This window comes from Brachycentrus maculatus, unplaced genomic scaffold (assembly GCF_059751285.1).
Source record: "Brachycentrus maculatus isolate JH-2025_06_01 unplaced genomic scaffold, ASM5975128v1 h1tg000741l, whole genome shotgun sequence".
Classification (NCBI taxonomy): Eukaryota; Metazoa; Arthropoda; class Insecta; order Trichoptera; family Brachycentridae; genus Brachycentrus; species Brachycentrus maculatus.
The window spans coordinates 1-130000 of NW_028281472.1; the positions used below are offsets into that span (position 1 = coordinate 1).

Sequence of the window (130000 nt, forward strand, 5' to 3'; positions counted from 1 at the left end):
TGTTCTACAAATTATAAGGAGGTAAGTTAGAGGGAGAATAAAGGAAAAATGGAAAGCAAAGGTGAAATTTTCTGAAATAATATATTAATTAAAACACTCTCCTTTTCATCCATCGTTCACTTTGTGTAATACCACTTTTCAAAACACTTATTCGTGACTACCGGTTTCGGAAAATCGTTTTTTCATTATGTCGGTAAAATAAAATTTGACATTTGTATAAAAATAATATTTTGAAAGAGAGAAAGTAGACAAATGAATCACAATGGGAATATTTTTTAAAAGTGGACTCTAAGTTAAATTTGGTTGGTTATTTGGTATGGGTAGGTCTTAAGTAATTTTTTTTTACTTGATTATTTTTTAAATTTTACTACATAATATAAATACAAGTACAAAAAAATAATTTAAATGGTTATAGGGCAAGTTCCGTGAATATATCGGAATTTGAAATACAACGCTGTTTTTAAATATTTTTAGGAAGGTTTTCATGTATATAAATATTTTAAACAATAAAACCCACAATTGGCATTCCGATAGAGTATTTATTTCAAAATCTTTTAAAATTGGATCTGGCGGATTTTAAAAGTAGGCGACACATATCGCTTACTCCTTTTAAGAACGTAATAAATAAATTTAAAAAACTTGATTTTTTAGGAGAACGTCTTTAAAGATGAATAATATAATACAATGTAATAAAAATAAATATCAAGCCACTTATTGAACGTTTTACTGTGCAACAGATCTTTTCAGGTAAAACCTGAAGGTTTTTTTCTCCATTTGAAAAATATTTAGTATATTTAAAAAAATAATTAAAAACAATACCTTTTCTTCGAAATGCTAAAACAACACTTTCTGCCCTGTATCGGGTAAATATTAAGTTAAAAATATGCCTCTTTTGCTGGGATATAGTACATTTTCTGGGCATTCCGTAAACATGCACTATTGAAAATGTACGATTTTTTATTTATGACGTTCGTGAAAGGAGTAAGCGATATGATACATTATGTTTTATCTTTTCTATATTCTGACCTAGAGAGCGATCACGAACATATCGACCCAGCCAATTTATCGACCTCGAACCTCAAACGTTAACTTTTAAATTATACCAAATAATATTGTATTAATATAAAATTATTAAAATTCATTCTAGTAAAATTAACAATCGTATTAAATTACATTACGAGGTAACAAGTAAGACGAATTATCAGGGTCATTTTTTTAAGTAATTGAATCGACTCATGATTCAGCCTCAGTGGTCAATAAAACCAGATTTTTTAAGGTAATTTTGCGTTTCAAGTTTGGTTTTATATATAGCGTTCCAATAAGAGAATTGTTTTTTTTATATGGAGAGAGAAAGGTTTAAAAATTGTATTTCTGCGAAGCACACAACATATGGCGAATTTGGAGGTCAAAAACAAATTGGTACTGTTACAGTAACATTCGTAAATGACCTTATTTGAAGGTATTATCTTGTTACAATATGCTACCTAACCCTGCGGACATGTTCCGCAAATTTGGATATATCGCTCACTCCTTTGAACAATGTCATATATCAAAAATCGTCAATTTTCAGTTGTGCGTGTTTTCAGAAAGGCCAGAAAATTTACTATATCCCAGCAAAAGAGGCATATGTTTAACTTAACATTTACCCGCTACAGGGCAGAAAATGTTGTTTTTACAATTTGAAGAAAAGGTAGTGTTTAAATTTTTTTTTTAATAAACTAAATATTTTTCCAATGAAGAAAAAACCTTCAGATTTCATCCGAATCCTGGATTAAAATCACACACATAAGAAATGTCAGAAAAAAAAAATATTTATTAAAAATAATTTTCAAGCCGCTTATTGAACTTTTTACTGTGCAACAGATCTTTTCAGTAAAACCTGAAGGTTTTTTCTTCATTGGAAAAATATTTATTATACTTATTTAAAAAAAATATTAAACAATATCTTTACTTCAAAATGCAAAAACAACACCTTCTACCCTGTAGCGGGTAAATATTAAGTTAATAATTTGCCGCTTTTGCTGGGATATAGTACATTTTCTTGCCATTCGGTAAACATGCACAACTGAAAATTGACGATTTTTGATTTATGACGTTCTTGAAAGGAGTGAGGGAAATATTTCTCATAAAAAAATATTAAATTCTTAAGCTAGAATAATAAAATGACAAGGATATTTTCTAGCGTTTTTCGTGTGTGGGAATTATGAGGGGTATATTATTATTGTTCCGAACTAAACTAAATAATCTTTCGTCCGCCTCCGTAGTGTAATGGTCAGCACGCTCGGCTACCGCACTGAAGGTCCCGGGTTCGATTCCCAGGGGGGGGTCAAATAAATATAAGTGATTTTTTGACTCTTATATTTATTCAATATTACCCTGGACTGGTACCGGAAGCGGAGGGCTGATCACCTTTCCTTCATGTGTTAACACAAAGATAACGTCTGCGTTTATATGATGCAGTGCCCTATGCACCATTGGGATGCGGATAAGGGTTCGAATGAATGAAACTAAATAACTTAACTAACTAACTAACTAACTGTCACGCCTCTCCTACGCAGCGGTAGGCAGAGACGATGGAACGCAGCACCAATCCGTCCTTGCAAGCAATCTTCGCCTCTTCCACATACATGGATCTCCTCACACATACATACTCGCCGATTATTCCGACTCCTGACCTGACCACGCACAAGTATTTCAAATACTTTTGCCAAGTTTTACTCGGCCTTATTTTGATTCTATTAGCACCCACGTTCGCCTCATAAAATTGTCTTACTTTTCTTTCTTCACTCATTCGAATTATGTGCATCTCATAAAAACTATCTCAACATATAAAGAAAGGGTGTAAGGCTGAAATGAGATGATAATCCAATAAATACAGGAAGGTGAAACCATCTCAACACACTTAAAAGTAGCTTATAAAAACACTTTATAAAAATAAAAATAAATGGTTTAAAACAAAAATATTTTTATTAATAAAGTTTATTTTAATAAAGTTTAGAAGAATGTGCGACAAAACGATGTATCATAGATGTACGAATAGTGAAATAAGGAAGGAATGCAAAGCTGAGATAAGCATTATCGATAAAATTAAGAAAGGTGTGTTGAAATGGTTTGGACATGTAGAACGAATGAGTGACGAAAGAACGGTAAAACAAATTTATGAGGCGAATGTTAGCGGGAAAAGAAGCAGAAGAAGACCGAGAAAAACATGGCACGATCAGGTATGCCAAATACTTGAAAGTGGTCAGGTTAGGAGTCGTAACAATCGGCGGGTATGTATGAGGAGATGCATGAACGTGGAGAGGCGAAGGATGTTTGCAAGGACAGAGTGGTGTGGCGCTCTATTCTCTCTGCCTACCCCTGCGGGGAAGCGGCGTGATGGTTAGTTAGTTAGTTAGTTAATAAAGTTTATTAAATGTGCCACAAATTATCTGCGAAAAGCATTTAAGAAAAAAAAAATATTACCTTTTATTAGAGATGTGTTCGTCTTCCTTTTGTGTCCATGATAAAAGATGTAACAAAAAATTCAGAACATTTAAAGAAAATCACTTTGTATTATTTTTAAATAAATTATAATATTTTGTACAGAATACCCCAAATTAGTATTTTTTTTTAATGTTTTGTATGTTAGTTCACTATGATGCTATTGTTCGATTCTCTCTAAACACAATATATACGAACAAAATCAGCACAACTCAATATTACCTACTTAAATATTCCTTTGAATTTTAATAAAAAAATGATCTTTACAATTGAAATTAACATGGAAATTTCGAAAGCAAAGTATGATTTATTTGAATTTAAGACGATATGTGTTTCGAAAAAAAAATCGTTGAAATCCCACACAAATATTACATGTATTAATTTTTTTTTTATTCAACACATTTAACCATTAATATATTATGGAAAATGTTTCGAATTTAAGTGAAATTATTTACAGCATATTGTGTTAAAAAATCGAACACCACACCGAACAAATATTATTTTTAACGAGATTGAAATTCGAACATAAAATACATAGTATCGAATTCACCTGAATTTATTTAAGACATATTGTGTTTCATTGTTTAAAAATCGAACACCACACAAATATTACAATATTTTTAACGAGTTTGATATTCGAACATAAAATAGTATCGAATTCACGTGAATTTATTTATGACATATTGTGTTTCATTGTTTAAAAATCGAACACCACACAAATACTACAATATTTTTAACGAGTTTGAAATTCGGACATAAAATAGTATTGAATTCACGTGAATTTATTTAATACATATTGTGTTTCATTGTTTAAAAATCGAACACTACACAAATATTACAATGTTTTTAACGAGTTTGAAACTCGAACAATTGATATTTTGATAAATTTTGAATTCGCATGAATTTAATTAAGACAAATTGTGTATCACAATTTGAAAATCGAACACCACACGAATATAACATAATTTTTAACGAGTTTGAAATTCGAACAATTGATATTTTGATAAATTTCAAATTCGCGTGAATTTATTTAAGACAAATTGTGTATCACAGTTTAAAAATCGAGCACCACACGAATATAACAATATTTTTAACGAGTTTGAAATTCGAACAATAAATATTATATCTAGAATCGCGTGAATTTATTTAAGACAAAATGTGTTTAAAACAAAGGTTTTGATATTAGAAATTCACAAAATACTAGTTTCAATTACGTTATATCATTGCTTGTTAGGCAGACACGGGATGCGTTTCGAAAGTTTCCATGGGCTCGCGCCAAGTGCGTCCCGTTCTAGGCTCCGAGTCGGAAAATGAGCGCTAGTGAAAATGAAAACGGCGTCGCTGTTGCGAGATGTGGCGCGGCGCACTGCCAGCCGACGGAGGCAACTGTCGCTTTTATAAAACCTTACCGCATACTATGTAAAACCTTTGTTTTCAAGATTTATTCGGCCCGGATTTTCAACCGACGTCTGAGAGATCGCAGTTTTTTTCGTTCAGAAAAATGTTAGTAAAATATTTACAATGATTTTAAAATCAACTTTCAATAAAATATATATATTTATATATATATATATATATATATATATATATATATATATATATATATATATATATATATATATATATATATATATATATATATATATATATATGTATATATATATATATATATTTATATGTATATATATATATATATATACATATATAAATATATATATATATATATATATATATATATATATATATATATATATATATATATATATATATATATATATATATATATATATATATATATATATATATATTTATATATATATATGTATATATATATATATATACATATATATATATATATATTTATATTTAACACAACTTTCAATAAAATATATATATATATATATATATATATATATATATATATATATATATATATATATATATATATATATATATATATATATATATATATATATATATATATATATAAAGGGTCCGCCAAATAACTTTTTTTTTTTGAAAATGCTATAAAAAAAAACTACTGAATATTTTCTCAAATTTCTTTTTTTATTTATAAGTACAATCCTTCCGGTTAATAATGGAAAATAATTTCATTCAAATGGCTGCCTCGGCTGGCCATGCAGTAGCCTACACGATCGGTCCAATTTTTAAGCACATTATCGATTGTGTGCAGCTGTATTTCACCAATGGCTTCACGAATATTGTCCTTTAAAGCGTCAATTGTCTCTGGCTTGTCGGCGTAACATTTATCTTTGAGGGCACCCCACAAATAATAGTCCAACGGTGTCAAATCGCAGCTCCGAGGTGGCCAAACGACATCAGCTCTGCGGCTGATAATGCGATCTTCAAAAACAGGGCGCAAAACATCGAGTGTAGCTTCGGCTGTGTGGCACGTAGCGCCGTCCTGTTGAAACCAAATGTTGCCAATATCCTCCTCTTCAATTTTTGTGAACAAAAATCCGTTCAACATGGCCCGATAACGATCGCCATTGACTGTAACGGCCACTCCTTGCTCATTTTCAAAGAAAAATGGCCCAATTATGCCTCTGGACCAAAATCCGCACCAAACAGTGACTCGTTTTGGGTGTACCGGCTTTTCAATGTATGCGTGCGGGTTTTCTGTGCCCCAAATACGACAATTTTGCTTGTTTACATACCCGCCAAGATCAAAATGAGCTTCATCCGAAAAGATGATTTTTTTGGCAAAATCGGCATCTTCTGTAAGTCGATCGCAGGCCCACTCAGCGAAGCGAAAACGCATTGGATGGTCAGTTGGCTTCAACTCCTGAACCAATTGGACTTTGTATGGCGTCATACCAAGGTCTTTATGCAAAATTCGTCTCAATGATGTCTCCGAAATGTTCAATTGTTGAAAACGACGGTGAATTGATGTTGATGGCGCTTCACGCACACTTTCTGCCACAACATCGATATTCTCGGGTGTACGCACTGTTTTTGGCTTTTCACGCTTTGGTTTATCGATGAGGATGCCAGTTTCTTTCACTTTTTTCACAAGATAACGAACATACGGAGCTGACGGTGCTTCTCTTCTTCAAATCAGACATGACCTAAGTGTTACCATTCACGAAATAAGCACTAGTTGAAAAAAAAAACTTTAGATGGCGGACCCTATATATATATATATATATATATATATATATATATATATATATATATATATATATATATATATATATATATATATATATATATATATATATATATATATATATATATATATATATATATATATATATATATATATATATATATATATATATATATATATATATATATATATATATATATATATATATATATATATATATATATATATATATATATATATATATATATATATATATATATATATATATATATATATATATATATATATATATATATATATATATATATATATATATATATATATATATATATATATATATATATATATATATATATATATATATATATATATATATATATATATATATATATATATATATATATATATATATATATATATATATATATAAGAAACCGGGCTAAGTGGCTGACTGTCACGCAGCTTTCCGCAGGGGTAGGCAGAGATAATAAGACGTCACACCGATCTGTCTTTGTAAGCAATCTTCGCCTGTTCCACATTCATGAGTCTTTCTCATATATACACATAACAATTTTTTTTGACATCTCATGAAAGATGAAGAAGAATATGGAAGTATGGGCATTTACGGGGCTGACGACCGTCATACGCTGGTTTAATAATAATGGTTGTCAATAATGGGTGATACATTTTAATTATAAAATGGAAAATCACAAAGTTAGTGCTTCAAATATAAATTGCATATATTTTTTAGTTCATTCATTTTGGATCCCTGACTGGGTTCTATTTTATAATATATATCGTAGTCGTACAGGAGAAAGTGACCAATTAACAAAACGTAAAATGTTCAGGAGGGCCATTTAAGTCACTTTTGCTTGGCAAGAAAATAAACACCAATGCAGTTAGTCATTTTTAACAGGTCAATATATTACACTTCCAAGTTTAAAATCCTTTGGGATGTTTTTCAGGGCAATATTAAGCTAGTAAGATATCAAATAGTCAATAATCAAGTTTTTGTAAAAAATGCATTTGGTCACTTTCTTCTGTATGACTACGATTTACATTGTTATCCTTACACAATTAACAGTCTGGAACTCAATTTTCATTATACCCAGATAACATTTAATGTTTATTTTTGCTTAAACACCGTTTTTGTATTGAAAAAATAAGTTTTTCTTCAAACTAAATATTTGATTAAGAAAAGAAAAGAGTTATTGAAAGAATGAAATAACAATGTTTCGAAATTGGATCATATATTGATATGAGTACTTCTAAAAATTTGAGTAGTGTGGTTGTCAATCATGTGTAGAATTGTTGAATGTTACAAGCGTGTAAAGTGATCACGTAAACCATTCTACGACGGTCGTTTAAGTAATCACTTTACACGCGCGTAAAATTCATTCAATACATCCGTAAATGCAGAGATTTCTGTATTCTTCTTCATCTATGTTGAGATGTCAAAAAATAATTTAAACTATATATGAAACATTAGTGATTTCACACTATTTATGTAATATCCTGGACCCTGATGCGCAGGAGTGATCACCTTGCTTTCATGTACGTAACGATCAAGATACACCGCGTCAATACGACGCAGTGCCCTATGCACCATTGGGTGCGTAAAGGGCTAGAAGAAGAAGAAGAAGAATATTGTGAATAATTTATCAATATAATCAAACCATCGTTTAAAAACCGCGCTTTCCGCGTTCTTGAGAGATTAGCAGTCAGAAAGAACGGTACAATATCTGCAATTGCTAGTAGCCAATACATATCTGTGCATTACACAGGGTGGCGCAAAATCAATCACCGTATCGGAAGATACCATAATTTTCGCAAATGACGTCGTACGTCATTCATATTTGACATTTGTAAACTAGACAGCTGCAGTTTACAAACTATTTAATAAAAAAGGGCATAACTGTGTATCGACACTGGCGGCAGCCACTTGACGAGTAACATTATTTTCCACTTAACAGAAAAAATTGTAAAGGTCCAGATGAAGATAATCATAACACTCTCCTTATCATCCATCGTACACTTTGTGTAATACCACCTTAGAAACACTACCGGTTTCGGAATAATCATTCCATCATCAGGTCAAATGTAGATTAAAATAAAATTCTCACAATCTGACATTTATACACAAATAAAATTTGAAAAGAAAACTAATGAATCACAAAGGGAATATTTTTGAAAGTGGACTTGTTGAGGTCAAAATAAAATATGGAACTAAGGCAAAATAAAGGAATGGGTAAATGATCAAGAGTTGATTCTATGAAAATTTTAAAATAGTTTATATTCTTAATTTTTTTTTCTCTCTTTTTGTGTGTATATTAGGTAAAAAAGGATAAAAATAATTTAAATGTATGTAAAAAGAACTCCACCGACAAGGCACACAAGATGGCTTGGTGAGTCTCTGCAAAAAATATTTTCAAAATGCTTAAAATTGTTATTTAAAAAAATGTATATAATTTATGAAGGTTAATGTAAAAAACATATGTATTTAAATATATATGTATTTATGTATATATTTTATATATATATATATATATATATATATATATATATATATATATATATATATATATATATATATATATATATATATATATATATATATATATATATATATATATATATATATATATATATATATATATATATATATATATATATATATATATATATATATATATATATATATATACGACGTGGTAATATTTTTCTTTGTAAATTGGGTGTAAATAATATGTAAAGTGGGTGTATAATAATAAAAATAAACAATTGAAGTTTGTAATTAATGTTTATTTTTAATGTATCTTTACAATATTTTTCTATCTAACTGATTCTGACAGTCAACAATATAATATTTTTTCTATCTGATGTCTTTTGTCTTATTCAGTGCGACGCATGTGACATCTGGTGGTAGATTTGTACTGTATGTAGGTACTAAATAAAACGTATAGGTAGGTATCTAGGTATTATATATATATATATATATATATATATATATATATATATATATATATATATATATATATATATATATATATATATATATATATATATATATATATATATATATATATATATATATATGCCTGGACAAAAAGCCTGATATGTAAGACAAGTCCTTGATCGTATAAATAATATGGTACACGCTACATATGTCTTGGACAAACTACGAGTTTAAAACATGTTGTGCGGACTAAGAACTATGATTATTTTTCAATTATGACGTACATGTTTTAAAATAGTCTATATTAAAACGACGTATGATAGATGTGCGAATAGTGAAATAAGGAAGGAATGCAAAGCTGAGATAAGCATTATCGATAAAATTAAGAAAGGTGTGTTGAGATGGTTTGGACATGTAGAACGAATGAGTGAGGAAAGAACGGTAAAACTAATTTATGAGGCGAATGTTAGTGGGAAAAGAAGCAGAAGAAGACCGAGAAAAACATGGCACGATCAGGTATGCCAAATACTTGGAAGTGGTCAGGTTAGGAGTCGTAACAATCGGCGGGTATGTATGAGGAGATGCATGAACGTGGAAGAGGCGAAGAATGTTTGCAAGGACAGAGTGGTTTGGCGCTCTATTCTCTCTGCCTACCCCTGCGGGGAAGCGGCGTGATGGTTAGTTAGTTTTTTTTTTCTATATTTATTGCTTTACTTATTTATAAATTTTTCTAGATTATTTTAACAAAGACCAGTTATATTTACATTTTAAGATTTTCATGTATTTTTTTTATATTTTTAAGTAATAAAGTTATTCTAAAACAAATTAAGACGATGATTTTGCGCCATTCGTTTGCATACTGCATCTGTCTAGTTTACAAACGTCAAATATGACTGACGTGCAACGCCATTTGCGAAAATTATAACATCTTCTGATAGGATGAATAATTTTGCGCCACCCTCTACATTATACAGGTGTTCTCCACCAGTTAAAAGTGAATGGACTATACCTCGACCAATACCGCAGAGGATTAAACAGCCACGCGTCCTTGCGGTACGCGAAGCGGATAGAGCGCCTGACAGAGAGGAAAACAAGTCGATATCCTGGGTCCGAGAGACGTTAGGTAACGACTGATTATTCTAGTTATGGGTTTGATTAGAATTATGACGTATTACGTTTGGATTCGAGGCCATTTTAGAAGTTTGATGTCAGTTAATATGTGAGGACTTATAAGTACTCGTATCATATGCATACTGTGACGTAAAACATGTATGTATGCAGTATGTATGTATGTATATAAATATAAGTATATATATATATATATATATATATATATATATATATATATATATATATATATATATATATATATATATATATATATATATATATATATATTCATTCATTCATACCCTTATCCGCACCCCAATGGTGCATAGGGCTGCATCATATAAACGTAGTGTTATCTTGGTCGTTAACACATGAAGGAAAGGTGATCAGCCCTCCGCTTCAGGCACCAGTTAAGGGTAATATTGAATAGATATAAGAGCGAAAAAATCTTTTATATTTGTTAAATCGAACCCGGGACCTTCAGAACGGTAGCTGAGCTTTCTGACCACTACGGAGGCGAAAATTTTTCTAGTTAAAAAGGATTTTCAAAATTTCAAACATATATTTTTTAAATGCAGAGACCCACCAAGTCACCTTGTGTGTCTTGTCGGTGGAGTTCTTTTTTAATACATTTTTTTTAACGATTTTAACCTAATATAAACACAAAAAAGAGAGAAAAATGAAGAATATAAACATTTTACAATTTTCATAAAATGAACTCTTGATCATTCACCCATTCCTTTATTTTGCCTTTGTTTCATATTTTATTTTGACCTCTAACCTCCGTCGGCAGCAAATTAAAAATGTTCAGAACGATATATTGCAGTGTTGGACTCCCATATTTACTGTTAATTCTTGGGACTATCAAACCTTCGTTGTGTGTAAATCGAGTATCATGGTTGTGTACTAAAAGATTTCGATATGTTGTCTAGTTTGTTGTTCAATTAAATTAAATATTTTAATTTTCACCTGTAGATGAAAATATCTGTCAGTTTTCGAAACTAGTCGTGGATAATAAAGTAAAACTCATTAAGTGGTTTTATCAACATTCATTCCACAAAGTTAATGCCGAATCAATAAATAATACAAGTGTTTGGACACACATTTAAAATGATGTGCCATTTTTGGTCATCTGTCTGCAATCCATCAGTAGATTCAATTTTCGCAATTTACAGCTAGTTTTCTATCAAATAAAGCAGGCTCCTTTAAATTTATTTTCAACTACACATAACTCGTGATATATGCACAATGATTGGTCATGAACTGGAAATAACTTCGAAAATTGGAAATTTTCCGCACTTTGCCTAGCTTGAAAATATCGGGACATGTCGTCCACTCCTTTCAACAACGTCATATATCAAAAATCGTCAATTTTCAGTTGTGCATGCTTTCGGAATGCCCTGAAAATGTACTATATCCCAGCGAAAGCGGCATATTTTTAACTTAATATTTACCCGCTACAGGGCCAAATGTGTTGTTTTTGCATTTTGAAGAAAAGGTTTTGTTTAATTTTTTTTTTAAACTATACTATATTTTTCAAATGGAGAAAAAACATTCAGGTTTTATCTTAAAAGATCTGTTGCACAGTAAAAAGTTCAATAAGTGGCTTGATATTTATTTTTAATACATTGTATTATATACTTAAACTTTAAAAACGATCTCCTGAAAAATCAAGTTTTTTTTATATATGACGTTGTTGAAAGGAGTGAGCGATGTATGTTACATCAATAAATTCAGTATACACTAGCAATGACACCCTAATTTATGAGTTCTTTCAAATATTTACATTCGCAATCTAGTTTTCCATTCATGTCACGACAAGGATGAAGAAGTTATTGTTCAATTGTGATCAATTTATGCACTGTGCAGCAGTCGACGTTCTATTTTTAACCCTCATACGCACCCAATTGTGCATAGGGTACAGCACCGTACAGACGTTGTGTTAATTAACGCAGCTAACATGAAGGAAAATGTACCAATACTTTTCCTTCGGGTTAGTACGTAGTCCAGGTACCAATAAGAGTCGAAAAATTACTAATATTTAAATCCCCTCCTATGAACCTAAGGTTTTTAGCACTGTAGCTAATTACATTATTTTATTATATGTATTACAGCTCTTTAGCCATACATAGCCTGTGCTGAACGCTAGCTAGCACTAGAGTAATTTAAAATCCGTCTACCGTACAAGGCAGCCAATAAGACTGTATCTAGATCAGTGATTCCCAAAGTGGTCTATATCGACCCCTAGGGGTCTATGACAACCTGCAAGGGGTCTACGTCAGCGAAAAAAAATTTGTGGGTCCATGAAATGAATATGGGGGTCCACGATAGTGGATCTCAACACATACATTGATAATACCTATTTACTTACATCATACTATCTTACCAATCTCCCAACGAAAAAAAGAAACTGACTGGACATAATTAGCCGAGGAGATTTAAGATTAACCCTTACAAAATTGACGCCAAGTGTTGATAATTTATTATTAAAGCATCAGGTTCATCCTTCTCACTAAAAATATTGACTTATTGCTTGTGTTATTTTATTTATAGTTTATTTTATGATACGTTTATTTTACATAACATATACAAAATTTTATTTTGAGTAGTTTTAATTTAAATTCAATTAATAAATGTATGAATTAACGTGTGTTTTTACTTTAAGTTTTTAACACTAAACTTCACTACAGTTAGAAATTTACAGAAACTCAATATCAGGTAAAAAGGGGGTCTACCCAACACGGAAAAACATGGCGGGTCTACGACACAAAAAAGTTTGGGGAACTCTGGTCTAGATACTTTATAAAATTAAACAACTTTTTTTTACCGTTTCCGCCTCCGTAGTGTAATGGTCAGCACGCTTGGCTACCGTTCTGGAGGTCCCGGGTTCGATTCCCAAGGGGGGTAAAATAAATATAAGTGATTTTTTCACTGTCATATTTATTCAATATTACCCTGGACTGGTACCTGAAGCGGAGGGCTGATCACCTTTCCTTCATGTGTAAACGATCAAGATAACACTGCGTTTATATGACGCAGTGCCCTATGCACCATTGGGGTGCGGATAAGGGTTTTATTATTATTACTCATTGTTTTAACCACTTTTTTTATTTTATGTATTAATTTTAAATCAAACACAGATTTTTTGAGTCTACTAAGTTGTATTTTATTAACAAAAACACATAAAAAATTATATTGTGACAGTTGTTTCGCCTTGTTAGGGCATTAAATTGTCACAATATAATTTTTTATGTGTTTTTGTTAATAAAATACAACTTAGTAGACTCAAAAAATCTGTGTTTGATTTAAAATTAATACATAAATTAAAATGGAGTTCTACAAATTAAACGCCAAATCAATTAACGCTTTTTTTGTTATAAGTACACTCTAACCTACCGGTTTCGACAAGAACCTTGTCATCATCAGGGTTTATTTAATTCTAAAACATTAAAAATATTAAAATACTCAAAATTAATTACATTCCCTTAACAAAAACTTCCACACACTCCGTAAACCATATGAAAATAATTGAAAAACTCCTAAATGTTATTTTTATTGCAATAGGAGTTTTTAAATCATATTTTCATATGGTGTGCGGAGTGTGTGGAAATTTTTGGTAAGGGAATGTAATTAATTATGTAACTATCAGTATTTTAATATTTCTTTCTCCGTAGTGTAATGGTCAGCACGCTCGGCTACCGTTCTGGAGGTCCCAGGTTCGGTTCCCAAGGGGGGGGATCAAATAAATGTGAGTAATTTTTTCACTTTAATATTTATTCAATATCACCCTGGACTGGTACCTGAAGCGGAGGGCTGATCACCTTTCCTTCGTGTGTTAACGATCAAGATAACGCTACCTTTGTATAATGCAGTGCCCTATGCACCATTGAGTTGCGGATAAGGGTTTTATAATGATGATGATTTTAATGTTTCAGAATTTAATAAACCCTGATGGTGACAAGGTTCTTGTCGAAACCGGTAGGTTAAAGTGTACAAATAATAAAATAAAAAAAGTGGTTTAGACAAAGTAAATCAATTTTATAAAGTTTACAAAATTCGCCACAAAATATCCGCGAAAAAACATTCAAGAAATGCATCTAGATAAGACCAGTGCTGTCCAGTGCAGGACAAGGCAGCTCATTGGGCCGTGTGAAGCAAGCTGACTGCTAAATTGGGCTTCTACTAAAGTAGATATAAAGCTGTCCCAACGCAAGCCAGGACAGCTTCCGCAGTAGCCAGCTTCCCCACCAGATATTAGACTTCGTCTTCCCAGGAGATGAGCCATGACGGAGGCCTCTAGCGGGAGGCCGCGACACTGGTACCATCGGAAACCAGCGCACCGGACATAAAACGAGTCACTTTTTGGCACTTTTTACACAAATCACCAACAGTTTGACTCAGTGCTACAGGCTGTTCCGAAATGCATCTCACTCCTAATTTACTGTGATATGATCTGGGATGTTTTGTACAATGTTAGATTGCTGATTCGTACGTAAATCATGCAGTGGGTCGTTCGAATAACTAAGTATTTTGAAAAAAATTGAGAAACAAAAATTTCTTTATAAGAGGATACAACGAAACACAGAATTCAATCAACGGCCAACCGCCGGAGAAGTAACACGTCTTTCCACGATCGATTTTTTTCAAGAATGATTATTGATAATTTTTGTATTTTAGTATATACTTATGTATATGGAATATATGTATACTTATATACATATTTTTACTGAAATCAGTTTTAGCAAAGAAAAACCTATCAGCGGAAGCTAAACTGGCAGTGGACAACAAAGGTCCTGGTTCCATTCTAATGTTTGGAAGTGAAACATGGAGTTGGCAAAAGAAGGATGAAAGTAGACTGAATGCAGTCGAAATGCGATCTCTCAGAAGAAGATAGATGTGCGAATAGTGAAATAAGGAAGGAATGCAAAGCTGAGATAAGCATTATCGATAAAATTAAGAAAGGTGTGTTGAGATGGTTTGGACATGTAGAACGAATGAGTGAGGAAAGCAGTAAAACAAATTTATGAGGCGAATGTAAGTGGAAAAAAGAGCAGAGGAAGACCGAGAAAAACATGGCACGATCAGGTATGTCAAATACTTGAAAGTGGTCAGGTTATGAGTCGTAACAATCGGCGGGTATGTATGAGGAGATGCATGAACGTGGTAGAGGCGTAGAATGTTTGAAAAGACAGATTGGTGTGGCGTTCTATTCTCTCTGCCTACCCCTGCGGGGAAGCGGCATGATGGTTAGCTAGTTTTTTTTTTTATATTTTTTATAAAGGTAACATGTCTTTGCCGGTAAAGACTAACCGGCAGACATTGTAATTAATTTTTAATAAAATATTTAATATATCATTAGATTAAAACCAATATTTTTAGCTTTTCCACTTTATTTTAATTTGACCAGCGACCGGGTTTCGTCGTTACCGACATCACCAGTCTGATGATGTCGGTAACGATGAAACCCGGTCAAATTAAAATAAAGTGGAAAAGCTAAAAATATTGGTTTTAATCTAATAATATATTAAAAATGCAATTCTATCACGAGGTGTCAGTGGATAATATAAATCTATTAATAAAATATTTATAGTGATTTTAAAACCAAGTTGCTTTTGAATTATGTATAAGTAGTTCTTATTTTATTATAAAAATGAATAAAAGAGTACACTATGATTCATAGCACCCTGTAGCTAACGTCGGAACTAATCAAAGTTTTTTACATAAATTTCCAACTTGACATTGAAATCGCGACTAAAAAACGTCACTCGTCGTATTAATTGAGTGAATCTAATTACAAACTGCATTTAATCGGCACACCCAGCTTCTGCAAGGCTAACGAGGTGTCAAAAACATATGCTGTTCTTTTCAATTACTCGCTTTGGGAATTAATAAAGCATATTACACGGTTATTTGTGTCTGAAAAACTTGTAATAAAAGAATTCAATTATTCAATAGTTGATGGATTTTTTGTTAGCATTAAGTCACAATTGGGCGAATGGGTATAGTAGACCAGTAAATATGAATTTATATGTTAAATATGAATATATATATATATATATATATATATATATATATATATATATAAATATATATATATACATATATACACATATATATACATATATGTACATATAAATATATATATATATATATATATATATATATATATATATATATATATATATATATATATATATATATATATATATATATATATATATATATATATATATATATAAATATATATACATATATATATATATATATATATATATATATATATATATATATATATATATATATATATATATATATATATATATATATACATATATATATATATATATAAATATAAATATATATATAAATATATATATATATATTTATTTATTTATTTATATATGTATAAACGGCTTGATAGTAGCTTAATTATATATTTGTTTACACGGGATATGAAAGAGACAGCTGAATGATGCAAGACATTTTTGTGTATCATTACTGTCATCTAGCGGCAAGACGGTATACTAAAATGCTGTTTTAGTTTCAATATTGTCCTGTAGATGTCAATGTCCCGTGGATGGTAATATAATGAATTCTCTGTCACACAATAAAGGCGCAGGTTTTCAAAATTTTAAGTGGGCTTTCTGTCCAAATTGAGACGAGCAAAACCAAAATACCTTCTCGAAAGGGTAAAGATGAATTCTGTCTACTCATGTGTAAGTCTTCTGACTTACATATGAGCAGACAGAGTGCATCAGACGCCTAGAGATGGCGAGCTTTATTTTTTATTTAAATTATTTTGACATAATTTCTATCTTCATCATACAAAAATCTTATTTAAAAAATACGTATTTAATGTAAAAAAAACCACTCCCAGAGAAAGTCGGACATCAATTATTGTACTACTGGAAGGCTCATAATGTAACTGAGATAAATACTTAAAAAAAAACATGGCACGATCAGGTATGCCAAATACTTCAAAGTGGTCAGGTTAGAAGTCGTAACAATCGGCGGATATGTATGAGGAGATGCATGAACGTGGAAGAGGCGAAGAATGTTTGCAAGGACAGAGTGGTGTGGCGTTCGATTCTCTCTGCCTACCACTGCGGGGAAGCGGCGTGATGGTTAGTTAGTTAGAAAAATAAGATTTTCATACTGTCCATTTACTAAGAAAATAATCCTAGATTCCCTATACATATATCTCTTTCCATCACACGTGATCTTATATTGATAGAGGGTGACGCAAGAACACATCCAAGTGTTTGCTTTATTTTCTGTCCCTTCTTAGCACTTCCAATATTATGCGTGCGTTAGAGAGAGAAAGAACAACAACACAGTTCTATTGGATGTCTCGCTCTACGAGCCGAAGTTATCCGACTCCTAGATCTTTGTTCGGCCATATGTTCGGGTTCTGGTATGGTGATGTCAACCGTTGTTCAACGGTTCAACGGCAGATATCGAAATAGAGAATTTAAATAAATTAATAATAATAATAAAAACCCTTATCCGCACCAAATGGTGCATAGGGCACTGCTTCATATAAACGCAGTGTTATCTCGATCGATTACACATGAAGGAAAGGTGATCACTTCAGGTACCAGTCCAGTGTAATATTGAATAAATATTAGAGTGAAAAAATCACTTATATTTATAAACCCCCCTGGTAATCGAACCCGGGACCTCCAGAACGTTAGGCGAGCATGCTGACCATTACACTACGGAGGCGGACATGAATTATAAGCATTAAATTAAGAAACAATTTTTTTTTTCGGATGGAAAAAATTATAAAGATAAAGAAAGGAGAGTGAATGCTGGGAACAGAGTGAATGGTGCACTGAATTTAGTTGTAGCAAATAAAAACCTATCAGTGAACGTTAAACGGTCAGTACACAACGGTGTATGGAAGTGATGTATGTAGTTGGCAAAAAGGATGAAATTGGACTGAATACTGTTGGAATGCCATCTCTCATTGCGGCGAAACCATGTATGGCAGGTGTCCCAATGCTGATAAAAGGAAAGGGTGCAAGGCTGAGATGAGCATTATCCATCAAATAAAGAAAGGTGTCTTGGTGTCATGGTTTGGGCATGTGGAACGAATGAGTGAGGAAAGAACGGTAAATATATGAGGCGAATGTAGTTGGAAAAAGAATTAGAAAATGACCAAGTAAAACTTGGTGTCATCAGGTATTCACATATCTGGGTGCCTCGGCGGGTATGCATGAGGAGATTTATGAACGTGGAAGAGGCGAAGATTGTTTGCAAAGACAGTTTGGCGAGGCGTTCTATTTTCTCTACCTACTCCTGGGAAGCGTCGTGATGTATTTAGTTAGTAGTAATTATTTAGTTTATCGAATTAGGTATTTAGTTAGTAAAAATCAATAATAATTATAATAATAATCAATAATAATCAATAATAAAAATAATAATCAACAATGATTAGGTATTTAGTTAGGTATTTAGTTGGTAATAATCCATCAAATCCAGAATTCTGTCAAAAGTCGTACTAAATACCTACTTCAATAATTATATTAAATTTAGATATCTTTTATAGCGCCATTTTCGTAAAATACTACCTCAAGGGTGCTTAAAATACTATTTAAAACACTACCTTCTTCGGATCTCTTATCCATAGTAATTTCTACAAATTATAAAGCCTCTTTTGAGATTTTTACAGAAATGGCAGTATATTAATTGGGAATTTAAACATAGTGCTATTTATATTATTTCGAGAAATAAAAATACTTTGTGTTCTCATCCACTCACATTTTTACTAACCAACTAGTTTCGGCAACAACCTGTTGCCCTCTTCAGGGTTTAATTTATTACTAGTAATAAATTAAACCCTGAAGAGGGCAACAGGTTGTTGCCGAACTTGTTGGTTAATAAAAATGTGAGTGGATCAGAACACAAAGTATTTTTATTTCTCGAAATAATATATCAATATGATCCACAAAGTTAATGCATTCAACAACCAAAATATAATTGACCAACCATCAAGTCATTCACCTTCTCGTAAGGGTAAAGAGAAATAATAAAACGCCACACCATCCTGTCTTTGCAAACATTCTTCGCCTCTTTCACATTTTTACATATCCTCAGACAAACCACTTATTATTCCAACTCCTGGCCATTTTCGAGTTTTTTTTAAATAGGTACTTAATTATGCTTCGTCTTCCATGATCCTATTTCCAATTGTGTAGGGCCAAGGATAAAAGCCATACTCTCTCATATAGAGATACCTCAGAAGTTAATGCTTTCAATATTCAAAACATAGCGCTATTTAGTTAGTTTTTTAAAGCGTCTATTTTTAGCGCCTTCTTTGACAGCACGACTCACAGGTTTACGACCGCTGGTATGCCGTAGAGAGGGGCTAAAATAAACCGATCATTTTATTCAGTTCGCCGTTCGGCTGCGTTCGGCGCGCACTTCGGGAGTCCTACGTCGGCCGGCGGCCATCTTGCTTTCCATTACTGCCGCGAGCCATGCGATCGATAATGTTGTCATATATCCGATAATTCGCAAACACCCGCGTGAAAGACACATTAATAAATAATTACAACACTTATACGAAATTAAATCCACGTTAAAAACTGTCGTTCAGTCATGTTTTGTCTTTTAAATATCGTCAAAAAGGCGACGTTTTGACAAGAAATATGTTGTGAATTTTGTGTCGTGTTTTTAAGTGATTTATTTGATAATTCGCAAACAACCGTGTTAAAGACACGTTAATAAATAATAAGACCACTCAAACGAAATTAAATTTACATAAAAAAACTGTCGTTCAGTCATGTTTTGTCTTTTAAATATCGTTAAAAAGGCGACGCGTTGACGTAAAATATGTTATGAATTTTGTGTGGTGTTTTCAAGCGATTTTTTGAGGTAATTGTTTTAAATGTGATATTTATGAACATGACTCGTAGGGTATTCAAGCATTTTATGATATATTTCATATTTAATTCAATAAATCGGTTGGTTTTCTTTATGTTTTTGTATCGGGTTATGTTGTAAATGTGTTACATAGAATTTCTGACATACTGTGTTGTTATCATCGTATGGTGAATGTAAAAATGATAACTGGAGAAATTTTGATGCCATTTCGTGCGAATCAATTAAAAATATTAATTTTCTTGTATTTAAATACCGGTGTGGTTTGGTAAAATTGTACCATGTAGTCTAACTTTGAACCAGGGCATAAAAATAAAGAAATAAAAGAAAAATTGTTAACTTTTGCTTCATTTTTCATAATAGAATACAAATATGTATGTATGTTTTTTTTTCCAAATCGTTGAATGATACTAGATATCATTATCATGATATTAGATACATATCTCAACAGAATCGAAGAAGTTTTTTCAATAATGTGCAGTATTTTAGATTAATCATGTTATTTTGTCCGCCTCGGTAGTGTAATGGTCAGCACGCTTAGCTACCGTTCTGGAGGTTCCGGGTTCGATTCCCAGGGGAGGGTCAAATAAATATAAGACATTTTTTCACTCTAATATTTATTCAATATTACCCTGGACTGGTATCTGAAGCGGAGGGCTGGTCACCTTTCTTCATGGGTTCCGATCAAGATAACACTGTGCGCTTATATAACGCAGTGCCCTATGCACCATTAGGGTGCGGATAAGGGTTTGAAGAAGAAGAAACAGTATTTTAAATGTTACTGTGTATAAAGAGATCACTTAAACCAGCCGACTATACATATTTACACACACACACACACATACACACACACACATACAAACACATTCACACATTGAATGGCATTGATATGACGGAGTTGTGGTTTCAACAAGATGGCGCAACACGCCACACGCCGGTTGCCACCATCATTTTTTGCGGGAAATTTGAGTTCGCATACAAAAAATACCCCTTATGTTCATAAATATATATATCTATACTTACCATCAAGTCGATTCACTGCAGGGGTAGGCAGAGAGAATAGAACGCCACACCGCTACGTCTTTGCAAACGATCTTGGCCACTTAACGCGACATCTCGCCGAAATTTGTTTTATAACAATTTTATAAAGACCACTTGTTCAAACATTGTTTAATATCGACGATCGTAAATGCGCTCTGTCCATATCACACACATATATGTATGAATGGGGATATTCTTAGAATACGCACTCTATTAGCTCGAAACACTCGTTTCAAATATAACTAGACTCAAATGTAGCATAGCCACGAAAAAACATAAGGTAGGAAGCATGTTTAACCCGTAAGCTGCGGATCGCATCTATTGTCGTTTTTTATAGAAGTACCGTTGACTGCGGATCGCATGCATAGTCGTTTTTCAACTTTACGTACTTATATCAACACCTATGGATAATTTTTTGCACTTAAATTTGGTTCGAGGCATGGATGAATTAGTTCTCTTTGATTTGTTGTCATAAAATATCAAAATTATTTTAATTTAGTGTCAACTTTATCGTGAATACTTCCGGTCGGCTCGTGCTCCGCAGATACGACAGCCGCGTCTTCTATACAGCCGCCATACTTTAGGCCGCGAGTCCGTAAATGTTAATATTTTTGTGTAAATACACCATAAAAACATAATAAGTAAAGTGCATTGTGTACTGTGAACATCTATGACGGATATCCGAAAGTTTCACTACAAAAAATAGACAAAAATATGTTTTTTTTTGTCAAACATATTGTAATGTAAAATAATCCAGCACGGGACGGAAAGTTTGACACTCGAAATCGAGCAGCTTAGAGGTTAAAGGAAACAAACCAATAAAAATAAGGTAGAAAGCATGGTTAAAAGAAACGAATTAAAAACACAAGTTTTTGCATAGAATTTTCACTCATGAATAACATTAAATTAAAGTAACTACAAACATAAAGAGTAAATCCACTCACAAGTAGACATAGGCTATGAAACTTAAAAAGTTAAAGCCTGAGTAGGGTCATGATAAACGGTGTTGCATAAGCCGTAGATAGATTTCAGAGTCGCTTGGACGTTAGGTAATTAAAAAAAACATAAGGTAGGAAGCATGTTTCAAAGAAACAAACGAATAAAAATAAGGCAGGAAGCATGTTTAAGAGAAACAAATGAAAAAACATACGGTAGGAAGCATGTTTAAAAGAAACACACGAAAAAACAATAGGTAGGAAGCATGTTTAAGAGAAACAAATGAAAAACATAAGGTCGGAAGCATGTTTATGGAAAACAAATGAAAAAACATAAGGTAGGAAGCATGTTTAAAAGAAACACACGAAAAAACATAAGGTAGGAAGCATGTTTAAAAGAAACAAATGAAAAAACATAAGGTCGGAAGCATGTTTATGGAAAACAAATGAAAAAACATAAGGTAGGAAGCATGTTTAAAAGAAACACACAAAAAACATAAGGTAGGAAGCATGTTTAAAAGAAACAAATGAAAAATCACAAAATCACACAAAATCTTATCTTTATTTTATGTATTAATTTTTAAATCAAACACAGTATTTTTTAGTCTACTGAGTTGTATTTTACTAAAAAAAAAACACATCAAAATTAATATTGTGACTATTGTTTCGCCTAGTTATGACATTTTCAAACGAATGTTTGACTGTTCGTTTTGACTGTTTGTTTTGAATGTTCGTTTCTGTGACGTAATTCATTGCCAACTTACGAAAATATCACATTTTCGAAGGCGAATTTTGCAAAAGAAAATGATTAATGAAAATATTGATTATATCGGGTGTTATAAACACTTCACGAGTCTAATACAATCCTTTATAGGTTGAGTATGTTAAATTAGGTATTCCTTCCGTCTGATAATACCCTTTGATATTACGTGAATGCGATTGAAAGAATTTCATTGTCTTTCTGAGAATTCAAACACATTATGTTAATGTGGAAACCGATCTAAGATTAGAATCCATTGAATCCTTATGTAAACAGTTAAATGGCATTTATTTTTATCGGGATGTAATGCAAAGTAATGTCTAACTATATTATTTTTTGACATCTCATCAAAGATGAAGAAGAATATGGAAGTCTGGGCATTGCCGCATTCGGCACATAAATTTCTTTTACTGTTTTGTTGCTGTGAAATAAGGAAGGAATGCAAGGATGAGATAAGCATTATCGATAAAATTAAGAAAGGTGTGTTGAGATGGTTTGGACACGTGGAACGAATGAGTGAGGAAAGAATGGTAAAACAAATTTATGAAGTGAATGTCTTATTATTCTTCTAAGCCTTATCTGCACCCAATGGTGCATAGGGCACCGCATCATATAGAAGCAGTGTTATCTTGATTGTTAAATACACGAAGGACGGTAAAACAAATTTATGAGGTGAATGTCATCTAATTCTTCTAACCCTTATCTGCACCCAATGGTGCATAGGGCACCGCATCATATAGAAGCAGTGTTATCTTGGTTGTTAAATACATGAAGGACGGTAAAACAAACTTATGAGGTGAATGTGATTGGAAATAGGAGCAGAAGAAGACCGAGGAAATCTTGTCATGAACCTGTATTTCAAATACTTTGAGTCAGAATAATCGACGGAGATGCGTGAATGTATGATAGAAGAAGCAATGAATATATTCATACATAAATGGTATGGCGTTTTATCCACTCTGCCTACCCCGGCTGTAAACGGTTACTTATTTAGTTTTTATTTGCTACAAGCTTTTTAAATGAAGATATCATCTCATGTACAGTGGAACCTCTCATAACGAGCATAATTGTTCCAAAATCTTACTCGTTAAGCGAAACCCTCGTTAAGTGAAACATTTTTTGTTTAGACTGGGGCAGAAGTGCCGACTCACAAGTGAATGTCGTGAAAAGGGGAAACGCTCTTTCTCTGTCACTCGTTTTGCGAAATGTCGCTCGTTAAGGTAATAACTTTTTCACATTTTTTTCTGCACGTTATGCGAATTATTCGTTATGAGAGGCGCTCGTTATAAGAGGTTCCACTGTAACTTGTTATAATTATTCAAAAATAACTCCAACTCATGTGTGTTTATTTTAGGATGTGACAATGGATATCGATGAACATCACACGTTGCTATTGGCAAACAGTCCTCTACCGTTCAAAATTTTATCAAGAAATGAAATAAATATGCAGGAAAATATATTTTAAACCAGTAACCAAAGAAAAATACCAAAAATAATTATTAAAATACAACAAAAAAATTGAAGACAATCATTAAAAAATGTGTAAAAACTTTCAAAAATCCGGCTCGAATGACCAAAAATACAATCCTAAGAAAAATATGAAGATAGAGAAATACGAAATATTGTCGCAAAAATTAAATTCAGTGTAAAATTTAAATTGTGAACCAACCAAAAAAAAAAGACTAAAAAACCTACTGTGTTATGATAATCTAAGTCGAAAAAAAATCTTTAAAATGTGCTAGTGATTACTTGTAAGCCTGTATAAAATATATAATAAATAAATCTCGTTCTTATAAACTTAGCACGATGGATTTTCAACCAAAAAAACCTAATTTTTTAAAAAATAAACATCATTTTGTGACCTTAAAATCTAAATATGTATTGCGGTCTTGCTCGAAGGACCAAAAATGAATATTTTCCACGTGATATTGAATAGTGCGAAGTGGTAGCATTCGTGATGGGTGTTTTGAAGTGGAGTTTGATGGTTTTTACGTCTTGGTGATTGAGGATATCCGGCTCGATGGACCAATGATGGAGACGATTTGATTTGAGTCACAATGCCTGGGTTTGTGGCTTTTCAAAGGCGCTGGGCGGTCGGGTCAGATGACCTTGTCGTTCCAGGAGCAGTCCTGTTCACACTGCATCTAGTTTGGTGAGTAAAAAATACACATTTTAAACTTATTTTAATTTCATGTACAGAAAAGAAATCGCTGACTCCTTTCAAGAACGTCATAAATCAAAAAACTTGATTTATCAGGAGAACGTTTTTAAAGTTTAAAAATAAAATACAATGTTTTAAAAATAAATATCAAGTCACTTATTAAACTTTTTACTGTACAACAGATCTTTTTAGGTAAAACCTGAAGGTTTGTCCTCCATTTGAAAAATATTAAGTATATTTCAAAAAATAATTAAACAGTACCTTTTCTTCAAAATGCAAAAACAACACTTTCTGCCCTGTAGTGGGTAAATATTAAGTTAAAAATATGCTACTTTTGCTGGGATATAGTACATTTTCTGGGCACTCCGAAAACATGCACAACTGAAAATTGACGATTTTTGATTTATGACGTTCTTGAAAGGAGTGAGCGAAATGAGTATATTGGGAGCTATATTACCAACCAACCAAAAACAGACTAGTGATATTGGTCAAAACGTTTGATACCATATATAGCTGTTTGCGATCAAAGAGTAGATAGTACTTGAACATTTAAAAAAAAACATAAATTACAAATTGATGATAATAAGGAGGGCAAAGGAAGAAGGGAGTTTAGGGAAGGAGGTAGAGGGAGGAGGTTTGATGGACAGTTAGGAATCTAATGATAGATTGTAATGTCTCAGACGTTTCATAAAAGTTATTAGAGAAGGTGCATTTGTTTACGCGGAGAGGTAATTCATTCCATAGTCTGGCCGCTTGGACAGAGAAGGAATTACTGAAGGATGATGAGTTATGGCGAGGAATGGAAAGTGTCCTTTCTTGGGAAGAAGGAAGTGATAGACCATGATCTGAGAGGTACATATATAGAGTTTTCAGCCAGATATTTAGGTGTATTGGGGTTATGAAGAATATTATAAAGTAGCGTGAGAGATTGAAGATTTAGGCGATGCTTGAAGTGAAGCCATTTTAGTACCGTGCGAGAAGATAAAACATGGTCATATATCGCTCACTCCTTTCAAGAACGTCATATATCAAAATTCGTAAATTTTCAGATGTGCATGTTTTCGGAATGCTCAGAAAATGTACTATATCCCAGCGAAAGAGGTGTATTTTTAACTTAATATTTACCCGCTACAGGGCAGAAAATGTTGTTTTTGAGAAGAAAAGAAAATATGTTTTTTAATTGTTATTTTAAATATACTAAATATTATTTATTTTGTCCGCCTCCGTAGTGTAATGGTCAGCACGCTCGGCTACCGTTCTGGAGGTCCCGGGTTCGATTCCCAGGGGGGGGTCAAATAAATATAAGTGATTTTTTTCACTGTAATGTTTATTCAATATTACCCTGGACTGGTACCTGAAGCGGAGGGCTGATCACCTTTCTTTCATGTGTAAACGATCAAGATAACACTGTGTTTATATGAAGCAGTGCTCTATGCACCATTGGGGTGCGGATAAGGGTTTTATATATATATATATATATATATATATATATATATATAGAGAGAGAGAGAGAGAAAAAACCTTCAGGTTTTACTTGAAAAGATCTGTTGCACAGTAAAAAGTTCAGTAAGTGGCTTGATATTTACTTTTAATACATTGAATTATATTTTTAAACTTTAAAAACGTTCTCCTGAAAAATCAAGTATTTTGATTTATGACGTTCTTGAAAGGAGTGAGCGATATCTTAAAATTGAAAATTAAACTTATATTATTATTTTGACTCATCAAAGATGAGTATTGATATTATCTCATCAAAGATGAAGAAGAATATGGAAGTCTGTCAACACATGTATCAAATTAATACAATTTCGCGGCTATTTGGATAATAAATATCTCGGTAAAGGAAAGAGATAGAGCATAATCTGTGATTGTATATGATAGAGCCCAGTTTTAAGAAGGCTCTGAGCCGTGTTACGCCAGACTGCCGCAACTTGAGTTACGGCTAGTTGCCATTACACATTAGCACAGCCCTCGCAGAGAAACATATCGCTCACTCCTTTCAACAAAGTCATGTACCAAAAAACTTGATTTTCAGGAGATCGTTTTTAAAGTTTAAAAATACAATAGAACGTATTAAAAATAGATATCAAGCCACTTATTGAACTTTTTACTGTGCAACAGATCTTTTTAGGTAAAACCTTAATCTTATTTCTTTCTTTGAAAAATAAAAAGGATATTTAAAAATAATAATAAAACAAAACCTTTTCTCCAAAATGCTAAAAAAAACAACACTTACATAAGGCACTGCATTATTTAAACGCCGTGTTATCTTGATCTTTAACTTAAGGATTTAGAATTGAGGAAAGGTGATCAGCCCTCCGCTTCAGGTACCAGTCCAGGGTAATAAAGCACAAATATTAGATAATGAATAATTATCTCTCTAACCCTTATCCGCACCCAATGGTGCATAGGGCACTGCGTCATAGACAATAAAAAAAAAATCACTTATATTCATTTCAACCCGCCTGGGAGTCGAACCCGGGACCTCCAGTGCGGTAGCCGAGCGCGCTGACCATCATACTAAGGACGAAATCCACTTAATGATATGTAAACCTTCTACATAGTAAGCAAGGTAAATAATAAATGAACTGCCATCTAAAAAAAACTCTTAGAACCATTCAAAGTACATTAGTTTTTTATTTCCTTTTCAAAATGGCAACCTGCCGAAACTAGTTGGTTAAATAAAAATGTGAGTGGATCAGAACACAAAGTCTTTTTATTTCTCGAAATAATACTTCAGGTTTTACTTAAAAAGATCTGTTGCACAGTAAAAAGTTCAGTAAGTGGCTTGATATTTATTTTTAATACACTGTATTATATTTTTAAACTTTAAAAACGTTCTCCTGAAAAATCAATTTTGATTTATGACGTTCTTGAAAGGAGTGAACGATATGCGAACGCACGTATTTGAAATATGTAAAGTTTAAACCTTAATATCTCCCTTAGTTCCCTACAGATTTCAATAAGAATGTTATCGATAGGCTTGTGATTTTTCATATTTGGTCATTCAGTCTATTAATGGTGAAATGGTAAAACGAACTGACTACAAATAACTGTCAAATTTCTGTAAAATAAAATACAAATAACTGTAAAATCAACTGTCAAATTGACAGCTGTAGAAGCAACATTGCATGTTTAAAAAAAAACCTCTAAAAAAACTCGTATACTTAAATATCGAAGTATTATTAAGTATTAAGTACAACATTTTGAGTGTGTCCAAATACTTGTTCACAAAATCTGGATTATCTCCAATGACAGGAGTTATTTTCATATTATTTTTTGACATCTCATCAAAGATGAAGAAGAATATGTAAGTCTGGGCATTTACGGGGCTGACGACCGTCAAAGGCTGGTTTAAGTGATCACTTTACACACGTGTAATATTCACTAATTCTACCCATTATTGATGACCACACTACTCAAATTCTTGGAAGTTCTATATATATGAACCAATTTAGAAACCTTGTTCTTGAATCACTAGAACTTCACTAGAGACATCTATTGGTGAGATGTAAATAAGCTTTTTTACTGAGCAGAAACTCTTATATTAGTATGTGAGGTCTGGATTATAATCACACACATGAAAAACGCCAGAAAATACCATTCTCATTTTTATTATTTAAGCTTATAATTTAACCAGATAATTTATTAACAAAATTTTGAGTGTGTCCAAATACTTGTTCACAAAATCTGGATTATCTCCAATTATAAGAGTTGTTAAAAAATAATGTGAAAATAACTCCTGTAATTGGAGATATTCCAGATTTTGTGAACAAGTATTTGGACACATTCAAAATTTTGTTTCAAAGTAATGTTGCATAAACATTGTCTAACGTAAAAATAGCAAGCATATGCAAGCACATGTATGTACAAGGGGAAAAGATAATATTTTAGGGGTTGAATGTTTCAAGCCATACATGGAATCACAAGGGAATAGGCCATAGAATTTCCGGTTTTATGGGGTCGGATACTGACCCAGTTTAGCTACCTGAAATTCAACTGTATGGGCCTGAAACACGGAAAAACCTCATACAATATTACCTGCCACTGTTCTTTCAGAACTCAGTAGCTGAAAATAACTGAAAAATCGCTGAAATTGCAATATTTACAGTATAGAACAGATTAATGGAAAGATTTTTTTTCTCCATTTGAATAATAGGTTTTTTCTCCATTTGAATAATATTTAGTTTATTAAAAAAAATTGAATAATATCCAACATTAAAATAAGTCCATTGTTTCGGTGACGTCATTCATTACCAGCTTACGAAAACGACGTATTTAAGAAGGCGAATTTTCCACATGAAAATGATGAATGATAATATTGATTATATCGGCTGTTATAAACGCAAAACGAGTCTAATACAATCCTTTATAGGTTGAGTATGTTAAATTAGATACTCCTCCTGTCTGATAATGATCCACTGGGTAAAACATTAGACAGTATTCATTTTAGATCACTTTGATATTTGCATGTATACTCAAAGGATTCAACGAAATGGTCATACATACAAATTAATTCAAGCACTTTGCACCAAAATAGAAATGTACCCCTTCAAAGGCTTGTTCTAAGCTTAAAGCACTCACTCCCCTGACTGTGAAGAGGGCTCGAGTAAGGGTTATCTCGCACGTTACTGCACTACACGTCTTTTTGTCGGATGACGTCGCGCGATTTTGTTTCGAAAAAAATACTTAAATTGAGAAATTAATTCGTATTTCTAAATATTTGATTTCTTGTATAAAATATTGATACGGAACTATCGTTAAATTTACTACGGTGAGAAAAACTCACATTTTACCAATATGTAAGTGAAATTAGTGTTTTTTTAGAACGTTATATGAAATACGAACTTAACATATGGGTAAAATATTAAAAGTACAAGCTATCATTCTTCACATGTGTTGCCTATTTAAAATATCGGTAAAAAAATATGATTCATACTAGTTGTCCCTACATTCTTTACAATAAAATATCGGTAAAAAATAGATACGCGCTACATTCTTTACACTACATTCTTTACAATAAAATATCTGTAAAATAAATAAGATACATGCTTACAACATTTTGAGTGTGTCCAAATTTTCTGGCGTTTCTCATGTGTGTGATTATAATCCAGGATTCGGACCTCACATACTAATATAAGAGTTTCTGCTTAGTAAAAAAGCTTCTTTACATCTCACTAATAGATGTCTCTAGTGAAGTTCTAGTGATTCAAGAACAAGGTTTCCAAATTGGTTCATATATATAGAACTTCCAAGAATTTGAGTAGTGTGGTTGTCAATAATGGGTAGAATTGGTGAATGTTACACGTGTGGAAAGTGATCACTCAAACCAGCCTATGACGGTCGTCAGCCCCGTAAATGCCCAGACTTCCATATTCTTCTTCATCTTTGATGAGGTGTCAAAAAAATAATAAGATACATGCTAATTGTCACTACATTCTTTACAATAAAATATCGGTAAAAATAATGAGATACATGCTAATTGTCACTACATTCTTTACAATAAAATATCGGTAAAAATAATAAGATACATGCTAGTCGTCTCTATATTCTTAACAATAAAATATCGGTAAAAATAAGATACATGCTAGTCGTCTCTACATTCTTTACAATAAAATATCCATAAAATAAATAAGATACATGCTAGTTGTCACTACATTCTTTACAATAAAATATCGGTAAAAATAATAAGATACATGCTAGTTATCTAAACAATAAAATATATTTAAAAAAATGTATACATGCTAGTTGTCAATACATTATTTACAATAAAATATCGGTAAAAAAATACATACTAGTTGTCACTACATTCTTCATGTGTTGCCTCGGTGCTCCCCACAGATCAGATTCCCGTCGTAAATTTTACGAATGTCCCGTAATCAAGGGTTAATTAGAAGTGTGGTAATGTGTGAACGTGGCCTTAGCCTTAGGGGTGGTAATATCCGGATACGGATATAGAGAGAGAAAGAGAGAGAGAGATACACAGTCCGCAATCATAAATAATACCCATAAAGGATCGTTTGTTACGAAGTAAAATGGACATGTATCACAATTAAAGCAGACCGTCCATAATGTAACACTGTACCATATACAAGAGTATTATGTGCCACCTCCATTTGCATAATTTGTTCGCAATAAAATATAAATACAGTAAATCTCCCTATAACGTTGAGATAAGTACCTCGATATCGGAGCGAACGTTAAATGGTGTAAATGTTTTAAAATTGTACATATATATATATATATATATATATATATATATATATAAATATATATATGTATATATATGTATATATATATGTGTATATATATATACATATATATATATATATATATATATATATATATATATATATATATATATATATATATATATATATATATATATATATATATATATATATATATATATATATATATATATATATATATATATATATATATATATATTTATATTTATATATATATATATATTTATATATATATATATATATATATATATATATATATATATATATATATATACACACATATAAACACAATTTTATCAATTTTTACATATATCGTAGTCATACAGGAGAAAGTGACCAACTACCAAAACGTAAAATGTTCAGGAGGGCCATTTAAGTCACTTTTGCTTGGCAACAAAATAAACATCAATGCAGTTAGTCATTTTATATATATATATATATATATATATATATATATATATATATATATATATATATATATATATATATATATATATATATATATATATATATATATAAAAGGTTTTTTAACAATGCTTGAACCGTTATCGCCAGTAGATTCACAGCACGCCCATTGACTTCAATAAGATCACCTAATGAATATTAAAATGCAATTTACGTGTCAAAGATCAATGAACTACGTACCTATACTAATTGGACGTAGTTCAAAGCTGACGTCGGCGGTACAGTGTCCATAAAGGCTCACTGCAACGTGTGTCTTGTACTGGGTGGCGCAAAATAAATCACCCCATAGGAAGATGTTATATTTTGGCAAATGGCGTCGTACGTCAATCATATTTGACATTTCGCTCGCTCCTTTCAACAAAGTCACACATCAAAAAACAAGATTTTTCAGGAGATCGTTTTTGAAGTTATAAAATATAATAAAATATATTAAAAATTAATAACAAGCCACTTATTGAACTCTTTACTGTGCAACAGATCTTTTTAGGTAAAACGTGAATGTATTTCCTCCATTTGAAAAATATTTAGTTTATTTAAAAACATAATTAGAACAATATATTTTCTTCAAAATGCAAAAACAACACTTTCTGACCTGTAGCGGGCATATATTAATTTCATTAGTTGATTCGGCAGTCACTTTGTGGTAAAATCTATCCATTTTTAATAAATGTTTTACTTGGTAAATACCACTATTTCTGTTTCGAAATAGTGGTATTTAATAAGTAAAACATTAATGAAAAATGGTAAATATCAAGTAAAAAATATGCCGCTTTTGCTGGGATATAGTAGGTACATTTTCTGGGCATTCCAAAAACATGCACAACTGAAAATTGTACATTTTTGATATATGACGTTGTTGAAAGGAGTGAGCGACATGTGAAAGAAGGATTTTTTGTGTCTATAATTGAAATATTATTGACAGCATAATTATCAAGCATTGACTTGAATATTTTGCTTGTACACTCCATGTATGGTCATATGGAGTAATCGGATTTGAAACTATATGGCTTCATATCCTTCAACACAAAATGTTGTCCAACTTTTTGCGTTATATGGGGTGGGTAGCGTTAACCTCTAAGCTGCTCGATTTCGAGTGTCAAACTTTCCGTCCCGTGCTGGATTATTTTACATAACAATATTTTTGACAAAAAAAAACATATTTTTGCCTGTTTTTTGTAGTGAAACTTTCGGATATCCATCATAGATGTTCACAGTACACAATGCACTTTACTTTTTATGTTTTTATGGTGTATTTACACAAAAATATTAACATTTACGGACTCGCGGCCTAAAGTATGGCGGCTGTATAGAAGACGCGGCTGTCGTATCTGTGGAGCACGAGCCGACCGGAAGTATTCAAGATAAAGTTGACACTAAATTAAAATAATTTTGATATTTTATGACAGTAAATCAAAGAGAACTAATTCATCCATGCCTCGAACCAAATTTAAGTGCAAAAAATTATCCATAGGTGTTGATGTAAGTACGTAAATTTGAAAAACGACTATGCATGCGATCCGCAGTCAACGGTACTTCTATAAAAAACGACAATAGATGCGATCCGCAGCTTACGGGTTAAGAGAGTACTCTCAAATATACAAGATAAGCATTATCGATAAAATTAAGAAAGGTGTCTTGAGATGGTTTGGCCATGTGGAACGTATGAGTGAGGAAAGAACTGTTAAACAAATTTATGAGGCGAATGTAGCGGGAAAAAAACCAGAGGAAGACCGAGGAAAACTTGGCACAATCAAGTATGTCAAATACTCGAAAGCGGCCGGGTCAGGAGTTGTAATAATCGTCGGGTTTGTATGAGGAGATGCGTGAATGTGGAAGAGGCGAAGAATGTATGCAAAGATAGAGTGGTGTGAGAAGCGGCGTGATGGTTAGTTAGTTGGTTAGTTTAGTACGCGACCGGCTGCGCGAGAAGCCGCACATGTCTCCGTGTACAATTTTTCCCAGAATATAGACTGAATGCAGACTAAATGCGATCTCTCAGTGCGGCAAGACCATGTATCGCTCACTCCTTTCAATAACGTCATTAATAAAAAAACTAGATTTTTCAGGAGAACGTTTTTAAAGTTTAAAAATACAATACAATGTATTAAAAATAAATATCAAGCCACTTATTAAACTTCTTACTGTGCAACAGATCTTTTCAGGTAAAGCCTGAAGGTTTTTTCTCTATTTGAAAAATATATAGTATATTTAAAAAAACAATTAAACAATACCTTTTCTTCAAAATGCAAAAACAACACTTTCTTTCAAAAACAACAACCTGTAGCGGGTAAATATTAAGTTAAAAATATGCCGCTTTTGCTGGGATATAGTACATTTTCTGGGCATTCCGAATACATGCACAGCTGAAAATTGACGATTTTTGATTTATGACGTTCTTGAAAGGAGTGAGCGGTATGTTTGATGTTCCAATGTTGATATAAGGAAAGGGTGCAAGGCTGAGATAATCGTTATCCAGCAAATTAAGGAAGGTTTGTTGAGATGGTTTGGGCATGTGGAACGAATGAGTAATGTGAGAACTGTAAAACGAATTTATGAGGCGAATGTAGTCAGAAAATGAAGCATAGGAAACCGAGAAAAACTTGGCATGATCAAAATTTTCAAATACTTTATGTATGTTTTTTTATAAATTATTTCTTTTCGACATCTCATCAAAGATGAAGAAGAACACGGAAGTCTGGGCATTTACGGGGCTGACGACCGTCATAGGGTGGTTTAAGTGATCACTTTACACACGTGTAACATTCACCAATTCTACCCATTATTGACAACCACACTACTCAAATTCTTGGAAGTTCTATAAGTATATATAAACCAATTTTGAAACATTATTCTTGAATCACTACAATTTTACTAGAGACATCTATTGGTAAGATGAAAAGAAGCTTTTTATTTCATATATCGCTCACTCCTTTCAAGAACGTCACAAATCAAAAAACTTGATTTTTCAGGAGAACGTTTTTAAAGTTTAAAAATATAATACAATGTATTAAAAATAAATATCAAGCCACTTATTGAACTTTTTACTGTGCAACAGATCTTTTTAAGTAAAACCTGGAGATTTTTTCTCCATTTGAAAACTATTTAGTATATTTGAAAAAATAATTATACAACACCTTTTCTTAAAAATGCAAAAGCAACATTTTCTGCCCTGTAGCGGGTAAATATTAAGTTAAAAATATGCCTCTTTTGCTGGGATATACAATAGTTCATTTTCTGGGCATTCCGAAAATATGCGCAACTGAAAATTGACGATTTTTTATTTATGACGTTCTTGAAAGGAGTGAGCGATATATATAGAACTACCTCTAAAAGAGACTGTAAGAGAGGATACCTATGAAAGAGTTTATTAAAATTTCACATCTCTCCTATGTTTTTTTTCATGGTACGGCTTTCTAACCTAAACTGCCTTATAACTGAGTGTAGATTTATTTTTATTCATTTTTCAGGTGTATAGTGCTTGGGGTGGTATTGGGTTTGCGAGCACCCTTACAGAAGACACCGGAATGCGCTCCTCTTCTTCTAATTCTGCTCATCGGCCATCTTGTATTGATGGCAGGTAAGTTTGTCTTCTGTTCGTCTTTGCAGACTGTCGGGGTCTCCTCGTGCTCAGGTAATATTGATATTTTTATCTGTCTGTTTTTTTTTAGTGACAGCGCTAGTGGAATTGGCCGTATGTGCGGTATCTATGCGGGGCAGCATCTTGGATACAGCGAGGAGAGCTCCTATGCAAAAATTGATTTACATCAGATTAGGTAAGTGAATATGTTTATATATATATATATATATATATATATATATATATATATATATATATATATATATATATATATATATATATATATATATATATATATATATATATATATATATACTAGACTACGATATATATACATATATATTTATATACCTGGAGTGGCAGTTGGTACAGTTGGTAAATATATATATATATATATATATATATATATATATATATATATATATATATATATATATATATATATATATATATTATATATATATATATATATATATATATATATATATATATATATACATTTATATATATATATATATATATATATATATATATATATATATATATATATATATATATATATATATATATATATATATATATATATATATATATATATATATATATATATATATATATATATATATATATATATATAAATGTATATATATATATATATATATATATATATATATATATATATATATATATATATATATATATATATATATATATATATATATATATATATATATATATATATATATATATATATATATATAAAACTAACTAACTAACCATCACGCCGCTTCTCCGCAGGGGTAGGCAGAGAGAATAGAGCGCCACACCACTCTGTCCTTGCAAACATTCTTCGCCTCTTCCACGTTCATGCATCTCCTCATACATACCCGCCGATTGCGACTCCTAACCTGACCACTTTCAAGTATTTGGCATACCTGATCGTGCCATGTTTTTCTCGGTCTTCCTCTGCTTCTTTTCCCGCTAACATTCGCTTCATAATTTTTGTTTTACCTTTCTTTCCTCACTCATTCGTTCTACATGTCCAAACCATCTCAACACACCTTTCTTAATTTTATCGATAATGCTTATCTCAGCTTTGCATTTCTTCCTTATTTCAGTATTCGCACATCTATCATACATCGTTTTGTCACACATTCTTCTGAGAGATCGCATTTCGACTCCATTCAGTCTACTTTCATCATTTATTTATATATATATATATATATATATATATATATATATATATATATATATATATATATATATATATATATATATATATATATATATATATATATATATATATATATATATATATATATATATATATATATATATATATATATATATATATATATATATATATATTACCTAGACTGTTGTATGGTATGGTATTATATATCTACATTCCAGTATCTCTCGCCTGCGACGTGGGGTGGCTGTCCGTCAGCGTTTGGTGGCTGTCGCATTACTATGTAGACTGTCCCGTTCCTGTAGCTAAGGAAGCCCTCCTAGGTAAGTCCCACTTATGTATATCATATATTCTTCCTCTTGTCCTGTCAGGACTTCCCAAAGACTTCCGGAATTACTTTTCCTACCCTCTTTTACCGGTATAGTCTCCAATCGAGGAATTAATCCGGTAGAAATTTGTCCAAATACTTGTTCACAATTTCTAGATTATCTCCAATTACAGGAGTTATTTTCATATTATTTATTGACGTCTCATCGAAGATGAAGAAGAATAAGATGTCTGAGCATTTACGGGGAATTTCGTTGTGTTTTCAAGAATTCAAACACATTATGTTAATGTAAAAACCGATCTAAGATTAGAATCCATTGAATCCTTATGTAAACAGTTAAATGGCATTTATTTTTATCGGGATGTAATGCAAAGTAATGTCTGACTATATTATTTTTTGACATCTCATCAAAGATGAAGAAGAATATGGAAGTCTAGGCATTTACGGGGCTGACGACCGTCACAGGCTGGTTTAAATGATCACGTTACAAAAATGCAAAAACAACACTTTCTGCCCTGTACCGGGTAAATATTAAGTTAAAAATATGCCTCTTTTCCTGGGATATAGTACATTTTCTTGGCATTCCGAAAACATGCACAACTGAAAATTAACGATTTTTTATTTATGACGTTCTTGAAAGGAGTGAGCGACGTGCGATTATAATCCAGGATTCGCACCTCATACTCTAATATAAGAGTTTCTGCTTAGTAAAAAGCTTCTTTACATCTCACCAATAGATGTCTCTAGTGAAGTTCTAGTGATTCAAGAACAAGGTTTCTAAATTGGTTCATATATATAGAACTTCCAAGAATTTGAGTAGTGGTGGTTGTCAATAATGGGTAGAATTGGTGAATGTTACACGTGTGTAAAGTGATCACTTAAACCAGCCTAGGACGGTCGTCAGCCCCGTATTTACAGGGCATTTGCCCAGACTTCCATATTCTTCTTCATCTTTGATGAGGTGTCAAAAAATAATTTAATATTTAATATTTTTCGCATATTTGAGAATCGCTGGTTGGCAGTAGATATTTTCACCGCCTTTTCCATTTGTCATCGACCTACCTCGACCCAGCCTGACGTTTGACCTTTAAAAAAAGCCACGGAATCACGGCAGCGCGAAAATTAGATTAATTATCAATCTGGCGGCATTTTCCTGGCGGCAAACCGTAATTTTCCGAGTGAACTATCTCGAAATTCTCCGGATGACGTATTGAACTTTTCGCGGCGATGTTGTTCTGGAATTGGCTGTAGGCAGTTTTGCATTTTAATGTCGTTATATTTTATGAGACTATCTGAATAAAAGATTGGAATATAAGTGTATACATCGCTCACTATTTTCAAGAACGTCACAAATCAAAAAACTTGATTTTTCAGGAGGACGTTTTTAAAGTTTTAAAATATAATACAATGTATTAAAAATAAATATCAAGCCACTTATTGAACTTTTTACTGTGCAACAGATATTTTTAGGTAAAACCTGAAGGTTTTTTCTCCATTTGAAAAATATTTAGTATATTTAAAGAAAAAAATTAAACAATACCCTTTCTTCAAAATGCAAAAACAACACTTTCTGCCCTGTAGCGGGTAAATATTAAGTTAAAAATATGCCGCTTTTGCTGGGATATAGTACATTTTCTGGGCATTCCGAAAACATGCACAACTGAAAATTTACGATTTTTTATTCATGGCGTTCTTGAAAGGAGTGAGCGATATGTCGCCATAAAGGCGGCGTGTATGGTTTTGCAATATTATCATAGTGTCGCCATAGAGGCGGTACGTATGATATGGCTATTACGAGGTGGCATATATAATTTGGCGCATTACTCGAGTGCCGCCATAGAAGTGGCATGTAATGTTTGCAGTATTATTTGATTGCTCTCATTATACTCAAGTGCCGTATTACTGAGTTTTGGTTTTGCAGTATTACTGAGTGCCGCCATAGAAGCGGCATGTATGTTTTAGCGTGTTACTTTCATGCCATCATAAAAACGGCATGTATGCTTTGGCCTATTACTCAAGTGCCGCTATAGAGACGGCATGTAAGATTTAGCGTGTTACTTTCATGCCGTCATAAAAACGGCATGTTTGCTTTGGCCTATTACTCAAGTGCCGCTATAGAGACGGCATGTATGATATAGCATGTTACTTTCATGCCGCCATAGAAGCGGCATGTATGCATTGGCCTATTACTCAAGTGCCGCTGTGAGAGACAGCATGTATGATGTAGCATGTTACTTTCATGCCGCCATAGAAGCGGCATGTATGCATTGTCCTATTACTCAAGTGCCGCTATAGAGACGGCATGTATGATGTAGCATGTTACTTTCATGCCGCCATAGAAGCGGCATATATGCATTGGCCTATTACTCTAATGCCGCTGTAGAGACGGCATGTATGATATAGCATGTTACTTTCATGCCGCCATAGAAGCGGCATGTATGCATTGGCCTATTAATAAAGTGCCGCCACAGAGGCGGCATGCATGTTAGACCAAATTTTCACCACCATTTTGACAGTCAATATGTAATCTCTCAGACAAAGTTACAAAAGATTTATTTTCAAACTGAAATATTGAATGTCTTTTTTGCAGGCGTGGTGGTGAGCGGCTGGTGTGTCCTGGGCACGATCCTGGGCACCGTGTGGTGCTCGTGGGACGCGGCGGGCCGATCGTGGGTCAAGCTGAAGAGATACCAGCGCGCGGAGAGTCGACTCAACCAGCGCAGGTCCGGCAGCACAGACCGGAATTGGAGACAGAGGTGGGTTATTTATTTATTTTTTTATTTATTTCATAAATAAATGCATTTATTAATTTTTTTTTACCATATGTATTAATGTCCGCCTCCGTAGTGTAATGGTCAGCACGCTCGGCTACCGTTCTGGAGGTCCCGGGTTCGATTCCCAGGAGTCAAATAAATATAAGTGATTTTTTCACTGTAATATTTATTCAATATTACCCTGGACTGGTACCTGAAGCGGAGGGCTGATCACCTTTCCTTTATGTGTAAACGATCAAGATAACACTGTTTTTATATGAAGCAGTGCCCTATGCACCATTGGGGTGCGGATAAGGGTTTTATTATTATTATTATTATATGTATTAAGGCTCTTCAGGCATAGCCTGTGTTGAGCCGAAATACTTAGATGTTAATACAATTTTTTTATTTACTATTAGATTATATATAACATTTTGAGTGTGTCCAAATACTTGTTCACAAAATCTGGATTATCTCCAATTACAGGAGTTATTTTCATATTATTTTTTGACATCTCATCAAAGATGAAGAAGAATATGGAAGTCTGGGCATTTACGGGGCTGACGACCGTCATCACTTTACACACGTGTAACATTCACCAATTCTACCCATTATTGACAACCACACTGCTCAAATTCTTGTAAGTTCTATATATATGAACCAATTTAGAAACCTTGTTCTTGAATCACTAGAACTTCACTACAGACATCTATTGGTGAGATGTAAAGAAGCTTTTTACTATGCAGAAACTCTTATATAAGTATGTGAGGTCTGAATCCTGTATTATAATCACACACATGAGAAACGTCAGAAAATACCATTTTCATTTTTATTATCATAAAAATGAAATAAATTATTGTAGGTGCTTGAATTATTGTATTTTAATTGCGAGTACAACTGTTCCAGAAAGGTGCTCCGAGCTTATCAGGACAGCTGGGATCACCGATGTCGAATCCTGTTTTGCTGCATGAAGCCGTCTGACAGAGATAGGTATACTCAAATCATTTTATTCACATAGCTTTAACCCTTTCCACTCTGACCATTTTTTCTCATAACTGATCGGCTACTCTGATCAAAAAAATGCGACGTTTTTCTACCATTAAAATAAATATTTTGTTTCCCTAATTTTGGGGCACTCTGTCTGGCAATTCGTACGACCATTCGTCTTTATAACTGAACTTGAAAGTGTAACTTTCATCGTTTTACATGGCGGGTAAACTATAAAATATTTATTATAAACACATAAAATGTAATTTCTGTTATTTTAACTGCTAACACTAATATTACAATTTTTTTAAATGTAATTGCTCCGAAAATCGAAAAAATATGGTCACAAAAAGTGGGACATGGAAGTGAAACATGGAGTTGGCAAAAGAAGGATGAAAGTAGACTGAATGCAGTCGAAATACGATCTCTCAGAAGAATGTGCGACAAAACGATGCAAGATAGATGTGCGAATAGTGAAATAAGGAAGGAATGCAAAGCTGAGATAAGCATTATCGATAAAATTAAGAAAGGCGTGTTGAGATGGTTTGGACATGTAGAACGAATGAGTGAGGAAAGAACGGTAAAACAAATTTATGAGGCGAATGTTAGCGGGAAAAGAAGCAGAGGAAGACCGAGAAAAACATGGCACGATCAGGTATGCCAAATACTTGAAAATGGTCAGGTTAGGAGTTGTAACAATCGGCGGGTATGTATGAAGAGATGCATGAACGTGGAAGAGGCGAAGAATGTTTGCAAGGAGAGAGTGGTGTGGCGTGTGGCGCTCTATTCTCTCTGCCTACCCCTGCGGGGAAGCGGCGTGATGGTTAGTTAGTTAGTTTTACAAAAAGTGGGAGTATCCTTGGAGAACCGTCATAAATGAAGGATAACGACTGTCCCAAAAAATATTAGCATATGGCAATTCATATGACCATGTTAATTAAGATGAACTGTATTTATCTGAAATATTTGTTGGTAGAAATATACTTGGGTGATAGAGAAATCAGTGATTAAAGTTATACCTGCGCCGGGCCAGACATTGTGGCCCACGGAGCTGCCTACTAGAATCATACGGGCCAGAATGTCTGGCCTACAGAGTGGTAAGAGTTAATATATATGAACCAATTTAGAAACTTTGTTCTTGAATCACTAGAACTTCACTAGAGACATCTATTGGTGAGATGTAAGAGTTAATTTTGTATTGTGTACAGGATGCCACAAAATTAACCACTCTATCGGAAAATGTTATAATTTTTGCAAATGGCATCGTACGTCAGTCGTATTTGACATATCGCTCACTCCTTTCAAGAATGTCATAAATCAAAAATCGTAAATTTTCAGTTGTGCATGTTTTCGGAATGCCCAGAAAATGTACTATATCCCAGCAAAAGTCATATTTTTAACTTAATATTTACTCGCAACAGGGCAGAAAGTGTTGTTTTTGCATTTTGAAGAAAAGGTATTGTTTAATTATTTTTTTAAATATACTAAATATTTTTCAAATGGAGAAAAAACTTTCAGGTTTTACCGAAAAAGATCTGTTGCACAGTAAAAAGTTCAATAAGTGGCTTGATATTTATTTTTAATACATTGTATTATATTTTTAAACTTTAAAAACGTTCTCCTGAAAAATCAAGTTTTTTGATTTATGACGTTCTTGAAAGGAGTGAGGGATTTGTGTACTTTTATTTGTGAGGAGCTCAAAATTTAGCATCTAATTTTGTTTTTAATTTTATTTAACAACTTTTTTATTATTATTTTTTGACATCTCATCAAAGATGAAGAAGAATATGGAAGTCTGGGCATTTACGGGGCTGACGACCGTCATGGGCTGGTTTAAGTGATCACTTTACATACGTGTAACATTCACCAATTCTACCCATTGTTGACAACCACACTACTCAAATTCTTGGAAAGTCTATATATATGAACCAATTTAGAAACCTTGTTCTTGAATCACTAGAACTTCACTAGAGATATCTATTGGTGAGATGTAAAGAAGCTTTTTACAAAGCGGAAACTCTTGTATTAGTATGTGAGGTCCGAATCCTGGATTATAATCGCACAAATGAGAAACGGCAGAAATATCATTTTCATTTTTATTATTTAAGCTTATAATTTGACTTCCATATTCAAACACGAATGCATCAAAACACAGTCACAGTAGATTTTAAGAAATAGTAGTATTTACTAAGTAAAACATTAATTAAAAATTGATAGATTTTACCACAAAATGACTGCCGAATCAATTAATGAAATTAAATAAATATAATTGACGTACAATGCCATTGGCAAAAATTATAACATCTTCCGATGGTGTGATTAATTTTGTGCCACCCTGTATAACTGACAGAGATAGGTACACTCGAATGTTGTACTGTACCCAAATACTGAGGGCTTCATCTTCCATTGCCTAATTTTTCAGGAGTAGTTTCACGGATATTGCTCGACTTCTGAGCGACTTCTTCCGGGAGCTGGACGTGGTACCCTCGGATGTGGTGGCAGGACTCGTTCTTCTTCGACAATTCCAGAAAATAGAACAAAAGATCATCGTGAATCAGGTACTGACAATTTATTGGAACAAATGAGTGAAGAAAGAACTACTTCAAACCCTTAACCTTTTAACCGCGTTAACTTTGTTCCTGAGAGACGCCCGTGCGCGGCGGTATTTTGGCAATTTTTAAACAATTACTTTTATCATGTATTTAGTTAAGAAACGATTTATTTTCCTAAACAAAAACGTTCAATGGGATTCATTGTGCCTATAATACACGTGTGTCACATTATTCTTGAAATATATCGTAATATAAACAAATAAGATCAAAAGATAAATAAATCAAAGCACCCACCGTGTGTCACTCTTACCCACTGGCGATGTGTAGCGTCGAGAGTGAGATAGATATAGGGCATAATTATGGCGCAGACTAATTACCGACCGCAAGAAAAAAAACAGGGATCTGTACTTTTATTTATCCTTCTGACCTTACAAATTATTAGTCAGATATTTCAACAGATGTCATAAGGCCAAGGATTGACTTATTATTTTATCCAAAGTTCCACACCATGAAAAAATCCCTCCAAGTTGAACTGAGGTTCGAAACTTGGAGCAAAGTAAAAACACATACGCTTATGTCAGCCGCGTATGTTTTGTGTTTGTGAAAACACATACGGTTATGCGAGCCGCGTGGATCCGGTTAAGGTGGAGACTGACCGGAGCATTTCGTCGTAACATAACGTCGTAACATCGCTCGCGGCGAGCATCCCAAACTATGGATGGAGCGCTCGGCTCGCTGCACTGACTGCCTGAATGGTCGCATCGTTAAGTGTTACGTTATGTCTTCTTGCTTACTTTTTAATTTAAAATTTTTAATGTTTACGCCTTAAATGTTATTTTGTAATGTATATATTAATTCTTGAATAAATTGAATTAAAATTTAAATTGAAATTGAAAATTGACCAAATGTGGAGGTCAGTCTCCACCTTTATCCGCACCCCAATGGTGCATAGGGCACTGCACCATAAAATAAATATTTTGATCTTTAATGCATGAAGGAAAGGTGATCAGCCCTACGCTCCAGGTACCAGTCCAGTGTAATATTGAATAAATATGAGAATGAAAATATCACTTATATTTATTTGACCCCACCCTTGGGAATTGGAAAAAACTTGGCGTGATATCAAATGGAAATGTTATCAGGTCAGGAGTTTGAATAATCGGCAGGTATGTATGAGGGGACGCATGAATGTGGAAGAGACGAAGATTGTTTGCAAAGACAGATTGGTGTGGCGTTCTATCATTCTGCCCCTGCGGAGAATCTTGATGGTTGGTTAGCTAGTTTAAAAAGAATGTATATACATATACATGTATATTTTTGTTTTTTTTTTATTATTTACACCAACATTTCAATTTCATACTATTCCTGTGACCCTAAGCGGCTCATTATTAGAAATAGGTATCAAATTGTGGTAGAGTGGGTTCCAACCGAGAAACTCTGACTAAAGAGTGCGCGACATTAACCACGGGACCACAACCTGACACAATAATTAGTTTAACGATAGAATGAGTTAGAGGCAAAGATTGTTCAAAAAGACAAATTAGTGTAGGGTCTTCTTCTCTCTGCCTACCCCTGCAGTGATGTGGTGTGGTAGTTATTTAATTGCTATTATAAAATATTTTTTAAAACTGTTTCCAATGATATCTAGGCTTTGAACGTAAAAATATCATAGCTGGGTTTAGAATTAACCATATGTCTCTCTTTTCTTTTCTAGCGTACTAATGACGTATACGAGTTCCTATCTGGCGTTCCAGTCACTGCCAGAACTAGATTTCTAGCCCTGAATGATCCGGCGGAACTTGAAATGTTCCAGGTATGTTGTCGCGGAAACATCTTATGTTATTAGCGTAAACATCATTTTGTATTCGCCAAATACTTGTTCTAATAGATACATCGATCGGAACCCTGCAAGATATAATTGACTCCCTCCAAATAAACTCCGCTCGGTTAGGCCTAAGAGTGAACGCCAAAAAGACCAATGTCATGTGCAACTCAGCCTGTCCGGACCGAGATCAACATCTTACTTATGAGGGACGAGCGCTCGTTCGAGTCGACACCTTCAGATACCTCGGAACACTCATGGTGGAGGATGGTAGTGTCCAGAAGGAACTGAATGTACGGCTCGGAACGGCAGGAGCTATATTCAATAAAATGCGCAATGTCTGGGACTCACTGCTTTACTCGACAAAAACCAAGTGTCGTCTCTTTAACGCCTGCATCCTAGCAGTGTTGCTGTACGGATGTGAGTCGTGGCACCTCACCAAAGCTCAAAGCAAGAAACTAGTAAGTTTTGAAAATAGATGCCTGAGGCGAATACTGGGTATAAAGTGGTATGACTTCGTCAGGAATGACGATGTGAGGAGAAGAACTCAACAGCCCCTCATACTGGAAGTCCTGAAGAGGAGAAGGTGGACATGGTTGGGACATGTCCTTAGAATGCCACCTGAGGGCATCAACCCCTCATGTCTCTTCTTCCAACCCCGAGGATTCCGGCGCCTTGGAAGGCCGCTGACGACCATTCACCGACTATACTCAGCGGAACTTCGAGACGCCGGACTGACCTGGGAGGAAGCCAAGGAGATGGCGCGTGACAGAGTGACTTGGAGACAACTCGTGTTGGCCATATGCTCCACCTAGGGAGCGAACATGGAAGAAGAAGAAATACTTGTTCACAAATCTGGATTATCTCCACTTAGGAGTTATTATTTTTATTATTTTTTAACATCTCAACATAGATGAAGAAGAATATGGAAGTCTGGGCATTTGCGAGACTTACGACCATCATAGGATCGTAAGTGACCACTTTACACACGTGTAACATTCACTAATTCTACCCACGGTTGACAACCACACTACTCAAATTCTCTTCAAATTCAAACTTTGAAGAGAATTTGAGTAATTCTATATATATTGTTCAAATTCAAAACAATCACTAGAATTACACTAGAGACATCTATGGTAAGATGAAAGAAGCTTTTTAATGTGAGGTCCGAATCCTGGATTGGATTGGATAATTGGAGATAATCAAGATTTGTATTTGGATGCACTCAATGTGTTTTGAATTTGAACAGTATAAACAATGAACCTGTTTGAATAATCCCTGTTATTCAAAGCTCTTAGCCTGAATAAAATACCCGCTATTAAACTCAAAGTTGAATTTACTAATAAAACCATATAAATATGATATTTCAAAGTATTTAGTGTATTTTGCCAGTTTATAAAACGTTAAAAACTTTATAATATGCATCGTTGAGTCAATATTGCATATTTTTGAGTTGACTTTTTTGCCAGTACACCTACGACATAATAAAGCTTAAATATGCCCACGGGCGTTTGTGCACTACACAGAATTACACGGAGTTTTACCGTCCGGCACGTCAGTTAGCATATCGTAGTCGTACAGGAGAAAGTGACCAACTAACAATACATAAAATGTTCAGGAGGGCCATTTAAGTCACTTTTGCTTGGCAACAAAATAAACATCAATGCAGTTAGTCATTTTTACCAAGTCAATATATTATACTTACAAGTTTAAAACCCTTGGAGATGTTTTTCAGGGCAATATTAAACTAGTAAGATATCAAATCGTGAATGATCACATTTTTGTAAAAAATGCACTTGGTCACTTTCTCCTGTATGACTACGATATAAAACAGATGATTGGCTTGGATTGGCTTGTGCTTTTGTCCATCTTTCTTCGGATCGGAGCTCTTGATCGGTGCGTGAACACGTTGCGCGTAAATTCCATCACGCTAAACTGTCATAGTCGCTTTTATTTTTCAAAACCGGACTGCCGGATGGTAAAATTCTGTGTAGTACACAAGTGGCTTATGATAGACAAGTCATAAGCCCTGTAAATACTCAGACTTCCATATTCTTCTTCACATATATTGCGATATCAAAACGTCTTCTTCTTCTTCTTCTTTATGTAGATCCTAGGGATCTGTTTGTGCCTCCGCATGTCGCTCTTGGGATGTCGACTCCCAGCTGTCTATCCATCTTTTCGGAGGTCTGCCTGGGGGTCTGCGTCCTTCAGGGTTGCCTTGGAGGGCGATACGTGGAAGTCTGTCTTCTGACATTCTGTTTATATTATGGTTTCTAGTTGAACACCAATTTAATTTAACAGAAGGGAAGCAAGATGAAAGCGGATTACTTTTAACACAAATTTATTCAGTTCTATAAAATTACAATCAAGAAATAATTGCGTGATTCTAATATGAGAACAGTTGAAATACGTGTCGATCGGAGGATGGGCGGTGACGAAATGTGACGGGCCAGTTTCCGCTCGTTGCGGGCTCAGTAGGGTGTTCGGTTATTCATTCGATTTGAGTTGCCATAGATGTGTGGGTTGCCACAATATGTTTCTTCCAGTATCGCCTTCGTTGTCGTCCCCGCCTCACGATATCCTCCGTCTTACACATATTAAAATGTAATTACACATATCAAAATGTAATTTGTTTTAATTGATTTCAGACTGTGGTCCATTATATGCACTACGCGCTGGGTGCATACGGTTGGCCAATGTTCCTTCTGACCAGTTCTGCCGCTAGCGCATGCGGTTTGTGTGCGTCCCTCAGGTAAATTGCACCTATTTAATATGATAAAATACAGTCAAACCTCGATATAACGGATCTCTGTTTAATGATCTTCAGATATAACAGGCATAAAATTCGGTGAAGTGTAAATTTTTAAAAAAAATATCCTGTTTTTATTTATTTATTTATTGACTTGGCGTTTAATTTGTAGAACTTCATTTTAATTTATGTATTAATTTTAAATCAAACACAGATTTTTTGAGTCTACTAAGTTGTATTTTATTAACAAAAAACACATAAAAAATTATACTGTGACAATTGTTTCGCCTTGTTAGGGCATTATCAAACGAATGTGAAGATCAAATGGACTACGGTCCTTATGTAGCTATCCAATTCTAAGTGACAGTTTTAACACGTGCAGCAATAATTTATGGGAGACAACAGTAGCTAATGGGGGATGTAGGTATGTACCCTTATATTTATTTTCTGGGAAAGGAAGAATTTATTGACATGGCCATATTTTAGAGAATTAATATTTTAAAGCTTAATACAATTGTTGGTAATATTATTTTTAAGAATTTATATATGTAGATGTAATTATTAGTTTATCAATAACGCATCAATTTTTTATGTGTTTTTGTTAATAAAATACAACTTAGTAGACTCAAAAAATCTGTGTTTGATTTAAAATTAATACATAAATGTCCTGTTTTTATTTATTTAATTTTATTTATTTCATATTACATACATTTTAATTTTTTTTACTATACGTATTACGGCTCTTTAGGCATGGCCTGTGTTTAGCCGAAATACTCATTTATTTGTTCATTTATTGAACGGCTAAAGCCTTTAACATAATACATATATACAGTATCTAATATAAAAATACACTAATGAATACACTAGTAGAGAAACAAAAAGTCTTAAAACATAATAATAATGCAATGCCCTATGCACCATTGGGGTGCGGATAAGGATTTGAATTGAATATCTAAATACAGTGTTTGTATTTTTAAAAAAAAGGTTTTTGATTTATTTTAAACTTATTTTTATATAATGGACTTTCAGATTTAACAGATACCCCCTCCCTTCAATTAGTGCGTTATGTTGAGATTTTATTGTAACAACTATATAGTTTTTATGAAAGTAAATTTTATATAATGGTTGTTTTCAGATGTTGTTGTTCTTCAACGGTTGGCGGCGCCACCGTTGTCCACGACAACTGTTGCCAATGTAATTACACTGCTCTACGACACCTTCTACAAGTTGGAGATGTAAGTTATATTTGTGAACTATGTCTTCTACGGATGGAAAAGAGAGTGAATGATGGACCAGAGTGAATGATTCACTGAATTCAGTTAAAATAAAAGCCTATCAGCGAGAGCTTAAGTGGCAGTGCACTGCACACAAGGAGTCCTGGTTCCAGTCCTAATATATGGAAGTAAAGTGCTGAGTTGTAGATGTACACTTTAGAGTGGAGACTACCCGCTGCATTTCGTCGTAACGTAATGTCGTAACACCGCTCGCGGCGAGAATCTGATACTATGGATGGAGCACTCGGCTCGCTGTACTGACTATAAGAATGCTCGCATCGTAACGTATTACGTTACGACAAAATGGCTCCGGTGGGTCATCACCCTTAGACGCCATATATGAACAGTTGAAGTATCACGCATTTTGCAAGTAATATTTATCATTGTGGTTTTTTAGGAGTTTAAGTTTTATCATTAATAATAATAATAAACCCTTATCCGCACCCCAATGGTGCATAGGGCACTGCGTCATATAAACGCAGTGTTATCTTGATCGTTTACACATGAAGGAAAGGTGATCAGCCCTCCGCTTCAGGTACCAGTCCAGGATAATATTGAATAAATATGACAGTGAAAAAATCACTTCTATTTATTTTACCCCCCTTGGGAATCGAACCCGGGACCTCCAGAACGGTAGCCGAGCGTGCTGACCATTACGGAGGCAAAATTTTACAAATTTTATCATTAATTATTATTTATTCTATCCATATACCACACCAACCCTATGTATGGAAGTGAAGCATAGAGTTGGCAAAAGAATAATTAAAGTAGACTTGATGCAGTCAATCGACTGGCGCATACAACTGGGATGGGCAAAATTTGGAAAATTAAAGTACATTTTTAAAGCGAAAATTCCGCAATGTCTAAAAACTAAGGCGTTTAACCAATGCATCCTCCCTGTATTAACTTACGGCGCAGAGACGTGGAATCTAACAGCAAGTCTTACTCATAAAATAAAAGTCACCCAGCGTGCTATGGAGAGATCCATGCTCGGAGTGTCGCTAAAAGATAGAATCCGAAACGAGGAAATACGCAGAAGAACTCAAGTAGTGGATGCTACCCGACGAATAGGCACACTCAAGTGGCAATGGGCAGGACATATCTGTCGAAGAGACGACGGTCGATGGGGAAGAAAAGTATTGGAACGGCGCCCAAGAACTGGCAAACGAAGCATCGGCCGACCCCCTACAAGATGGACTGACGATATAAGAAGAATAGCGGGAGTGACCTGGATGCGGAAGGCGGAGGATCCAAGAGGATGGAGACTCGTGCGGGAGGCCTACGTTCAACAGTGGACGGACACAGGCTGATGATGATGATGCAGTCGGATGGTAGATGTTGCAATGGTGATATAAGGAAAGCGTGCAAAGCTGAAAAAAATAAAATAATAATAATAAAACCCTTATCCGCACCCAATGGTGCATAGGGCACTGCATCATATAAACGCAGTGTTATCTTGATCGTTTACACATGAAGGAAAGGTGATCAGCCCTCCGCTTCAGGTACCAGTCCAGGGTAATATTGAATAAATAGTACAGTGAAAAAAAATCACCTGTATTTATTTTACCCCCCTTGGGAATCGAACCCGGGACCTCCAGAACGGTAGCCGAGCGTGCTGACCGTTACACTACGGAGGTGGAAAAATATATTATCAATAAAATTAAGAAAGGTGTGTTGTGATGGTTTGGACATGTGGAAGGAATGTAGATGGAAATAGGAGCAGAGAAAGACCGAGTAAAACTTGACATGTTCAAGTGTTTCAAATACTTGAACGTGATCAAGTCAGAAATCGGAATAATCAGCGGGTATTTTGAGGAGATGCATGAATGTAAAAGAGGCGAACATCGTTTGCAAAGACAGAGTGGCGTGGCGTTCTTTACTCCATGGTTATTTTATTTTATTTTTTCGGGAATTGTGCAGCTTACATATAAAAAAATGATATAATAAACAATAGTTACATTAACAATAATAAACATTACATTACATTAACAAAAATAGTTACGCTAAAAAAAAAAGCCAATTAAACAAATTCCACATTTATTTTCTTCTACTAACCCTTTTCCGCACCCAATGGTGCATAGGGCACTGCATCGTAGCGACACAGTGTTATCTTGATCGTTGATTGCATGAAGGCAAGGTGATCAGCCCTGCGCTTCTTGTACCAGTCCAGGGTGATATTAAATAAATATGAGAGTGAAAATCGGCCATATTTATTTTGACACTCCTGAGAACACCAATGTTAATGTTCATGTTTTTAACCTTTTAACCGCGTTCACTTTTTTCCTGAGAGACGCCCGTACGCGGCGGTATTTCGCCGTTTTTTAAATGATTACTTTTATCATGTATTTAGTTAAGAAACGATTTATTTTCCTAAACAAAAACGTTCAATGGGATTCATTGTGCCTTTTTGGTACTCTATAATACACTCGTGTCACATTATTCTTGAAATATATCGTAATATAAACAAATAAGATCGTAACATAAATAAATCAAAGCACGCATCGTGTGTCACTCTTACCCACTGGCGATGCGTAGCGTCAAAAGTGAGACAGATATAGGGCATGATTATGACGCGGACTACTTACCGACCGCAAGAAAAATCAGGGATCTGTTCTTTTATTTATCCTTGTGATGTTACAAATTATTAGTCAGATATTTCATCAGATGTCATAAGGCCAAGGATTGACGTATTATTTTATCCAAAGTTTCACACCATGAAAAAATCCCTCCAAGTTGAACTGAGGTTCGAAACTTGGAGTAAAGTAAAAACACAAACGGTTATGTCAGCCGCGTACAGGGAATGTTTTGTAAAAACACATACGGTTATGCGAGCCGCGTGGATCCGGTTAATGTTGCCATTTATTTTAGTGAGTTATTATTTTAATGATTTAGCTAGTTGTTTATGCGATGTGTCTTAATTTTATGGGCAATCTTGCAGGTGGACATTGTGTATGTGACATATCATGTGGACGTTGCGGAGACGCCATTCTTCATAGCAGTGGATCACGAGAAAAAGTCGGTTGTGTTGAGCATACGCGGAACACTCAGCATGAAGGTATTCTTCAATCGTTCCCAATTTATTTATTTATTTATTTATTTAAACTTCATGTACAGAAAATAAAAAGTACATTGGCGGGCTTATTGCTAAAAAGCAATATCTTCCAACCGACCAAAGACGGACTAGTGATATTGATCAAAACGTTTGATACCATATATAGCCGTTTGCAATCAGTGGGCAGATAGTACTTGAACAATTAAAAAGAACATTCCAATTCATTCTTGGACCTAAACAATGTTCAATTTATGTTAAGTACTGACATTTCTTGGTCTACTAAGAATTCTACATTATGTTATATATCACTCACTCCTTTCAAGAACGTCATAAATCAAAAATTGTCAATTTTCAGTTGTGCATGTTTTCGGAATGCCCAGAGAATGTACTATATCCCAGCAAAAGAGGCATATTTTAAACTTAATATTTACCCGCTACAGGGCAGAAAATGTTGTGTTTTGCATTTTGAAGAAAAGGTATTGTTTAATTATTTTTTTAAATATACTCAATATTTTTCAAACGGAGAAAAAACCTTCAGGTTTTACATTAAAAGATCTGTTGCACAGTAAAAAGTTCAATAAGTGGCTTGATATTTATTTTTAATACATTGTGTTATATTTTTCAACTTTAAAAAAGTTCTCCCAAAAAATCAAGTTTTTTTATTTATGACGTTCGTGAAAGGAGTGAGCGATATGTGGAGGTCCGCACCAAAACGTTACATTTCCATTATAAATGATATATCCGCTTCCTAGGTGGAGCATATGGAGTCCACAAACTATCTCCAGGCTTTTCTGTCGGCTGCCAGCTCCCTTGCATCCTCCCAAGTCAGATCCGCGTCCCGAAGTTCTGACGAGAACTGCGGACGAATTGTCAGCATTGGTCATCCTGGGCGGCGCGAACCTGATGCCTTGTAAAAGAGGCAAGCTTAATGGCGGCTCTCAGGAGGCATGCGGAGTACATGGCCAAGCCAACTGAATCGCCTCTTCTTGACGACAGTTGTGACCAAGATTTGCTGCGTCCTGCGCCTTATCTCTTCATTCCTCACAAAGTCAAACCACCGCACGCCTAAAATTCTCCGCAAACACCTATTCTCGGCACTTAGTACACGGCTGCTCTGGGCCCTTGTAAGGTGCCATGTTTCACAGCCGTATAAGAGAACAGGAGCAATGCAGGCATTGTATAGGCGGCATTTGGTCTTCACCGAGTATAAATCCGATCTCCAGACAGCCTAATTGTCAGCAGTGGTCGCCCAGGACGACCACTGCTGAAAATTCGTTGGCAGTTCTCGTCAGAACTTCGGGACGCGGATCTGACTTGGGAGGATGCAAGCGAGCTGGCAGCCGACAGAAAAGCCTGGAGACAGTTTGTGGACTCCATATGCTCCACCTAAGGAGCGGATATGGTTTATTAAAGATATTACCACAAAGTGATTGCCGAATCAATTAATAAAACAACTTTATAGTTTTTTCCCACTATTATTTTATTTAACCAGATTGGTAAACATTCTCATATCGCCTCTATCGCTACTTTGAGTATAACAATCGCTTTCAGCATCACTATTGGACCAATCTGCCATTGTAAGGGCGAAAACAATAGGTCTATACACAAAACTTATTCCTATTTTTCATTAAAAATTACTAAAATAATTAAAATGTAAATTTGTTTTAAAATTTTTTTTTTTTTTTTTTATTCATTTAATATATTTACATTTTTATTTATAACATAATAACATTTGAATCATTTATACATATGTAGAACTTTTATATTTTGATTCGCTGTGCCTCTCCATAAAAGAGTCTGTGCTCTTGTGCTTGGAAAGGGACTTACACTCGTGGTTTAATGTTATATAATAAAAGATATAATAGTTTTTTTAATATATTTTTTTAAAGATTTAAATGTATAGAGCTTTAATTTTTTTCTTGAGGATTTTTATATCATCTATTTTTTTATTTCTTTAGGGAGTTTATTGAAATGTTTGATTGCCAAATATTTGAAGTTTTGCTGAAATTGCTTGGTGTTGCATTTTGGAATAGAAAAATCGTTTGAGAATCTCGATGATAAATTCTTTGTTAAATTTAAATAGTTGTCACCCTTTAGTATTTGAAAAACTGCGGTTTTTTTTATAAATGGATTCTATATTTGGGACTTGAAATTTTTTAAATAATAATTTTGTTGGAAATATGTTTTTTTTTTTCAAGATGACTTTAATTATGGTTTTCTGTACTATTTTCACTGAGTTCAGTATGTTGTTGTATGAGCCTCCCCATGCAATAATGCCATACTGTAGTAGTGAGTGAACGATAGCATAGTAAACTCTTTTTAGGTTGTCGATGGTTAGTATGTTTCGGATTCTAATGAATATATATATGCATTTTCTTATTCGTTTTACTAGTTCATTAATGTGACTATGGTATTTCAAATGTTGGTCTATTATAACACCTAGATATTTTATTTCTTTTTTTGGACATAAAACAGAACATAAGTTTTTGCAATTTGAATCCCTGCAGTCACCATTGTGAATTGTAATTTTTATATTTGTCGGTATTTTGAGTTTATGGATACAAAATGGGATAAAGAATGTTTTATCTGTATTTAGGGATAATAGATTATTGTCAAACCAGAATTTTAGGATTTTCATGTCCTTATTAATATTAATATTAATATTTTATTTTAACTTAATTATAATGTCCGCCTCCGTAGTGTAATGGTCAGTGCGCTCGGCTACCGTTCTGGAGGTCCCGGGCTCGATTCCCAAGGGGGGTCAAATAAATATAAGTGATTTTTTCACCCTAATATTTATTCCATATTACCCTGGACTTGTACCTGAAGCGGAGGGCTGATCACCTTTCCGTCATGTGCAAACGATCAAGATAACACTGCGTTTATATGACGCAGTGCCCTATGCACCATTGGGGTGCGGATAAGGGTTTTTATTATTTTTATCAAATAAGTAATTATTTTCTGTTAGGTGATTGGCAAATTCATTTATAGTGATTTCAAAACCAAGTTACATTTTAATTATAAAATGGAAAATCACAAAGTTAGTGGTTCAAATATGAATTATAAAATTTGTTTATTTGTGAATATTTTAACCTTTTAACCGCGTTAACTTTGTTCCTGAGAGACGCCCGTGCGCGGCGGTATTTCGCCGTTTTTTAAATGATTACTTTTATCATGTATTTAGTTAAGAAACTATTTATTTCCCTAAACAAAAATGTTCAATGGGATTCATTGTGCCTTTTTGGTACTCTATAATACACGTGTGTCACATTATTCTTGAATTATATCGTAATATAAACTTATAAGATCGTAACATAAATAAATCAAAGCACGCATCGCATGTCACTCTTACCCACTGACGATGCGTAGCGTCAAGAGTGAGGCAGATATAGGGCATGATTATGGTGCGGACTAATTACCGACCTCATGAAAAATCAGGGATCTGTTATTTTATTTATCCTTGTGATGTCACAAATTATTAGTCAGATATTTCAACAGATGTCATAAGGCCGAGGATTGACGTATTATTTTATCCAAAGTTCCACACCATGAAAAAATCCCTCCAAGTTGAACTGAGGTTCGAAACTTGGAGCAAAGTAAAAACACATACGCTTATGTCAGCCGCGTATGGGGCATGTTTTGTTAAAACACATACGGTTATGCGAGCCGCGTGGATCCGGTTTAACTTTAAAAACACGCACGCTGTGAAACAATCTCTCAGCTCGACCACAAAAATACATTGGCATTATTGTCGATATATCGAAGGCCGCTCTTTTGACAAAGTGTATATATCGATTCTCAGCACTAACAATTAAATGTTTGTCGTTATGTTCCAGGATATAATGACGGATTTGAATGCAGAAGGTGAACCATTGCCCCTAACCCCTCCAATTGAAGACTGGTTTGGTCACAAAGGTATTTATGTTTCAATAACTGTCTACTATATATACTACTACTACTACTACTACCATCACGCTGTTTCACCGCAGGGGCAGGCAGAGAGGATGGAATGCCACACTCTTCTGTCATACATACACTCCTCGCCTCCTTCACATCCATACATCTAGTCACACATGCCCTCCGATTACGCAGACTTCTGACACCGCTAGATTTTAGGTTCTAATTGACTGATCGTGCCAAGTCTTTCACGGTCGTCCTCATTCGGTTTTCCCGCTCACATTCCTCACATATATTTTCTTAGTCTTACCCATTCGCTCCACATGTCCATACCACCGTAAAGAACTCTTTCTAATCTTTTCAAGTATTCCTCGTTCAGCCTTACATTCCTTTCTTATATCTTCGTTTTTAATTCATTCATACAATGATTTTCCACATATTCGTCTGAGGGAACGCATTTCAACAGCGTTCACTCTGCTTTCATCCTTCCTTTGCCAGTTCCATGTTTCGCTTCCATACATTAGTGTCGGTACCAGCACGCCGTTGTGAACCACTAGCTTTGCTTCCACATATATATATATATATATATATATATATATATATATATATATATATATATATATATACGGGCCAAATACACACATACATGCTTACAGACGGCACACACACGCACGTCACCGCCAGTGGGTAAGTGTTACACACGATGCGTGTTTGATTTATTCATGTTACGATCTTATTTGTTTATATTACGATATATTTCAAGAATAATGTGTATTATAGAGTACCAAAAGGCACAATGAATCCCATTGAACGTTTTTGTTTAGGAAAATAAATAGTTTCTTAACTAAATACATGATACAAGTAATCATTTTAAAAATGGCAAAATACCACCGCGCACGGGCGTCTCTCAGGAACAAAATTAACGCAGTTAAAGGGTAAAGAGTTATTTTAAAGTATTTTTTAATTGATTTGGAAATGTTGCCAGACCAGAGGAGGTCGTAGATGCTATTTGCGAGACATTGCCAGATCCCATGAGGTTGTAGACGCTCTTTGATAGATCCCTCTTGTCCAGGCATGGTCCAGGCGGTGCTATTTGCAAGACGTTATATCATATTAGACGTTAGATCATATAAGGTCACAAACGCTCTTTGATCTTTGATCCCTCTTGTCCAGGCATGGTCCAGGCGGCGGAGTACATCCTGAAGAAGCTGTGCCGGGAGCGGCTGCTGGAGCGCGCGCTGGAGAGCTGCGTGGAGCGCGGCACGCCCCGGTACCGGCTGGTGCTGGTGGGCCACTCGCTGGGCGCCGGCACGGCCGCCATCCTGGCCATCCTGCTGCGCCCGCGCTACCCGGACCTCGCCTGCTACAGCTACAGCCCCCCGGGCGGACTGCTCAGGTGAATCTTCATTTTCTTGCCGGTATGGCTAGTTGCTATTATAGCCACCTAATGTGTAGCGGATTGCTACGTTGGGGTTGCTAATGTCTGAGTTTTGGCGCCATGTTGGCGTGTTTAATGGTCACGTGAAAGGATCACGTTTTTGGTATTAAGAGGGTAAGCCAGAATAATTTAAAGAATTCTAATTTAAACCTATCAGCGGAAGCTAAACTGGCAGTGCACAACGGAGTCCTGGTTCCAACTCTTATGTATGGATGTGAAACATGGAGTTGGCAAAAGAAGGATGAAAGTAGACTGAATGCAGTCGAAATGCGATCTCTCAGAAGAATGTGTGACAAAACGAAGTATGATAGATGTGCGAATAGTGAAATAAGGAAGGAATGCAAAGCTGAGATAAGCATTATCGATAAAATTAAGAAAGGTGTGTTGAGATGGTTTGGACATGTGGAACGAATGAGTGAGGAAAGAACGGTAAAACAAATTTATGAGGCTAATGTAAGCGGGAAAAGAAGCAGAGGAAGACCGAGAAAAACATGGCACGATCAGGTATGCCAAATACTTGAAAGTGGTCAGGTTAGGAATCGTAACAATCGGCGGGTATGTATGAGGAGATGCATGAACGTGGAAGAGGCGAAGAATGTTTGCAAGGACAGAGTGGTGTGACGCTCTATTCTCTCTGCCTACCCCTGCGGGGAAGCGGCGTGATTGTTAGTTAGTTAGTTATTCTAATTTTAAGAAAACTCAAAGGTTGTTGTTTTTTTTCTAAAATGATGATAATTACAAAAACACTTAATATTATAAATTTATGAATTAAAGAAGCAAAAATGTGAATCTAGATAAAAACGTCCGTGGGGCCAACGGTGTAAGCGACACTCGTCCTTTTGTCCTCGGCTCGCCGCGATCGTTGATTCCGTTCGGAAATCTCCGTTGAGAATTTGTCTTGGTTCGTATTTGTCGGCGCTGCCAATTTGACTGTGTAGCTAGACGCCTACACTATTTTAATTCTGGCTGGTTTTTGGTGGCGTGTCGCCGTTGTGACGTGGATTAGGTAACCAGAGAAGAAATTGATGCCGTAGGAAGTGGAGGGCCGATCACCTTTCCTTCATGTGTTAACGACCAAGATAACAATGCGTTTATATGATGCAGTGCCCTATGCACCATTGGGGTGCGGATAAGGGTTTGAAGAAGAAGTATGTCCAAAAAACGTTAACTCGTAAAAGTGATTTTTTCACTCTTATATTTATTCAATATTACCTTGGACTGGTACCGGAAGCGGAGGGCCGATCACCTTTCCTTCATGTGTTAACGACCAAAATAACACTGCGTTTATATGATGCAGTGCCCTATGCACCATTGGGGTGCGGATAAGGGTTTGAAGAATAAGTATGTCAAAAAAACGTTAACTCGTATAAGTGATTTTTTCACTCTTATATTTATTCAATATTACCTTGGACTGGTACGGGAAGCGGAGGGCCGATCACCTTTCCTTCATGTGTTAACGACCAAAATAACACTGCGTTTATATGATGCAGTGCCCTATGCACCATTGGGATTCGGATAAGGGTTTGGATGAATGAAACATGTATTTAATAATATGTCATAAGAGCATATTTATACATACATAATGACGTCACTAAGTAGGTGTGTGTTTTGATTGGAATGTTTCAGTATGCCAGCAGTGCAGTACAGCAAGGAGTTCACGACCTCCGTGGTGCTGGGAAAGGACGTGGTCCCCCGGATAGGGCTCCACCAGCTGGAGGCCCTGAGGGCGGATCTCATCAACGCCATACAGCGCAGCGTAGACCCCAAAGTAAGCCCCCCCTTGTATTCATAACAAACAGGTTTTTCGATTCGAATCAGACATTTCGCATATCAAATTGGGCATTTAACAAATCAAAATGGACGTTTCCTAAACCAATTGGATGCCATAAAAATAAAATCAAAATGGAAGTTATATTGCATTACATAAAAAAGTTTATTAGTATTTTAAAAATATATTCATATTAGTACTACATATACCGTCATTGTATTCACACTTACTTACTTACTTATAACCCTTATCCGCACCCAATGGTGCATAGGGCACTGCATCGAATTGACGCAGTGTTATCTTGATCATTACTCAAGGTGATCACTCATGCACTTCAGGAACCAGTCCAGGGTAATATTAAATAAATATTACAGTGAAATCACTAATATTTATTTTCACCTCCCTGGGAATCGAACCCGGGACCTCCAGCGTGGTAGCTAAACACGCTGACCATTACACCACGGAGGCGGACAGATATTTACACTACCAGCCCACATCTTTTAACCAACTTTCAAATTGTACATATACTTTTAAATACTCTTCCGCACGTGATATTGTGATTCTCGTAATGATTTGAGTGATGTGAGAACTCTCCTATATTATTTTGTCCTTGTTCGCAGTGGAAGACCATCATATGCAGTGCGGTCTGCTGCTGCAACAGGAAGCCCAGGTCTGCCATGGCCCTGTCGGCCAGCGGGGCTACAGGGCTGGCCAAGTATCAACAGGTATTTATCTTTATTTATTTATGAATCCTTGTGCCCCAATCTCAGGAGACCTTTGAAGGGAAGAGGATTTACAACATTTTGAGTGTGTCCAAATACTTGTTCACAAAATCTGGATTATCTCCAATTACAGGAGTTATTTTCATATTATTTTTGACATCTCATCAAAGATGAAGAAGAATATGGAAGTCTGGGCATTTACGGGGCTGACGACCAATAGATGTCTCTAGTGAAGTTCTATTGATTCAAGAACAAGGTTTCTAAATTGGTTCATATATACAGAACTTCTAAGAATTTGAGTAGTGTGGTTGTCAATAATGGGTAGAATTGGTGAATGTTACACGTGTCTAAAGTGATCACTTAAACCAGCCTATGACGGTCGTCAGCCCCGTAAATGCCCAGACTTCCATATTCTTCTTCATCTTTGATGAGATGTCAAAAATAATAGGAAGAGGATTTGAGAGCATTCCCGAGATTAGGGCAAGAGCTGAAGGACATCTCAAGAGAAGGGTTCCAGGACTGTTCCCAAAAGCGGGAAACACCCTTGGGATAAATCATACATTTTTTACAATATCCTTATTATGAATTTAAACATAAAAACTAACCAGCTAACTAACCATCACATCGCTTCACCGCAGGGGTAGGCAGAGAGAATAGTACGCCACACCACTCTGTCTTTGCAAAAATTATTCGCCTCTTCCACGTTCATGCATCTCCTCATACATACCCGCCGATTGTTACGACTCCTAACCTGACCACTTTCAAGTATTTGATAATCGACGGCCCCTGCGTAAAGTACTCCATCTCTTCTTCTTCTTCAAACCCTTAACCGCACCCCAATGGTGCATAGGGCACTGCATCATATAAACGCAGTGTTATCTTGATTGTTAACACATGGAGGAAAGGTGATCAACCCTCCGCTTTAGGTACCAGTCCAGGGTAATATTGAATAAATATTAGAGTGAAAAATCACTTATACTTATTTGACCCCCCCCCTTGGGAATCGAACCCGGGACCTCCAGAACGGTAGCCGAGCGCGCTGACCATTGCACTATGGAGGCGGACGAATCTACACTACACGACTCCATCTACAAATCTTTTACTTTACAAGAGAGAGTTTAGAAGATTTTTTTCGACATATATATTTTTTTATTATGTAATGGTTGTATCCAGCCTAATATCAGCCTAACCTAACATAACCTTACCTAACCTAACCTCTTTTTGCAGGCAAAGGACGTAGCTCGATCCGGTAACGTTCATCCGGAAAGTGGGGGGACATTAACACTTCACAGACCGCTGTTTCCTCCGGGCAGGATACTGCATCTGGTCAGACATCATCCGGGACACACACAGTAAGTGGATTCACCCATCTAGACCGAGTTAGCTGACTGATATCAAGGTCCGGGAGGTGCCCTATCTGGGGCATGTGCTGAGAGGAGACAAGTAGGAGCTATTGCACCTAGTGGAGGGTCCACGAGGTGTGGGCAGAAGGCAGATCTCCTGTCCCCGGAATATACCAGGTTGGGCGGGGATCAGGACTGTCTAGAGCTGCCCGAGACAAAGATAATTACTCTCAAGTGTTAGTCGATGTCAGGGGGACCTGACATGACACACATAGAAGAAGAAGGTTGAGTTTACTAACTAGCTAGCTAACTGGGATGAGGTATTTGGGGTCACTATATGAGGTGACGGTATTTATTTATTTATTTATTTAAACTTCATGTACAGAAAATAAAAAGTACATTGGCGGGCTTATTTCTAAAAAGCAATATTTTTCCAACCGACCAAAAACGGACTAATGATATTGATCAAAACGTTTGATACCATATATAGCTGTTTGCAATCAGAGGGTAGATAGTACTTGAACATTTAAAAAAACATAAATTACAAATTGACATTTAAAAAAAACTTAAATTACCAAAAGACGATAAAAAGGAGGGCAAAGGAAGAAGGGAGTTTAGGGAAGGAGGTAGAGGGAGGAGGTTTGATGGACAGTTAGGATTCTAATGACAGACAGTAATGTCTCAGACATTTTTAAAAGTTAATACATATTGTTGTCTGATGTAATAGATTTTATCAAAAAACTAAAAAACAAAAAGATGAAAATGAAAAAAAAAATAACAAAAAAGTATTCTAGGATTCTAATGATCTTCTTCTTCTTCATCTTCTTGCTCAATGCTGAGCGTCGTGGTCTTCTGGAATGTCAGGCACTTGGTGCACAAGTCCTCTCCATTCTTCCCGGTCCTGGGCCAACTTGATGGCAGCGTTTAGCGAGGATCCGGTTAATTCCTTTATTTGGTCTGTCCATCTTGTTGGAGACCGTCCTCTTGCCCGCTTGCCTTCAACTGTACCTGTTACTACCAGTTTTTCAAGACTCTTCTCGTTCTTTCTGGCGATATGCCCAAAGTAGGACAGAATCCTTTTCCTGCAAGTCGTGGAGAGTCTTTCTGTCACTGACAGTTCGCGGAGAATGGAGACGTTTGTGCGTCTTGCAGTCCAAGGAATGCGCAGCATCCTCCTCCAGCACCACATTTCAAACACATCCAGCATATGTCTTTCCTTTTTCCTCAGTGTCCATGTTTCCACTCCATACAGCGCAATGGAGAATACAAGAGATTCTAATGATAAATAGGATGAATCAGGTAGCAAGTTTAAGGAAGAGAGGAGGGGTCAGGGGAGGTATTATGTGATGATGCATGAATGCTCTTTGTACTCATCACATGATTGCTTAGCAATGAACTCAACCCCTTGTGTGATTTTGTCCACCATGATCAATTTTCAAAATATTGCTGTCGCCACTGCATCACCAACAAACCGACCGATTAGAAATGCCTCGTGGATTTGCAGGAAGGTGGTGCGCAAGCGCGAGCCCGTGTACCAGGCCGTCTGGGCGGAGAACACGGACTTCGACGAGGTGCTCATCTCGCCCGGGATGATCCAAGACCACATGCCGGACAAGGTCCTGGAGGCGCTCAACAAGGTAGAGTTGCCGGCGGGGGCCAGGCCCACCCGGCACGCCAACCTGATCGTGTAGCCGGCCCCGCGCACGCGCTAGGGCTGCCCGGCGGCCGTCTAGGGCTGCCGAGACTAGTCTGACGCTTAATTTAGACTGCTAACGTGTGTTATTTATAGATTTGGCGTGTGATTTGTAGAAATCTGTTTTAATTTGTGTGTTAAATGTTAAATCGAACACTGATTTCTTTAGCGTACTAAGACGTAAAGTGGAACCTCTCATAACGAAAGAAATATCACTCACTTCTTTCCAGAACGTCATAAATCAAAAAACTTGATTTTTCAGGAGAACGTTTTTAAAGTTTAAAAATATAATACAATGTATTAAAAATAAATATCAAGCCACTTATTGCACTTTTTACTGTGCAATAGATCTTTTTATGTAAAACCTGAAGTTTTTTTCTCCATTTGAAAAATATTTAGTATATTTAAAAAAATAATTAAACAATACCTTTTCTTAAAAATGGAAAAACAACACTTTCTGCCCTGTAGCGGGTAAATATTATGTTAAAAATATGCCTCTTTTGCTGGGATATAGTACATTTTCTGGGCATTACGAAAACATGCTCAACTGAAAATTGTCGATTTTTGATTTATGACGTTCTTGAAAGGAGTGAGCGATATGTGAAAAAGTTGCTCCCTTTACGAGTGACTTTTTGCATACTGAGAGAAAGGGCAAGTCCCTTTTTCACGACATTACTCACGCTTGTGAGTGGGGACTTCCGCGCCATTTAAAATTAAAAATGTTTAGCATTCCAGTGTTTCGCTTAACAAGTAAGATTCCGGAACGAGTTTTGCTCTTTATCAGAGGTTCCGCTGTATTTTATTGTTAGAATAACACATATAAATAGATTTTTATGTTTTTTTTAACAATACAGTACAACTTAGTAGACTCAAAAATCAGTATTATTTTTTGACATCTCATCAAAGATGAAGAAGAATATGGAAGTCTGGGTATTTACGGGGCTGACGACCGTTATAGGCTGGTTTAAGTGATCACTTAACACACGAGTAACATTCAGCAATTCTACCCATTATTGACAACCACACTACTATAATTCTTGGAAGTTCTATATATATGAACCAATTTAGAAACCTTGTTCTTGAATCACTAGAACTTCACTAGAGACATCTATTGGTGAGATGTAAAGAAGCTTTTTACTAAGCAGAAACTCTTATGTTAGTTAGTATGTGCGGTCCGAATATATATAGAACTTCCAAAAATTTGAGTAGTGTGGTTGTCAATAATGGGTAGAATTGCCGAATGTTACACGTGTATAAAGTGATCATCTAAACCAGCCTATGACGGTCGTCAGCCCCGTTAATACTCAGACTTCCATATTCTTCTTCATCTTTGATGAGATGTCAAAAAATCATATGAAAATAACTCCTTTAATTGGTGATAATCCAGATTTTGTGAACAAGTATTTGGACACACTCAAAACGTTGTCAAAAATCAGTGTTTAATTTAACATTTAATATGCAACTTACATTTGTGTTAATTAGGTGGAACAGGAAACAAACCATTATTTTGTAACGTCATATTAAAATTTATGAAAAAACAAAATAATACTGCTGAAATTCTTCGTTCTTATTCTGGTTCTTGTTACAGGCCTTGCGGCCTGTTCAAAGAGGGATTAGCCTCCCGCGATATCGATTCCCAGCTGTCAATCCATCTCTTTAGTGGTCTGCCTTGGGGTTGGCCGTGCAGTGCGATGTGTGGGAGTCTGGATGGTTCCATTCTCCTCACACGCGCGTACCATTGTCTCCTTCGTTGCCTTCCCCATCTAACGACATCTTCTCGTTAGGAAGGAGGGTGTTGAATAAAACAGCACTGTAGACCAAGAAGATACAAACTTTTGCTTAGTTCTACAATAGCTCAAAGTGAATTTTTATTTTTTTTTATTTTGTGTACATGTATATATATATATATATATATATATATATATATAAAAAAAATTGCGGAGACCCACCAAGCCACCTTGTGTGTTTTGTCGGTGGAGTTCTTTTTTTTATACATTTTTACTGTTATTAACAATTTTAACCTAATATAGACACAAAAAAGAGAAAAAAATTAAGAATTTAAACATTTTACAATTTTCATAAAATGAACTCTTGATCATTTACCCATTCCTTTATTTTGCCTTTGTTCCATATTTTATTTTGACCTCTAACCTCCGTCGGCAACAAATTAAAAATGTTCGGAACGATATATTGCAGTGTTCGACTCCCATATTTATTGTTAATTGAATGCAAACTGATTTAAATCTGACTATTTCAAAATAGTCCGCCTCCGCAGTGTAATGGTCAGCACGCTCGGCTACCGTTCTGGAGGTCCCGGGTTCGATTCCCAGGGGGGGCAAAATAAATATAAGTGATTTTTTCACTGTCATATTTATTCAATATTACCCTGGACTGGTACCTGAAGCGGAGGGCTGATCACCTTTCCTTCACGTGTAAACGATCAAGATAACACTGCATTTATATGAAGCAGTGCCCTATGCACCATTGGGGTGCGGATAAGGGTTTTATTATTATTATTATTATTTATTTTAAAATAATAGCGTATTTCCTGATCCACCTAATAAATATACAGTGGAACCTCTCATTACGAGCACCTCTCATAACAAGTTATTCGCATAACGACATATTTTTTTAAAAAAAGGTGCTCCCTTAACGTGCAATGATTCGCGTAACGAGTGACAGAGAAAGAGCAATTCCCTTTTTCACGACATTCACTTGTGAGCCGGGACATCTGCACCACTCTAAACCAAAAATGCTTCGCTTAATGAGTATGATTCTGGAACGAGTTATGTTCGTTATGAGAGGTTCCACTGTATTCAGACAGCCGATTTTGCCTGGCAAAGTATCATATACACCGTAAGGGTAGAGACAATTAAATTTTTGCAAAAATACTCTTCCGGTTCTTAAGCATCATTCGACCGAAAAGGTAGAAATACCTATCCCGTCCTTAGTGTGTTAACACTACCCTGGGAATAGAACCCAGGTCGTAAAGGTAGCCAAATGTGCCAATCACTATAAGGGTTTGAAGAAGAAGTACGTCCATACTCCTGGACAGGTTAAAATAACACTTACTGCTTATATTGCGTATACTGGCATAAAACGTTAACTCATAAATCGCTCACTCCTTTCAAGAACGTCATAAATCAAAATACTCGATTTTTCAGGAGAACGTTTTTAAAGTTTGAAAATATAATACAATGTATTAAAAATAAATATCAAGCCACTTACTGAAATTTTTACTGTGCAACAGATCTTTTTAGGTAAAACATGAAGGTTTTTTTCCCATTTGAAAAATATTAAGTTTATTTAAAAAAATAATCAAACAATACCTTTTCTTCAAAATGCAAAAACAGCACTTTCTGCCCTGTAGCGGGTAAATATTAAGTTAAAAATATGCCTTTTTTTCTGGGATATAGTACATTTTCTGGGCATTCCGAAAATATGCACAACTGAAAATTGACGTATTTTGATTTATGACGTTCTTGAAAGGAGTGAGCGAAATATGCATTTTTGACTTACTGATGCATATTATGAAGCTTTCAACGTTCTATAAACTGGCAAAATACGCTAAGTAGTTTGAAATGTCATATATATGTGGTTTTACAAGTAAATTCAACTTTGAGTTTAATAGCTGGTATTTTATTCAGGCTAAAACCTTTAACCGCATCCACGCGGCTCGCATAACCGTATGTGTTTTCACAAAACATTCCCCGTACGCGGCTGACATAACCGTATGTGTTTTTACTTTGCTCCAAGTTTCTAACCTCAGTTCAACTTGGAGGGATTTTTTCATGGTGTGGAACTTTGGATAAAATAATGCGTCAATCCTTGGCCTTATGACATCTGTTGAAATATCTGACTTATAATTTGAAACATCACAAGGATAAATAAAAGAACAGATCCCTGATTGTTCTTGCGGTCGGTAATTAGTCCGCGCCATAATCATGCCCTATATCTGTCTCACTCTCGACGCTACGCATCGCCAGTGGGTAAGAGTGACACACGATGTGTGCTTTGATTTATTTATGTTACGATCGTATTCGTTTATATTGCGATATATTTCAAGAATAATGTGACATAAGTGTATTATAGAGTACCAGAAAGGCACAATGAATCCCACTAAACGTTTTTATTTAGGAAAATAAATTGTTTCTTAACTAAACACATGATAAAAGTAATCATTTAAAAAACGGCAAAATACCGCCGCGCACGGGCGTCTCTCAGGAACAAAGGTAACGCGGTTAAAAGGTTAAATAACAGCGATTATTCAAACAGAGATTTTAGAGTCAATGTTTTTTGCCAGTTTAACAACGATATAATAATTGTGTCGCCTACATTCAAAATCCGCCAGATCCATATAGGTCGATTTTCAAAAATGCCAACTGTGGGTTATATTGTTTAAAATAATTGTATATTTGAAAACCCAGCTAAATAATACATAAAAACAGCGTTGTATTTCAATTTCCGCTATATTCATGGAACTTGCCTTCTGACCCATGTCGGCCAATCAGAGAGCGGGGATAGGTCAAAAATTAAGATTTCGTCATTATCGGTTTGTGCCTTGTGTTTTTTTTTTAAATACTGAATAATTTTCAAAAATTCTCTTTTTCATAAAATGTTATTTTTGACATCTCATCAAAGATGAAGAAGAATATGGAAGTCTGGTCATTTACGGGGCTGACGACCGTCGTAGGCTGGTTTAAGTGATCATTTTACACACGTGTAACATTCACCAATTGTACCCATTATTGACAACCACACTACTCAAATCCTTGGAAAAGTTCTAAATATAAATGAACCAACTTAGAAACCTTGTTCTTGAATCACTAGAACTTCAAAAGAGACATCTATTGGTGAGATGTAAAGAAGCTTTTTTATTAAGCAGAAACTCTTATATTAGTATGTGAGGTCCGAATCCTGGATTATAATCACACACATGAGAAATGACGGTCGTCAGCCCCGTAAATGCCCAGACTTCCATATTCTTCTTCATCTTTGATGAGATGTCAAAAAATAATATGAAAATAACTCCTGTAATTGGAGATAATCCAGATTTTGTGAACAAGTATTTGGACACACTCAAAATGTTGTGAATAATATATTATCAAAAGATAGACAAATCTTTAAAACATAAATGTTACCCGGAGAATTTTGTATTTTTTGTAAAATCGATTTACATGGATCTGGCGGATTTTGAAAGTAGGCGACACAATTACTCTTTTATATAAATATTTAGCATTTATTGCTTTTTATGTCTTATACCAATGCTTGTTTAGTAGTTTTACTGTTGTTGTAGATAAATTTAATTATTAATTGTTTTATATTTTTACACATCGCTCACTCCTTTCAAGAACGTTATAAATCAAAAATCGTCGATTTTCAGTTGTGTATGTTTTCGGAATGCCCAGAAAATGTGCTATATCCCAGCAAAAGAGGCATATTTTTAACTTAATATTTACCCGCTACAGGGCAGAAAATGTTGATTTTGCATTTTGAAGAAAAGGTATTGTTTAATTATTTTTTTAAATAAACTAAATATTTTTCAAATGGAGAAAAAACCTTCGGGTTTTACCTTAAATGATCTGTTCCAAAGTAAAAAGATCAATAAGTGGCTTGATATTTATTTTTAATACATTGTGTTATATTTTTAAACTTTAAAAATGTTCTCCTGAAAAATCTAGTTTTTTGATTTATGACGTTCTTGAAACGAGTGAGCGACATAGTCATTAAGTGTTCCTTGCTAGAAGGAAAAGCTCAAAAATTACGCTTGTTCAATTAATTTATGTAAACATAACATTTTTTTTGTGTCCGCTTCCGTTGTGTAATGGTCAGCATGCTCGGCTACCGTTCTGGAGGTTCCCGGGTTCGATTCGGGGGGTCAAATGAATATAAGTGATTTTTCACTCTAATATTTATTTAATATTACCCTGGACTGGTACCTGAAGCGGAGGGCTGATCACCTTTCTTTCGTGTGTTAACGATCAAGATAACACTGTGTTTATAATGTAGTGCCCTATGCACCATTGGGGTGCGGATAAGGGTTTGAATGAATGAAACATAACACATTTAATTAATAAATATAATGAAAATGTAACTTTGTTTTAAAATCACTATAAAAACGTAAAAATTTATAGTTATTTTAAAACAAAGTTACATTTTAACTGTAAAATGGAAAATCACAAAGCTAGTGCTTCAAATATAAATTATATTCAATTAATTTTTTAATGTTTCTTTTTATTTAAATGTTTTAATTTATTTCGTAAAACAGTAAACCTCCCTATAACGTTGAGATAGGTATTGCGTTATCGTAGGGAACTTTATAGTTAGTTAATGTTTTAAACTGTATTTTTACATTTTGACCAGCGGAAATGTCTAAAATTAGCCATTATTAAATTAAAAAACAATTAAATAACTTTTACCCCCTATAACGTTCCCTCTGATAACGGTTTAGTAAGGAGGGTTTACTGTATGTATACTGCAGCTGTCTAGTTCACAAATCGCTCACTCATTTTGACAACGTCATAAATCAATAACTTGATTTTTCAGGAGATTGTTTTTAAAGTTTAAAAATGTAATGAAATGTATTGAAAATAAATATCTAGCCGCTTATTGAACTTTTTACTGTGCAACAGATCTTTTTAGGTAAAACCTGAATGTTTTTTGTCCATTTGAAAATATCAAGTATATTTCAAAAAATTATTACACAAAACCTTTTTTTCATAATGCAAAAACAACACTTTCTGCCCTGTAGCGGGTAAATATTAAGTTGAAAATATGCCGCTTTTGCTGTGATATAGTACATTTTCTGGGCATTCCGAAAACGTGCACAACTGAAAATTGACTATTTTTGATATATGACGTTCTTGAAAGGAGTGAGCAAAATGTCAAATATAATTGACGTACAACGCTATTTGCAAAAATTATGATATCTTCCGATAGGGTCATTAATTTAGTGCCACCCTGTATTATCCTAATATATAATTTTATAAAATACCGCGAAACACCTGAAAACATGATTTTCAATTTTAAAGGCTTTTTTAATCCAACATACATGATTTTACTAACAGTATGTGTTTTTACAAAATTATTTTTATATTATTTTCCGAATGTATTGAAAACTGATATAAGTGGAGAGTTTCAATTTTGCAACTATCATATGTTTACGTATTGCAACCTTATATCGCTCACTCCTTTCAAGAACGTCATAAATCAAAAATTGACAATTTTCAGTTGTGGATGTTTTCAGAATGCCCAGAAAATGTACTATATCCCAGCAAAAGAGGCATATTTTTAACATAATATTTACCCGCTACAGGGCAGAAAGTGTTGTTTTTGCATTTTGAAGAAAAGGTATTGTTTCATAATTTTTTTTAATATAATAAATATTTTTCAAATGGAGAAAAAACCTTCAGGTTTTACCTAAAAAGGTCTGTTGCACAGTAAAAATTTCAACAAATAGCTTGACATTTATTTTTAATACATTATGTTATATTTTAAAACTTTAAAAACGCTCTCCTGAAAAATCAAGTTTTTTTATTTATGACGTTCTTGAAAGGAGTGAGTGATATGTTTACGTATCTTACGCTGACTGTTTTTGCATTTATGTATTGACATAGTATTATTTATTTATATTATTTTTAGTTTTTATTAATAAGAATTTTTTATTAATTTTTTAAGAAATACAGTTGTATTTTTTATAACATTTAAACTATGGATTTTTTCAATGCTGTCAAATCGATGATAGATGTTCCAATGGTGATATAAGAAAAGGGTGCAAGGCTGAGATAAGCATTATCCATCAAATTAAGAAAGGTGTGTTGAGACAGGTCACAATAGACCTAATATGATAAAAAAAAAGGTGTGTTGAGATGGTTTGGGCATGCGGAACGTATGAGTGAAGGAAGAATAATAAAACAAATTTTGAGGCGAATGTGTGTCAATTTTCAGTTTTGCATGTTTTCCGAATGCCCTAATAATATACTATATCCCAGCAAAAGTGGCATATTTTTAACTTAATATTTACCCTCTACAGGGCAGAAAGTGTCGTTTTTCGCATTTTTAAGAAAAGGTTTGTTTAATTTTTTTTTTTAAATATACTAAATATTTTTCAAATGAAGAAAAATCATTCAGATTTACCTAAAAAGATCTGTTGCACAGTAAAAAGTTCAATAAGTGGCTTGATATTTATTTTTAATACATTTCATTATATTTTTAAACTTTAAAAACGATCTCCTGAAAAATCAAGTTTTTTGATATATGACGTAGAAAGGATGGAGCGATATACGTATTATGTAATTTGTTGGATAATGCCTCTCTTATCTCAGCCTTTCATTCTTTCCTTATATCACCATATGAACTTTGAACCATTTTCCTTATAATGTCATCAATGGTTTTGCCGCTCATTTTATTATTTTTTTTAATTCTGCAAAAATGACAATTGTGGTCAGGAAAGCATTGATATCCATATAATAACTGTGAATACATCAACTTCAATTATAGAAAAAGTACTGTTTTTGACATCTCATCAAAGATGAAGAAGAATATGGAAGTCTGGGCATTTACAGGGCTGACGACCGTCATAGTTTAAGTGATCACTTTACACACGTGTAACATTCACCAATTCCACCCATTATTGACAACCACACCACTCAAATTCTTGGAAGTTCTATATAAATGAACCAATTTTGAAACATTATTTTTGAATCACCAGAACTTCACTAGTGACATTTACTGGTGAGATGGAAAGAAGCTCTTCATTGAGCAGAAACTCCCTTATTAGTATGCGAGGTCCGAATCCTGGATTATAATCACACACATGAGAAACGCCAGAAAATATCATTTTCATTTCTATCATTTAACTCTACAATTTGACCAGATAATCCATTTACAACATTTTGAGTGTGTCCAAATACTCGTTCACAAAATCTGGATTATCTCCAATTACAGGAGTTATTTTCACACTTTTTTTGACATCTCATCAAAGATGAAGAAGAATATATAAGTCATTCTTTGATTTTGCCGTCACTTTGTGGTAAAATCCATCCATTTTGAATTAAATTTTTACTTTCTGGTAAATACCACTATTAAGAAACAAAAAAAAACTCAAAAAATATATAAAAACCCAATCTATCGACCCAGTATGATCAAAATGGCTTAGTAACTTTTAAATGTACATGGATTTTCAGTTTATGAAATAAAAATGCAACTGTATTTAATTTGAAGATAATTACCATATTTGCCATATTTAGTGTAAATTATTTTATTTATTTATTTTATGTTATTATTGCTTTTGTTATTAAAACGATTTTAATAATTTATTTTTTATTTTTTTATTTTTCCCTCTTTCATTTAATCTTGGAGTACATACATATCCCAAAATATATAAATTTATCAAAATATTTTGAAAAACACATTTAGAGCATTTGCGATGTGATATAATTTTTATTTTAATGTTTTTAAATGCCCGTAGACAGTATGTCTCCATATTTCAGTGGTTAGCGCGGTTGGCTACCGAGCCAGAGGTCCCGGGTTAAATTCCCAGGGAGTTTCTGAATAAATAGTGTCAGTTGTGGTCCCGTGGTTAGTGTCGTGGACTCTCGAGTCAGAGTTTCAGAGTTTGAACCCAGTCTACCACAATTTGATACCTATTTTTAATAATGAGCCGCTTAGGCTCACAGAAAATGTATTAAATTCAAGTATTTTTATAAATATTAAAAACACAAATAAACTCTTTTTTTTTTTAAATAATAAAGAAATGATTTTATTAATCGCCCTTGAGGTAGTGTTTTACAAAAAAGGCGCTTTATAAATTATTTTTACATATATATATATATATATATATATATATATATATATATATATATATATATATATATATATATATATATATATATATATATATAGTTTACAACAACAAGTCTTTACAATGACACGCTGCTAACGCTAAGCTTAATGCAAGATTTAAAAAAAATGTTTTACTTATTTTAATATTTTGATTTTAATATTTATATTTTTTTAGATAATTTAACAATATTAGAAAAAAGGTAAGTAATTTATTTTACAAATTTATTATTGTTATTTACTTTGTGGTATGGTAATATAACACTCTCCTTATCATTCATCATTCACTTTTAAGTGGTATTACACAAAGTGAACGATGAATGATAAGGAGAGTGGTTGATTTTTAATACATTTTTATTATTTTAAAAGCATCTTTGTGGTATTGTAATATAACACTATCTATATCATTCATCATTCACTTTTAAGTTGTTTTACACAAAGTGAATGATGAATGATAAGGAGAGTGGTTGATTTCAATACATTTTTATTATTTTCAAAGCATCTTTGTGGTATTGTAATAAAACAATAATAACACACTCTTTATCATTCATCGTTCACTTTCAAGTGGTATTACACAAAGTAATCAATGAATGATAAGGATAATGTTTGATGTCTAATACATTTATATATCTTTTAATAATATTTAATTGTGACTTAATTTTTTTTTATTTTAAATGTTTTTTAAATATACTTTATTGTAGTCTAACCAGCTTTTTAAAATTAAACATATTACATGTTAATTTTTAAATTCATTTAATTTAATTTGTATTTATTTTCTGAATGTCGCCATTGCCGAATATATATACATATATATCTATTTTAAAAACTAAACCACCTCAGATATGGCAACATTGTCGTATTTTTTTTATATTTCTCGTTAGGTTTTAAATCACAAAGACATCCCGACCAATTGCGCGGACTTGTGCAACAGGATACAAAACGTCACATGCGCCGGCGGTCAAGCGAGCGAAAGTGACCCTAACGACACAAGGTATAAAGGCTAGAATCGTGTGCACACGCTCGTGTGATGCGTTTTTGTTTATTTTTTTTTTACTTTCTGTTACTCCTCTTCCACAATCGAATTTGAATTTGACAGCCAGATTGTTTGTTATTTTATTCCATTTTTTGACTTGACAGCTTAGTATATTTTTCTACTAACTTAACTGCAAACAAGATATTTTAAATATTTTTATATATATATATATATATATATATATATATATATATATATATATATATATATATATATATATATATATATATATATATATATATATATATATATATATATATATATATATATATATATATATATATATATATATATATATATATATATATATATATATATATATATATATAGCGTTTATATACATACATATATGTAAACATAAATTATGCTTTGTATTTACTATATAGTTATTTTTATAGACACTTTTTTCATAGTTTAAAAAATTATAATTAAAATACATTCATATACAGTTGATTCCGTGTAGTACCTACATTGTTTAGTATATATATTTACATATATATATATATATAAATATATATATATGTTTATATATATATATATGTTTATATATATATATATATATATATATATATATATATATATATATATATATATATATATGTTTATATATATATATATATATATATATATATATATATATATATATATATATATATATATATGTATATATATATATATATATATATATATATATATATATATATATATATATGTATATATATATATATATATATATATATATATATATATATATATATATATATATGTGCGACAAAACGATGTATGATAGATGTGCGAAAAGTGAAATAAGGAAGGAATGCAAAGCTGAGATAAGCATTATCGATAAAATTAAGAAAGGTGTGTTGAGATGGTTTGGACATGTGGAACGAATGAGTGACGAAAGAACGGTAAAACAAATTTATGAGGCGAATGTTAGTGGGAAAAGAAGCAGAGGAAGACCGAGAAAAACATGGCACGATCAGGTATGCCAAACACATGAAAGTGGTCAGGTTAGGAGTCGTAACAATCGGCGGGTATGTATGAGGAGATGCATGAACGTGGAAGGGGCGAAGAATGTTTGCAAGGACAGAGTGGTGTGGCGCTCTATTCTCTCTGCCTACTCCTGCGGGGAAGCGGCGTGATGGTTAGTTAGTTTTATATATATATATATATATATATATATATATATATATATATATATATATATATATATATATATATATATATATATATATATATATATATATATATATATATATATATATTATTTAAAAATTAACTTACATGCCCTCTGACAACGATAGGGACTTTGAAAGGATTAGAAATTATTTTTTTATCTTTGACCCCGAAAAACATAGCTTCATTGATTAAATATGTTACACTGGATTAGTTTAACACTAGATTCGGTTAGTTTAACTAAATTTCCTGATATAATATAGCGGAATCATATCTATCATATCGCTCACTCCTTTCAAGAACGTCATAAATCAAAAATCGTCAATTTTCAGTTGAGCATGTTTTCGGAATGCCCAGAAAATGTACTATATCCCAGCAAAAGAGGCATATTTTTAACTTAATATTTGGCCGCTACAGGGCAGAAAGTGCTGTTTTTGCATTTTGAATAAAAGGTATTGTTTAATTATTTTTTTTAATAAACTAAATATTTTTTAAATGGAGAAAAAACCTTCAGGTTTTACCTAAAAAGATCTGTTGCACAGTAAAAAGTTCATAAGTGGCTAGATATTTATTTTTAAAACATTGTATAATATTTTTAAACTTTAAAAACGTTCTCGTGAAAAATCAAGTTTTTTGATGTATGACGTTCTTGAAAGGAGTGAGCGATATGGAAATTTTTATCTTTGGCCAGGAAAAACATTGCATTTTTGATTTGATGAAGTTACACTAGATTAGTTTTACACTAGATTAAACTAAATTTCCTCATCTTAACGCGTCTCAATATAGCGGAATCAACTGTATAGTCAATTTTTAAACACATACATATAAAATGCATGTTTATTTTTTTAAATAACAATTTCTTAAAATAAATTTCAACATAACTAAATATATTTAAAGGTCATTTTTAAAATACGTACGTGTTTCCTTCTCTATTTGTACAGTAACCCAAAATTTAAAAAAAAATCTAGGTAGACAGTTATATACTAATTGGAAAAAAATCTCTTGTCCTCTGCTCGAAATCGAAATCGAACCCGGGACCTCCAGAACGGTAGCCGAGCAGGCTGACCATTGCACTACGGAGGCAGACGGTATATCGAGGTTTTACTGTAGTAAATTATATTAACCCTTACTGGTCCAATGTGGAATCTCATTCGACATGGATTTTTTCCTCTTAGGTCCCATGTCGGATGTTATTCCAAATTTTTTTTTATCATCAGTATTATTTATTTAAATTCCAAGCTTACATTTTTGTCACTCGTATCTATACGAGTGACAAAAATGTAAGCTTGGAATTTGAATAAATAATACTGATGATGAAAAAAATGTGGAATAACACCCGACACGGGACCTAAGAAGAAAAAATCAATGAGGAATGAGATTCCACATTGGACCAGTAAGGGTTATCATGAAAGACTTATTTTTTGACATCTTATCAAAGATGAAGAAGAGTATGGAAGTCTGGGCATTTACGGGGCTGACGACCGTCATAGGCTGGTTTAAGTGATCACTTTACTCACGTGTAACATTCACCAATTCTACCCATTATTGACAACCACACTACTCAAATTCTTGGAAGTTATATATATATATATATATATATATATATATATATATATATATATATATATATATATATATATAGATATATATATATATATATATATATATATATATATATATATATATATATATATATATATATATATATATATATATATATGAACCAATTTAGAAACCTTGTTCTTGAATCACTAGAACTTCACTAGAGACATCTATTGGTGAGATGTAAAGAAGCTTTTTACTAAGCGGAAACTCTTATATTAGTATGTGAGGTCCGAATCCTGGATTATAATCACACACGTGAGAAACGCCAGAAAATACCATTTTCATTTTTATTATTTAAGCTCATAATTTGACCAGATAATTATAATTTTTTGTGAACAAGTATTTGGACACACTCAAAATGTTGTATGAAAGACTTTGTTATATCAATAAAAAATAAACAAATTCTAAAGAAGTGTTCTCAAAATTTGACAAATTTTTAAAAACTTTTATATTCTGTCAATGTATATAACCATTCCCCCTTGGATTCAACTTACTATCCCCCTCAACTCCTCACCTGATCCAACTTCTTTGTCTTCCTTGTTTTTTTTACATTTTGATTTGATAAACCTATTTTCCACCACCCCATATAACATTTTAAAAAAATTTACACTATCAAATTATTTATATTTTTTTCTCTCAACTTCTATCGTAATACTTATAATACAAACTATCGCTTTTAGTTTATTTTTATTTTTTTTTATTTTTACGCGTGTTGCTGTGGCTCAGTCTGTTTAGATGGAAAAGAAACAAAAGAGGAATAAATACATTTCTAAAATGTTCAATTTCAAAACGCTTGCGGGTATACAAATATTTGCAGCTGTCAAGAAGCACGCTGTCCGCCATGATCAATTTTCAGTATTGCTTACGTTGCTGTAACGTTGAACAGATGGCGCTGCCATTGTGCTCACGAAAGCTGTTTTAAAAAAAAAAGTTTTTACATGTCACAGATATGTAAAAAGTTATATCTTTCTTCTCCCTCGTGTAACGAAATGCACCTAATAAATGTGACGCGCCCTTGAAATTTCACTCTCAATTCTCGTCCAATTATCGATTTTCGAATAGCATATATGGTAAAAATATGAAGTAGTACTAATTTTTTATATTGTTTTATTTAATTACTAAAAGTAATATTTTAGTACATAATTACCAAAATATCTTAAAAATAGTATAATAGCAATAGTATATATAAAGATTACTTTACAATCGTAGACTAGGATATGTTAGATGTATGTTAGATTTTATTTGAATTTGGAGATGGCGCTTTTTGTATTTAGACGGCGGTTTTGTAAGTAGATTGTATACTAATCGTAATGGAATTTGCTAATTTTAGTGTGTTTTTTTATTATTTAACACGTAGACTGGCATGTCAGCCATTGGTGCCTTACACGGGACATTCCGAATGCGCCTTGTCAGTCACTGGTGACTGACACTATAAACCTTATTTTGGCTTTATTTCTAGAGCTGTCAGGCACTGTATAGTAGTTGGTTGTCCGTGTCTGTTACGTAAAAAAATCAATAATTTACCATAAAATTATATTTAAACAAAAACTAACTAACTAACCATCATGCTGGTTCTCCGCAGGGGCAAGCAGAGAGAATAAAATACCACACCAATCTGTCTTTGTAAAGATTCTTCGCCTCTTTCACATTCATGTATCTCCTCATACTTACCCGCCGATTATTCCAACCCCTGATCTGACTATGCCCAAATATTTGCCAAGTTTTCTTTGGTCATCCTCTGCTTCTATTTCCAACTACATTTGCCTCATAGATTTGTTTTACCGTTCTTTCCTCACTCATTCATTCCACATCCCCAAACCATCTAAAAACACCTTTCATAATTTGATGGATGATGCTTATCTCACCCTTGCATTCTTTCCTTATATCGCCATTGGAACATCTACCATACATGGTTCTGCCGCACTGAGAGATGGCATTACGACTGCATTCAGTCTACTCTCATCCTTCCCAAACCATCCCAAGCCGCCTTCCTTAGTTTGCTGGATAGTGCTCATCTCAGCCTTGCACCCTTTCCTTATATCACCATTGGAACATCTACCATACATGGTCTTGCCGCACTGAGAGATGGCATCCCGACTGCATCCAGTCTACTCTCATCCTTCCCTAACCATCCCAAGCCGCCTTCCTTAGTTTGCTGGATAGTGCTCATCTCAGCCTTGCACCCTTTCCTTATATCACCATTGGAACATCTACCATACATGGTCTTGCCGCACTGAGAGATGGCATCCCGACTGCATCCAGTCTACTCTCATCCTTCCCAAACCATCCCAAGCCGCCTTCCTTAGTTTGCTGGATAGTGCTCATCTCAGCCTTGCACCCTTTCCTTATATCACCATTGCAACATCTACCACACATGGTCTTGCCGCACTGAGAGATGGCATCCCGACTGCATCCAGTCTACTCTCATCCTTCCCAAACCATCCCAACCCGCCTTCCTTAGTTTGCTGGATAATGCTTATCTCAGCCTTGCACCCTTTCCTTATATCACCATTGGAACATCTACCATACATGGTCTTGCCGCACTGAGAGATGGCATCCCGACTGCATCCAGTCTACTTTCATATTTCTTTTGCCAACTCCATGCTTCACTTCTGTACATCATAGTTGAACCAGAACCCCGTTGTGTACAGACAGTTTAGCTCTAGCAGTAAGCAAGTTTAGCAGTCAGTATATATATGAGAAGATGCATGATTGCAGAAGAGGCAAAGGTTGCTTGCAAAGACAGAGTGGTGTGGTTTTCTATTCTCTCTGCCTACCCCTGCAGAGAAGTAACATGGTGATTAGCTATTTTTTTATTTTTTTATTATTTTTTGACATCTCATCAAAGATGAAGAAGAATATGGAAGTCTGGGTTTTTACGGGGCTTACGACCGTCATAGGCTGGTTTAAGTGATCACTTTACACACGTGTAACATTCACCAATTCTACCCATTATTAATTTATTATTAGATTAAAACCAATATTTTTAGCTTTTCCACTTTTTTATTTGACCAGCGACCGACATCATCAGACTGGTAACCTAACCAGTCTGATGATGTCGGTCGCTGGTCAAATAAAAAAGTGGAAAAGCTAAAAATATTGGTTTTAATCTAATAATAAATTAAAAATGCAATTCCATCACGAAGTGTCAGTGGATAATATAAATCTACTACCCATTATTGACAACCACACTACTCAAATTCTTGGAAGTTCTATATATATGAACCAATTTAGAAACCTTGTTCTTGAATCACTAGAACTTCACTAGAGACATCTATTGGTGAGATGTAAAGAAGCTTTTTACTAAGCAGAAACTCTTATATTAGTATGTGAGATCCGAGTCCTGGATTATAATCACATAAGTTGTCAATAATGGGTAGAATTGGTGAATGTTACACGTGTGTAAAGTGATCACTTAAACCAGCCTATGACGGTCGTAAGCCCCGTAAATGCCCAGACTTCCATATTCTTCTTCATCTTTGATGAGATGTCAAAAAATAATATGAAAATAACTCCTGTAATTGGAGATAATCCAGATTTTGTGAACAAGCATTTGGACACACTCAAAATGTTGTGATTAGCTAGTTAGTTTTTTTTTTTGGGAAAGTGTTTTTTTTTTTTTTTTTTATATATTGCTCATAGAGTGGCAAAATTGTATAATGTATAAGGGTTTGAAAATGTATGATGAGATGCCTGAATGTATGAAGAATGAAAAGAGTCTGAAAGAATTTTAAAATAAATGTATTGTTTACTGTAAGAAGATATAAATATATGATGCAAATTGAGTGTTAAAAATAGTTTGAATTTAATGTAATGTAAGGTAACTAAAGAAATAAAAAATAGATTGTGATGTATACTATGTTCGTTATTTCAGGTTGTAACTCAGACGGGTCCGCGGAAACCGCAACGGACGTCTCTCAGTCATCATCTCACAGCTGGACCCTTGAATCTTCAAGGACTCACTCCTCCTCATCGATTGTGTCTAGAGACCTCCTTTACCAGCCTGCAAAGCCCTACGGTCAACGTGCACCCAGACAGCTCCAAGACAAACTCCGTAACGGAGAGTATTCACAACAGTTCTTCGACCACTGTTAAAATGACCTCAAAGATCCACTCGCCAAATCAGTTGAACTCCATCCTCAGTTATGACTTTGCGTCGCTATTAGACGAACAATTCAACGCGGCGGGGACATCGAGGACTCTAACACCTAGCGCGTTTAGCGATCGCCATATGAAGCAACCGCTAGGCGTGTACAACTTTGGCAACATGTCGAACGGAGACTATAGAACGGAAAACCTCGGCTATCCTCTAGGAAGAACCCAACAGAAAGGAGATATAGCCGTATTCACAAAAGAAAAAGATAAAGTGGACTTAATCCATGATGATTGGTTCGGATTAGCTCCGCTCGCAAGCCCGGAGAGCCTCTCGGAGCTGTCCAGCATTAGTTCTCGTACCAGCCTCAACAGGGGCAATGACAGATGCGTTAACATCATCACAGTCGCTTCTGTATCCAGAGACGCGGACTCTGAACCGACCCCCGAATACGCGCTGTCTACACCCAAAGTCCTGAGAAGAACTCCCAAGATCACGGGCAACCTGGCCAACTGCGCGGACGATATAAAAAACGTAGTCAAGTACCAGAAGATGAATCAGAACTTCAGGTTTCTTGGGAGAAGAGTCGACGGGTCTCTGAGCAACTCGAGCCGGGAGTCTAGCTTCGAGTCGGCTACTAGTGCGGAGTCCGGACAGCTGGCAACCGTACGAACTGCCCTTCCCGTACTGAGAAGCCCGCTCAAATACGTGCCATCCTTGGACAGATCCGATAGTCCGTTCCGGGGCCGTAAGACAGACGTTGACCAAACCGATGACTTCTGTTTAAACGTCAAAGAAGGCTTCCATTCCGCGGAAAACTTCATCGAAAGCAAGTCTTCGGACGAGAGTTTCATCACCAAAAGCGACCCGAACTTCTTAGACATGACCGCCGAAGCTAAAACGCCTCAATTCGGGAAAAAAAACGCAAACGGCAGCGTACTAAAACGCAATCTCCAAGACACTATAGCGAATGTCTCCGCAAAAGACGCCTCAACGTCCAGCGAGCTGTTTTTAAGCACGAAAACATCAATGCACTCTTACGAGTCGTGCGACATCCAGCACTTGAGTCCGGGGAATCGCAAGCCCAAGCTGGTCTACGGAAGCAGCCTGTCTTCCGAAGGAAGTCCCCTGCACGGGCAGAGCCGCGGCGAGGGCGCACGACTTCTAGAAGACTCCGAGTCCGAGAAACTCGTCGCGAAAGAACGAGAGACAAAACAGAAGAAGAAATGCAAGACTATTGCGGATCGCAATGCGTTGTCGAGAAAAAATGAATCTCTACCTCTTCTCAGCAGTATCGGAGGTTCCGTCACACATTCCCCTCCTATAAGCTACGTTAAAAGAAAAAAGTATGTGTATCCGATTGATTCCTTAGTTAATAAAGGAGAAAGCAGTGTTTGAAATGAACGAAACTTCATAATAAAGACACGTTTAGTGAAAAATCTTCCAATTTATCGACAGTTTGTATAATCTTGTAATATTTTCCTTGTGTAAATATAAATTTTTATTATTTTTTGACATCTCATCAAAGATGAAGAAGAATATGGAAGTCTGGGCATTTACGGGGCTGACGACCGTCATAGGCTGGTTTGAGTGATCACTTTACACACGTGTAACATTCACCAATTCTACCCATTATTGACAACCACACTACTCAAATTCTTGGAAGTTCTATATATATGAACCAATTTAGAAACCTTGTTCTTGAATCACTAGAACTTCACTAGAGACATCTATTGGTGAGATGTAAAGAAGCTTTTTATTAAGCAGAAACTCTTATATTAGTATGTGAGATCCGAATCCTGGATTATAATCACACACATGAGAAACGCCAGAAAATACCATTTTCATTTTTATTATTAAGCTTATAATTTGACCAGATAATTTATTTACAACATTTTGAGTGTGTCCAAATACTTGTTCACAAAATCTGGATTATCTCCAATTACAGGAGTTATTTTCATATTATTTTTTGACATCTCATCAAAGATGAAGAAGAATATGGAAGTCTGGGCATTTACGGGGCTGACGACCAAAGTAAAGAGATCACTTAAACCAGCCTATGACGGTCGTCAGCCCCGTAAATGCCCAGACTTCCATATTCTTCTTCATCTTTGATGAGATGTCAAAAAATAATATGAAAATAACTCCTGTAATTGGAGATAATCCAGATTTTGTGAACAAGTATTTGGACACACTCAAAATGTTGTAAATTTTTATTTGCGAATTCTCGGTTTATATCGATATCTCAACATAGATGTAGGAGAATATGGAAGTCTGGGCTTGTGTTGGCCGGATATGAGTGATCACTATGCAGTGTGTAACAATAATAATAATAATCTTGAATGATTTATATAGCTTATTTATTGTAACTGCAGACAGTTGGTAGAATTCCATATTGAATTGTCGGGTAATATATCCAAAATTAACCTTTTAACCGCGTTAACTTTGTTTCTAAGAGATGTCCGTGCGCGGCGATATTTCGCCGTTTTTTAAATGATTACTTTTATCATGTATTTAGTTAAGAAATGATTTATTTTCCTTAACAAAAACGTTCAATGGGATTCATTGTGCCTTTTTGGTACTCTATAATACACTTGTGTCACATTATTCTTGAAATATATCGTAATATAAACAAATAAGATCGTAACATAAATAAATCAAAGCACGCATCGTGTGTCACTCTTACCCACTGGCGATGCGTAGCGTCGAGAGTGAGACAGATATAGGGCGTGATTATGGCGCGGACTAATTACCGACCGCAAGAAAAATCAGGGATCTGTTCTTTTATTTATCCTTGTGACGTTACAAATTATTAGTCAGATATTTCAACAGATGTCATAAGACCAAGGATTGACATATCATTTTTTCCAAAGTTCCACACCATGGAAAAATCCCTCTAAGTTGAACTGAGGTTCGAAACTTGAAGCAATGTAAAAACACAAACGCTTATGTCAGCCGCGTATGGGGCATGTCTTGTTAAAACACATACGGTTATGCGAGCCGCGTGGATCCGGTTAAACAAGGTTTATTGGATTGAATTCTACATTTATTTATGTATATGTTAATACGTGACGCGTTTCGTCTTCTTAAGACATTATCAGAACACAAATGAGTGTTACGTATCAACATATACCTAAATAAATGTCCGCTTCCGTAGTGTAATGGTCAGCACGCTCGGCTACCGCACTGAAGGTCCCGGGTTCGATTCCCTGGGGGGGTCAAATAAATATAAGTGATTTTTTCACTCTAATATTTATTCAATACTACCCTGGACTGGTACCTGAAGCGGAGGGCTGATCACCATTCCTTCATGATCAAGATAACATTGCGTTTATATGATGCAGTGCCCTATGCACCAACGGGTGCGGATGAGGGTTTACAAAAAAAAATTTAGAATTCAATCCAATAAACCTTGTTTTATTTTTGATATATTACCCAACGATTTATATAGCGCCATTTTAAAGATAAAACATCGTCAATCGGCTGAGTCTGAAGGGGGGAAAGTAGAACCGCCGTATTATTGCGCCTTCTTCTCGGTCTTCTCGGTCTTCTTGGGTTGGGGCATGTCCAAGATGTTGGGCCCCCCTATGCAATGGTAATGCCGGCGAGCAGCTTGTGCTCCCGTCAACTTACCCATGATAATATTTACCCACGTGTTATATTCACCATCCTACCCATGATTGACAACCACACTACTTAAATTTCAGAAGCCGTATTTATACTAGATGACAGATGTTTGAATGGCGATATAAAGAAAGAATGCAATGCCGAGATAAGCACTATCCATCAAATTAACCGGTTAACTGCCGGCAGGTACATGTAAGGCGGTAGCCAGCATGCCGCCAATTTTACCACAAAAATAAAACCTAAATATATTGTTATTGAAAGTGTAATAAAGTTTATTTATAAAACTTACCAAATAAATGAAGAGCGCGCGCCAGTCGTGCAGTCATTTATCCATAATCATAAAATTAATTGTTCATGGTGCAGGGTTGTCACAAAATTTGTCATAAAAATATGAAAACTATATTATGTGTCAAACGTAAATGTTTATGTTAGTTTAATATTAACCTTTTAAACGCGTTAACTTTGTTCCTAAGAGACGCTCGTGCGCAGCTGTATTTCGCTGTTTTTTAAATTATTACTTTTATCATGTATTTAGTTATGAAACGATTTATTTTCCTAAACAAAAACGTTCAATGGGATTCATTGTGCCTTTTTGGTACTCTATAATACACGTGTGTCACATTATTCTTGAAATATATCGTAATATAAACAAATTAGATCGTAACATAAATAAATCAAAGCACGCATCGTGTGTCACTCTTACCCACTGGCGATGCGTAGCGTCGAGAGTGAGACAGATATAGGGCATTATTATGGCGCGGACTAATTACCGACCGCAAGAAAAATCAGGGATCTGTTGTTTTATTTATCCTTGTGATATTACAAATTATTAGTCGGATATTTCAACAGATGTCATAAGGCCGAGGATTGACGTATTATTTTATCCAAAGTTCCACACCATGAAAAAATCCCTCCAAGTTGAACTGAGGTTCGAAACTTGGAGCAAAGTGAAAACACAAACGCTTATGTCAGCCGCGTATGGGGCATGTCTTGTAAAAACACAAACGGTTATGCGAGCCGCGTGGATCCGGTTAAAAGTATACACACACACACACACACATTATGATTAAAAAAAAAATAAAAAATAAAAAATCATCAGAATCGACACTAAAATCACTGTCATCAGATTCGGCAGTGACGGCAACACGGGGATTATTGGACAACCCTGAGCGCCATTAGTCGTTCCGACGACAAATCTTTAATTTACGTTTAAAGTGGTAAAAACAAATTCTGTTTCTATTCTAAGTATGCAAAGATATTCTCAATAGATGTCACTATGCGTTCAATATATTTGTGCATTTTAAATAATTGATTTTCTTTAGTAAAAGCCCAACTAAAACGGCGCGTCTTCAGATGTAATTTTTGTATGAGCGGCGCTCCGTTCACAGAAAATTATGCGTCTTAAGACGCCTTTGGCAGTTAACCGTTTAACAAAGGTTTATCAAGATGGTTTGGGCACGTGGAACAAATGAATAAAGAAAGAATGGCAACAAATTTATGAGGCGAATGTGGTTGCTAATAGAAGCAGAGAATTCAATTCAAACCCTTATTCACACCCCAATGGTGCATGGGCACTACATTATGTAAACACAGTGTTTTCTGATCATTAACACACGAAGGACAGGTGATCAGCCCTCTGCTTCAGGTACCAGTCCAGGGTAATATTCAATAAATATTAATAATATATAATAAAACCCTTATCCGCATCCCAATGGTGCATAGGGCACTGTGTCATATAAACGCAGTGTTATCTTGATCGTTTACACATGAAGGAAAGGTGATCAGCCCCCCGCTTCAGGTACCAGTCCATGTTAATATTGAATAAATATTACAGTGAAAAAAAATCACTTATATTTATTTTACCCCTCTTGGAAATCGAACCCGGGACCTCCTGAACGGTAGCCGAGCGTGCTGACCATTACACTACGGAGGCGGACAATAAATATCAGAGTGAAAAAATCAATTATATTTAATTGATCCCCCCTGGGAATCGAACCCGGAACCTCCAGAACGGTAGCCGAGCGTGCTGTCCATTACACTACGGAGGCGCCTAGGAAGCAGAGAAAGACCAGGAAAATTTGGCAAGATCAAGTATTTCAAATATGTACCTACTTGGATGTGGTAAGGTCAGGAGTCGGAATAATCGGCAGGTATGTATGAGGAGACGCATGAATGTGGAAAAAACGAAGATTGTTTACATAGACAGATTGGTATGGTGTTATATTCGCTCTGCCTACCCTTGCGGTGAAGCAATGTGAGGGTTAGTTAGTTAGCTAGTTGGAATTTTTACTTGAAATCAAGTGCATGTAGCTTTACTGGCGACATCTATGGTTTAAATAAGCGAGAGAAATTCACTAGAAGATACCTTCATACGGTCAACTCAAGATATTGTGATTAAAATACTGGTCCAAAATCAAATTGATAAAAATTGACAGCGGTATTTTCAGGCGTCCCCTGGTACGTAAAATAACCATGGGTAGAATAGTCAATGTGTGTATAAAGTGATCACTTAAACCGGACCATGATAGGTCATAATCCCCGACAATGTCCAGACTTGCATATTCTTTTCCATCTGTGTTGATATATCGTAGTCGTACAGGAGAAAGTGACCAACTAACAAAACGTAAAATATTCAGGAGGGCCATTTAGGTCACTTTTGCTTGGCAACAAAATAAACATCCATGCAGTTAGTCATTTTTAAGAAATCAATTTATAATACTTTCAAGTTTAAAATCCTTTGGGATTTTTTTCAGGGCAATATTAAGCTAGTAAGATATCAATTAGTCAATGATCTTGGTCACTTTCTACTGTATGACTATGGTATCAGTAAAAAATCTTATATGAAATTAAATTAGGAAATTTTGTATTGTGGATATACTTGTTATTTGTACGATATACTATATTTGTAAATGCTTAGTTTAAGTGTTGAACCTCATTGAAGACATATGTACGTAAAATAGGAGTTATATCAACTTTAAATTTGCCCTAAAAATCGCTTTAAACATGCATCGATGCAGATCCTATTAACCTGATCCACGGATGTGTTTTCACAAAACATTCCCCGTACGCGGCTGACATAACCGTATGTGTTTTTACTTTGCTCCAAGTTTCCAACCTCAGTTCAACTTGGAGGGATTTTTCCATGGTGTGGGACTTTAGATAAAATAATACGTCAATCCTCGGCCTTATGACATCTGTTGAAATATCTGACTAATAATTTGTAACATCACAAGGATAAATAAAAGAACAGATCCCTGATTTTTCTTACGGTCGGTAATTAGTCCGCGCCATAATCATGCCCTATATCTGTCTCACTCTCGATGCTACGCATCGCCAGTGGGTAAGAGTGACACACGATGCGTGCTTTGATTTATTTATGTTACGATCTTATTTGTTTATATTACGATATATTTCAAGAATAATGTGACACGAGTGTAATTATAGAGTACCAAAAAGGCACAATGAATCCCATTGAACGTTTTTGTTTGGGAAAATTAATACTTTCTTAACTAAATACATGATAAAAGTAATCATTTAAAAAACGGCGAAATACCGCCGCGCACGGGCTTCTCTCAGGAACAAAGTGAACGCGGTTAAAGGGTTAAAACAAACCTAATAAGCGCCCACAAACCTCCACTCGCTCCTCAGAAGCTGCTTTTAAATACGGATGGGAATTAAATTAATTTATAACATACTCGTTTTCAGATATATATATTTTTTCGTTTTCTGCAATATTTACAATGATATGGAATACTTATCTTATCTCATCAAAGATGAAGAAGAATATGGAAGTCTGGGCATTTACGGGGCTGTCGATTGTCATAGGCTGGTTTAAGTGATCACTTTACACACGTGTAACATTCATCAATTCCACCTATTATTGACAACCACACTACTCAAATTCTTAGAAGTTCAACATAAATTGTATTCATTTATTTAAATCACAATTTTAAACATATTTAAAACAATTTTGCAAAGACCCACCAAGCCACCTTGTGTGTCTTGTCGGTGGAGTTCTTTTTGAATACATTTTGTATTGTTTTTAACGATTTTAACATAATATAGACACAAAAAAGAGAGAAAAACTAAGAATATAAACATTTTACAATTTTCATAGAATTAACTCTTGATCATTTACCCATTCCTTTATTTTGCCTTTGTTCCGACGGAACGATGGAGGCGGCAGTCATATAAATCTGGATATAATCCAGATTTGTGAACAAGTATTTGGACACACTCAAAATGTTATAAATAAATTAACTGGTCAAATGTTAAGCTAAAATTAATTGAATTTAAAATGATATTTTCAAGCGTTTCTCAAGTATGTAAATATAATCCAAGATTCGGACCTCACATACGAATGCAAAGAGTCTCTGCTTAATGAAAGCTTTCCTCATCCCACCATAGATATGGCTATTGTTTGCGCATACTAGTTTGATCAATATATCTAGAAGTTTCCAAAATATGAGTAGTGTGGTTGTCAATCATGGGTAGAATAGAATGTGAATGTTACACGTGTGTAAAGTTTTCACTTAAACCAGCATATGACGGTCGTCAGCCCCGTAAATGCCCAGACTTCCATATTCTTCTTCACCTTTGCTTGGAAGTCGAAAAATATATGTATATATAATTAAATAGCATCGGTTTTGCATGTTTAAAGCGATAACTAATTAAAAATATAAATATCTAAAAACACTTAGCTATTTTCGAATAGCATTAAAAGAATTTCAAATTAAAATAAATAACTTAGACGTAATATAAATTTGAACAATTTGTTTTAAATTATCATTTTATTGCATTGTAAAATAGTGTATAAAAGAATGTTAGGGGGAAGTAGCGTATATTGGACCATTGAAAGATAACGAAAGGTGTCCTAACTGCACTCCTAAATTGAATACAGGAACATTTAGGCTTCCCGACAGACCTCTCTTGCAAAGCAATCTTATTTTATGACCTAACTATGAGAAATTATAGAAAATATCAAACAAAATTGTATCCCGTTTTTACAGTAAATTCACATTTGATAGCTTTCATTACTCCCGTCACTGCCAATCTGGATAAATCTTCTTCTTTAAACACTTATCCGTACCCGATGGTGCATAGAGCACTGCATCATATTGCCACAGTGTTATATTGATCACTACCGCTACCGTACCCGTCACACGTCTCAATCTTTATTCAGAGTACCTGTCCTTCCAACTAAATATGCGCGGAGTTCACCTATGTTTCCAATGGCTAGTGAGTACAACTCATGTTTAAGCCAAGTTACCGCAACAACTAACCTACTAACCGCACCAAATGGTGCATAGGGCACTGTATCTCTTCAAAACATTTGACATTGACATTTGGCCGATTTATTAAAAGACCATTTCAATAAATCTCATACTGTGTGTAAATACATAATTATTTATGTTTTATTTTCAAAAAAATTATGAATGTAAGTGTGTTTTCTAAACTAAACACTGAACATATTTATTAAATATTACCCTGGACTGGTACCTGAAACGTACGATTGATCCCCTTGCCTTCATTTAATTAACGATCAACCAAAAATTGCGTAAATCTGACGCAGTGCCCTATGCACCATTGAGGGTAAGAAGAAGAACAAAAATATAATTATATATTTTAGTTAAAAATTGCTATTTTAAAATTTGGTCATGATCATGAATTTGTACAGTAATGTAAACTTATTGGTACAATGTTCTGTGAAAATTATGAATTGGCACAATGTAATCCAATGGTACACTTTGTATCCCGATGGTCAAATATACCCTACTCTCCCATACTTGGTTTATTGACTGACAATTTTTCATCACTTTTAATATAAAACTAGATGCCGTTTTCGTATTTTTCTATTTTTATACAAATCTTCGGAGGGAAATTTTTACACAGTTTCTGTTTTACAACGAATAGTATTGAAATTTTAACCAATCATTGTTATATCAGGTGCATACGATTTAAAAAAAATAATATTTTAGTAAAATCAACATAAAAAAAACTGAACTAACTAACCATCACACCGATTCCCCACAGGGGTAGGCAGAGAGAATCGAACGCCACACCACTCTGTCTTTGCAAACATTCTTCGCCTGTTCTACATTCATGCATCTCCTCATACATATTCGACGATTATTACGACTCCTGACCCGGCCGCTTTCAAGTATTTGACATACCTGATTGTGCCAAGTTTTCCTCGGTCTTCCTCTGCTTCTTTTTCCAACTACTACATTCGCCTCATAAATTTGTTTAACCGTTCAAACCATCTCAACACACCTTTCTTAATTTTATCGATCATGCTTATTTCAGCCTTGCATTCTTTCCTTATTTCATCATTCGAACATCTATCAAACATTGTTTGGCCACACATTCGTCTGAGGGATCGCGTTTCGATTGCATTCAGTCTGCTTTCATCCCCCTTTTGCCAACTCCATGCTTCGCTTCCATACATAACGGTTGGAACCAGAACTTACTGTGTACTGCCAGTTTTGATAGATTTTTATTTGCGAAAACTGATTTCAGTGCACCATTCACCCTGTTCCCAGCATTCTGAAAATCCAGCACACAAAAAAAAATTCAGTTAAAATACTGTAGGTTAGTAATATTTGGACGTCTCATCATTAAATGCATTCAATTTTGAACTAGGAGATCTGTCCTCTGCTCACACCTCTTGGACCCTCCACTAGGTGCAATAGCTCGTACTTGTCTCCTCTCAGCACATGCCCCAGATAGGACACCTTGTTCAGCTTTCATCTTGTGTCTTTCATATTCTCCGTCTTACTCCTCATCACTGAGGGTTGTCACCCTTGTGGAAGCAATGACTCTTCTCCAGTTATCCTTTGACTGCGCTGCACGTAGCGCTCCAACCACCTTAACTCCATCGGTCCATTGCGTGGGGATCTTCCTCTCCCCCTCTTCCCCTCCAGGCTACTCATCCCAACCGTCCTTCCAGGCTATCCTAGTTGCCACGCGCATTATGTCCAAAGTACTGTCGTGTACAGACATTGGCCAGAGTCAAGCCATATGAATGTAGTTCCTGGCGAATGGACTCGTTGGTGCGTCTAGCTGTCCACGGAATTCGGAGCATGCGCCTCCGACACCGCATTTCTAAATCGTATATTTTTTCTCTTTTCTGCTGCTTTTTTTCTTGTGTCCAGTATTGAACAAAGGCCTCCTTCTTGGACTTCTACAGTTCTCTGTTGGACGCAAGAAATTTAACTAACAACCTAACAAAAGGAAGCATATAAAAACTCCGGGTAATATAAAGAGCAATGGAGAGAAGTATGCTAAACATATCCCTTAGGGATCAAACAATGAATTTTTTTATAACGACACCTTGACCGGATTATATATATATATATATATATATATATATATATATATATATATATATATATATATATATATATATATATATATATATATATATATATATATATATATATATATATATATATATATATATATATAGTGCTTTTTAATCTGATTTGAATGGTATTGTCAGTCAATAGCACAAGTGTATTGAATTAGTAATTATAGAAGGATATGTGATTGTTTTAGATTATTAGAGAATAAACAAATGTAGGTTCTATGATATGAAGGGTCTTTGGTCAATTATAAAGCTAACGGTGTCCAATCCTAAATGGCGTTCATTAAATATAGACTATACCTCTGAGCCGACTTGCCAGCGTTGGCCCTTCCAAGCACTCGTGAAGCATGTCCTCCAAATCAAGCTAGGTCCGTTTGCAAGCTGATTCCGATTCAAATTGGTCCTGACTAACTAATTCTCTGCTGGTACCGCCATTTTCTTGTTTTGTGTCTGTTCATAACTAGCTCTACATGGCCGCGCATTGCTGTGGATCAGTCTGAGCAAATGGTAAAGAAAAGGAAATAGAAACCACACATTTCTAGTATGTTTATTTTCACAATGCGTGGAAGAGAAGGAATGGGAATATGAGGCTGATGAAAAATTCTCTTCTTCTTCTTTTTGTAGATCCTAGGGATCTGTTTGTGCCTCCGCATGTCGCTCTTGGGATTTCGACTCCCAGCTGTCTTTCCATCTTTTCGGAGGTCTGCCTGGGGGTCTGCATCCTTCAGGGTTGCCTCGGAGGGCGATACGTGGAAGTCTGTCTTCTGACATTCTGTTTATATGTTCATTCCAGTATCGCCTTCGCCGTATTTAAAGACATGAACCAATTTGGGAAAAAGTAATTTCGTATTTGTAGCTTTATTTCAATGCCAAATAAAAAGTTTTACAATCGTCCGATTTAAGTCAAATTTGTGCCGTTCTGTTTGGTAACTTGTTGCCAACAAGAATACGACTTTATAATGCCTCTCTTGTAGAAGCTTTTGTCCCTATTGGCAAAAAACTTGGACAACCAATTTTCACAGGCCTCTATGGAGGCCATATTTGTACCCCCAAGTGGTTTGGCCATAGGCAGGAACAGGTAGAAGTCACTTAGTGCCAGGTTTGGAATATAGAGTTGATAAAAACTTCCCATCCAAGCTCCTGGCGCGTCTTCAAATATGTGTGTGGCCTGGCGTTGTCCACACCGTCGACCCTCTATTTTCCAGTCTAATCAATTTCAGTACTTGAACTTTGATGTGTTACTTGAGCCCAGTATAAAAAAGAGATTGAAATCTGTATTTGGTCTACAGTGAAAAAATCAAGTAATTTTTTCACTGTAATATTTATTCAATATTACCATGGACTGGTACCTGAAGCGGAGGGCTGATATCCTTTCCTTCATGTGCAAAACGATCATGATAACACTGCGTTTATAAGACACAGTGCCCTATGCACCATTGGGGTGCAGATAAGGGTTTTATTCTTATTTATTATTATTTGGTCTACAATAATGAACTTATCGTGACAACAATCACCTGTCAGTGAAACAATGAATCATGTCCATACGTTCATTATTGTAGATCAAATACAGGTCTAAATTTTTTTTTCTACCGGGCTCAAGTAACACATCAAAGTCCAAGTAGCCCCGTTCTACGGTCTAATCTCAGGTAATTTTTTTAATTCTCTGGACATGATTCATGGTGGTTCGAAGGGTCAATTTTTTATATAGATTTTAAAAATTATGCATACAGTTATTGCTGATAAATTATATTGAAGAATCATTTTATATTCACAGAAGTTTATGATAGACTGCTCCTACCGATACTTAGTAGCCACATAAAAATAATTATAATATTTTACATATTCATTTTAAATTGAATTTTTACTTGGTAAATATTGCTTCTAGAAAATCTTCATTATCTGTGGTTGTAACTCTCAAATTTAGGCTAAGCTTCACATACGGTTTATTGTAACTGCAGACAGTTGGTAGAATTCCATATTGAATTGTTGGGTAATATATCCAGAATTAAAAACTGGATTTAATTCTACTTTTATTTACATGAGGTACATTTGTCCGCCTCCGCAGTGTAATGGTCAGCACGCTCGGCTACCGTTCTGGAGGTCCCGGGTTCGATTCCCAAGGGGGGTAAAATAAATATAAGTGATTTTTTCACTGTAATATTTATTCAATATTACCATGGACTGGTACCTGAAGCGGTGGGCTGATCACCTTTCCTTCACGTGTAAACGATCAAGATAACACTGCGTTTATATGACACAGTGCCCTATGCACCATTGGGGTGCGGTAAGGGATTAATATATGATATAATATTTATTCTATATTACCATGGACTGGTACCTGAAGCGGAGGGCTGATCACCTTTCCTTCATGTGTAAATGATCAAGATAACACTGCGTTTATATGACACAGTGCCCTATGCACCATTGGGGTGCGGATAAGGGTTTTTTTTTTTTTTTTTTTTTTTTATATACATAATTATATATGATAATATGTTTTATTAAGACATTATCAAACACGTTTGATAATGTCTTAATAAGAGGAAACGCGTCACATATCATATATGTAAGTAAAGTAGAATTCAATCCATTAACTGTGTTTAATTTTGGATAAATTACCCAACAATTCACATACTGTGTTTGAAAGTGAAGCCGAATGCATGGAAACACGTGTCACAATAGATTTTTTAAAGTAATAGCGGTATTTACCAAGTAAAATTTAAATTTAAAATTATAATTTTATTTGATTGAAACCTGTTTACCTGTATTTTTTAGTCAAAGCCAAGATATTATTTATAGTTTAAGCATTTTTAGCGTAAAGTAGAATCTCATTTACTGGGATTAATGGGAAATAATATACTTCATCATCTGGGACATGTAGAGAATTGATATCCATCATTTAACGGGACAGAATATGAAATAACATTCCTCATTAACTGGGATAGAGAGTAAAATGAAATCTATCATTTACCGGGACGATTGATGAAATTGAATCCCTCATTAATGGTGACGGGTGATGATATCAAATCCCTCATCGACGGTGACGGGTGATGAAATCAAATACCTCATTGAAGGTGACAGGTGATGAAATCAAAACCCTCATTAAAGGTGACAGGTGATGAAATCAAATCCCTCATTAAAGGTGACGGGTGATGAAATCAAAGCCCTTAACTTTAAACCACGGGACTTGTTTGAATTTATTTGAATACGGGACTATTGTAAAATGTTCGATGTAAAATGAACGATAAGAAAAATTTCACATATCGCTCACTCCTTTCAAGAACGTCATAAATCAAAAAACTTGATTTTACAGGAGAACTTTTTTAAAGTTTAAAAATAAAACACAATATATTAAAAATAAATATCAATCCACTTATTGAACTTTTTACTGTGCAACACATCTTATTAGGTAAAACCTGAATGTTTTTTCTCCATTTGAAAAATGTTTAGTCTATTTAAAAAAAATATTAAACAATACCTTTTCTTCAAAATGCAAAAACAACACTTTCTGCCCTGTAGCGGGTAAATATTAAGTTAAAAATACGCCTCTTTTGCTGGGATAAAGTACATTTTCTGGGCATTCCGAAAACATGCATAACTGAAAATTGACGATTTTTGATTTATGACGGTCTTGAAGGAGTGAGCGATATTACCAAAAGAATTTTATTTAAAAAAATTAAATAACTGTAATCTGTTTTTTTTAGAATTTAATATAAATACGAACATAAATATGGGTAAAAAAAATAAGAGACATGCTAGTTGTCACTACATTCTTTACATATGTTGCCTCGGTGATCACCACAGATTGAATGTCCATCGTAAATTTTACGAATGTCCCTAATCTAGGGTTAACTGGTACTGGTTCGAGTGATGAAATCAAATCCCTCACTAACCGAGACAAGTGATGAAATTAAATCCCTCATCAACCGAGATGGGTGACGAAATTGAATCCCTCACTAACCAGGACGGGTGATGATATCATATCCCTCATTAACCGAGATGGGTGATGAAATCAAACCCCTCATCAACCGAGATGGGTGATGAAATTGAATCCCTCACTAACCAGGACGGGTGATGATATCATATCCCTCATTAACCGAGATAAGTGATGAAATCAAACCCCTCATCAACCGAGATGGGTGATGAAATTGAATCCCTCACTAACCAGGACGGGTGATGATATCATATCCCTCATTAACCGAGATGGGTGATGAAATCAAACCCTTCATTAACCAGGATGGGTGATGAAACCAAATCCCAGTAAATATCTTTACGTACCTTCTTAATTGTGATATTATTTATGAATCTCCGTTTATTTATTTTTTGTTATATATTAGTGTTATAATTTTATTTTTAACCTAGTCAAAACGCATTTTTTGTAATATTTTATTTAGTGCTATTTGAATTATATTAATTTTTAAAATGATCACCTCATATTTTAGACTATATATCCTCAACACTACTGTACAGATTTATTCCAGTCTTTTAAAAAAAAAATGTATACTCTCTTTCTACCTCCATATATTCATTGTTTTCATGTAATTTTGCATAGGACACTAAATATTTGGTACTTATAGCATTTGTATATTGAAAGTTCTTGAAAGATGAACAATGTTGGATACAAGAAAAAAAAAACCTTTAAATTATTTGACGGTATTTTTGCAAAATTAGACAGATTTTAACATATCGCTCACTCCTTTCAACAATGTCAAATATCAAAAATCGTCAATTTTCAGTTGTACGTGTTTTCGGAATGCCCAGAAAATGTACTATATCGCAGCAAAAGCGGCATATTTTTAACTTAATATTTACCCGCTACAGTGTTGTTTTTGCATTTCGAAGAAAAGGTATTGTTTAATTATTTTTTTAAATATACTAATTATTTTTCAAATGGAGAAAAAACATTCAGGTTTTACCTAAAAAGATATGTTGCAAAGTAAAAAGGTCAAAAAGTGGCTTGATATATATTTTTAATACATTTCATTATATTTTTAAACTTTAAAAAAATCTTCTCCTGAAAAATCAAGTTTTTTTTATATATGATGTTGTTGAAAGATTGAGCAATATGTATTGATTCATTGCGAGTACAAAGTAATATATATATATATATATATATATATATATATATATATATATATATATATATATATATATATATATATATATATATATATATATATATATATATATATATATATATATATATATATATATATATATGTACTTATTTGTTTGTATATTGTGTATTTCTTGCTACTGATTTTTACGATATTTGACATGAAAAACTTTAACTGAACCGCACCAACGTTTTTATTATATATTAATTATATATTATAGTTATTTTTCCCTCAAAATATTGTTTTGATAAATTTTAAACAAGGGGCATAGAATCAAAATGAGGAATGTTAATAATAACCATAAAAAATATGTTTAAAATCCATTAAAAATTTGTTTTTTTAATATTGAGTTAGCTGTCGAAAATTTACAGTAAATTTGAAACACTAACTGTGTGATTATCCATTTAAAAACTTATAAAATCACTATGTTTACATAAAAATTTTAATGTGAGTATATGTGTGTGGGAGGGGAATGTAACCATCCAGACTCCCACACATTTAATTGCACGGTCAACCCCGAGTTAGACAACTCCTGAGCAGACCACCAAAGAGATGGATTGACAGCTGGGAATTGATATAACAAGAGGCTAATCCCTCTTAAAAACAGGCCACAAGGCCATAAGGCTAAGGCAAAAGATAGTAAGATACAAGAAGACAGTGCCTACTATATCTTATCCTTACCCAACCCTGATGAATACCCTGCACATGCCACTGAAGTCACATGCCACAAAAATCGACAATTTTCAGCTGTGCATGTTTTCGGAATGCCCACAAAATGTACTATATCCCAGCAAATGCGGCATATTTTTAACTTAATATTTACCCGCCTACAGGGCAGAAAGTGTTGTTTTTGCATTTTGAAGAAAAGGTATTGTTTAATTATTTTTTTAAATATACTAAATATTTTTCAAATGGAGAAAAAACCTTCAGGTTTTACCTAAAAAGATCTGTTGTACAGTAAAAAGTTCAGTAAGTGGCTTGGTATTTATTTTTAATAGGTTTCATTATATTTTTAAACTTTAAAAATGATCTCCTGAAAAATCAAGTTTTTTGATATATGACGTTGTTGAAAGGAGTGAGCGATATGTTGATCCGTGGTGGACACCTCCGTGTTTGATTCTATGCTCCGCAAATGCTGTGCCAAATGCTGTTATTAATCAGATAAAAATATATTTATTTCAAAAATCATAACACTACCATATTATATTTGTTATGTTGGTAAATATGTCAATAAAATATTGCTACATCACGGCTATCAATTTTATTTTTTACAACATTTTGAGTGTGTCCAAATACTTGTTCACAAAATCTGGATTATCTCCAATTACAGGAGTTATTTTCATATAATTTTTTTGACATCTCATCAAAGATGAAGAAGAATATGGAAGTCTGGGCATTTACGGGGTTGACGACCGTCATAGGCTGGTTTAAGTGATCACTTTACACACGTGTAACATTCACCAATTCTACCCATTTTGTCCGCCTCCGTAGTGTAATGGTCAGCATGCTCGCCTACCGTTCTGGAGGTTCCGGGTTCGATTCCCAGGGGGGTTTAATAAATATAAATGATTTTTTTCACTCTAATATTTATTCAATATTACACTGGACTGGTACCTGAAATGGAGGGCTGATCACCTTTCCTTCATGTGTAATCGATCGAGATAACACTGCGTTTATATGAAGCAGTGCCCTATGCACCATTGGGGTGCGGTAAGGGATTATTATATACTACTCAAATTCTGGGAAGTTCTATATATATGAACCAATTTTGAAACATTGTTCTTGAATCACCAAAACTTCACTAGAGACATCTATTGATGAGATGAAAAGAAGCTTAATAAATAATATTTAACTAACTAACTAACTAACCATCACGCCGCTTCCCCGCAGGGGTAGGCAGAGAGAATAGAGCGCCACACCACTCTGTCCTTGCAAACATTCTTCGCCTCTTCCACGTTCATGCATCTCCTCATACATACCCGCCGATTGTTACGACTCCTAACCTGACCACTTTCAAGTATTTGGCATACCTGATCGTGCCATGTTTTTCTCGGTCTTCCTCTGCTTCTTTTCCCGCTAACATTCGCCTCATAAATTTGTTTTACCGTTCTTTCCTCACTCATTCGTTCTACATGTCCAAACCATCTCAACACACCTTTCTTAATTTTATCGATAATGCTTATCTCAGCTTTGCATTCTTTCCTTATTTCACTATTCGCACATCTATCATACATCGTTTTGTTACACATTCTTCTGAGAGATCGCATTTCGACTGCATTCAGTCTACTTTCATCCTTCTTTTGCCAACTCCATGTTTCACTTCCATACATTAGAGTTGGAACCAGTACTCCGTTGTGCACTGCCAGTTTAGCTTCCGCTGATAGGTTTTTATTTGCTATAACTGATTTCAGTGCACCGTTCACTTTGTTCCCAGCATTCACTCTCCTTTCTATATCTTTATCAATCTTTCCAGTAAATAATATTTATTAAGCAGAAACTCTTTTATTAGTATGTGAGGTCCTAATCTTGGAAGTTCTCTATATATATATGAACCAATTTTTGAAACATTCTTGAATTACTAGAACTTCACTTGAGACATTTATTTATTTTTTAATTTTAATATTTTCAACAATTTGTATTTTTGGATTTCATTCTTCGAAATTCATTACCATCTGAGCAAGGTAAAACCATCTCCCCCTCCCGGAAACTCTGCGACCTAGAGTACACAGATGATGCTGTTATAATCGATGACTCCGTTGAGGGTCTCCAATTAATCTTCGACAGGGTAAATAGGTATTCTACGCACATGGGGCTTACAATAAATGTTGCAAAAACCCATGTGTTGTGCAACAGCTCATGGCTAGATGCCCAACAACCCTTGACATAGAGTAACTAGCTCATCGAAAGGGTCGAGAGTTTCAAGTACCGTAGAACGGGGCTACTTGAACTTTGATGTGTTACTTGAGCCCTGTACAAAAAAAAAATATTTAGATCTGTATTTGGTCTACAATAATGTACGTATCGACATGATTCATTGTTTCCCTGATAGGTGACACTTCTTCATATCACAATTTAAATATGTTTTTTGTACTGGGCTCAAGTAACACATCAAAGTTCAAGAAGCCCCATTCTACGGTACTTGGTAGTGAACATAACTGAAAATGGGAGTCTTCAAAAGGAACTGGGAGTGCGATTAGGACTCGCAGGGTCCGCATTTAACAGTATGAAGGCTGTCAGGAGATCAGATTTATACTCGGTGAAGACCAAATGCCGCCTATACAATGCCTGCATTGCTCCTGTTCTCTTATACGGCTGTGAAACATGCCACCTTACAAGGGCCCAGAGCAGCCGTGTACTGAGCTTTGAGAATAGGTGTCTGCGGAGAATTCTAGGCGTGCGGTGGTTTGACTTTGTGAGGAATGAAAAGATAAGGCGTAGGACGCAGCAAATCTTGGTCACAACTGTCGTCAAGAAAAGGCGATTCAGTTGGCTTGGCCATGTAGTCCGCATGCCTCCCGAGAGCCGCCATCAAGCTTGCCTCTTTTACTTGTAACCTGATGCCTTGGCATCAGGTTCCCGACCACTGCTGACAATTCGTCGGCAGTTCTCGTCAGAACTTCGGGACGCGGATCTGACTTGGGAGGATGCACGGGAGCTGGCAGCCGACAGAAAAGCCTGGAGTAAGTTTGTGAAAAAAAATCTCAAATAATACCACTGAAAATGATTTATATAAGGCTTAGAATTTATTAAAAAGATAATTGCATAAGAGAAAAAATATTGATCCAAAATATAATTTGTAAATAACAAAAGAATCTCTAGTCACATATTAGAAGTCTATTTACAGAAATAATTAGTATCTTTCTAGTATATAAGGTGGACTACGCATTATATAGACTCTTTTCCAGCAAAACATCATAAACGCCATTCGCTCCTAAGTCTTGATTATTGTGAGAAGATTTACTAAAACAAAACAACAGAAGCCTAAATGGCATTTACCATGTTTTGCGGACATTATTGCTCATAATTTTGATTTGGTTCCGGCATTGTATTGCTCAAATAGGAACATTATTTTTAAAACTTCTTCAACCTTAATCGAGTTTTGGAATCAATTCATCAACACTAATTTAGTTTTGGAATTAATTCATCAACACTAATTCAGTTTTGTAATTCATTCATCAACCTTAATTGAGTTTAGGAATCAATTCATCAACACTAATTTAGTTTTGGAATCAATTCATCAACACTAATTTAGTTTTGGAATTAATTCATCAACACTAATTCAGTTTTGTAATTCATTCATCAACCTTAATTGAGTTTAGGAATCAATTCATCAACACTAATTTAGTTTTGGAATCAATTCATCAACACTAATTTAGTTTTGGAATCAATTCATCAACACTAATTTAGTTTTGGAATCAATTCATCAACACTAATTTAGTTTTGGAATTAATTCACCAACACTAATTTAGTTTTGGTATTAATTCATCGATACAAATTTAGTTTTGGAATTAATTCATCAACTCACATTGAGCTTTGAAATAAATTCATCATTACTGCCTTTCATAGGATCGTTTAAGTGATCACTTTATACAACATTATATATGTATATAAAGTGATCACTTGGTGATCGGTAAATGTTACATATCGCTCACTCCTTTCAAGAACGTCATAAATCAAAAAACTTGATTTTTCAGGAGAATGTTTTTAAAGTTTAAAAATATAATACAATGTATTAAAAATTAATATCAAGCCACTTATTGAACTTTTTACTGTGCAACAAAACTTTTTAGGTAAAACCTAAAGGTTTTTTCTCTATTTAAAAAATATTTAGTTTATTTTAAAAATTAAGTAAACAATACTTTTTCTTCAAAATGCAAAAACGACATTTTCTGCCCTGTAGCGGGTAAATATTAAGTTAAAAATATGCCATATTACATTATGATATAGTACATTTTTTGGGTATTCTGAAAATATGCACAACTGAAAATTGACGATTTTTGAATTATGACGTTCTTGAAAGGAGTGGGCGATATATGTAACATTTACCATTCGACCCGCGAATGACAACCACACTACTTAAATTTCTGAAGTTATATAAATATGTATATCTTTCAATTGACACCTACTTTCACATGCGAGTCTTCGACACCATCTATGGTCGAGTTGAGTCACTTTTGGGACTTTTTTTTATAGTCCTACGACCTTAAAAAATGACAAATTTTTAGGTGAGAAAAGATGGAGTAGTACATAACATCTAAATCATGGGTGGCCAACATTTTCAGCATATATATATATATATATATATATATATATATATATATATATATATATATATATATATATATATATATATATATATATATATATATATATATATATATATATATATATATATATATATATATATATATATATATATATATGTATATATATTTTTTTTTTAGGTGCTTTTCTAAATTATTTGCATGTTTAGCCTCGTAATGCCGTTTAATGTTATACTTTTTCAAGATAGAAACAGAATCATTGCATATCAGGCATATTGGCTTTGTTTTGAGTTCCACGAAAAAATAGTTTAAAGTCCATCTGTCTTAAAAACTTGTCAGTTCTTCTGTTACTCTTCTCTTCTTTAGTCCAACGTCTCTACTACTTGACGCCATTATGGGTCTTGAAATTGTCAGGATAGTGAAATACTACCATGATATGATACGAACTACGCACGATGGAATGTTCTTTTGGTGGTTATGTGTACACTAAAGGCAAAAATGTGTGATTTGCTCCGCGGGCCGCAAGTAGACACCCGGAGGGCCGCAGCGGGTTGGCCACCCTCGATCTAAATCAAAAATGTCCCAGTACGTTCATTGTTCGAATATTCCAATCGGGAATAGTCAACTATTTCGTTTGCTTGCACCGTTTGATGATAACGACGTTCCTTTCCGACGGTTTGGCATTCTCTGTCGCCACAATTTCGTAATTTGTATCAGCGGAGTCTTCTTCCTTTTCAGCCTTACACTTGTCACCGTCCTTGCTCTCTGAATCTTCCGTCTCGTCTCTCGGCGAAGGTCCGTCGTAGATTATTTCAATTTCCTCGGGTTCTACCCCTTCCTCGTCGTCGTCTTCTTCATCGTCCAGGACTATGCGGTTCTCTTCATCGCTCTCAATGTCGGTTTCGTCGTCCGACGGTACCGATTTTCTCATTCTGAGAAATTTCCTACGCTCCAGCTTAGTCCGCTCGTGCATCTTGACGTGCGATTGCAAGTATCGATTCAATTTGAACTTCATGGTGCAAATCGGACAGGTGAAAGGGAAATTTTGAAAGTCCTTAGGTTCGACTTCATTCTTCTTCATATTTTTAGCGACCGGCGGCCTATTGGCTTTCTCGTGAGTACGCAGATGAGATTGCAAATGACCCGACTGCTTGAAGCGCATCTTGCATATGTGGCATTCGTGCTTCCGCTCGCCTGTGTGCGTACGCATGTGCATTTGAAGATGCCCGCTCTGCTTAAAAGACTTCTTGCAGAGAATGCACAGATAGTCCTTTTCGCCCGTGTGCGTTTTGATATGACTCTTCAGATGGATGTTTTGCTTGAATCCCTTGCCGCATATGGGGCATACAAACTTGCGTTCGTCCGTATGGACGCGCTTGTGATTCAACAAGTGGCCGCTTTGCTTGAATTTTTTATCGCAGACGTCGCAAGAGTATCGCTTTTCGCCCGTGTGCGTGACTTGGTGCGTTTTCAAATGTCCGATCTGCGCGAAGGATTTATTGCAGAGAGTGCAGCGGAAATCTCGGTGGCTGAGATGCACCGAGTTTATGTGCGTTCTCAGCTGCGGCTGTGTCTTGTAAACTTTAGGGCAGAACTTGCATTGCTTGCCTCCGTCTGCGCCCAGAGGATCCGCCGTATCTGAGATATGAGTTAACTTATGCTTGACGAGACGCTTGAGCTTGCTGTACTGAGCGCCGCAAGACAAACAGCAGTATCTCTCTTGATTGGTGGTCGTATTGCTCAGAACCATGTAATAGTCCGGCTTCGAAGAGTCCTGGTCGAACTTCTTGACCAGCTTCTCCGACACGGTCATGTCGTCCCAATGGTCGTCTTCCGCGATGGAGGAACCCTCTCCTTCCGATTCCTCCACAGTTTTGTCTTCTTTTCCGGGACTCTCCGACAGCGGATCAGTTTCCACTTCTATGTTGTAAAATATCTGATGGTGGAAGGGCTCCGACATTTCGGGGCCATATTCTACTTTCACATTTTCAGTATTCATCTTCGACTTTGATCATCATCGGCAGACGGCGTCGCGAGAACTGAAAATTAAAATATTACATCCATCAATTTTATAACATCATTCAATTCAATTTATTTGATAATTAACATATACAGGATGGCACAAAATTAATCACCGTATCGGGAGATTTTATAATTTTTACAGCTGCAGTATACTAACAAATTTAAGGTGACGCAAAATAATTATCTGATTTTGTTTTTGGAAAACTTTTTTACTAAATAAAAAAAAAATTTACTGTTGGGTAATATATCCAAAAATTAAACACAGTTAATGGATAGAATTATACTATTATTTTCATATATATGTGACGAGTTATATGTGACGAGTTTCCTCTTATTAAGACATTATCAAACACTGACCATTTGATAATGTCTTAATAAGAGGAAACGCGTCACATATTATCATATATACGTAAATAAAAGTAGAATTCAATCCAATAACCCAGTTTAATTTTGGATATATTACCCAACAATTCAATATGATATTCTACCAACTGTCTGCAGTTACAATGATTAAAGAAAACACTTAGTTTTTTACCACTTGAGTTTTATTATAGACTACATGTTTCAGAAGTTAAACTTCTTCTTAGTTATTATACAGACCTGAATGATGTAAGTTTAACTTCTGAAACATGTAGTCTATAATAAAACTTAAGTGGTAAAAAACGAAGTGTTTTCTTTAATCATTGTAACATGTCTTACCACAAAGTTAATGCCGAAACAATAAATAAAATGTCTGCAGTTACAGTAAATAAGATTTAAAATAATGAAAATCAAAGGAAATAAGTGGGAAAGGTGATATCCGTCAAGTTGCTGCTGCCAGTGTTGATAAACATTTGTGCCCGTTTTATCAATCTGTTTGCACACTGCAGCTGTCTAGTTCACAAATGTCAAATATGATTGACGTGCGATGCCATTTGCAAAAATTATAGCAACTTTCGAAAAAGTGATCAATTTAGTGCCACCCTGTACATATCAAACTTATATTTAAGACAAGTATATCGTAGTCGTACAGGAGAAAGTAACCAACTAACAAAATATAAATAGTTCAGGAGGGCCATTTAAGTCACTTTTGCTTGGCAACAAAATAAACATCAATGCAGTTAGTCATTTTTAACAAGTCAATATATTATACTTCCAAGTTTAAAATCCTTTGGGATGTTTTCAGGGCAATATTAAGCTAGTAAGATATCAAATAGTCAATGGTCACGTTTTTGTAAAAAAAATGCACTTGATCACTTTCTCCTGTACGACTACGATATATTAATAACACAATTCATAAAGAGAGTAAAAAGAATCTCGTTTAAGTTGTAGGGAAATCCCACTTCGGAATACCCCCTCAGACACATGGAACAGATCAATATCTGTCGTGATATTGTGCAGCATAGCGGTAGCTCTTCCTACAGGCATAACCATCGGCAGGTTGCTCCTGTATTTAGGAATGGGAAACAATCTATGCCGACGCTGTCTTAGGTAACTATCGGGAACATACAGACCAATGCTCTGCATAATTTCAGGATTATCCATCATACCGCGCAATAATCAATAAAAGTGCGTAGTAAAATACACGTTCCTTCTAGTCCCTAAACTGTTGTAGCCAAGCATACCCTGGAGGAATTGGGTAGGGTAGAGCCGAGGATAATAGCCGTACTCTCTCATGTAGACCTCAGAAACTTCTTTCGGAAGTTCTCCACTATGAGAGATTACCTGGTGTCAGGTTATGGTCCCATGGTTAGTGTCACGGAGTAAAAAACAATCGGTTCGAACCCACTCTACTACAATTCGATACGTATTTCTAATAATGAGCCGCTTAGGCTCACAGAAATAGTATAAAATTTTAATATTTGTGTAAATAATAAGAACACAAATATTTCTCCTTATTATATAAAAAAAAAACTTAAGCTCATGTGACATTTGCTGATTTGAACTGCCAAAACGAATGTAATGAAATATTTAAGACATTCATATTAAAAATTCAGTCTTAATGAATTAATACAGTACTCACACATAGAACTATAAGAGAAATATACTTTTATGCAAGTATTACACAGCTAACGAATGATATAATCAACTTTATAAACACATATCACAGCGCAAAGAACCAAAATTGTCACGTCAATATTGATATGGTTCTTGTGATTTCCTAAGTTCTAACAATTATTTAGTAATTTAGGAGTATTAAATATAAACATTGTTAAATAATTACATTGCTCCGGCTGCCACTAGCGCACTCCTAACCTTTGTAACTTTAGTTAAAAATAAATAAATGAAACCAACACAGATAATTCACGGGCAATAACCATTTTTGACAGTAGTATGACAATATGGCGGCTGGCTTTCTTCCTTTATTGTATTTATGGATATCAAAATTGGGGCTGCCAGTGGTATCATTAAAAGTTAAATATTAAAAGTTCTTACCTCAATAATTTCCATTTATAACTGAGTTAGGCGGAGATTTGAGTTTTCCTTTTCAAAAATCCATGAATCTTATGTTAAAAACATTTTTTCAAATGTGCCTTCTATCTGAATTTATTATACTGAATTTATTATTTGAGTTAAAAACAACGGGTTTCATTACTCTTATTTACATTGAAATTAAATATTGGCATTATCTACAGATCCTTTTCTTTTTTAAATCAAAAGGTTTTCTTTTAAAAAAAACGTTTTTTTTTATAAAGACCCTAAAATGAATACAAAATTTATTGGTATTTATATTCCCTTTACGTGTGGGGTGAATAGAAATGAAATAAATAGAAAATGATAATCAAAATAATAAAACAACTTTTCCAATGTTTGCTTTGCGTATTAAATTTATAGCTGTGTAAGATTAAGTATGAGTACCCGATTTATTTTACTGTATAAATACGATTTTTTTGAAGAATTTTGTGGATTTTTTTGGATAAATTTATGGAATTTATTTATGTAGAATAATCCAGTGTCTGATATAATAAATAATTTGAATATTATTACTTTATATCAAAAATTGGTCAAAATAGAAAAATGTAAAATAAATGACTGTCATTTCAAACTCTGTCTCCTGAAAAATATGTGTGAAATAATTCAGTTTGAATTTACCTATGTTCAAACGGAACAAGCTTTATAAATACTTCACCAATTCCTCAACTGATGGCGCTGCAAACGTCCATACTTTACAAATGAATTGAAAACCTTGAACGTTTGCAAAAGGTTATAAAACCATTAAATATATGTACACTGGTTTCAAGTTTTAATGTAATTCTATACGGATATTCAATATTGGGCAGAGTGGCGAACATTACATAAATGTATAAAGTGATCGCTTAAGCCAGCCAAATGTCAAGTCGTAAGCCCTGGGATGCTCAGACTTTCATCTTCTTTCATATAAAGGGAATATATGTTTCATATCATGTTAAGATACCTTATACTGTCATTTTTACTGAATAAAAATCATGTGACGGGTATGTATGCGAAAATGCATGAATGTGGAAGAAGCGAAGAATGTTTACAAAGACAGATTGGTGTAGCGATCTCTTCTCTCTGCGTACCTTTGCGAGTAAGCGGTTAGTTAGTAACTAACTTAACATTTGTCTGAGGGATCGTATTTCGACTGCATCCAGTCTGCCCATCCTTCATTTGCTTACTCTATGCTTCGCTTCCATATATTAGGGTTGGAACCAGGACTCCGTTGTGTACTGCCAGTTAAGGTTTTTCCTTCTCCAAGCACAAGAGCTCTATCCCTTTTTTGGAGAGGCTCTGAGCAACTAAAATTTATTAGATTGTATTGAGTAGAAATGAATAGAAATTGTATAAAAAATAACTAAAAGTATTTTTTTTTAAAAAACTGATTTCTGTATACCATTTATTCTGTTTCCAGCATTCGCTTTCCATTTTATATCTTTATCAATCTTTCCATTCCTCGAATACATACTACCCAAATATACGAAATTATCTACCTGTTCCAAAGCCCTTACATCTTATAATTTATTTAATTTTACGACATAAATAACATGTAATACTCGCGAGATCAATTAGACACATAAATCCTTTTAAAGTTAAGTAAATTCTGAATAATAATTACATACAAATCACCTGTCTAATCGCGCGGAATTAAAAAATAATAATTATCGCTTCTGGCAACCCCGCGCCGGCGGCCATTAGTGCGTTTATTTTTCCCGCTTTTTCACGTTAATCCCGTCAAAACCTTAATGGTGACCTAACGAGCCGTTTTATGGCTAGCAGGCAGTGAAAAAATGTTATGAAATCGTTTGCGGGCGCGCCCTGCTTTATGGCCTACCTTAAACGTAATGAGAGAGCATTCGCACGTGGCGGGCACGTGCCTTATAACCCTTTTACGGCGGCATTCTGTGCGTTGCTCGAACTTTACCTTGGAACAAAAAGTCTAACTAACAAACTAACCATCACGCCGCTTATCCGCAGGGGTGGTCAGAGAGAATCGAACGCCACACCACTCTGTCTTTGCAAACATTCTTCGCCTCTTCTACATTCACGCAATTCCTCATACATACTCGACGATTATTACGACTCCTGACCCGGCCGCTTTCAAGTATTTGACATACCTGATTGTGCCAAGTTTTCCTCGGTCTTCTTCTGCTTCTTTTTCCAACTACATTCGCCGCATAAATTTGTTTAACCGTTCTTTCCTCACTCATACGTTCCACATGTCCAAACCATCTCAACACACCTTTCTTAATTTTATCGATAATGCTCATCTCAGCCTTGCATTCCTTCCTTATATCATCATTCGAGCATCTATCAAACAACGTTTTGCCACACATTCGTCTGAATTATCGTATTTCGACTGCATTCAGTCTGCTATCATCCTACTTTTGCCAATTCCATGCTTCGCTTCCATACATAAGGGTTGGAACCAGAACTCCGTTGTGTACTGCCAGGTAACCTTTGCAGATAGATTTTTATTTTCCAAAACTGATTTTAATGCACCATTCACTCTGCATTCACTCTCCTTTCTAAGAAGGTCCGTTCCATATATCGCTCACTCCTTTCAAGAACGTCATAAATCAAAAATCGTCAATTTTCAGTAATGCATGTTTTCGGAATGCCCAGAAAATGTACTATATCCCAGCAAAAGAGGCATATTTTTAACATAATATTTACCCGCTACAGGGCAGAAAGTGTTGTTTTTGCATTTTTAAGAAAGGGTAAAGGTATTATTTTTTTAAATATATTAAATATTTTCAAATGCAGAAAAAACATTCAGGTTTTACCTAAAAAGATCTGTTGCACAGTAAAAAGTTCAATAAGTGGCTTGATATTTATTTTTAATACATTGTGTTATATTTTTAAACTTTAAAAACGTTCTCCTGAAAAATCAAGTTTTTTGATTTATGACGTCCTTGAAAGGAGTGAGCGATATATTTTTCTAAACCTACTATCTACCCGCAGCTGTTGTAAAGGACTTTAATTCATTTTTAAGGAATAAAAACTCTATGCAGATTTATGAGGGGTGAGGAGGATGTATGGACAGAGGCTGACACTTTCTCCCCATCCCTCAGGATCCCTATTAAAAAATAATTAAAATATCACCTTTTTTCAAAACTTATGAATAACGATAATGACTGAAAACTAAAGTTACATTCCATTTAGTTGAAATCGTCGTATAAAAGATGTACGCAATTGTTTTTGACGAATCGTACATCGGGAATATTAGAATGGAGAAATTTCACGATATGTTAATATTAGCTAATAAATCAATTTGGAAAATCACAAGACTATCTTGAAATATGTAGGGAACTAAGGGAGATAATAATAATAATAAAATAAAACCCTTATCCGCACCCCAATGGTTCATAGGGCACTGTATCATATTAACGCAGTTTTATCTTGATCGTTTACACATGAAGGAAAGGTGATCAGCCCTCCGCTTTAGGTACCAGTCCATTGTAATATTGAATTAATATTACAGTGAAAAAATCACTTATATTTATTTTACCCCCCTTGGGAATCGAACCCGGGACCTCCAGAACGGTAGCCGAGTGTGCTGACCATTACACTACGGAGGCGGACACAGGGGAGATATGAAGGTTTAAACTTTAGATATTTGAATAAAACGAAAAACGTGCGTTCGCATACGTCATCAAATTTCCATCAACGAACGTTTAATGACGTCATATGGCTTAATGTCTATGGCTTATAGAGCTGTAATAGTAGTAGTGTGGATTTTTTGTTAACCACTACACTACCATTTGTGTTTTACAAATATGAGGGGAGAGGGGGTGGGAGGGTGGACCATAGACATCAACAAATAGAGCCGCCGATAATTTAGCAATGTTACCAATATTAAAATAAGTCCATCGTTTCTGTGACGTCATTCATTGCCAACTTACGAAAACAACGTTTTTATGAAGGCGAATTTTCCAAATGAAAATGATAAATGAAAATATTGATTATATCGGCTGCAATAAACACATAACGAAACTAATACAATCCTTTATAGGTTAAGTATGTTAAATTAGATATTCCTCACGTCTGAAAATAATCCATTGGTTTAGAATTTCCGGGTTTCCACTGTACTCACACTATTTAGAGAGTGACCAAATCTTTCTTCACAAATCCTTGTCGCGAAAACTTTGCGTCATATCTGCGCCAGGATTTAAAGCGCTCACATGGCTAGATTTTGAATTTGTACGATGCTCGTTCGTTGAATCGTTTATCTTAGAAAAATATACAATTTTGGATTCATACGACCGCCCGTGTCAGATGATTCTATAAATCTAGGGAAAATGTTTGGAATTCAAATATGAGCCGTTAAGCAAAAATGAGCCAAGCCTTTCTTACCTTCTTCTTCTACGAAGGGCAATGCATCATATAACCAGTCCAGGATAATATTGAATAAATATAAGTGTGAAAAAATCACATATATTTATTTGACCCCCCCCCCCAAGTAATCGAACCCGGAACCTCTAGACTATATAACATATATATATATATATATATATATATATATATATATATATATATATATATATATATATATATATATATATATATTTATATATATATATATATATATATATATATATATATATATATATATATATATATGTATATATATATATATATATATATATATTTATATACATATATATATATATATATATATATATATATATATATATATATATATATATATATATATATATACATATTTATATATATATATATATATATATATATATATATATATATATATATATATATATATATATATATATATATATATATAGATATATAATTATAATTATAATTATACAATACATACAATATATCGTAGTCGTACGGGAGAAAGTGACCAACTAACAAAACGTAAAATGTTCAGGAGGACCATTTAAGTCACTTTGCTTGGCAACAAAATAAACATCAATGCAGCTAGTCATTTTTAAAAAGTCAGTATATTATACTTCCTAGCTTCAAATCCTTTAGGATTTTTTCAGGGCCAAATCAAGCTAGTAAGATATAAAATAGTCATAATCACGTTTTTGTAAAAAAATGTACTTGGTCACTTTTTCCTGTATGACTACGATATGTTGATCTAAAAAAGAAAAATAACACGAAAATAAAAATATTTTTAATAAAAATAAATAGTATTACCAACAAATAAAACTAACAATTGTAAGTCCCTCTGCAAGCACAAGAGCTCAGTCTCATTATTGGAGAGAACTGCGTTTTTAATTTTAAGATTTTAAGGAATGTTTAGAAAACGAATTAAAATGATAAAAAACCTTTTAACCACATAAAAAAAATATTTAAAAAATAATATATTTCCTAAAATAAAAGAGCCTCTCTCAATTCTTTGAATTTTCTGTAGAAAAATATTGATACAATTTATTCCATTCATACCCGTCGCTTTTGAAATTCAAATGATGTTTTTTTAAGACTGTTCATACAACCCTACCCCGCCGGATTAGTCACATTCTGCTTAACTCGGTTCAGATATGAGCGCGAACGTTTTTGAATGTGAAATTGGAGCCGGCATTGGGACGTCCCCATTTAAATGATTAAGTTCTGTCGAAAGAGGGAGCTTTGATCTTTATATGAGCTTTGAAGATATTAAAAATATTTCGAAAATATGTTTTTGTTAAAAAAATATACGTTATAAAGGAAAGTGGAAGGATATTACATACGTCTGTATTTAAAAAAAAATACAACTCTACGTAGATGAAGGAGTATATGGAAGTCTGGGTATTTACAGGGCTTGTGACCTGTCATGGGCCGATACAGACGTCAAAAAAGTAAAATTAACTGTATAGTGGAAGAACGTTGATATGTGAACAAGTATTTGGACACACTAAAGATGTTGTGAATAAAATAACTGGTCAAATTATAAGCAGCACAAAAAATAAAAATCATGTTTTCAGGCGTCTCTTAGCATATAAAAATAATCCGGGGTTTGAATCTTGCATACATCTAAATGAAAGTCTAATATAGATGGCTGGAGTGAACTAATACGAACTGTTATTTTTTGACTGAATATGGAAGTCTAAGCATTTACGGGGCTGACGACCGTCATAGGCTGGTTTGAGTGATCACTTTACACACGTGTAACATTCACCAATTCTACCTATTATTGACAACCACACTACTCAAATTCTTGATGTGTTGCACAGTAAAAAGTTCGATAAGTGGATTAATATTTATTTTTAATACATTTTATTTTATTTTAAACTTTAAAAACGATCTCCTAAAATAATCATTTTTTTATAAATGACGTTGTGGAAAGGAGTGAGCGATTTCTTAACTCTGTAAATACCCAGTCACCCATAGTCTTCTTCATCTATGTTGAGATGTCAACATGTATCTCCTCTGTATATCAGATACGTCGTAAATTATGCAAGAGTTACTTCTTGTTAGAGCCGGTATTGATTTATGTGTCCACGGCACCCTAAAACTACCGCAAGCCGCTTTAAAAAGATTTTTGCAAAGTTGCTAAGTGATAACTAACTTTCAACTTACGGTGGCTTTCCGAACGACCCTCTGGTCATAATCCTGCGAACATAAAAATAAATAAGTATAGCTGTTTTTATACGAACTTCTTAAAAACATCTAAACCTTAAAAGCTGATTTTTTTAGGTATCGTTCAGTCGTTAGTTAGTATTAAAAATGTCGGTTAAATTTCATTAAAATTTTAATGTAAATATATATATATATATATATATATATATATATATATATATATATATATATATATATATATATATATATATATATATATATATATATATATATATATATATATATATATATATATAAATATATATATATATATATATATATATATATATAAATATATATATATATATATATATATATATATATATATTTATATATATATATATATATATATATATATATATATATATATATATATATATATATATATATATATATATATATATATATATATATATATATATATATATATCTATATATATATATATATATATATATATATATATATATATATATATATATATATATATAAAAAAAAATATATATATATATATATATATATATATATATATATATATATATATATATATATATATATATATATATATATATATATATATATATATATATATATATATATATATATATTTATATATATAAATATATATATATATATATATATATATATATATATATATATATATATATATATATATATATATATATATATATATATATATATATATATATATATATATATATTTATATGAATATACTCACACACACAACTCACTTCTTTCAAGAACGTCATAAATAAAAAAATCGACAATTTTCAGTTGTGCATGTTTTCGGAATGCCCTATAAAGTACTATATCCCAGCAAAAGAGGCATATTTTGAACTTAATATTTACCCGCTACAGGGCAGATAGTGTTGTTTTTTCATTTTGAAGAAAAGGTATTGTTTAATTATTTTTTTTAAATGTACTAAATATTTTTCAAATGGAGAAAAAACCTTTAGGTTTTACCTAATAAGATCTGTTGCACGGTAAAAAGTTCAATAAGTGGCTTGATATTTATTTTTAATATCAAAGTAACATCAAAGGTCTTATTTCTCGAGCCACAGTTTGAAGAGCTTGCGTTGAGTAACATTGATGTGATTACAATGTTTTACAACATCGGGTAGCTCGGGGGAAATACGCTAAAGGCCTGTGAAAATTCAACATTATTCAATTTGCTTCGAGCCAACCATCACCAGCCGAGGGCAGATGTGTACAACCATTTTAAAATCTTATAAAATATAGTTTATCACTTTAACTTAATTCAATTTAAAAAAATAAGATGAAAAAATGTTGTACTATTTTACACATTACTTACTTACTTACTTACTTATAACCCTTGTCCACACCCAATGGTGCATAGGGCAATGCATCGAATTGACGCAGTGTTATCTTGATCATTACTTACATAAATGCAAGGTGATCACTCTTGCGCTCAGGAACCAGTCCAGGGTAATATTAAATAAATATTACTGTGTAAAATCACTTATATTTATTTTCACCCCCCTTGGGAATCGAACCCGGGACCTCCAGCACGGTAGCTAAACACGCTGACCATTACACCACGGATGCGGACGTTACACATTACTACAGAGTACTATAGTCTGTAGTAATATGTAAAATAGTACAACATTTTGAATCTGTCCAAATAATTGTGTACAAATCTGGATTATCTCTAATTAGGAGTTATTTTTATCTTATTTTTTGACATCCCAACATTGAGAAGGCGTTAACGAGCTTCATCTTAATAAAAAGCTTCTCTCACATCATCATAGATGTCTCTAGTGACATTCTTGTCAAGTCAAACAGTTTGTTTCAAATTTAAACAATATAATTTAAAGTTCCAAGAATTTGAGATACGTGGCCATATTAGTGTGGCATTCTATTATCTCTACCTACTCCTGCGGGGAAGTATGCGTAATGGCTAGTGTGTTAATTATATATATATATATATATATATATATATATATATATATATATATATATATATATATATATATATATATATATATATAACACAATAATACAATAATAATACGCCAACCTTATCTGCACACCATTGGTGCATAGGGCACTGCATCATATAAACACAGTGTTACCTTGATCGATAACACACGAAGGAAAGGTGATCAGCTCTCCGCTTCAGGTACCGGTCCAGGGTAATATTAAACAAATATTAGAGTAAGAAAAAATACTTTATAACATATTTATTTGACCCCCCCCCCTCAGGGAATCGAACTCGGGACCTCCAGATAGGTAGCGGAGCGTGCTGACCATTACACTACGGAGGCGGACAAAGCTATCTGTCAATAATGAAGGCAGAATGATGAATGATACCTCTCCGTTGTTTTTCCTGTAATGTAATAATGTGATTCAATTTACTTTGGAAAGCTATTTCGACCATAAATTGAGATATACACCGCAGCAAAGGAAGTTTCGCCTTGGCAGTCCACCAAAGTGAAAACTTAGATTACATTCAAGTACAGTCGAGGGCAAAATTATAAATATAATAGAATTAAAATACTCAATTCCGGAATAAATATTTATTTATTTCAAAACATATTACACACATAAATCATATATACATATAATTTTCCTGATGAGTAATTTCTATTTTTCATTTTGGGACATGGGATTAAGGTTAACAAGACTGGAACACAAATAATAAAGTAACAAAAAATATTTTATTTTTAAATAACCGAAACTAATGCATGGCAAAATATAAACACAATAAACATGTATAATTACAACATTTTGAGTGTGTCCAAATACTTGTTCACAAAATCTGGATTATCTCCAATTACAGGAGTTATTTTCATATTATTTTTTGATATCTCATCAAAGATGAAGAAGAATATGGAAGTCTGATAATAATAATAATAATCTTATAATCCAGGATTCGGATCTAACATACTAATATAAGAGTTTCTGCTTAGTAAAAAGCTTCTTTACATCTCACCAATAGATGTCTCTAGTGAAGTTCTAGTGATTCATGAACAAGGTTTCTAAATTGGTTCATATATATAGAACTTCCAAGAATTTGAGTAGTGTGGTTGTCAATAATGGGTAGAATTGGTGAATGTTACACGTGTGTAAAGTGATCACTTAAACCAGTCTATGACGGTCGTAAGCCCCGTAAATGCCCAGACTTCCATATTCTTCTTCATCTTTGATGAGATATCAAAAAATAACAGGTATAATAAATAGGCACAAGAAGCATATTTAAAAGAAATAAATGAGAAAATATAAAAAAATAATAATGTCGCTCGATTTTTTGAGTCAACTAAGTTGTATTTTACAACATTTTGAGTGTGTCCAAATACTTGATCACAAATCTGGATCATCTCCAACTATAGGAGTTTTTTCATATTATTTTTTAACATCTCATCAAAGATGAAAAAGAATAAAAAATGTCTGGGCATTTACGGGGCTGACGACCGTCATAGGCTAGTTTAAGTGATCACACACGTGTAACATTCACCAATTCTACCCATTATTGACAACCACACTGCTCAAATTCTTGGAAATCTGTATATATGAACCAATCATTGAAACATTGTTCTTAAATCACTAGAACTTCACTAGAGACATCTATTGGTGAGATGAAGAAACTTTTTTGTCAGCAGAAACTCTTTAAATAATTTAACTGTTCCAACCAAAATATAATTAAAAACAGAAAACATATTATTTTATCATATAGTTCACAGCATGTTAAATAATATGTATAAATTAGCTACGGTTATATATATGATGAAAGTTGACTGAATGCAGTCGAAATGCGATCTCTCAGAAGAATGTGCGACAAAACGATGTATGATAGATGTACGAATAGTGAAATAAGGAAGGAATGCAAAGCTGAGATAAGCATTATCGATAAAATTAAGAAAGGTGTGTTGAGATGGTTTGGACATGTAGAACGAATGAGTGAGGAAAGAACGGTAAAACAAATTTATGAGGCGAATGCTAGCGGGAAAAGAAGCAGAGGAAGACCGAGAAAAATATGGCACGATCAGGTATGCCAAATACTTGAAAGTGGTCAGGTTAGGAGTCGTAACAATCGGCGGGTATGTATGAGGAGATGCATGAACGTGGAAGAGGCGAAGAATGTTTGCAAGGACAGAGTGGTGTGGCGCTCTATTCTCTCTGCCTATTCCTGCGGGGAAGAGGCGTGATGGTTAGTTAGTTAGTTAGTTAATATATATATATATATATATATATATATATATATATATATATATATATATATGTATATATATATATATATATATATATATATATATATATATATATATATATATATATAAATATATATATATATGTATATATATATATATATATATATATATATATATATATATATATATATATATATATGCATAGATATATAATATTATATTATTATATTGTGACACTTATTACAATACACGCATATTTCAAACAACGCGTAAATGATACATCGAAACACGTGTCAATTGCATTTGCTCAGTAAAAGTTTCGCCTAGTTTTGGCATTTTCAAACGAATGTTTGACTTCTGCTAAAGCACAATTCGTGAATCAATGGGAAATGCATGGTGAAATTGTTGGGATACTTTTGTAAAAGGGTTTAATTAAAGTCATTGGAGCATCAGAGGAAAGGGCTGATAAGGGTTGAATTTATCATCAGAGTCAGAATACCATGTATTTCGGACGGTACAAGAAAATAAGGGTGGATTTTTAAGCTTTTCTTTTAAATAAATATGAATTGAAAGGAATGAATATAAAAAATATATATAAAAATAGTAACTTTCAGCTAAATTCTAATATATCGCTCACTCCTTTCAAGAACGTCATAAATCAAAAAACTTGATTTTTCAGGAGAACGTTTTTAAAGTTAAAAAATATAATACAATGCATTAAAAATAAATATGAAGCCACTTACTGAACTTTTTACTACGCAACAGATCTTTTTAGGTAAAACCTGAAGGTTTTTTCTCCATTTTAAAAATATTTAGTGTATTTAAAAAAATAATTAAACAATGCCTTTTCTTCAAAATGCAAAATCAACACTTTCTGTCCTGTAGCGGGTAAATATTAAGTTAACAATATGCCGCTTTTGCTGGGATAATATACATTTTTTGGGCATTCCGAAAACATGCACAACTGAAAATTGACGATTTTTGATTTATGACGTTCTTGAAAGGAGTGAGCGATATGTGAGGGAAGTGGATGGGAGGGGATGGGTGGGGTGAAAGGGGTACAAGGGGTGGGGGTAAAGGGTGTAGAGGGAGAGAGGGAGATAAATATAGGGATAGAGAGGGTGATAGTGAGAGCAAGAGAGAGAGGGAAAAAGGAATATAAAAAGTGAGGGAGAAGGTCATAGTGGGAAAGAGAGGGAAAGTGGTAGTGAAAAAAGGATAGAAAGGGAAACAGAGAGGGGAGTGAGTGAGAATAGAGAGCGGTTGAGACGGGGTGAAGGAGAGAGGGAGGGAGATAGGAATATAAAAAGAGATAGTGAGGGAAAAGGTGATAGTAAGAAAGAGAGGGAAAGAAGTAAGAAGTAAGGTTAGGGATAGAAAAGGAAAGAGAGAAAATGAGAGAGAGAGAAAAAGAGAGGGGAGTGAGTGAGTTAAACAGGGTGGGTGAGACGGGGGTGAAGGAGAGAGTGAGGGAGATAGAGAGAGGGGGGGGGGAAATAAAGGTAGAGAGGGATAGAGATAAGAGAGGTTAGATTGGGAGGGCAAAGAAAGATTCGGAGATTAAGATAGGGAGAGAGAGATATAAGAAGAAAGAACGGGAGAGGGAGAAATGAGAAGAGTGAGTGAGAGAGAGTGAGAGAGGGGAGAGGGAAAGAGATAGAAAGCTAATCACACCAATTAGAGCTGAAATTTGGTTAAATTAAAAAATGGCTATTTGAAATAAGTATTTCAATTACTTGGGCGTAGTCAGGTCGGGAGTCGAAATAATCGACGGGTATGCATGACAATAATTATAAATGTGGAAGAGGCGAAGACTGATTGGTGTGGCGTTCTATTTTCACTGCCTACCCCTGCGGAAAATCGGCGCGATGGTTATTTAGTTAGTTAGTTAAGAAGAGATGGTATATAGAAAATGTGAATAGCAGCAGTGTATGAGGCAAACAGGATTGCATACCCGTACCGTTACATATAAGCTACAGCGACATTTTCCATTTCTTCGAAACAATCCGTCTAGACAAAAGCTCCATACAAATTTTCAACGACATATTGCATCAACACATTCTACTTAAAAATCTTTTTCCACTGAAAGTATTTCAAAGAACGTAGCGCAGCGCATAGAGAGCTAGTAGAGTGGTCTGAACGGAATTATATTACCCGCTAGCGTCAAAAGAAAATACCTTTATAATTTTCCAGCTCTTCGTTTGAATCGGCTGCTGTGGAAAGACCACACATCCATTTTTATTTTTTTAAATTTTATTTTTAGAGGTTAGAGATAAGAAAGGGAGGGGGAGGGGGAGGGGAAGATTTAGAAAGAGCAAGAGTGAGAGAGGAATTAGATAGGTAGAAAAATTGAGGAATAGAGAGAGAGAGAGTGAGAGAGAGAGAGAAATAGAGGGGTGGGAGGTGCGTAGAAAGGGAGAGTTAGGGGAGAAGAAGATATAGGAAGAGAGAGGGGTAAAAGAGGAAGGAGTTAGGAAAAGAGAGTGAGGGCGATGGGGAAAGAGAGAAAGAGAAAGACTGAAAAAGACAGAATGGGGGAAACAGAAAGAAAAATAGATTGGTCAGAGAGGGATAGAATGATATGGATAAGTTGTTGGAGGGGAGAGGGGGTAAGAGAGGGAGGGTGAAAGAGACATAAAATGAGAGGGAAGGGGAAAGGAGGAGAGACAAAGGAAGAGAGTGAGAGGGGGAGGGGGCGAAAGATAGGGAAAGATATAGAAATAAGAGAGAAAGAGGGGTGGTTGAGAGAGAGGGATGAGTGAGAGAGATAAGGGAGAGAGAGGTTGAAAGATGGCAGCGAAGGGGAGAGGGTGGTGTAGAGAGGGGAGAAGAGGGAAGGTTGGGAGAGTTCGTTAGTGAGAGGGGATTTAATGTTTATTGATTGATTTATTTATTTATTTATTATTTATTGGCATTTAACATAGCCTTTAACATAGTACATATATACAGTATCTTATATATAAATACACTAATGAATACACTAATAGAGAAACAAAAAGTTGTTTGTTGTACAAATGTTGAGAAAGTACAGACTTCAAGGAGGATAACAATATATTAAATAAATCTATACTTTCAAAAGCATTGGCTAACATGTGAAGCCGGGGAATGGGAGAGAACATGGCATAGTTTGCATTATGTACAAATACTGGAAATACAGATTTTTGCCTAGCACCTCTTCGACGCACTTAAAGCATTATTTGATTTAGGAGATCAGATATGTTGTTAATGCAGTGGTGACCAATTTTTGCAACCAATATTACAAAAATTCAAAATAATTGACTAGCGGGATTCGAGCATAGCCCGCCCCAAAATGAAAACTGCGCTCGCAACATTTTTAGAGAAACTCCCTTTATGTATAGAACGCCTCATTCAGAAATTCCGTTCCAAAGGGTAAATTGGAAAGTTTGCAGGGAAAACTTTAAAACGAATTCATAGTATATTTTGTAAAACTCGGCAGCTTTTGTACCCAATACCTACAATATATTATGTTTCATGCGAATTGTAAAGGCTGCAGTATTTATGGCCCCGCTCGAGGCGTGGTGCGATGTTGGGAACCTTACCGTAACCTCGTGAAATATGTATACTATATATCAGAAATTAATTTGTAATTAAAATATAACTTCATATAATTTTTTTAACATCTGACATGAAGAAGAATATGGAAGTCTGGGCATTTACGGGGCTAACGATCGTCATACGCTGGTTTAAGTGATCACTTTACACATGCGTAACATTCACCAATTCTACCCATTATTGACAACCACACTACTCAAATTCTTGGATGTTCTATATAAACCAATTTAGAAACCTTGTTCTTGAATCACTAGAACTTCACTATTGGTGAGCTTTTCATTAAAAAGCTTAATAAATAAAAAGTTTAAAGCAGACTTCCATATCCTTCTTCATCTTTGATGAGATGTCAAAAAATAATATGAGAATAAATTCTGTAATTGGACATAATCAAGATTTTCTGAAGTATTTGGAGACACTCGAAATGTTGTAAAATATAACGTCATACAATTTTTTGACATCTCATCAAAGATAAAAAAGAATATGGAAGTCTGGGCATTTACGGGGCTGACGACTTATGAATGATTTTAAGTAATCAGGAATTCTAGCTTGTAAAATTGTTACGTTTTGGTGCGATTTAATGCTTTCATATTGGTTTAAAATAGTTTTGTCACATTTTGTCGGAAATTTAATTAAGCTTTCGATAGAATACAGTAAACAATTGTTTACTGTATTGTATCGAAAACAGAAAATGTTACATTTTTATTAAGTATAAATGATTTTAAATAACTAGGAATTCTAGTTTGTAAAATTGTTACGTTTTGGTGCGATTTAATGATTTCATATTGGTTTAACGCAGGATTGGTCACGTTTTGTGGCAACTTTAATTAAAATTTCGATAGAATACAGTAAACAGAACAGATATGCATTTACAAGTGAATCTACAGTTATTTTACCTCTAGTTGTTATGTTTGTTAACTAAATATAAATAAGAGGTAAAATAAATATGTATAAATAGGTATAGAGTAAAATAAAAATGAACGTAAAGAAAATAAATGTGTATAAAATATGCACAAAGTAAAATAAATAATGACATATCGCTCACTCCTTTCAAGAACGTCATTAATAAAATAAAAAAACTATTATTCAGGAGAACGTTTTTAAAGTTTAAGAATATAATATAATGTATTAAAAATAAATATCAAGCCACTTATTGATCTTTTTACTGTGGAACAGATCATTTTAGGTAAAAACCGAAGGTTTTTTCTCCATTTGAAAAATATTAAGTATATTTAAAAAAATAATTAAACAATACCTTTTCTTCAAAATGCAAAATCAACATTTTCTGCCCTGTAGCGGGTAAATATTAAGTCAAAAATATGCCTCTTTTGCTGGGATATAGCACATTTTCTGGGCATTCCAAAAACATGCACAACTGAAAATTGTCGATTTTTTATTTATGACGTTCTTGAAAGGAGTGAGCCATTTGATTTTTTGTGCAATATTGGAAATATAACTTTTTAGTGAGGACCTCCACATTTAAAGTTGGGGGTTGAAACCTCTGAACGCAACAAATGTGGCATGAAATGTGTATAATACAGGAGGCAGTGGAGCAGTGCAAGTCGGGGCAATTCTATTTTTAAGTAAAATAAAACGGAAACAGGGAAAACCACTTGGAGGAGCTTTTGTCTTGTTTTGGCGGCAAAATGAGGCGACATAATGAGAATTCTAGCTCATTTCAACGTTCAAATGTAAGCCGGGAGCTTTCTACTCGGGCCATACTCTAGAATGGAGACGTGTCTAATGGATTACTGTTGCTTTTTCAGTTACCCGCTTGGGATGGTATCAAATTGAATGAAGTATAAAGAAATGTAGTATTTTTTTGCTTTTTTTCATACAATAAACGATAGTGGTGTTGGTATATTAGATCTCACTGAGGGAGGTAAAAGAGAGAGGAAAACAGAGTGATAAGGAAAAAAGGGGTGGGTGAAAGAGAGGGGGTGATAGGGAGACGAGAGGGAGGGTGATAGGTAGAGATAGAGGAAGAGAGAGGGAGAGAAACGGTGAAGGAGGAAAGAGGGGGGGAAGAGAGGAGGATTTTAAGGGAGATAAAAGAGAGAGAGAATGAGAATGATTAAGAAGAGATGGAGCAGATGATAGAGGCGAAAGGGAGAGAGATAGGTAGAGAAAGAATCAGAAGGGGGAAAAGGCGAGTGTTTTTGCCTAGAATTTTCACTTATGAATTACATGAAATTATAGTAACTTTAAACATAAAGAGTAAATCCACTCACGAGTAGGCATAGGCTATGAATCTTATAAAGTTGAAGCCTGAGTAGAGACATGATAATCGGTGTTGCATAAGCCGTAGCTAGATTTAAGAGTCACTTGGACGTTAGGTAATTCAAAAAATATATATAAAAAAATAGAAGGGGGAAATAGAAAGATATAGAAAGAAAGAGAAAGAGTGAGGGGGTGATATATTAGAAGAGAGAGGTGGATAGCGAGAAAGAGGGTGAGAGATATAAAAGGAGAATATGAGTGAAAAAAAGAGAGAGAGAGACAGAGTGAGAGGTTGGAGTGACGGGAGGGTAATTGAAAGAGGGGGGTGAGAGAAAGATGTAAAGAGAGGGTGTGTGTATGGAGAAAAGGATAGAAAGAGGCGGGGAGATAGGGAGGGAGGAAGATATAGGAAGAGAGAGAAGGAATGAGAAGAGAAAAGGCGAGAAAAAGACAAGGGAGACATGGGTGAGTAAGAGAAAGGGGGGAAAGTGGAGGTAATAGAGAGGGGAAGAGAGAGGGGTAATAAAGGGTGAGAGGGTGCAAGATGGGTGGAGAGGTAATTTAAAGAAGATATAGAAAAAGAGAGATGGTGTGAAAAAAGGGATGAAAGATATACGAAAACAGAAAGAAAAAAGAGATAGAGATAAGGGAGAAAGCGGTGATAAGAAGAGAGAAAGGGAGAAATGAAATAGAGAGAGAGGGTGATAGAGGGGGGATTTTGGGGGGAGAGTGTCAAATAAGGTGATCTTCGCATCAATGAAAATAAATAAAAATATAATAAATTTAACACCTGTTTCGTCTAACGGTACTGGAACACTCGTGATGAGGAAGACGGAAACTCGCAAACGAAAGTCAATTATTTATTTTCAAAAATTACAAAATTATAAGGGCGAAAAGAACAAAGCGACACCAATATATCGTACAATTATAAAACACCTATAAGGGCGAGAAGAACAAAGGGACGCCAATAGAAAAAGAGCGAGCGCGACGTATTTACGTTTGAATTTTATTTTTAATATATACGATTTTAAAGGAGTTGCATGTGGTGGGGACAGTATTATAAACATTTTAAACATTTACAACATTTTGAGTGTGTCCAAATACTTGTTCACAAAATCTGGATTATCTCCAATTACAGGAGTTGATTTCATATTATTTTTTGACATCTCATCAAAGATGAAGAAGAACATGGAAGTCTGGGCATTTACGGGGCTGACGACCGTCATCGGCTGGTTTAAGTGATCACTTTACACACGTGTAACATTCACCAATTCTACCCATTATTGACAACCAAACTAATCAAATTCATGGAAGTTCTATATATATATGTGAACCAATTTAGAAACCTTGTTCTTGAATCACTAGAACTTCACTAGAGACATCTATTGGTGAGATGTAAATAATCTAGGATTCGGACCTCACATACTAATATAAGAGTTTCTGCTTAGTAAAAAAGCTTCTTTACATCTCCCCAATAAATGTCTCTAGTGAAGTTCTAGTGATTCAAGAACAATGTTTCTAAATTGGTTCATATATATAGAACTTCCGAGAATTTGAGTAATGTGGTTGTCAATAATGGGTAAAATTGGTGAATGTTACACGTGTGTAAAGTAATCACTTAAACCAGCCTATGACGGTCGTCAGTCCCGTAAATGCCCAGACTTCCATATTCTTCTTCATCTTTGATGAGATGTCAAAAAATAACATTTAAAACATAATGAACTGCGTCTCTTTGATCTTCTCGAATACATTTATGCCTTACAGAATCTTAATTTCTATACAATAATATTATATTATCAAAATATATAATCAAAAAATACACAAATTTTTATGGCACATGCCAAATTACATAAAGTTTTCAATAAACTTAAAGATAAGATGGTTAGTATCTTAGAATCCGAAACATACTAACCATCGACAACCTAAAAAGAGTTTACTATGCTATCGTACACTCACTACTACAGTATGGCATTATTGCATGGGGAGGCTCATACAACAACATACTGAACTCAGTGAAAATAGTACAGAAAACCATAATTAAAGTCATCTTGAAAAAAAAACATATTTCCAACAAAATTATTATTTAAAAAATTTCATATACCAAATATAGAATCCATTTATAAAAAAAACCGCAGTTTTTCAAATACTAAAGGGTGATAACTATTTAAATTTAACAAAAAATTTACCATCGAGATTCTCAAACGATTTTTTTACTCCAAAATGCAACACCAAGCAATTTCAGCAAAACTTCAAATATTTGGCAATCAAACATTTCAATAAACTCCCTAAAGAAATAAAAAAATAGATGATATAAAAATACTTAAGAAAAAAATTAAAGCTCTATACATTTAAATCTTTAAAAAAATATATCAAAAAAATATTATATCTTTTATTATATAACATTAAACCACGAGTGTAAGTCCCTCTCCAAGCACAAGAGCACAGACTCTTTTATGGAGAGGCACAGCGAATCGAAATATAAAAGTTCTCCATATGTATAAATGATTCAAATGTATTATATTGTAAATAAAAAAGTAAATATATTAAATGAATAAAAAAAAAAATAATAAGACAATGTCTATTCGTTGTCTAGGCCAAGTTGTGTCATCAATATATTACAATTGAATGGAATATAAAATAAACCTTTGAATAAACCAATTTGGAAGAAACTAAACTAACTAAAAAATACTAACTAACCATCACGCCGCTTCCCCGCAGGGGTAGGCAGAGAGAATAGAGCGCCTCACCACTCTGTCCTTGCAAACATTCTTCGCCTCTTCCACGTTCATGCATCTCCTCATACATACCCGCCGATTGTTACGACTCCTAACCTGACCACTTTCAAGTATTTGGCATCTGACCTGATGGTGCCATGTTTTTAACGGTCTTCCTCTGCTCCTTTTTCCACTTACATTTGCCTCTTAAATTTGTTTTACCGTTCTTTCCTCACTCGTTCGTTCTACATGTCCAAACCATCACAACACACCTTTCTTAATTTTATCGATAATGCTTATCTCAGCTTTGCATTCCTTCCTTATTTCACTATTCGCACATCTATCATACATCGTTTTGTCGCACATTCTTCTGAGAGATCGCATTTCGACTGCATTCAGTCTACTTTCATCCTTCATTTGCCAACTAACACCCATTATACTATTACATTATGAAATAAGCGAATGCATTCAACAAGACTTTATCAAATAAACACGTATTTAATAGCTCTTTATGAACTCCAGCTAACAGCTGTTTGAAAACAATTTAATACAGATATGAAGTTTAATATGACGTATACCAACGTAAAGGCTATCGGCGCAAGGCGGCGTCTGGCGTCTCGACGGCTGGGCGTCAGGACGGCGCCCGTGTTGCCGTATCGGCGCCGAGACTGGCTGAGATTTAATCCGCCATGATTGGCTACCGTGAAGAAACACCTTCTGGGGTTGCGTTATCTTGAAAGTTTTCACTAATAAACTGGCAAAAATGCGGCATGTTGGTTTCAGACAATTAGGAATTATCTATATACGTACGTACTGCTCAAAGCTAGAATTATCTAATATTTTATATATATATATATATATATATATTTATATATATATATATATATATATATATATATATATATATATATGTATATATATATATATATATATATATATATATATATATATATATATATATATATATATATATATATATAGGGTCCGCCATCTAAAGTTTTTTTTTTCAACTAGTGCTTATTTCGTGAATGGTAACACTTAGCTCATGTCTGATTTGACAGATAATTAGTTTTATCCTTCCGCTGAGCGAATATGGTTGTGTATACGCTTGAACAACGCTGGGAAATATTGCGACATTACTTTGAAAATCATGGTAATGTTGCAGAATGTGTGCGAAAATTGCGTACGGTTTTTGGAAGAAGAGAAGCACCGTCAGCTCCGTATGTTCGTTATCTTGTGAAAAAAGTGAAAGAAACTGGCATCCTCATCGATAAACCAAAGCGTGAAAAGCCAAAAACAGTGCGTACACCCGAGAATATCGATGTTGTGGCAGAAAGTGTGCGTGAAGCGCCATCAACATCAATTCACCGTCGTTCTCAACAATTGAACATTTCGGAGACATCATTGAGACGAATTTTGCATAAAGACCTTGGTATGACGCCATACAAAGTCCAATTGGTTCAGGAGTTGAAGCCAACTGACCATCCAATGCGTTTTCGCTTCGCTGAGTGGGCCTGCGATCGACTTACAGAAGATGCCGATTTTGCCAAAAAAATCATCTTTTCGGATGAAGCTCATTTTGATCTTGGCGGGTATGTAAACAAGCAAAATTGTCGTATTTGGGGCACAGAAAACCCGCACGCATACATTGAAAAGCCGGTACACCCAAAACGAGTCACTGTTTGGTGCGGATTTTGGTCCAGAGGCATAATTGGGCCATTTTTCTTTGAAAATGAGCAAGGAGTGGCCGTTACAGTCAATGGCGATCGTTATCGGGCCATGTTGAACGGATTTTTGTTCACAAAAATTGAAGAGGAGGATATTGGCAACATTTGGTTTCAACAGGACGGCGCTACGTGCCACACAGCCGAAGCTACGAAGTTTTTTTTTTATAGCATTTTCAAAAAAAAAAAGTTATTTGGCGGACCCTTTATATATATTTATTTTATTTATTTATTTATTTAAACTTCATGTACAGAAAATAAAAAGTACATTGGCGGGCTTATTGCTAAAAAGCAATATCTTCCAACCGACCAAAGACGGACTAGTGATATTGATCAAAACGTTTGATACCATATATAGCCGTTTGCAATCAGTGGGCAGATAGTACTTGAACATTTAAAAAAAACATAAATTACAAATTGACATTTAAAAAGAAACATAAATTAACAAAAGACGATAATGAGGAGGGCAAAGGAAGAAGGGAGATTAGGGAAGGAGGTAGAGGGAGGAGGTTTGATCGACAGTTAGGATTCTAATGACAGATAGTAATGTCTCAGACGTTTTTAAAAGTTAATACATATTATTGTCTGATGTAATAGATTTTATCAAAAAACTAAAAAAACAATTAATTAACAATTAGACAAAAAAGTATTCTAGGATTCTAATGATAAATAGGTAGAATTCGGTAGCAAGTTTAAGAAAGAGAGGAGGGGTCAGGGGAGGAGGAGATGGACAGTTAGGGTTCTAAGGTAAGATAATGATGTTTCAGGCGCTTTTTGAAGGTTAAGATAGAAGGTGCATTTTTTACATGTAGAGGTAGTTCATTCCAGAGTCTAGCCGCTTGGACAGTAAAGGAATTACTGAGGAATGCTGTGTTGTGGCAAGGAATGGAGAGTGTTCTCTCTTGGGAAGAGCGAAGCGATAGACCATGATCAGAAAGGTAAACGAAGTTTTCTACAAGATATATATATATATATATATATATATATATATATATATATATATATATATATATATATATATATATATATATATATATATATATATATATATATATATATATATATATATATATATATATATATATATATATATATATATATATATATATATATATATATATATATATATATATATATATATATATATATATATATATATATATATATATATATATATATATATATATATATATATATTTATATATATATATATATATATATATATATATATATATATATATATATATATATATATATATATATATATATATATTTATATATATATATATATATATATATATATATATATATGTAATAAAATAACTAGGTACCTACCTATACATTTTATTAAGTACTTGCAAATAGTACCTACATAAAACAGTTCTACCACAGATGTCGCATGCGTCGCACAGAATTAAACAAAAGAGATCCGATAGGAAAAATTAACTGTCAGAATCAGATAGATAGATAGATAGATAGATATAAAAATAATTATAAAGATAAATTAAGAATAAACTTTAATTACAAAGCAACACATTGTTTATTTTATTATTATACACCCACTTTACATATTATTTACACTTAATTTTTCAAAAGGAAAATATTACCACGTTATAAAACGACAATTTTGTTAATTGGAAATGGATTATGAAACATTAGATGTATTAAAACAATTACTACAATATGTTCGGAGTGAGAGAGAAAAATTAGAAGATGATCAAAGAAAACGATTAGAAGATAATCAAAGAAGACGTGGAAATTTAAGAACTAGTGATAAAATTAAAAATAAAAATCATGTGAAAAAAATTTCTACAAAATATAAAATAAAATATACTCCAGAAAAGAAGAATTTCGAAGCAGATTGTGTGAGCAGGAATCCAGTATTAGAATCGAAGGAAAATGCAAATGAACAATTAAAAGTTGTAAATTTGGTTAAATTAGAAGATATTTTAAAAGATCAGAATAAAAATGAAGGCATACAAATAACACAGAAACAGTGCTTGAAAAATGAAAATAAAAATAAAGTAGAAAAAACTTCTACGAAAGATAAAATAAAATATACTCCAGGAAAGAAGAATTTAGAAGTAGATTGTCTAAGCAGGAATCCAGT

General features: G+C 34.2%; 2 protein-coding genes across 2 annotated transcripts; one reads left to right on the plus strand and one right to left on the minus strand.

Annotated features, from left to right (window-relative positions):
- The first annotated feature begins 20074 nt into the window (after positions 1-20074).
- On the plus strand, positions 20075-82472 carry LOC148300365 (diacylglycerol lipase-alpha-like). The gene is made up of 19 exons (XM_088274893.1): positions 20075-20558; positions 24655-25452; positions 35645-35754; positions 35846-35950; positions 37168-37269; positions 39865-40030; positions 40934-41017; positions 43437-43572; positions 45281-45379; positions 48040-48143; positions 49276-49375; positions 52353-52469; positions 56303-56381; positions 57537-57759; positions 59428-59569; positions 60190-60294; positions 61519-61643; positions 63139-63271; positions 80856-82472. The coding sequence occupies exons 2-19, from the start codon at positions 25358-25360 to the stop codon at positions 82470-82472; spliced, it is 3642 nt and encodes a 1213-aa protein (XP_088131019.1). The 5' UTR covers positions 20075-20558; positions 24655-25357.
- Positions 82473-102649: 20177 nt separating this feature from the next.
- On the minus strand, positions 102650-106782 carry LOC148300366 (uncharacterized). Its single transcript, XM_088274892.1, has 2 exons — positions 106671-106782; positions 102650-104484 (listed from the first exon to the last, which is right to left on the minus strand). Exon 2 carries the CDS (start codon positions 104442-104444, stop codon positions 103071-103073), a length of 1374 nt encoding a protein of 457 aa, XP_088131018.1. The 5' UTR covers positions 104445-104484; positions 106671-106782; the 3' UTR covers positions 102650-103070.
- Between the last annotated feature and the right edge of the window lie 23218 nt (positions 106783-130000).

Excerpts from the sequence above, each read along its gene's own strand:
- LOC148300365 (XM_088274893.1), top strand. The coding sequence starts at position 25,358 with ATGCCTGGGTTTGTGGCTTTTCAAAGGCGCTGGGCGGTCGGGTCAGAT. Across the intron at positions 41,018-43,436 it reads AAGCCGTCTGACAGAGATAG|GAGTAGTTTCACGGATATTG; the intron begins GTATACTCAAAT and ends CTAATTTTTCAG. Across the intron at positions 43,573-45,280 it reads AAAAGATCATCGTGAATCAG|CGTACTAATGACGTATACGA; the intron begins GTACTGACAATT and ends TTTCTTTTCTAG.
- LOC148300366 (XM_088274892.1), bottom strand. The coding sequence starts at position 104,444 with ATGAATACTGAAAATGTGAAAGTAGAATATGGCCCCGAAATGTCGGAG.